Source organism: Engystomops pustulosus, chromosome 8 (genome assembly GCF_040894005.1).
Source record: "Engystomops pustulosus chromosome 8, aEngPut4.maternal, whole genome shotgun sequence".
NCBI lineage: Eukaryota > Metazoa > Chordata > Amphibia > Anura > Leptodactylidae > Engystomops > Engystomops pustulosus.
Genome location: NC_092418.1, coordinates 5,717,062 through 5,861,240, shown reverse-complemented (window position 1 = coordinate 5,861,240; position 144,179 = coordinate 5,717,062). Strand labels below are relative to the sequence as shown.

Genomic DNA, 144,179 nt, shown 5'->3' with positions numbered 1-144,179 from the left:
GGGCCCTTATTTTAATGGCCAAGGGCTCGATGAAAATGGCAAAGAGGAGGGGGGAGAGGGGGCAGCCCTGTCTCGTACCTCTGCCAAGGGGGAAACATTCCGACTCACTGCCGTCAATACCTATCCTAGCCCTTGGGGAGTTGTATAGACATTTTACCCGCTCCGACCCCAAATCTGTCCATTACTTCCCATAGAAACCCCCACTCGACCCTGTCAAAGGCTTTAACCGCATCCAGTGACAGGATCGAGCGAAGATCTCCCTCCCCCTTCTCTATAGAGACAAACAATCTATTCAGACAGTCACTCACATTCCCACCTGGGACAAACCCCCTCTGGTCCTCATGAATAATACTAGCGATTACCCTCTTAAGTCGTCTAGCCAACACCTTTGCTACGATTGTGGCATCGGTATTGATAAGTGAGATAGGTCTGAATGCTCCAGGGTCTAGCAAGTCCTTATCTTTTTTTGGGATAAGAATGATAGTAGCTTCGGACATAGAATCTGTGACTTTCCCCCTTTTGAAAATTTCTTGTATTGTGGTTAACATCATTGGAGCCAATACTACCTTATATCTCCTATATAAGCAAAAAGGAAGGCCGTCTGGGCCTGGAGCGGAATCAACACTACAAGAATCAATCGTCTCTTCCAGCTCCTCCAACGTGATCGGGGAGTTCAACATTTCTGCCTCCCTCCCAGACAGGCGCGGGAAGTTAATGTCTTGCAAATATCTTTTAATATCTTCCGATCGAACTTTATCCCCTGCAGCCTCATAAAGCTGCTGGTAGAAGAGTTTAAATTCTTTCTGTATCTCTTGTTGCTCTCTACATATTTGTCCTCTATGCCCTCTAATAGCTGAGATACTCCTATTCCAATGTTTGTTATTATTGATCATATTGGGGCAAATTTACTTACCCGGCCCATTCGCGATCCAGCGGCGCGTTCTCTGCTCTGGATTCGGGTCCGGCCGGGATTCATGAAGGCAGTTCCTCCGCCGTCCACCAGGTGGCGCTGCTGCGCTGAAAATCATCTCCACGCGCCGGAATGCACCACCTCGGACCAGGTGAAGGTAAGCGGTCCCCAAGCGACACTTTTTCGGTTTTTAAATGCGGCGGTTTTTCCGAATACGTCGGGTTTTCGTTCGGCCACGCCCCCCGATTTCCGTCGCGCGCATGCCGGCGCCGATGCGCCACAATCCGATCGCGTGCGACACAATCCCGGGGCAATTCAGGTACAATCGGCGCAAATCGGAAATATTCGGGTAACACGTCGGGAAAACGCGATTCGGGCCCTTAGTAAATGACCCCCATTGTCTAACAGTTTACCGGGTTACCCCTTTTCTGTGAAATTACGCTGTCCTGCGAAGAACAGTTTGTGTTGGGCTTTTTCTATTAGAAGATCTTCATATTTTTGCCTAGCGTTCTTATATGCTTGTGTTTTCGTACTGTCTCCGGGAGAACTTCTTTGATGTTTCATCTACCTGTTTTTTTAAGTCAGCCTCTTTCTTCCTAAAATCTTTCTTTTTAACATTAATAGCATGAGAAAGAGTAGACTTAATAAATAGTTTTAACATATCCCAGACTGCTAACGTGCTTGCAGTATTGATGTTTCTATCCCAAAAATCACTAATAATCATTTTTAGATCCAGGCTGGGTTCAAGGAGAGTTAGCCAGTGGGGGTTCAGTTTAAACTTTCGCCTACTAAATGATGGTTTCCCCAACGTGACTAATACTGGGGCATGGTCAGAAATCACAATAGGTTCATATGTCATTCTAGAGATGTTCCTCACTACCTGCGAGTTCTATTCTGGACAGAGTATTACAGGATTTATAATGGCAGGAGAAGGCCCTCTTTTCCCCATATTTTGCTCTCCATATATCCTGCAAACCCATGTCCTGACAAAAATTTCTCAATTTTATTCCCTCGTTAGGGTTTACTTTTGTTTCCCCCACAAGGTTAAGGTGGTCAAGCATGGAGTTAAAGACCATATTCAAGTCACCCATAATCAAAATTCTGGGCGAATTCTGGGCGAATTCCGAAAGAACCCTCAACGAGGAGGGGGGAGGCATGTACAAGAAGGCAAGAAGGTACTCTGTTTCGTTCAGAGTGCAGTGTAAAAATATAAACCTACCCTCACTATCCACTTTTTTATCAAATAATTTAAAATCTATACTACCATGGATCAAAACCGAAACTCCCTTGGAGTAATTACCCCCATATGCGTGAAATTCCCATGCAGCCCAACATTTTTTTATTCTACATCCTAAATCTGGAGTCAAGAGGGTCTCCAACAGTACTACCACTGCAGGCAGATGTTTATTTATTACATCAAATATTGCACATCTTCTTTTCCTATCACTCAAGCCTCTAATGTTCCAACACAGAACTCTTGTTACCTTCGCCATTCAGAGAAGAATAAACGAGAGAAAAAAAAAAAAAAAAACAGCTCCTCCCCCTCTCTTGCCAATAACCCCCTCCCACCTCCCCCCCTTACCCCAGCTTGATCCGCTTGTACCATCGTACAAGAGGGTCCCATTTCCTTACATCGCCCTCCTGACATCCGTTAAATTGTCTTTCTTAAGTGTATAGCGTTTATTAATATCCCTTTACAGCAGATAATCATCTTTCTTTACCCTGCTTGTATATTTGCCTCGTGCAGCCTATTTTTTACCATCTTGTAGCTAGCCCTCAATTTCTGTGTCTCCCTCGCGAAATCTGGGAAAATGGCCACTTTTTTACCATCCAACAGCATCTTTTGTTCTTTCTTTCTCGAATTCCTGATAATGTAATCCCTGTCTTGTGAATTGAGACATTTAACCAGAATTGTCCTAGGGGGCGCCCCGGGTATCGGTTTCTGAAAGGGGATTCTATGTGCTCTTTCCACTGCAAAATTAGAAGATAGCTCTTCGCTGCCGAATACCTTCAATAACCATTTCTGTATGTTAGTGGTCATATTTCCTTCAGAAGGCTCCTCTGGGTACCCAATTATTCTTATATTGGCCCTCCTTGACCGATTCTCAAGATCTAACAACTTTTCTTTTAACTGACCGTTTTCTTCCCTCAATTCCTTCATGCCTTTCTGGATTGTTTTGATGTCTTCCTCAGTTTTCCTAACACTCTTCTCCACCCCCTTAAACTTATCCCTCAGTGAATTCAAATCCTCCCTCATTATCGAGATGTCAGAGCTGATGCTACCAACCTCCTTTTTAAGCTCTGCGACAGATGTTTTAGTCTCTTGAACCGTGGCAAGAATCTGGGCCAGAATCTCCTCACTTGCGGGGTTGGAGTCTTCATTGGCTGAGGGGTTAGTCCCTGTGTTACTGGAGGTTGGGGGGTGGGAGCCCTCCTTACTAATTTGTCTTGTTTTCGTTGGGGATGCTTTCCACATTTTATCTAGCCCCCCTGACCTCCTTTCTGGCTTTTTTGGCGCCATGGCAGAGTGAGATGACCAATACCACTTATTCTAATACCATATGCTGGAGACCAGTAATTCAGCAAACCCGGGTGACTTCTACCACCTGGTACGTAATGTATGATAGAAAAACCTTAAAACGGAGTATTGTTAAGTTTTCCTTTGGACCAGAGCCAGCCAGAGGCTGTTAGTTGTACGTCAAAAGATGGATTTAGCTGGGTTAATGCCTCAAGGCTAAACGCTATAAGGGCAAATTATAACTTCCAGCTACGACCATCCGAGATTAACACACCCCTTTACTTAATCCCCGATTTGCTAGGTCTGCACTTCACTATAGCTTAGGAGGCGACGTCAGTATGCTGGGCCCTGAAATCCAAACCAGAGCCGTACCACGCTCCACTTAAAGAGCCAACCTCAACGGTTCTGGCAGATTTTACCACACAACAATTATAAGTACAAAACTTTAACCATAGAAAATATGGTTTGTTTTTGTGACCCCAGCTCAGTCCATATGTGTGTTTTCCTAATGTAGAGACCAAGGGACAAATGGCTTATGACAAAAACTCTTAACAAAGCGTTCCTTAAAGCAAAGGGTTAGTAAGTCGTGCTGTGTAGTCTGAGTCCAAAAAAAAAAAAGCGTCCCTGAAACAAAAGTTAGTACAGCGTGTAATATAGCATATATCCAGGTGGTAACAATGGCATTATAGCATAGTCTTGGAAGAAAGATTTGTTAATTTGTCACACAGCAGTTATGCAAACAGAACTTCGACCACAGCAAATGTTAACTGTGAGTCAGCAAGAGCCTAGTGCTGAGGCTGGAGGGCAAGCTGCTTGTATCAAAAGAAAAACTCTCAGCAAAGCGTTCCTTAGAACAAAGGGTTAGTAAATTATGCTGTGTAGCAGCGTTCCAGAAGCAAAGAGTTAGTGCAGCATATAATGTAGCATATATCCAGGCGGAAGAAATGGAGTTATAGCATAGTCTTGGGGGAAAATATATTAGCCAGATGTTAATACAATGATAGGCCCTGGCCTGGGAGGGTTAGTAAACTTGAAGATTATCTTGAGCGAAAGTTAAGTAGATAAGCGTCTTACCAAACTCTGGCAAAGTATGCATATGTCGCTAGCAAATAGTGAAAAAGCAGGGTGTTACCATTTCAGATGAGTGTTGAACACCTGGTGGATTAGCGGTTCAGTAGTAAACCTGGGTCTTGGAAAGTTTGAGTCGGTGCAAGCTCCTCAATGGTCCAGTCGAGCCGCAGCAAGGCACCCGCACGTAGGAAGTCCCTCCTGGGAGCAAAGCACACGTCCCAGCAGGCAGCCCAGGACACTCCTTTCCCCACTCCTTCACCGGTGTGTGAGGGGTTTTCGCCCCCCGTTCCACATCTGCGGCTTTTAGGGCAGCGGCTGATTTCAGTCTCCACTCCCAGCACCGCGCTGCTCGGCTTCCGGGACTCACGCGGAACAGTGGTGTGCGGCGGGGTCCTGTCCGGGGTCTCCGCTATTCGTGCCTGGGCAGCTGATGACGCTGGCGCGTCCGGCATTCAAAACTAGCTGAGCGGGAGCAACAGGTCAGCAGGAAACACTCGCATCAAATCGGCATCTCTGCGACACGGACATCGGGAGGCGGAGCGGCGTGCTCTCACGTCATCCCGTCACGCGATCCTCCCCCCCTGTAGCGCCATCATTGATTCTTGTTCTGTACCACCATGATTGATTCTTGTTCTGTACCTCCATGATTGATTTTTGTTCTGTAGCGCCATGATTGATTCTTGTTCTGTAAAACTATGCTTGATTCTTGTTCTGTACCACCATGATTGATTCTTGTTCTGTAGCGCCATGATTGATTCTTGTTCTGTAGCGCCATGATTGATTTTTGTTCTGTGGCACCATCCTTGATTCTTGTTCTGTAAAACTATGCTTGATTCTTGTTCTGTACCACCATCATTGATTCTTGTTCTCTATCGCCATGCTTGATTCTTGTTCTGTACCACCATCATTGATTCTTGTTCTGTAGCGCCATGCTTGATTCTTGTTCTGTACCACCATCATTGATTCTTGTTCTGTACCACCATCATTGATTCTTGTTCTGTAGCGCCATGCTTGATTCTTGTTCTGTACCACCATGATTGATTCTTGTTCTGTAGCCCCATGCTTGATTCTTGTTCTGTACCACCATCATTGATTCTTGTTCTGTACCACCATCATTGATTCTTGTTCTGTGGCATAAAGAATGGAACCCCGCACAGCAGTGTTGCTAATATAGTAAACGACACACTGAAACGAATCCAGTAAATAAAGCTAAGCTGTGTGCCAATGTTAGATCCATACAAAAACAAGAAATTTTATTCATGAAAAGATCACACCAGAGATACAAACAAATGATAAAAACATTTAAAATGTACCAAAGTACATACAAACAATCTTTTGTTGTTAATACCCTGATAAGTATTGCAACAATCCCCTCCTGTGGAAGTGGTGTCAACCGCAATAAGCCCAATGTCAATATAAACACAATGAAAAGTGCCTGTGCCTGTAAACAATTGCAAAAAAAGTGCAAATGCAATTACAACAAGGTAAGTATAAGTAAAGGAGAAAGGTAATCCTTACAATATAAATAAATAGCCACAGATCAAATCCTAAGTGATTACTAACATAAGGCAGAGTCCCTAGTATACATTACGGGTAGTCAGATCTTAAGCCCAGTGGCATGATGAAAGCCTCAAATATGCGGGTTGACACAAACATCAGGAGGGGGAAGGCTCCCCACGCGTTTCGTCTCTCAATAGAGACTTCCTCAGGGGTTAGAGAGGAAGTCTCTATTGAGAGACGAAACGCGTGGGGAGCCTTCCCCCTCCTGATGTTTGTGTCAACCCGCATATTTGAGGCTTTCATCATGCCACTGGGCTTAAGATCTGACTACCCGTAATGTATACTAGGGACTCTGCCTTATGTTAGTAATCACTTAGGATTTGATCTGTGGCTATTTATTTATATTGTAAGGATTACCTTTCTCCTTTACTTATACTTACCTTGTTGTAATTGCATTTGCACTTTTTTTGCAATTGTTTACAGGCACAGGCACTTTTCATTGTGTTTATATTGACATTGGGCTTATTGCGGTTGACACCACTTCCACAGGAGGGGATTGTTGCAATACTTATCAGGGTATTAACAACAAAAGATTGTTTGTATGTACTTTGGTACATTTTAAATGTTTTTATCATTTGTTTGTATCTCTGGTGTGATCTTTTCATGAATAAAATTTCTTGTTTTTGTATGGATCTAACATTGGCACACAGCTTAGCTTTATTTACTTGATTCTTGTTCTGTAGCGCCATGCTTGATTCTTGTTCTGTACCACCATCATTGATTCTTGTTCTGTAGCGCCATCATTGATTCTTGTTCTGTAGCACCATCATTGATTCTTGTTCTCTATCGCCATGCTTGATTCTTGTTCTGTAGCGCCATCATTGACTCTTGTTCTGTACCACCGTGATTGATTCTTGTTCTGTAGCACCATGATTGATTCTTGTTCTGTAGCGCCATCATTGATTCTTGTTCTGTACCACCATCATTGATTCTTGCTCTCTATCGCCATGCTTGATTCCTGTTCTTCAGCTCCATGATTGGTTCTTGTTCTGTACCACTATGCTGGATTCATTTTCTGTCCAGCAATTCTTTATAAGTCAACAGAATAAAATAATTTAATAAATAAAAATGCTGCTGCTTCAACCAGCTATCAGCTGCTATACAGTCTTAGTTCAATGGTACAGCAGAGATACCTGGAGCTTGTAATATATCTGGTGTTTGCTGGATAATAGACAGTAGGAGGATACAGGACGGGTTAGTAAAGAGAGACTTGAATTTTCATGCATTTAGGATGTGCCTAAAGTTATGACAACTTTTGAAACTTTAGAGTTTTTTAATCAGGTCTGATAGTCCAGGGAAGGGGATTCAAGAGAATTGGTGCAGCTTGTAAAATGGCCTGGAGGCTTGAAATAAGGAAGAGATTGATCTGAGATCACTGGTGGATACAAATTCATACAAAAAATATTCAGTGAAACCGCTATCATAGACATAGTAATGCTTCAAGATGTTGCTTGGAGGTTCCATTGGCTGTATAGGAAAGGACTTGCTCGTACATGACCTCCTCTTTGTCTAAAACCAAGAGGGATAGCATGCAGAAAAAGCCCCAAACCTACAGGGGACACATAGTACGAGCCAATGCCTGAATCTGGTAAGAAATAACTATCTTGGTCAAACACAATAAAACACATTGGAGCTCATTTACTAAGGGTGGTGCTGCTCACTTTCGTTTTTTTTCAGGGATTACAGCAATGTATAACTGCAGCAGCATACTTGTCAGAATATTATACTGCACTGTATAACTGTAGCATACTTGTCTGAATATTATACTGCAATGTATAACTGCAGCAGCATACTTGTCAGAATATTATACTGCACTGTATAACTGTAGCATACTTGTCTGAATATTATACTGCAATGTATAACTGCAGCAGCATACTTGTCAGAATATCATACTGCAATGTATAACTGCAGCAGCATACTTGTCAGAATATTATACTGCAATGTATAACTGCAGCAGCATACTTGTCAGAATATCATACTGCAATGTATAACTGCAGCAGCATACTTGTCAGAATATTATACTGCAATGTATAACTGCAGCAGCATACTTGTCAGAATATTAAAGTGCAATGTATAACTGCAGCAGCATACTTGTCAGAATATTATACTGCAATATGTAACTGCAGCAGCATACTTGTCAGAATATTATACTGCAATGTGTAACTGCAGCAGCATACTTGTCAGAATATTATACTGCAATGTATAACTGCAGCAGCATACTTGTCTGAATATTACACTGCAATGTATAACTGCAGCAGCATACTTGTCAGAATATTATACTGCAATGTATAACTGCAGCAGCATACTTGTCTGAATATTACACTGCAATGTATAACTGCAGCAGCATACTTGTCAGAATATTATACTGCAATGTATAACTGCAGCATACTTGTCAGAATATTATACTGCAATGTATAACTGCAGCATACTTGTCAGAATATTATACTGCAATGTATAACTGCAGCATACTTGTCAGAATATTAAAGTGCAATATGTAACTGCAGCAGCATACTTGTCAGAATATTATACTGCAATGTATAACTGCAGCAGCATACTTGTTAGAATATTATACTGCAATGTGTAACTGCAGCAGCATACTTGTCAGAATATTATACTGCAATGTATAACTGCAGCAGCATACATGTCAGAATATTACACTGCAATGTGTAACTGCAGCAGCATACTTGTCAGAATATTATACTGCAATGTATAACTGTAGCATACTTGTCTGAATATTACACTGCAATGTATAACTGCAGCAGCATACTTGTCAGAATATTATACTGCAATGAATAACTGCAGCACACTTGTCTGAATATTAAAGTGCAATGTATAACTGCAGCAGCATACTTGTCAGAATATTATACTGCAATGTATAACTGCAGCATACTTGTCAGAATATTAATGTGCAATATATAACTGCAGCAGCATACTTGTCAGAATATTATACTGCAATGTGTAACTGCAGCAGCATACTTGTCAGAATATTATACTGCAGTGTGTAACTGCAGCAGCATACTTGTCAGAATATTACACTGCAATGTGTAACTGCAGCAGCATACTTGTCAGAATATTATACTGCAATGTATAACTGCAGCAAACTTGTCAGAATATTATACTGCAATGTATAACTGCAGCAAACTTGTCAGAATATTATACTGCAATGTATAACTGCAGCATACTTGTCAGAATATTATACTGCAATGTATAACTGCAGCATACTTATCAGAATATTATACTGCAATGTATAACTGTAGCATACTTGTCTGAATATTACACTGCAATGTATAACTGCAGCAGCATACTTGTCAGAATATTATACTGCAATGAATAACTGCAGCACACTTGTCTGAATATTAAAGTGCAATGTATAACTGCAGCAGCATACTTGTCAGAATATTATACTGCAATGTATAACTGCAGCATACTTGTCAGAATATTAATGTGCAATATATAACTGCAGCAGCATACTTGTCAGAATATTATACTGCAATGTGTAACTGCAGCAGCATACTTGTCAGAATATTATACTGCAGTGTGTAACTGCAGCAGCATACTTGTCAGAATATTACACTGCAATGTGTAACTGCAGCAGCATACTTGTCAGAATATTATACTGCAATGTATAACTGCAGCAAACTTGTCAGAATATTATACTGCAATGTATAACTGCAGCAAACTTGTCAGAATATTATACTGCAATGTATAACTGCAGCATACTTGTCAGAATATTATACTGCAATGTATAACTGCAGCAGCAAACTTGTCAAAATATCATACTGCAATGTATAACTGCAGCATCATACTTATCAGAATATCATACTGCAATGTATAACTACAGCAAACATTGTACTTTTCAGAATATTATGCTATTCAAACAATCAATGAACTTCAATTTACTTCCCCAGATGGAAGCTCCAATCAGCCGGGTCCAGAACTGACGACTCTTATTCTTCTAACATTGAGTTTTCTGGTTGTTCATTTTATTTAGGTTATTTTTGGTCCAAACTCTTGTTCCTTCTATTTCTTTTAACAGTAGGTCACGATATGGGAGGATAGACGACAGGGTTATTTCCTAATGCTGGCAATGTGGTTGTGTTGGTGGGAGAGGATTGTGAGGGGTGGAGCTGCCCCAGTGGTTAATAGAACATAGTATGTATGTAATGGTGCTTGTATGTGCGATGTAGGTGTGTGTATGTGCAATGTAGGTGTGTAGCGATGTAGGTGTATGTGCGATGTAGGTGTGTGGCTATGCATGGTGTGTGTATCTTCGATGTAGGTGTGTGTCGATGTAGGTGTGTGGCGATGTAGGTGTGTGGTGATGTAGGTGTGTGGTGATGTAGGTGTATGTGCGATGTAGGTGTGTGGCGATGTAGGTGTGTAGTGATGTAGGTGTGTGGCAATGTAGGTGTGTGGTGATGTAGGTGTGTGGTGATGTAGGTGTATGGCGATGTAGGTGTGTGGTGATGTAGGTGTGTGGTGATGTAGGTGTGTGACTATGCATGGTGTGTGTATCTTCGATGTAGGTGTGTGGCGATGTAGGTGTGTGGCGATGTAGGTGTGTGGTGATGTAGGTGTGTGGTGATGTAGGTGTATGTGCGATGTAGGTGTGTGGCGATGTAGGTGTGTAGTGATGTAGGTGTGTGGCAATGTAGGTGTGTGGTGATGTAGGTGTGTGGTGATGTAGGTGTATGGCGATGTAGGTGTGTGGTGATGTAGGTGTGTGGTGATGTAGGTGTATGGTGATGCAGGTGTATGTGCGATGTAGGTGTGTGGCGATGTAGGTGTGTGGTGATGTAGGTGTGTGGCAATGTAGGTGTGTAGCGATGTAGGTGTGTAGCGATGTAGGTGTGTGGTTATGCATGGTGTGTGTATGTGCGATCTAGGTGTGTGGTGATGTAGGTGTATGGCGATGTAGGTGTGTGGTGATGTAGGTGTGTGGTGATGTAGGTGTGTGGTTATGCATGGTGTGTGTATGTGCGATCTAGGTGTGTGGTGATGTAGGTGTATGGCGATGTAGGTGTGTGGTGATGTAGGTGTGTGGTGATGTAGGTGTGTGGCGATGTAGGTGTGTGGTGATGTAGGTGTGTGGTGATGTAGGTGTGTGGTGATGTAGGTGTATGGTGATGTAGGTGTATGTGCGATGTAGGTGTGTGGTGATGTAGGTGTGTGGTGATGTAGGTGTGTGGCGATGTAGGTGTGTAGCGATGTAGGTGTGTAGCGATGTAGGTGTGTGGTTATGCATGGTGTGTGTATGTGCGATCTAGGTGTGTGGTGATGTAGGTGTATGGCGATGTAGGTGTGTGGTGATGTAGGTGTGTGGTGATGTAGGTGTGTGGCGATGTAGGTGTGTGGCGATGTAGGTGTGTGGTGATGTAGGTGTGTGGTGATGTAGGTGTATGGTGATGTAGGTGTATGTGCTTTGTAGGTGTGTGGCGATGTAGGTGTGTGGCGATGTAGGTGTGTAGCGATGTAGGTGTGTAGCGATGTAGGTGTGTGGCTATGCATGGTGTATATTATTGTACACTTGGTATATATCTATGTTTGAGCATATGATATTTATGTGGGATTGGATGTATCTTTGTCTGTATGATGTGTTTACATTCAGCTCATACAATTATGTATAATGACTTATATGTATGTGGATAACAAGGATTAATATAAACGGTAACTGCCGCATGTTATGTGAGTTCATCTTGTATTGTTTGGGAGTGCGTGCGTTTGTATTGTACGTCTGTGAGATGACATGATGTGTGGTAGACCCTGGATGGCACATCACTCCATTACTCCTATAGTAGACTCTGGTTGGCACACCCCTCCAATACTCCTGCGGTAGACCCTGGATGGCACATCACTCCATTACTCCAATGATTGACCTGTGTTGACACCTTGCTCCAATACTCGTAAGGTAGAAATATAGGTGTGTGGTGATGTAGGTGTGTGGCGATGTAGGTGTGTAGTAATATAGGTGTGTAGCGATGTAGGTGTGTGGTGATGTAGGTGTGTGGCGATGTAGGTGTGTGGTGATGTAGGTGTGTGGTGATGTAGGTGTGTGGCGATGTAGGTGTGTAGTGATATAGGTGTGTAGCGATGTAGGTGTGTGGTGATGTAGGTGTGTGGCGATGTAGGTGTGTGGTGGTGTAGGTGTGTGGTGATGTAGGTGTGTAGCGATGTAGGTGTGTAGTGATATAGGTGTGTAGCGATGTAGGTGTGTGGTGATGTAGGTGTGTGGCGATGTAGGTGTGTGGTGATGTAGGTGTGTGGTGATGTAGGTGTGTGGCGATGTAGGTGTGTGGTGATATAGGTGTGTAGTGATGTAGGTGTGTGGTGATGTAGGTGTGTGGCGATGTAGGTGTGTGGTGATGTAGGTGTGTGGTGATGTAGGTGTGTAGCGATGTAGGTGTGTAGTGATATAGGTGTGTAGCGATGTAGGTGTGTGGTGATATAGGTGTGTAGCGATGTAGGTGTGTAGCGATGTAGGTGTGTGGTGATGTAGGTGTGTGGCGATGTAGGTGTGTCGTGATGTAGGTGTGTGGTGATGTAGGTGTGTGGTGATGTAGGTGTATGTGCGATGTAGGTGTGTGGCGATGTAGGTGTGTAGTGATGTAGGTGTATGTGCGATGTAGGTGTGTGGTGATATAGGTGTGTAGCGATGTAGGTGTGTAGCGATGTAGGTGTGTAGCGATGTAGGTGTGTGGCGATGTAGGTGTGTGGTGATGTAGGTGTGTGGTGATGTAGGTGTATGTGCGATGTAGGTGTGTGGTGATATAGGTGTGTAGCGATGTAGGTGTGTAGCGATGTAGGTGTGTGGCGATGTAGGTGTGTGGTGATGTAGGTGTGTGGTTATGTAGGTGTGTGGCGATGTAGGTGTGTAGTGATGTCGTTGTGTGGTTATGTAGGTGTGTGGTGATGTAGGTGTGTGGCGATGTAGGTGTGTGGCGATGTAGGTGTGTAGCGATGTAGGTGTGTGGCGATGTAGGTGTGTGGCGATGTAGGTGTGTGGTGATGTAGGTGTGTGGTGATATAGGTGTGTGGCGATGTAGGTGTGTAGTGATGTCGTTGTGTGGTTATGTAGGTGTGTGGTGATGTAGGTGTGTGGTGATGTAGGTGTGTGGCGATGTAGGTGTGTGGCGATGTAGGTGTGTGTCGATGTAGGTGTGTAGCGATGTATGTGTGTAGCGATGTAGGTGTGTAGCGATGTAGGTGTGTAGCGATGTAGGTGTGTAGCGATGTAGGTGTGTGGTGATGTAGGTGTGTGGTGATGTAGGTGTGTGGTGATGTAGGTGTGTGGCGATGTAGGTGTGTGGTGATGTAGGTGTGTGGTGATGTAGGTGTTTGGCGATGTAGGTGTGTGGCGATGTAGGTGTGTGGCGATGTAGGTGTGTGGCGATGTAGGTGTCTGGTGATGTAGGTGTGTGGCGATGTAGGTGTGTAGCGATGTAGGTGTGTAGCGATGTAGGTGTGTAGCGATGTAGGTGTGTAGCGATGTAGGTGTGTAGCGATGTAGGTGTGTAGCGATGTAGGTGTGTAGCGATGTAGGTGTGTGGTGATGTAGGTGTGTGGTGATGTAGGTGTGTGGTGATGTAGGTGTTTGGCGATGTAGGTGTTTGGCGATGTAGGTGTGTGGCGATGTAGGTGTGTGGTGATGTAGGTGTGTGGTGATGTAGGTGTTTGGCGATGTAGGTGTGTGGTGATGTAGGTGTTTGGCGATGTAGGTGTTTGGCGATGTAGGTGTGTGGCGATGTAGGTGTGTGGCGATGTAGGTGTGTGGTGATGTAGGTGTTTGGCGATGTAGGTGTGTGGTGATGTAGGTGTGTGGCGATGTAGGTGTGTGGCGATGTAGGTGTGTGGCGATGTAGGTGTGTGGCGATATAGGTGTGTGGCGATGTAGGTGTGTAGCGATGTAGGTGTGTAGCGATGTAGGTGTGTAGCGATGTAGGTGTGTAGCGATGTAGGTGTGTAGCGATGTAGGTGTGTGGTTATGCATGGTGTGTGTATGTGCGATCTAGGTGTGTGGTGATGTAGGTGTATGGCGATGTAGGTGTGTGGTGATGTAGGTGTGTGGTGATGTAGGTGTGTGGTTATGCATGGTGTGTGTATGTGTGATCTAGGTGTGTGGTGATGTAGGTGTATGGCGATGTAGGTGTGTGTCGATGTAGGTGTGTAGCGATGTATGTGTGTAGCGATGTAGGTGTGTAGCGATGTAGGTGTGTAGCAATGTAGGTGTGTAGCAATGTAGGTGTGTAGCGATGTAGGTGTGTGGTGATGTAGGTGTGTGGTGATATAGGTGTGTGGCGATGTAGGTGTGTGGTGATGTAGGTGTGTGGCGATGTAGGTGTGTGGCGATGTAGGTGTGTGGCGATGTAGGTGTGTAGCGATGTAGGTGTGTAGCGATGTAGGTGTGTAGCGATGTAGGTGTGTGGCGATGTAGGTGTGTGGTGATGTAGGTGTGTGGTGATGTAGGTGTGTGGCGATGTAGGTGTGTGGCGATGTAGGTGTGTGGTGATATAGGTGTGTGGCGATGTAGGTGTGTAGCGATGTAAATGTGTAGCGATGTAGGTGTGTGGCTATGCATGGTGTATATTATTGTACACTTGGTATATATCTATGTTTGAGCATATGATATTTATGTGGGATTGGATGTATCTTTGTCTGTATGATTGTCTGTGTTTACATTCAGCTCATACAATTATGTATAATGATTTATATGTATGTAGATAACAAGGATTAATATAAACGGTAACTGCCGCATGTTATGTGAGTTCATCTTGTATTGTTTGAGAGTGCGTGCGTTTGTATTGTACGTCTGTGAGATGACATGATGTGCGCTGGGGGTATACATAGGATATATGGGCCACACGGGGTATAGGTGTATGATGTCATGGAGGTCTGCTGGGTGATGGCTTGTGTACAAAGAGTATGAAGGAGCACAATGAGAGTCTTCCAGAGATTGCCCAAGATTGGACCTCACCCTCTGAACCCCTCTTCATCCCTGATTGCAGATTATTCCTCATATTCTTACCCCAGTCTTATTTTTCTTCCAATTCTGGACCCTCGTACATTTTCTTTTCTGTAGATATAAAAATGAATAAAGAATTTGGAAAAACTCCTCGCCTGTCCAGATTGACCACATTTCATGTTCTTCTGGTAAATACATAGTAGTCGGAGGCGTCAGACCTTCAGGCGTCTTCTGAGAAAACAGTCAACAGGAAATAATGGCACAAAATATCACAGATTGAGATCATCCGGGTCTGGGAAACACCAAGAATGTAGACCTTGTCATATGAGGAAATCCTGTGGGGCGATTTCGGGAATTGTTGGCCTCTTAATGACAAAACAATAATGACCGACTGGCAGCAACGAAAGCCGCATGGACTTCAATTATTGGTGATTCTGGTGATCTCTGTCTCAGGAAGGTCCCACCAGGACCAGGACGTTCCACAACCATAAGGCAGATTGTATAACTTTCACTTCTGTGTGAATATAGTTTCACCGGCTCATCGACTCATTGGGGCCCAAGCAATAATCCTACCTGAATGTGGTGTAGACTGCGGTTGGACAATACACCGGGAAGGAGGGTGAAAGATGAAGACCCCTCTGGGGCACAATCAGATTGTGCTCTTAGTCTCCTGGCACAGAGGTGATTTATTGGGGTGTCCGTGGTGATAAAACACTACGGGCGTGGAAGAGATGATCATAAACACCAGCTCAGACCTCTGTTTACTTGAAGCTTAGTGGTTACACTATATGGAGGCACATTTACTTCACAGGACAGTCTCTTCTACCTATTAGATCCAAAAGCTGACACAATCAAGGGAACTGCTAATATTCATACAGGACCTTGGATGTTACACCACTCCCATAATCCTTTGGTAGAGCCTGGTTGGTATACTCCTCCAATGGTAGACCCTGGATGGCACATTGCTCCTATAATTCTATGGTAGACCTTGGTTGGTACACCCCTCCAATACTCCAACTGTAGACCATTGATGGCACATCACTCCATTACTCCTATGGTAGACCCTGGTTGGTACACCCCTCCAATACTCATACGGTAGACCCTGGATAGCACACTCCTCCAATACTCCTATGGTATACCCTGGATGGCACACTCCTCCATTACATCTATGGTAGACCCTTGATGGCACATCACTCCATTACTCCAATGGTAGTCTCTGAATGGCACACCACTCCAGTACTCCCATGGTAGACCATGGTTGACACCTTGCTCCAATACTCCTATGGTAGAAATATAAGACCAAAAAAGAATCAGGAGTATTCAGGTCCAATTAAATCAATACTTTATTAAGAAGAAAGATATGGAAATAAATATGAATAACACACATATTAAAAAACATCAGTGATGGTCCTCCAAAATAGATAGACAATAGACTATATTGCCATCTAGACCGATTAGAAATATATTGCAGAAAAAAGGGCAAGAATATATATAAATACTAATGGGTAAACATATTACGGCACCATGGCCATGTGGAAATCATGCTCAGCATACATCAACATATAGAGATTAGTTACCCATTCAAGAAAGACTCCTGGGTCCTGGTTTGTGGTCAATATCTCCCCGGTAGACCCGGGTTGGTATACTCCTCCAATACTCCAATAGTAGACCCTGGATGGCACAGTACTCCATTACTCCTATGGTAGAACCTGGTTGGTACAACCCTCCATTACTCTTATGGTAAACTTTGGATAGCACACTCCTCCATTACTCCAATGATAGTCTCCGGATGACACACCACTCCAATACTTCCATGGTAGACCCTGGATGGCACATCTCAGCAATACTCCTATGGTAGACCCTGGATAGCACACCCCTCCAAACAATACTCCTATGGTAGACCCTGGATGGTACACCCCTCCAAACAATACTCCTATGGTAGATCCTGGTTGGTACACCCCTCCACTACTCCAATTGTAGACCCTGGATGGCACACTCCTCCATTACTCCTATGGTAGACCCTGGATGGCACAGTTTTCCAATACTCCAATGGTAGTCCCTGGATGGCACATCACTCCAATACTCCCATGGTAGATTCTGGATGGCACATTGCTCCAATTATTCCATGGAAGACCCTGGTTGGCACACTCCTCCAATACTCCAATGGTAGTGCCTGGATGGCATATCACTCCAATACTCCCATGGTAGACCATGGATGTCACATTGCTCCAATACTCCTATGGTAGACCCTGGTTGGTACATCACTTCAATACTACAATGGTAGAGCCTGGATGGTACATTGATCCAATAATTCTATGGTAGACCCTGGATGGCACACCCCTCCAATACTGCTATGGTAGACCCTGGATGGCACATTGCTCCAATACTCCTATGGTAGACCCTGGATGGCACACCCCTCCAATACTGCTATGGTAGACCCTGGATGGCACACCACTCCAATATTGCTATGGTAGACCCTGGTTGGTATACCACTCCAAAACAACTATAGTAGACCCTTGATGGCACACCCCTCCAATGCTTCTATTGAAGACCCTGAATGGCACATTGCTCCAATACTCCTATGGTAGATCCTGGTTGGTACACCCCTCCAATACTTCTATTTTAGACCCTGGATGACACACCCCTCCAATACTTCTATGGTAACCCTGGGTGGTACAACCATCCAATACTTCTATGGTAGACCCGGGGTGGCACACCCCTCCAATACTGCTATGGCACAATATGGGACAGTAGGGGAGATTAAAAAAAAACACAGAATTAAACTAAGCCCTCTCTCCTGTTTGGGCTGAATGAAGAATTTCAATTGAAGTCTATAGGCACACTTCATATTGCAAACTCAATTTATTTGGCTATTTTTGGGGGATCCAATAGACTTGAAAGGAAAGTGTCCACCCATGTGTTGACCCACTTTATAGGTGATAACATTTCAGAAATGTTCCAGTGTTCGGCATGGACCTGAACGACAACCAATCATCCAATGGGAGGCAATCTTGTACATTTTGTTATGTTTCCAGCTGAACCTCTTTTCAACTGTCCAATTATGTAGCTGAAGGGGTGAGGTGATGATAGACAGAGAACCATTAGCGAGAGTGAAGTGAGAGTTGGTTATCGGCTCCATTGCAGGATTGGACTGCAAACCAAAAAAAATCATAAAATCTAAACATAACATTTTAGGGCAGATTTACTCATTCTGATGAATTCTAACATTTCACCATCTACTAATTGGATTGGTTTGCTTGCTCCCCAATTAGAAGGTCGTTGGGTGCCTCCCTATCACATGTAAAGGGTTAATGCATGGTTTGTGCTGGTTCATGTTGGTTGAATGTTGTCATAATGTGACAATGCATTTTTTACTAGACTTTCCGGTAACAGCTGCCACACAACATGGGAGAAGTTCTGTCTATGACCTCTCGGGGAATTCCTCACATATTGTCCACAATGTTCTTCCTCTGTGGTGTCACATGGACCAACCCCCAGGGTGAACCTATTGCAGCCATCTAAAGCTCGGGTGCAGCTTCTTAGGAGAGATCCTCTGATCTACAAAAGTTTGATCCAACAAAATCAGTCCTCAATAATAACCTCCTCAATAGTATGGGGCTTGTTGTCCTCTGTGACCCCTCCCCCTTGTACATATATATCTCATATCTAGGGATCATTCAAACAGATCTAAGAGCTGATCAACTATAATTCCTTTCTGTGGAGGATCCCGGATCCTCCTAAATAAGGACAATTTCCTCTAAGTACTAGCCCCAGAGCATCAGACTCACCCCAAGTCTTTAGAGAATGGGGTTTTTTTCCTGCTGTAAACATTTGGGCATAACTGGGGTGATACTGGTGCCCATGGCGGTACCTAAAAACTGTCTAATAAAGAAAAACTATATGTAAAATTTTGCGTTAGTATAATTAAGATCTGATTGTTAAAAAAATTACTATAATCATCTTGTCGTTCCAATGAGGTCCGAATAATGTGATGGTTTGTCACCCATCATGCACCACACACACACGGAGCACAATCACACTCTGATATCTTCACTTTCTTTCATATTTGTATCTTTAACATAAGATGGTGTTTCTTTTATGAAAAGCTGAAACTTTTCATAAACTTCTACGTAGAGACACAGATTTAGAAGTGAACCCCCCCATACCTGAGATTTAAGCCCCCCACCCTCCCCACCCCCCCCGGGTGAAGGGGGAGATCAGAATATTTGTGTGTTTCTTATGGACACAAACTGTACCTGAAAAATTCATTGATATATCACTGGGATCTTTATTAAAGGATTGATTTACCCCCATGTCCAACTATTTCTGCATGAACATGTAGGGAAGGGCTCCGCTCATCCATCGTCATTAGTGTGGTGTGTGCTGCCCCCTAGTGATGGGTTTCCTCATAGCTGCCTGAATGTCATGGGGTGGTTGTGTCTGGAGGGTTAGAAATCTAAAAAGATTCGATTAATTGGGTTAAAACTTTGTTACTCCTGTTGTGGACAAACCCCATAATGGAAAATGCTACTGGCCCTTTGACCCCTCCAGGACTCGGCCTATTTTGGCCTCCAGGCCGCGGCCCCATTTCTTCAATCCGCCCTGTGTGACTATAAGTGGTCTAGTTGTGGACGCTATAACACATCCGGGGGATTGGGAGATTGTTTTCTCGTGACACATTGTACTCCAAATTAGTCTATAAATTTGGATAAATCTATTGTGCATAGCTATGAAAAAAATGGAAATTTGGCAAAAATTTGGAAAAATTCTTTATTTTCAAAGTTCTAAATTCTCTACTTTTGGTGCAGATGTCACTCACAGCCCCCGAATAACTTCATAACTTACATTTCCCGGGTCTCTGCTTTATGTTGGATGTTTTTTAAGATTCCACATATTTTACTAGAATGTTATGAGGCTCAGAATTTGGGGCCATTTTTTAAATTTTTTTTGGAAAATCACCAAAACCCGTATTTATAGGGACCTGCTCAACTATCACTGTGAGAGGCCAAAATAATAGAAAGACTCGTAAATGGCCCCCATTATGGAAGCTGCTCCCCTCAATGTATAAAAAAGCAAGTTTGTTAACCCTTTAGGTGTTTTATAGGGGTTAAAACAAAATGGAGGTGTGGTCTACAATTTGTAATATTTTTGGGTGGAAAATTAAACATTTGCAATGGATTAAATGAAAAAAGGCTCCACAAAGTTTGAACCCCAACTTCTCCCGAGTACACGGATACTCTACATGTGGTGGTAACCTGCTGCACGGGCGCCGGGCATAGAAAGGGAGGAGCATATAATAGGGGAGGAGCATAGAATGGGAGGAGCCACCCAGAGCAGATCTGCAGTGTCACATTGTACAGGCTGTAATTTTTTTGCTTTTTTTAATGTGGACCTATAGGGGCTTATTTTTTTTACCACATGAGATGCTCTTTTCTGGTTCATAATTTTGGGGCGTCTATAGCGAATTGGAGAGATTTTATTAACTCTTTGTTGGTGGAGGAAATGAAAATCATTAATTTTTACGAAGATTTTTTTTTTTGGCTGTTCACCACACCATAAAAATACTATATTATTTGTATTCAATAGGTCGTCACGATTACAAAAATACCTCATTTATATAGATTTTTAAAAGTTTTTCCCCAATTTTACTGAATAAAAAGTAATTTGGCGAAAATGTTGTCAATTTTAGCATCACCTTCTTTCACATGCAGAACTTTTTTATTTTTCCGCTTACAAATCTGGTCAAGGACTTGTTTTTTGCGAGAAGCGCTGTTCTTTGGTCCTATTTTGGAGCCCGTAACATTTTTTAAATCACTTTTCAGAGCATTTTTAAAGGGTATTAATTAAAAATTATCTTTTTTTCGGAGAGTTTTTTTTGGGTTGTTTTTTACGGGGTTCATTGTGCAGGTCCAATAACGATTCTGTTTTATCATACAGATTGTTATGGACGCAGTGATACCAGATGGTTTTTTTTGTGTATTTGTGTTTTTTATACTTTATTAAGTGTTTTTGTGGGAAAGCGACATTTTAGGGGCTTATATTTTTATTTATTTAAATTTTATTTTAATGTTTAAACTTTACTGTTATAAATTTTTTTTTTTACTTTTTACAAACTTGACCTTCAAGTCCAATACTCTTTGCCCTACAACACTAATTCATTGTAGAGCAGTGGGAAGTGTCTGGCGGTGCAGACGCATGCGCAGACAATTTGCAGTCAGACCCGTAAGGGGTCTGACTGCAGAAGAGATCGGGAAGACCCGGGGCACTTGGCAGACCTCGGGGCTGCCGAGAAGTGGATCGGATCCCCCTTTAAGCGGTACGGGGATCTAATCCATAGAGGAAATACCTTTACACGCTGCGGTCATGCATGGCATGTTAACACTCGCAATTGGAGACACAGGACAGAAGATGCCGCTGGTCACATGTCCACATCACATGTCCTGCACCTTCCTGAGATGGTCATGTGATCACCACTATGTTTGGCTGTAGTCGGTTGGTTGCAGTGCATCCAGTATGGCTGGAGTGTGGTGAGACGTTATCTCAGTGAAGTCAGTTACACGTCATAACTATGGTAATAGAGCCGGACAGTCTGTTACATCATCACTGGGAGCAGAGCATAAGAGGGAGGAGGAGTTACTAAGAGCTGAAGGTTCATGGGAGTTGTAGGTGGCAGCCATTTTTTAGATACCTCCGCCTACTTTAGAAAGCCCATAAAAGAAAACTATATAAGCTTATATTTTTGATGAATGTCATTGAGTTTTGCTTACTCATAGCATTATGGATTTTTGTATCATACGTTCATATTCCCACAATACCCCTTTAAGTATAATGCACAATGGGGCTCATTTACTAAGGGTCTGATTTGCGCCGAATTGCCCTCGGATTTTGGTGCACGCGATCGGATTGTGGTGCATTGGCGCTGGCTTGCACGCAACATAAATCTGGGGGCGTGGCCGTCGGACAACCCGATGGATTCAGAAAAACTGCGGAATTTAAAAAAGAATTTGTGTCGCAACATGCACCAGGAAGAAGCAGGTGAACTCCGGCGGACCTTGGTGCAGCAGCGACACCTGCTGGATATCGGGCGCACGACCTTAGTGACTCCCGGCAGAACCCGAATCAGCCTCAGACAACACGCGGCGGGATCGCAACTGGACCGGGTAAGTAAATGTGCCCCATTGTTGTGATTATGGGGTGAAATGAGAGTCAATGGAGAAGAGAAGGGTCTCAACTTTCTTTTATGATGGAATATACATTTCTTGCTGTCTGATGTGATAATAAGATGGTGGGGGATGGGGGATGATCGACCCAATCTACAACATCACTTTACAGATTCCTGAAGATCTTTTTCTTCTCAATACTACTTTTTACTTAAATATGAAATAAGAGAGAACTTTAAATCTATTGCGGGAAGTAACTAAATGGACACATTACCGATGAGCTTCACCTATGACGTTCCCATGTCCTCATCTGCTCCCTACTCCACACCCCCCCAGCCCAACCCACGTGACGCACAGACCACAGACCCACATCAATGAGGCCGCCCTCACACTGGGAGATCAGAAAAACGGAAGTAGGTTCCCCTATGGGGCTTTACGCTCCTCCAAAAACATTCATGTTAAAATAATTTTTTAAACACCTTTCGTAGAGCAGTGAATGTACCGGTGCATGATGGAAGTTTATGGATGCACTGCAATGGTGTTTAAAAATTTGTTTAACGTAATTATTTTGCAGAAGGAGGAGGAAATCACCCCGACCGCAATCATAAGATGTCAATAATAAAGTGCAAAGGATGGTAAAATGTCATGGAATAATAGATCCCATAAAAGCCACATGTCCCTCTTCCACCTCCACCACCACCACATTAGAGAGACCAGAGATGAAAGTGACATAATTCTGCCGCCTGTTGTCACCCATAGGGGGAGCTCCTGGGTTTTAGAAGATCCTATGTAGAATGGCAGCTGTTAATCACTCTGTGTTACATGGGTATTGGGGTATCAATGACCAGTAGATGGAAAATGTAGACCAAACAACTTTTTTTTCACCGAAAGGCCAAGATCTCACCCCTGGTCCCCTTTAAGACACCGATAAAGGACTTTCTGAATCTAAACTCTTCACGTATGTGCACACAGAATCTTCCATTGCTTTAAAAATCCTACAGATAATCGAGACAATTGACCAATCATCCAAGGAACAGGGAAGGTCTCAAGATGTGGAATTTCCCCTCTTTGATGTGGATCTGGTGGTTTGTGGGTTTATGAGATCATCATATAATAAAGAAAACTGCAGATTTCATCAATAAAAGATTTTACAATCTCTAAATCTGGATTTATAAGAATTTAAGAAAGGTAAGAAGTTGGGTGTAAATCTTATAGGACCTTCCCTTGGTTCCTGCCCTACAAGGGAATTAGGGGGCTGGAAGATAATTTATGGAAGCCGGAAAACCCCTCTGGTGCCGGAGGAGTTTTAAAGGAGAAAACTATGGATCCTCAACCATCCAAACCCTCCTGCAATGGCGCGGCTCCTGTACAGCCTCAGTGCTGAGGTTCCTCCGACAAGCTATGACCTTAGATGTCATCTATGCAAGAACAATGGAAAATCACTGACATCTGAGACATTCGAGGGGTAAGATTTCCATTCCATCAATGTCATTGTGGTGCTGTCACGTTCCCCATCGCAGGCCTACCTGCAGCCGCTCTGTCTGGCCATACTCCGACTCCCTTAGGGCACGGATGGAGCCTCTCTCCCTTCCATGAAGGAGCAGGGTGTGTCCCAGCCAATCCGGGTGCACCAGTAGCCATATGGTCCTGCTCCTCGCTCCCACTAGTGTCCTGGTCCACTAGTCCTGCTGTATGACGCGTGCTTCCGCTTTCCTGAGTGTCTCCCTCTTGTTCCCTTGTATTTGAGGCAATCACGGGGGTACGTTCATGGAGGCAGCCAGTACACGTCATGTATGTAGCACGACCTATAAGGTCACTTAAGTCACTTCACAACTTGAGTAAAAGTTTGTAAAATGTTCGGAAATATGAAATGGCTGGTAAAAATAACAGATAACTCCTGCCCTACCCTCACAGGGGCCACATGCAGACCCCCAGCGGTCAGACACCAGTAGTAGAGGACCCCTATATACAAGACGTGTTATCATAAGAGTTTCCTTCTCACTATCGCCTCCTCTCTCGGGTGTCATATTCTACCTGCAGCAGCGATAGGAGGTTTTTCTCATAAAACCATTTATGTGTCTGTATATAAGGTTTGTAGGTCAGAGATCTTGGCTTCTTGACGTGAGCTCCTTACACTGCAGCCGGGGCGATGTCTCCGCTCTCACTCATCGCGCTCGTTTTCTTTGGTGAGTGAAATTTAGTTTTTGTTATTTTCCATAGATTTTCTCTTCGATGACAATCGGCAGGGGTCTTCTACTCCTTCTACTAGTCTTGATCTTGTATTATTTTATATCAAAGGAAATCTGCCACCAGGATGAAGGACTGTAAACCCAGCACACTGACATACTGGTGTGTGCCCCCTCTGGCAGGATCTGCTCTTCTTTTAGCTTTCTATGTCATTGTTTTTAAGAAAAAAGGCTTTATGCAATAAGTTCTATTAACATCAATGGAACCCGGAGCCCCTCAGGCTCATTTGCATAAAGCCTTTTTTCTTAAAAACAATGACATAGAAAGCTAAAAGAAGAGCAGATCCTGCCAGAGGGGGCGTACACCAGTATGCCAGTGTGCTTGTCTTTCCTTCATCCTGGTGGTAGATTTCCTTAAAGAATGAAAAAAAGTTTTTGGGTCTATTTTTCAAAGTTCCTTCTCTTGTGGTTTCTTGTTTATGGACTTTTTGTTTTTGCAATGTTTGTAGACCCTGGACATGTTCTGTATACAGCTTGGAGGATGTGACCCTTCTGCTGCTTCCAATCTGTGGTTTCAGGACCCTTGGAGGACCTTCAATAGTTCTGAAATGGCTCTTGTGTTTTGGGTGTCCATGGGCCCCCGGCTACTGCCCAAACCACCTATATTATAATCCATTGCTGTGTAACATGGAAGTGAGGAAGCCATAAGACTAATAGGAATTTGTTCTTTTTTCTACAGCTCCACCATCTGCTTCCACAACCTCCTCCTCCTCGGTGGGGGGTGCGTGCGGCTCTCCGCTGGTCTCCGGCAGGATAGTCGGGGGCACAGACGCTCTGGATGGAGAGTGGCCCTGGCAGGTCAGCCTGCGCTATCAGGGGTCCCATATATGTGGGGGCAGCCTGATCTCCAGCCAGTGGGTGATGTCCGCAGCTCATTGCTTCAAAAAGTGAGTAGAGACAGACTGGACGTGGTGGGAGAACCATAGAAGGATCATCCCAGATGGTTTGTGCAGGAAGCATCTATCTATTTCTTAACTTTCTTTCTCAAAATACCCAAAAAGTTTTGAATTTGATTTGAGTTATAAGAATCCATATTATCTAAGATTGTGGACCAGCACAACATCTCCCAGGATAGTCCTTTCTCTTCATCTTTGGTCCTGCAGTATTCACTCTCAATAATTTTTCCCTGATATTTGGGAGAATGTGAGCCCCCTGTAATCACTTCCCTGGTTTCCTTCTCTATTTTACTGGAAGCTGATACATAAGGCTTCTGACACCAGTGGTCGGAGGGGCGAGGATGTCCTTGGCTCGCTGCTTCACTGAGAGGGCGTGCACACAGCAATGGCCGCCCCTCTATCCGCCAGAATCCAGCAGGACATCCCAGGACGTCCTGCTGCAGGCGGCTCACATGACCCACAGCTCCTGTGGACCTCACACTTTGCTGGAGTAGGTATAGGTGACCCTATTAGGGTCTTGTACTTACCCTGGAGAAGTTTTGTTATTAGTGGCCAACCCCTTTACAGCACACAATGCCAGTCTGCTGCATATACAGCCAACAAGATATTGTCCTGTGTTATGGATTCTGCATTATATTTCCCTGGATACGATGATTATCTGGGGATAATTTAGTGTTCACCTTTTCAGCACTAACCTTCAGTCATGGAACCTCTTATATCTTCCTCAGTTCTGTAAATCCTTACAACGTCACCGTATACCTGGGGACATACCGGCTCTCAGTGCCCGATAATCATACAGTTGTGTCCAATGTCAGTGACATCATCGTACACCCCCAGTACACATCTATTACTGGATCCAGAGGGGACATCGCTCTACTGAAGCTCTCCAATCCTGTCACCTACACCCGGTACATCCTCCCCGTCTGCCTGCCCTCCGTCACCTTCCCCTGTGGCACGGAGTGCTGGGTCACCGGCTGGGGGGCAATCACTTACGGAGGTAAAAACAACTTTATACCACAATCTTGAGCCTAGAAATGAAATTGCCCCTTTTAATACCCTGACTACTCTTCTTTGCCGTGGACCTTGTCGTGGCTCTCGGTGCACAACCGAGATGATACAATGAAGAGATGTTCCTCCCTATTGGGTGAGACCTGAAGCCTCTCGACTGTCTAATGGTTTGAATCTGCTGGTTGAACTCCAGTCTTTAGCTTCCACTTTACTTGTCTTGGTCCATTGTTTATGACATTTTTCAGGTAATTTACCGTATCCTCAGACTCTACAGAAGGTGATGACCCCAATCATTGATCGAGGAACATGTGATCAGCTCTACCACGTGGGCTCCTACACCAGTAGTAGTGTCACCATCATCCTGGATGACATGATATGTGCTGGTTATAAGGATGGAGACAAGGACTCCTGCCAGGTAAGTGCCAGTAGCTTTATGGTGTAATAGGGAGTCTCCCCTACAGGAATTCTGGGCAGATGTTGCTGTGTATTAGTTGGTTGATACATCCCTTTCCCACAGGAAATTTTGTGTGGTTTTCATAAAAGGGAAGGAAATAATATGTTATTTATTTGAAGCTCAGAGCTTTGTACCCTCAGTGACCTACCTCCCTGGGTCACCACCTCCAGCATTACATTTACTTCTGACCCCTCTTCTGTAGTTTATTAAGAGTTATCTTGTAGGATGACCTGGATGTCTCCATTATATTGCGGTCAAAATTAGATGCAGAAGGTCCCAGCAGGGTATGATGGAGGTCATTCACTTCCGACTTCATCTACTTCATGGAATAAGAAGAGAGAACTGATCACGTCTGTTCAGAACATGTTGCTCTGTTAGTGGAAATGAACTAGGATCTTTGTTATATTCCAGGGAGACTCTGGGGGACCCCTTGTATGTAAAGTACAAGGTGCCTGGTACCAAGCGGGGATTGTGAGCTGGGGCTATGGATGTGCTGCACCGTATAAGCCTGGGGTCTACACCCGGGTGACAGCCTATACGTCATGGATACGGAGCTACGTCCCAGATGTGACCTTCAGTGACCTTGTGAATATCCCTCCACCGTCTCTTACCTGTGGGGCAGGTGCTGAAGCTTTCGGGACCTCTACATCAGCAGGTAAGGAGAACACACTGGGGCAGATTAACTTACCCGGTCCTGTCGCGATCCCGCGGCGCGTTGTCCGACGAGGATACGGGTCTGCCGCGATTCACTAACGCGTGCGTCCAATTTCCAGCATGTGTCGCTTCCGCGCCGAGGTCCGCCGGAGCTCACCTTCTTCTTCCTGGTGCATGTGAGTGCGTGATTTTAGGACACAATTGCTTTTTTAAATTCCGCGGTTTGCCCCCCCCCCCGATTTCTGTTGCGTGCAAGCCATCGCCGATCCGATCGCGTGTGCCAAAACCCTGGGGAAATTCGGTGCAAAATGGAAATATTTGGGAAAACCCGACGGAATAGCGGTCCGCATACCCCTAGTAAATGAGCCCCACTGTTGTCTTGACAGGCATGTGGCTTATAAGGAGCAGCAAACATTATACAGAATGTTTTATTTCTATATATTTCCTTTGCCTCATGTTGGTCAAAGGATTAAATTAAGGCTACAGAATATTTGCTAATATTATCTCCTCTCCTCTTAACTTCCACTTATTTCCCAGTTACATGTCCTATGTTTACACTGTTTCAAGCCGCTATGAAGTAGGATCTGCTTCTCATAAATGCATTTAAAAACTTTTCAAAAAATTTCCTAGATCCTTCTTTCTTGATTTCACATCAGCCATGTATGTGCATCTCCTGGGTTATATGCCTTGTGGGCAAATGTTGCCCGTGTTATCGTATCATCGGTGGCTCTAAGACATTGAGCTACATTTACTAATAGTGATGTAGTATGTACTACGTGCAGGTTTCCCCATCATCATTTGTATTAGTGAAATTAATGACTCTTAGACATGCTCTAGTGTCATTGGTAACTCTTGGTCATAGTGTAGTGTAATTAGTGACTCTTGGAAAGGTTATAGTGTCATTGGTGTCTCTTGGACATGGTGTAGTGTCATTGGTGGCTTTTGGACATGGAGTAGTCTAATTAATGGCTCTTGGACATGGTGTAGTGTCATTGGTGACTCTTGGTCATGGTGTAGTGTAATTAGTGACTCTTGGACATGGTGTAGTGTCATTGGTGACTCTTGGTCATGGTGTATTGTAATTAGTGACTCTTGGACAGGTTATAGTGTCATTGGTGGCTCTTGGACATGGTGTAGTGTAATAGGTGACTCTTGGACAGGTTATAGTGTCATTGGTGGCTCTTGGACAGGTTATAGTGTCATTGGTGGCTCTTGGGCATGGTGTAGTGTCATTGGTGGCTCTTGGACATGGTGTAGTGTAATTAGTGACTCTTGGACAGGTTATAGTGTCATTGGTGGCTCTTGGACATGGTGTAGTGTAATTAGTGACTCTTGGACATGATGTAGTGTCATTATTGACTCTTGGACAGGTTATAGTGTCATTGGTGGCTCCTGGACATGGTGTAGTGTAATTAGTGACTTTTGGTCATAGTGTAGTATAATAAGTGACTCTTGGACAGGTTATAGTGTCATTGGAGGCTCTTGGACATGGTGTAGTGTAATAGGTGACTCTTGGACAGGTTATAGTGTCATTGGTGGCTCTTGGACAGGTTATAGTGTCATTGGTGGCTCTTGGACATGGTGTAGTGTCATTGGTGACTCTTGGACAGGTTATAGTGTCATTGGTGGCTCTATATGGTGTAGTGTAATTAGTGGCTCTTGGACATGGTCTAGTGTCAATGGTGGCTCTTGGACATGGTCTAGTGTCATTGGTGGCTCCTGGACATGGTGTAGTGTCATTGGTGACTCTTGGACATGGTGTAGTGTCATTGGTGACTCTTGGACATGTTGTAGGGTAACTTCTGACTCTTGGACATGGTGTAGTGTCATTGGTGGCTCTTGGACATGGTCTAGTGTCATTGGTGTCTCCTGGACATGGTGTAGTGTCATTGGTGACTCTTGGACATGTTGTAGGGTAACTTCTGACTCTTGGACATCGTCTAGTGTCATTGGTTGCTCCTGGACATGGTGTAGTGTCATTGGTGGATCTTGGACATGGTGTAGTGTCATTGGTGGCTCTTGGACATGGTCTAGTATCAATGGTGTCTCCTGGACATGGTGTAGTGTCATTGGTGACTCTTGGACATGGTCTAGTGTCATTGGTGTCTCCTGGACATGGTGTAGTGTAATTAGTAACTCTTGGACATGATGTAGTGTCATTACTGACTCTTGGACAAAATGCTAAAGGTGTGGTGTGCATAGGTGTGCATAGGTGTGGAGTTCCACAGGTGTGCACCGGTTTTTCCACAGAGAAGAGAGGAGACACAAAAAGTGCGAGAGATTCAAGTGTATTTTACTGGAAGTGAGCTATATGAAAAAGAGTAATTCTCACCTTGTCCAGTAGAAAATCGAGCGTGTCATGAGTGAGTTAGAAAAGAAGAGCTGCTGCCGGCGGGACTCCTGGTCCGAACATCTAGCAGATGACGGATTAGGCAGAAAATGCGAAGATCCACGAGGTACTCAAGGTACTGTCCCGCTCCTGTGGGCGCTGCTGCTTACAGAGAGTGGATACACTCTAGTGGATGTAAAATATTTTACATCCACTAGAGTGTATCCACTCTCTGTAAGCAGCAGCGCCCACAGGAGCGGGACAGTACCTCAAGTACCTCGTGGATCTTCGCATTACTGACTCTTGGACATGGTGTAGTGTCATTAGTGACTCTTGGACATGTTGTAGGGTAACTTCTGACTCTTGGACATGGTGTATTGTCATTATTGACTCTTGTACATGGTGTAGTGTCATTAGTGACTCTTGGACGTGGTGTAGTGTCATTAGTGACTCTAGGACGTGGTGTAGTGTCATTGGTGGCTCTTGGACATGGTGTATTGTCATTATTGACTCTTGTACATGGTGTAGTGTCATTAGTGACTCTTGGACGTGGTGTAGTGTCATCAGTGACTCTTGGACATGTTGTAGGGTAACTTCTGACACTTGGACATGGTGTAGTGTCATTGGTGGCTCTTGGACATGGTCTAGTGTCATTGGTGTCTCCTGGACATGGTGTAGTGTCATTGGTGACTCTTGGACATGTTGTAGGGTAACTTCTGACTCTTGGACATCGTCTAGTGTCATTGGTTGCTCCTGGACATGGTGTAGTGTCATTGGTGGATCTTGGACATGGTGTAGTGTCATTGGTGGCTCTTGGACATGGTCTAGTATCAATGGTGTCTCCTGGACATGGTGTAGTGTCATTGGTGACTCTTGGACATGGTCTAGTGTCATTGGTGTCTCCTGGACATGGTGTAGTGTAATTAGTAACTCTTGGACATGATGTAGTGTCATTACTGACTCTTGGACAAAATGCTAAAGGTGTGGTGTGCATAGGTGTGCATAGGTGTGGAGTTCCACAGGTGTGCACCGGTTTTGCCACAGAGAAGAGAGGAGACACAAAAAGTGCGAGAGATTCAAGTGTATTTTACTGGAAGTGAGCTATATGAAAAAGAGTAATTCTCACCTTGTCCAGTAGAAAATCGAGCGTGTCATGAGTGAGTTAGAAAAGAAGAGCTGCCGCCGGCGGGACTCCTGGTCCGAACATCTAGCAGATGACGGATTAGGCAGAAAATGCGAAGATCCACGAGGTACTCAAGGTACTGTCCCGCTCCTGTGGGCGCTGCTGCTTACAGAGAGTGGATACACTCTAGTGGATGTAAAATATTTTACATCCACTAGAGTGTATCCACTCTCTGTAAGCAGCAGCGCCCACAGGAGCGGGACAGTACCTCAAGTACCTCGTGGATCTTCGCATTACTGACTCTTGGACATGGTGTAGTGTCATTAGTGACTCTTGGACATGTTGTAGGGTAACTTCTGACTCTTGGACATGGTGTATTGTCATTATTGACTCTTGTACATGGTGTAGTGTCATTAGTGACTCTTGGACGTGGTGTAGTGTCATTAGTGACTCTAGGACGTGGTGTAGTGTCATTGGTGGCTCTTGGACATGGTGTATTGTCATTATTGACTCTTGTACATGGTGTAGTGTCATTAGTGACTCTTGGACGTGGTGTAGTGTCATCAGTGACTCTTGGACATGTTGTAGGGTAACTTCTGACTCTTGGACATGGTGTAGTGTCATTGGTGGCTCTTGGACATGGTCTAGTGTCATTGGTGTCTCCTGGACATGGTGTAGTGTCATTGGTGACTCTTGGACATGTTGTAGGGTAACTTCTGACTCTTGGACATTGTCTAGTGTCATTGGTTGCTCCTGGACATGGTGTAGTGTCATTGGTGGATCTTGGACATGGTGTAGTGTCATTGGTGGCTCTTGGACATGGTCTAGTATCAATGGTGTCTCCTGGACATGGTGTAGTGTCATTGGTGACTCTTGGACATGGTCTAGTGTCATTGGTGTCTCCTGGACATGGTGTAGTGTAATTAGTAACTCTTGGACATGATGTAGTGTCATTACTGACTCTTGGACAAAATGCTAAAGGTGTGGTGTGCATAGGTGTGCATAGGTGTGGAGTTCCACAGGTGTGCACCGGTTTTGCCACAGAGAAGAGAGGAGACACAAAAAGTGCGAGAGATTCAAGTGTATTTTACTGGAAGTGAGCTATATGAAAAAGAGTAATTCTCACCTTGTCCAGTAGAAAATCGAGCGTGTCATGAGTGAGTTAGAAAAGAAGAGCTGCCGCCGGCGGGACTCCTGGTCCGAACATCTAGCAGATGACGGATTAGGCAGAAAATGCGAAGATCCACGAGGTACTCAAGGTACTGTCCCGCTCCTGTGGGCGCTGCTGCTTACAGAGAGTGGATACACTCTAGTGGATGTAAAATATTTTACATCCACTAGAGTGTATCCACTCTCTGTAAGCAGCAGCACCCACAGGAGCGGGACAGTACCTCAAGTACCTCGTGGATCTTCGCATTACTGACTCTTGGACATGGTGTAGTGTCATTAGTGACTCTTGGACATTTTGTAGGGTAACTTCTGACTCTTGGACATGGTGTATTGTCATTATTGACTCTTGTACATGGTGTAGTGTCATTAGTGACTCTTGGACGTGGTGTAGTGTCATTAGTGACTCTAGGACGTGGTGTAGTGTCATTGGTGGCTCTTGGACATGGTGTATTGTCATTATTGACTCTTGTACATGGTGTAGTGTCATTAGTGACTCTTGGACGTGGTGTAGTGTCATCAGTGACTCTTGGACATGTTGTAGGGTAACTTCTGACTCTTGGACATGGTGTATTGTCATTATTGACTCTTGGACATGGTGTATTGTCATTATTGACTCTTGTACATGGTGAAGTGTCATTACTGACTCTTGGACATGGTGTAGTGTCATTAGTGACTCTTGGACATGTTGTAGGGTAACTTCTGACTCTTGGACATGGTGTAGTGTAATTAGTGACTCTTGTACATGGTGTAGTGTCATTAGTGACTCTTGGACGTGGTGTAGTGTCATTAGTGACTCTTGGACGTGGTGTAGTGTCATTGGTGACTCTTGGACATGTTGTAGGGTAACTTCTGACTCTTGGACATGTTGTGTTGTCAATGGTAGAGGTTGCTGACATTAACAGAAGTGTAACAGAATGTAAAGGGATTTCTGCCAAAAGTAAAATACAGGAAAATATATTTTTATTTACACTATTGTCATCTTAATTAATTTGGTTGTTTATGATAGTTTTTTGTAATAAATCCATGGTTATTTCAGCTCCCGTTTCCACCTCACCCAACACATCCGTGTGCGGCTCTCCGATGGTGAATCACAGGATTGTAGGAGGTACTGATGCCGTGGACGGGGAGTGGCCCTGGCAGATCAGCCTCCAGTACAGGGGGTCTCATATCTGTGGTGGCTCCCTTATCTCTAACCAATGGGTCCTGAGCGCCGCTCACTGTTTTGAGAAGTAAGTCTTACATATTAAAAAAATTCTTAGGATCCATTGGGTCCATTTTATAACATTAATTTTTAATTTCCAATCCACTTGAAAAATGTTATTATTTATTCCATTTAACTCATCAAATGTGGACCCGACCAAGGTTAGGGTTCAATTCAAAGGTCCTACGTAGGATGATGATGCTGAGGGCAGATCAGCCATTGGTAAGGGAGCTGTGTATATCTGTACAGGAAATATCATCAGTAAGATCTAAAATTCATAATATTTATGAGTCATCCTATAAAAAATTAGCCCCACAGATCCAAAGCTATGCTGAACCCTGGGAGCCCAGTGACAGAAACTGGGGTGAGTGTGGCGCTGAATCAGTGTTGGACTGGGGTGAGTGTGGCGCTGAATCAGTGTTGGACTGGGGTGAGTGTGGCGCTGAATCAGTGTTGGACTGGGGTGAGTGTGGCGCTGAATCAGTGTTGGACTGGGGTGAGTGTGGCGCTGAATCAGTGTTGGACTGGGGTGAGTGTGGCGCTGAATCAGTGTTGGACTGGGGTGAGTGTGGCACTGAATCAGTGTTGGACTGGGGTGAGTGTGGCACTGAATCAGTGTTGGACTGGGGTGAGTGTGGCGCTGAATCAGTGTTGGACTGGGGTGAGTGTGGCGCTGAATCAGTGTTGGACTGGGGTGAGTGTGACGCTGAATCAGTGTTGGACTGGGGTAAGTGTGGCGCTGAATCAGTGTTGGACTGGGGTAAGTGTGGCGCTGAATCAGTGTTGGACTGGGGTGAGTGTGGCGCTGAATCAGTGTTGGACTGGGGTAAGTGTGGCGCTGAATCAGTGTTGGACTGGGATAAGTGTGGCGCTGAATCAGTGTTGGACTGGGGTAAGTGTGGCGCTGAATCAGTGTTGGACTGGGGTGAGTGTGGCGCTGAATCAGTGTTGGACTGGGGTGCTACATAGATACAAGACCAGAACTAGAATGAGTACAATGATACAGGGCTGTAACCAAAGAAGACTTATACAGACAGTCTTATACTGCCCCAGATATACCACAGTGTTTGATGCTGACTGATGAATATGGTGTAGTATCAGATGTCTCCATGTCGCTCCCCCTCATAGGAGAAATCATAGACAGTAACAGAGGAGACTCTGCAGAATTGTGGCTAGTACCATTATATACTGTAAAACTAGTAATTGACAGAAAAAGGAGAGAGGTGCAGTCACAGTATCCCCACAATGTCCAATATAGTAACAGGACCCCCATAGTAGCCAATGGTCAATATAGTAACAGTGCTTCCCACAGTAGCCAATAAAGTCACAGTGCACCCACAGTAGCCAATATAGTAACAGGGCTCCCACAGTAGCCAATACAGTAACAGGGCTCCCACAGTGGCCAATAATGTCACAGTGCACCCACAGTAGCCAATAAAGTCACAGTACACCCACAGTGGCCAATATAGTAACAATGCGTCCAATTTCACCAATGTAATAACAACTACACTCTTTGTCAATGGCATCTACGTCATAAAGAATAATACTACAATGTCTGGTTCTGGCCGCATCGGGTACTGTTATTATTATTATTATTATGGCCGGGGCTTCTGTCTCCAATGGAGAGAGTGTCCACTGCCAGTGCACTAGGTGTTGGGCTCCACCAGTGGATCAGCCCGACCCTGCATTGCAAAGATTTGATTTGGAGCTAGACCTAAATATTCTTCTGGTATTTACCCTTTCATTGGTACCTGGATGCAGTAGACCAGCATTTGCCTAAATTCAGGACTGGTGAAGGACAAGCAAAGTTTATGCAACATGGTGAAGCTGCCAATGAGTCATGAAAGGCAGTAAAGATTAAGATGAATGTAAAGTAGCAGAGTGACTAAGACTAGAACCTTACTGCCCGGCCTCCTTTCCATGGGAGAAGATTCCTTAGACACCACAGGCCATAAGTTGGGGGCATGGTCGGCCAGGCATTAGCAGTCCGATTAAGAGTCAGGAAGAGCACAAATGTTCACTTCATATAGAGGAAGGAGAAATAAGGATGTAGTGAAGGTTCCGGTGGGCAGGACCATTGAGTTCACCATTTCTATATGGATTTTGTGTCCTATGAATTTCGAACACGCCCCATTTTGATGACATCATATAAACACTGCAGAAACCTTAAACTCTATACTGGATGTTCATTATGTTCCCTCGTCTCATCTCCAGTTCTGACCGCCCACATGACTACAGCGTGTACTTGGGGAGATACCGGTTATCAGTGGTGGATGGTCATACCGTCCTCTCCAGTGTCAGTGACATCATCGTACACCCCCTGTTTACAAGTACTAAATACAAAGGAGACATCGCACTACTGAAGCTCTCGGCTCCTGTCACCTACACCCTGTACATCCTGCCCGTCTGCCTGCCCTCCGCCTCCGTCACCTTCCCCCGCGGCATGGAGTGCTGGGTCACCGGCTGGGGGACAATCGACTCAGGAGGTAACGAGCAAATTAACATATTTTTCTCGGTCTTAGAAAGAAAATAATATGACTACATGATAAGATCATGAATGACCCATGTGTCTGCTCCTGACCAATTACCGGAGGGACTTGTATGTTGGATGTTTTTGGTTTCAACTGAACTTACTAAGATCCACTAACTCCTCACTTTTTAGTCCCATTACCGTACCCTAAGACTCTCCTGAAGGTGATGACTCCAATCATTAACCGGGCAACATGTGACAAGTACTACCATGTGGGCTCCTCCACCAGTAGTGGTGTCTCCATCATCCCGGATGACATGACATGTGCTGGTTACCAAGATGGAGGCAAGGACTCGTGCAAGGTGAGTACAGGCATCTCTATGGTGCTGCATTGACTGGGCCACCACCATGGACAGCGCCGGTCTGTAGGTGTCTATGATGTGTAACCACGTTTGGAGAAGACAAAGAATATAAGTCTATAGATGTTGGTAGATGTCTCAGTAGAACATGAAAGAGGTCACCTTTAATGAAGCCATCTCATGATCAACAGGTCACAATTACAGAAGATGAGATGATGAAACTGATGTAATGATAACAGTCCAAGAGATCAGCCATTGTGTCTCTTCCCTCTAGGGAGACTCTGGAGGACCTCTGGTGTGTAAAGTCGGGGGTGCATGGTACCAGGCTGGAGTGGTCAGCTGGGGTGATGGCTGCGCTGACCGTAATCGCCCGGGAGTCTACACACTCACCACAGTCTACCAACCCTGGATACAAGGCTACGTCCCAGAGCTTCACTTTACTGAACTCCGAAACTTATCATCTCCAACTAAAACGCCAAATGGAAGCCCCAACCCAACGGGTCAAGAACTGAAGACTCTAATTCTTCTCACTTTAAATTTAATGTTTTTTTATTTTTTATAAGTTGCATCTTTGCTGAATGGTTTATGTCTGCATATTGGGGCACATTTACTTACCCGGTCCATTCGCGTTCCAGCGGCGGCTTCTCTGACGAGCGTTCGGGTCTTCCGGCGATTCATGAAGGTCCTGCGCCCGATGTCCACCAGGTGGCGCTGCTGCGCCAATGTCCGCCGAGATGCCCCGGAGTTCATCGTCTTCATCGTGGTGCATGTGAGTATGGCCCTTGCGACCAATTTTTTTTTTTTAAATGCGGCGGTTTTTCAGAATCCGTCGGGTTACCGCTCGGCCACGCCCCCCGATTTCCGTCGCGTGCATGCCTGCGCCGATGCGCCAAAATCCGATCGCGTGCGCCAAAATCCCGGGGCAATTCAGGGAAAATCTGCGAAATCGGAAATATTCGGGTAACGTTGGGAAATACGTCGGGAAATATTCGGGTAACGCCGGGAAAACGCGAATCGGGCCCTTAGTAAATGACCCCCATTGTGTGCATATGTGTGTGTATATAGTGTAGATGTGTGTATGTGTGGTGTATGTGTGTATATAGTGTGGATGTGTGTGTATGAGTGGTGTATGTGTGTATATAGTGTGGATGTGTGTGTATGAGTGGTATTTGTGTGTATATAGTGTAGATCTGTGTATATAGTGTAGATGTGTGTGTGTATGAGTGGTATTGTGCATGTCATGGGGTAAGTACACAAGATCATATGTATTCGGCCTCCATTCCCCTGCACATAGGAAAACACAAATACAACATAATTATGAATTGCAAATAAAAAATGATAATTTGACCTATGCCCCCTGTTCTCCCTTACCCTGCTCTCTGCCAGGTGACAATACACACTTTGTTTTCATGTCTGTGCTGTCTACGCGTCTTGCATTGAGATATGTCACTTTTTTTGAATTCTATATTATGGATCTGCGTCTCCCGCATTCTGGATGTAATTAGTTTTCAATGAAGAATTATACTAACAAATTATAATTTATAGTTAATGGTTATCAATAATTAAAGCAATAAAAATGTAATAAATAAGCCACGAAAAATAGAAAAATAACAAAATGAATTAAAAAAAAAAATTTTATTGCCCATTTCCAGTTCCTTTTAGATTTTTGAACCTAGAGAAGGTCTTTATCCTCCGGGATGATCCCGACAACTTGCTTTTTCTGGCAGCCATGAAAAGTTTTTGTCACGGGTGCTCCTGCCACCCATATCTCGGGCTCATCCGGCTCGACCCATATGTGGCTACTGTCACGGGTGCTCTTGCAACCATGACCGGGGCAGGGCTGAGCTGAGGTGAGGGGGGGGGGGGGGGAGGCGAGGGGGTACAGCTATTCAGCAAAATGCCTTCCTATCCTACTCAACTAAATAAAACACCGACAATGTTCTGTTGGAAAAGTGCTGGTCACAGCTTTATTCAAATCTTGTAACAATCTGTAAAACATAACTTTATTAAAACATAATAAAATAAATGACATTTTATTCAACAAACATATTAATATTATTAAATTAAGTGGTCGAGTACTTGACAACAAATCTGGATCATTTTAAAATTAAATAATTAACACCTAAGTCCGGCACCATTACCAACCAAACCATAGTTGTAAATACCGCTCCAAATCACGCTCAGCGTGCAAAACCACAACTACCATATCCACAAGCCGCTAACCTCCTGGCGAGTGGCGAGAGCAGAATGTGGCTACCGTGGTCTCCCATGGATTTCATCACGGATCGTCCATCTTCCTCTGGGAATACCTTCATCTGGGTGGTAACTGTTCGCTTCTCCGAGATGTCCCCTTTTGTGCCTCTACCAGGTCTGCCATCAGCCCCTTGCCTTGCCAGCCTGTTCTTCACCCACATCTTCCGGGTAAATGGACTTCCTGAGCACATAGTCTCTGACCAAGGGGTCCAGTTTGTTTCCCACTTCTGGCATTCTCTCTGTAGTTAACTTCAAGTAAAGTTGGATTTCTTCTCTGCGTGCTGCCCTCAGGCCAATGGACAAGTAGAGAAAGTTAACCAGACTCTGGGATGTTGCCTCCGTCATTTTGTTTCTGCCCATTAAGAGGACTGGTCCACACTGTTGCCGTGGGCAGAATTCTCCTATAATTCCGTGGATTCCGAATCTGCTGGCTCCGCCCCCTTCTTCAGCTGACTCGACTCTCCCTACTTCAGGTGTCTGCCCGATCCAAAATCCAGGCTGACAAAAAGCGCAGGCTCCCTCTGATCTCTTCTCTGGGAAATGTGTGGCTGTCATCTAGGTATGTCTGGCTGAAGATTCCCAGCTACAAGCTTGGTCCACACTTCCTGGGTCCATTTGATAGGCTTTTGGACTTGAGGGTATAAGGAGGAAAAGACCAGCGCGAAAAGACTCAAGTGCAGGAGTAGGTACAACCAATTTAGTAAAGGAGTAGCAGAATGCACACCTTTATGATTGAGATAATAGGTATATAGGTAGTATCTTTTTTGCAGTAGGAAGTGCAGCTCACAGTGGATTTGGAGTTACGTGAAAGCAGTAGTCCACAGCTTTAGCCCGTTTGGAGATCAGAGATTTTTTGCAAGAAAGGGTTAAACCACTCTACAAGCGCATTTTCCAAGAGTATTAAGGATTTTTATTCTTGTTCATAATACAGGTCTGCAAACAATGCATTTCGGCATTGAGCCAATGCCTTCATCAGGTAGAACCAATGTATGTCAATATCATACATACATTGGTTGAGGTATTGAAATGCATTAATCCTGTGGTTTACAAGTTTCGTCTTCCACCCACCATGCGCATCCCGAATTCCTTCCACATCTCCCTGCTGAAGCCTGTCATCCTGAATCACCTCTCCCGGGATCGGCTTCTCTCCTGCTCCTGAAGCTACTAACGTATTCAAGGTAAAAGAAGTGATTCTATTTTGTCCCCTGGAAGGGATTCCGGCCAAAGGATAACATCTTGGACGGTGGCCTGCTGCAGAAATTCATCTAGTCCAAGAAGTCGCAGGCGCACCCGTGCTCCTCTCCGTACCCCTGGACCCTGCCACAGCTCTCACCTTTCCTTGATACAGTGCTGGCTCGGGCAGGCCGGCGCGCATCCCCGTCTCCCTGGGGCTAGCGCATGTTGGCTTCCAGAGATTTAAAAGTCCATCGCACCGATAATTGGCATTGGCCGGTTGCAAATTCCCTAAAATTTTTTGCCCTTTCCTGTGTTCCAAACTTTATCTTCGTCCCTTGTGTCCTAGAGAAAGCTGCGTTCCATGCCCTTGTGATTTCGTGTTGTGACCCTGGTTCCGGTCCTGACTACGCTCCTCTGCTGCCTTGATCTATTGCTATGTCCCCAAATCTGATCCCGTGCTGCCTGTCCTGACCTCCTTCCTGTCCCCAACTACAATTCTGCTTAAAGTCTTTGTACCTTGCCTTGGCTGCCACCGCAGACAAAGTCGCACCTGTAGAACGACCTGGCGGTACCACGCCACAGCAAGTCCAACATGCTTTGTGGTGGGCTCTGGTGAAAACCGGATGCCACTTAGATTCCGATCCCACGTGTCAGCTTACGTCATCATCCACAGTGGTCCAGTGGGTTGACCTGTGAAGCCTGACAAGCACAGACACGAGGCGTGGGGCTGATGGAACATGGAGCGTGCAGGTAATATCTGTGCACAGACACAAGGCGTGGGGCTGATGGAACATGGAGCGTGCAGGTAATATCTGTGCACAGACACAAGGCGTGGGGCTGATGGAACATGGAGTGTGCGGGTAATATCTGGGCACAGACACGAGGCGTGGGGCTGATGGAACATGGAGCGTGCGGGTAATTTCTGGGCACAGACACGAGGCGTGGGGCTGATGGAACATTGAGTGTGTGGGTAATATCTGGGCACAGACACAAGGCGTGGGGCTGATGGAACATGGAGCGTGGGGGTAATATCTGGGCACAGACACGAGGCGTGGGGCTGATGGAACATGGAGCGTGCGGGTAATATCTGGGCACAGACACGAGGCGTGGGGCTGATGGAACATGGAGCGTGCGGGTAATATCTGTGCACAGACACGAGGCGTGGGGCTGATGGAACATGGAGCGTGTGGTTAATATCTGGGCACAGACACGAGGCGTGGGGATGATGGAACATGGAGTGCGGGTAATATCTGGGCACAGACACGAGGCGTGGGGCTGATGGAACATGGAGCGTGTGGTTAATATCTGGGCATAGACACGAGGCGTGGGGAGGATGGAACATGGAGTGCAGGTAATATCTGGGCACAGACACGAGGCGTGGGGATGATGGAACATGGAGTGCGGGTAATATCTGGGCACAGACACGAGGCGTGGGGCTGATGGAACATGGAGCGTGTGGTTAATATCTGGGCACAGACACGAGGCGTGGGGATGATGGAACATGGAGTGCCGGTAATATCTGGGCACAGACACGAGACGTGGGGCTGATGGAACATGGAGCGTGTGGGTAATATCTGTGCACAGACACGAGGCGTGGGGATGATGGAACATGGAGTGCGGGTAATATCTGGGCACAGACACGAGGCGTGGGGATGATGGAACATGGAGTGCGGGTAATATCTGGGCACAGACACGAGGCGTGGGGCTGATGGAACATGGAGCGTGTGGGTAATATCTGGGCACAGACACGAGGCGTGGGGATGATGGAACATGGAGCGTGCGGGTAATATCTGGGCACAGACACGAGGTGTGGGGATGATGGAACATGGAGCGTGCGGGTAATATCTGGGCACAGACACGAGGCGTGGGGATGATGGAACATGGAGTGCGGGTAATATCTGGGCACAAACACGAGGCGTGGGGCTGATGGAACATGGAGCGTGTGGTTAATATCTGGGCACAGACACGAGGCGTGGGGATGATGGAACATGGAGTGCGGGTAATATCTGGGCACAGACACGAGGCGTGGGGCTGATGGAACATGGAGCGTGTGGGTAATATCTGGGCACAGACACGAGGCGTGGGGATGATGGAACATGGAGTGCGGGTAATATCTGGGCACAGACACGAGGTGTGGGGCTGATGGAACATGGAGCGTGCGGGTAATATCTGGGCACAAACACGAGGCGTGGGGATGATGGAACATGGAGTGCGGGTAATATCTGGGCACAGACACGAGGTGTGGGGGATCCCGAATGGCAGTGCCCACCATTATGCAGCCAAGGGAAACCTATATGGATGACAGGGACATCCAACTGGACAGGGAAAATTTATTTCAGAACCAAATTACTATTTAAGTCCATGTAGGATTCATTTCTATCAGACGCGTCTCAGGTTAAAGGTTATGATTTGTTTTCCCAGAATGCATCACACACATGTTTTCTGCTGAGTATTTAGATTTTTAATGGATTGAAATAAAACTTCTAATTTGTGACTGATGAGCTGGAAAAAATTTTCCTTGTTTTCCCGATGAATCCATGTGATGATCTAGAGCTTTCAACGCCCCCAGGAAACCGTTCAAAATTCATACGGCAAAAAAAAAAAACATTTTTGAGGTGATTTGATAGTGTATAAAAGTAGAAGATACAAATAATTCCGATCTTGTGCCAACACGTTCCGCCGGGTAACCCACAACTAGAGAAATATTATAAACTGCACAAATCAACAAAAAATGGGAAATCAATTTAAAAAAAGCCCCGAAACAATGGCCAGGAAGAGGTTAAGAATAATTCATGCTCCCTTATGCGTCCAGTGACGAGAACGCAGGACTCGCCCTTCAAGAATTTCAACATTTTGCCTTGTTTTTGTACTTGCATTTATAAAGTTCTCTCTAAAGCAATGAGGAGGTGGAGGAGACGGCACCACGAGAAGAATATGACATGGACAATGTGGAGACCACGGGGGGACGTGTTACCCCTGCTTCTCCTGGGGGGTGGTGAGTAACATCTCAGTGAGTACTTACCTTCATGTAGATTATTCAAGTCATGGGACTGATCCACATCATGGAGAGGAGAGGAAGAGGAAGCCAGGAGACCTCATGGACCCACTCAGGACCCCCAACAATCAGATCTCCATGCCGATGATAAAGATTGTGTCATGTGTCCAACAAGGTCCATCAAGTCCAACCTATGACCTTACAATGTGGATACAAGGGAAGGGGGAGGCATTGCCCCAACGTGGGTTATTTAGTCATTTCTATAGATTTTGTAGAGTGTGTGATTTTTTATTATTATAATTTTGCGTAACATATTTTATATAATATTTTATCTCATTTTTTGGTTCTTTAATTAAATATTTTACCTGGTGTTTTTTATGTTGATATTGTATATGAGATTTTCTACGTGTCCTCCCCAGTCTTGGCTTCTCTTGCAATCCCGGGAAGCGCTTCCATGACACCTTACAATCGCATAGTGGGTGGCACAGACGCCGTGGAAGGGGAGTGGCCGTGGCAGGCGAGTCTGCTGTACACAGAACAAGGGAAACTCTACCACTTATGTGGGGGCTCCCTCATCACATCCCGGTGGGTGCTGACGGCAGCTCATTGTGTCAATAAGTAAGTGCCCCCTAGAAGGTTTCATGTCCATAGCTGCATCTCTATCCATTTACAAGATGTGATTCTTCCTAATAATCCTTTGTGTTCTATAGAGGTTATAGCTTGGATAAGTACAACGTCCTCTTGGGGGCGCTCCGACTTCTGGATCTCAATTCTAACGCAGTATTTTACTCTCTGGAGAGAATTATCTATCACTCGAAATATACCGGGGTAACAAGCGGAGGGGACATTGCTGTGATAAAGCTCTCCAGTCCTGTCACTTACACCAAGTATATCAAACCAATATGTCTGCCCTCCACCTCCGTCACCTTCCCTCCTGGCATGGAATGCTGGGTAACCGGCTGGGGCAATATATACACTGGGGGTAAGTTATTGGAATGGTAACATTATGTGACAACCTCAGCAGATGTTGCATGGGGTTCACAAACTTCTTAGCCCCAGAATTGCTCAGTTGTCACAACCCCGATAGATGTAGAGAAGATCCTCATAGAATTAGGGATTGAGGGTAAAGTAATAATCGTCTCTAAGGAGCAGCCTGTACCAGACACATGAAAATATCCGGCAGATGATATACAGGAGCCTTAAATATAATATCTGCTAATTTTACAGTGGAACTGCCGAGTCCAAAGACCCTCCAGAAGGTGATGACCCCACTGATCGACCGAGCCACGTGTCAGGAGATGTATCATCAGGCCAACAAATCCTACACCATCCTAGAGGACATGATGTGTGCCGGATATAAAGAAGGACAAAAAAGCTTCTGTCAGGTGATCATCTCACATCCGGAGCAGTATCCGAGTGTCTAGCGTTATCCTTGATGAGTCTTTTGGCCTCACGGCTTTGTTCAGCCCCACAATCTGCCTCCATCCAGATAATATATAATGACGGGTTATCTCAGATTCTGGGCACTGTGGCAGTATCTGATGTCTATGATATCTGGCACTCGCTACTTGTGAAAACTCTGTATGCAGGAAGCTCCACCTAGTGGTGGTTGTCAGCAGACAGAAAGTTAAAGGACATTTACCACCAGTGTTAGACTGTCCCATATGCCAATCTCATTACCTTATGCTCAAGATGGAGCCTCTTTGCGCTTCCTTCAGGGCCCGGTGGTATGGAGAAAAGAAACTTTTATATCTATTCAAATGAGCCGGAGGCACTCAGGGTCTCTTCTGCCGAAGGCTAATTTATGCAGGCTCATTCGTATGCACCATTTCCAGCTACCCGTGTGGTCAGGCAGCCAGTGGCGTCATCCAGCACTTTTCTGTTGCATGATCTTCTGTCTTGGGCAGCTCGTAGGTATCCTGTGTGGCTGCACAAGAAATCAAGAGTGTCGGAAGACGTCACCGGCTGCCTGACTGCGCAGTTAGTTAGGAGCGGTGCATATGAATGAGGCAGGGGGGAGGCGTGCATAAGTTAGCCTTCGGAGGAATCAGGATGCTCTTGTCGGGCAAGACCCTGAGCGCCTTCGGCTCATTTGAATAGATATAAAACTTTATCTTCTCCATAGCATGGGTGCCCCAGAGGAAGAGCAGAGAGGCTCCATCGTGAGTATAAGGTAAAGAGATTGGAATATGGGACCGTCTACCACCCACAAAATGGTGATAGATCTACCGCCTGAAATGTACTTTGGTTAGTGATTCTGAAGGTAGATCCCTGATTTTTGCCTTACCCTTGTACAATTTGTATTTTATCTTGGAAACCTGACTATTAATCCTCACAGCGATCGGTAGGCAGATTCACAAGAGTGAAGGCTGATTTACTCCATGACTTCAATAACTACTCAAGCTTGGAGTATCCTCTGTAAGCTCCTAGGGCTAAAGCTCTAGGAGCAGTCTGCAGATACACCTCCGTGAGAGGCCTTGGCACAAAGCGACAAATGTCCGCACAGGCACAGTAGGCCCTGACGGATCTCAGCTCATGTGCAGAGCCCAGACCCACTGACCTGCATGGGCCGGGCCACCCGTTCACATGCAGCATGGCTGCACCAGGAGATGGATCCATAGAACTACTCAGGGCATAGAGTATCCTTAGCCCAGAGAGCTCCCAGAGATTACTCCTGTCTGCAAATACACCTCCGTGAGAGGCCTTGGCACAAAGTAACAAATGTCCGCACAGGCACAGTAGGTCCTGACGGATCTCAGCTCATGTGCAGAGCCCAGACCCACTGACCTGCATGGGCCGGGCCACCCGTTCACATGCAGCATGGCTGCACCAGGAGATGGATCCATAGAACTACTCAGGGCATAGAGTATCCTTAGCCCAGAGAGCTCCCAGAGATTACTCCTGTCTGCAAATACACCTCCGTGAGAGGCCTTGGCACAAAGTAACAAATGTCCGCACAGGCACAGTAGGTCCTGACGGATCTCAGCTCATGTGCAGAGCCCAGACCCACTGACCTGCATGGGCCGGGCCACCCGTTCACATGCAGCATGGCTGCACCAGGAGATGGATCCATAGAACTACTCAGGGCATAGAGTATCCTTAGCCCAGAGAGCTCCCAGAGATTACTCCTGTCTGCAAATACACCTCCGTGAGAGGCCTTGGCACAAAGTAACAAATGTCCGCACAGGCACAGTAGGTCCTGACGGATCTCAGCTCATGTGCAGAGCCCAGACCCACTGACCTGCATGGGCCGGGCCACCCGTTCACATGCAGCATGGCTGCACCAGGAGATGGATCCATAGAACTACTCAGGGCATAGAGTATCCTTAGCCCAGAGAGCTCCCAGAGATTACTCCTGTCTGCAAATACACCTCCGTGAGAGGCCTTGGCACAAAGTAACAAATGTCCGCACAGGCACAGTAGGTCCTGACGGATCTCAGCTCATGTGCATAGCCGCCTCTAGCTGGCGATGCGCCCAGCCCACTGACCTGCATGGGCCGGGCCACCCATTCACAAGCAGCATGGCCGCACAAGGAGATGGATCCATAGGACTACTCAGGGCATAGAGTATCCTTACCCAGGCGGCTCACACCTGCCTGCAGATACACCTCCATGAGAGGCCATGCCGCTTGTGAACAAAGGAACATGGCAACTACAGGGTCCAAGGTTATGATTCTGGGAAGCATCTGCCTATCTCTCCAGGGCCCCATCAATAGTATGAGGTCCTATGATGAACCAATGTATTCTGCCTTAGCAAGAAGCTTGGACATGACTTGGTCTACATATACATCTTCTACATGGGAAATCCAGAAGTAGCTGAAGGAGGACGATAGATCATGGATGATAATGTTGACTTCCCATTCATGGTATCTCCTTTGTCTTACAGGGGGATTCTGGGGGTGCTCTGGTTTGTAAGATGATGGAGAACTGGTACCAAGTTGGCATTGTGAGCTGGGGAGTTGGTTGTGCCCTTCCAAACCTGCCGTCTGTGTACACCCTGGTCACCGCGTATCAGTCATGGATTGAGACTAACATCCCAGAAGTCAAGTTTAACACAAAGACTGACACGGAAGGTCGGAGCGCGACGTGTTCTGGAAGCCTCGGGAGCCCACATCACCCATGGACATTGCTGCCTCTCATCATAATACTCACGTGTGTGATGTCTATAGCCGGGTGGGAGGAGAAGATCCAATAAAACCTATTGGGGCTCATTTACTAAGGTGCTTGCGCCAGTTTCCTGACGGACTTTGCACTTTCTTCTAGGTGTAAATTGTTTGCACAGGTCTATAAGAAGTGTCCGCACCATCAATGTGCCGCACGTGACGCAGCTGCGGTATTCTCCATGTGACACACATTAGGGGGCGTCCGGTGCTCAGTCGGACCGCGCTCGTATTTATCATGCAAAGTCTGTCGCACACCCGGTGTTAAAGATCCACCGCAAAAAAGTTGGTGAACTCTGTGGGGCCGGTGCAGGGAAGCGACACATTCATGATTTCTGGCGCACCATCTTAGTGAATGTGTCGCACCAAACATTATACATGGAAGAAGGACTTTGCAGTTTCCTACATTCTTAGGAAATGAGCCCCATTGTGGGAGATTTTGTGTGATGTTTAAACTTTATACAACTCCAACATACGGCTCAACAAACCTGGGAACAACCTCTCCTGAGGTAAAGGAAGGGCCCCCTAACCCTGAGGGCTGACAATCTACAGTGAAAGGGGGGTGGGCAGGGAAATGAGGAGGCTGGGTATAGCACTGGGGTTACTGCATCTTATTGAGGATTTCAGGTTAAGCTACAAGGTTTGGATGTAACTTAAAGCAAGGACGAGGTGTCTGCATCATACAATGAAGAGACTCCATCCAGACTGAACCTTCATTACAGGGATATAAGAATTCTGCAGATAGAGGGGTCATCAGAGATACTAGAGGCCATCAGTGGAGGGTATCGGAAAAAGTGTAGGCCACAGAGATAGTGGGGTTATCAGAGATTTTGGGGTCATCAGAGATATTGGGGTCATCAGAGATATTGGGGGCATCAGAGATAGTGGGGTCATCAGAGATACTAGTGGAGGGTATCGGAAAAAGTGTAGGCCACAGAGATAGTGGGGTCATCAGAGATACTAGTGGAGGGTATCGGAAAAAGTGTAGGCCACAGAGATAGTGGGGTTACCATGGATAGTGGGGTCATCAGAGACAGTGGACGGCGTCACTGATAGAGAGGTCATAAGAGATAGTGGAGTCATCTGAGATAGTGGAGTCATCTGAGATAGTGGAGTCATTAGAGATAGTGGGGTCATCAGAGATAGTGGGGTCATCAGAGATAGTGGGGTCATCAGAGATACTGCAGGTCATCAGAGATAGTGGAGTCATCAGAGATTGTGGAGTCATCAGAGATAGTGGAGTCATTAGAGATAGTGGAGTCATTAGAGATAGTGGAGTCATTAGAGATAGTGGGGTCATCAGAGATAGTGGAGACATCAGAGATAGTGGAGTCATCAGAGATAGTGGAGACATCAGAGATAGTGGAGTCATCAGAGATAGTGGAGTCATCTGAGATAGTGGAGTCATCTGAGATAGTGGAGTCATTAGAGATAGTGGAGTCATTAGAGATAGTGGGGTCATCAGAGATAGTGGGGTCATCAGAGATAGTGGGGTCATCAGAGATAGTGCAGGTCATCAGAGATAGTGGAGTCATCAGAGATTGTGGAGTCATCAGAGATAGTGGAGTCATCAGAGATAGTGGAGTCATCAGAGATAGTGGAGACATCTGAGATAGTGGAGTCACCAGAGATAGTGGAGTCATCACTGATAGAGAGGTCATCAGAGATAGTGGAGTCATCAGAGATAGTGGAGTCATCAGAGATAGTGGAGTCATCAGAGATAGTGGGGTCATCAGAGATAGTGCAGGTCATCAGAGATAGTGGGGTCATCTGAGATAGTGCAGGTCATCAGAGATAGTGGAGACATCAGAGATAGTGGAGTCATCTAAGATAGTGGAGTCATCAGAGATAGTGGAGTCATCAGAGATAGTGGGGTCATCAGAGATAGTGCAGGTCATCAGAGATAGTGCAGGTCATCAGAGATAGTGGGGTCATCAGAGATAGTGCAGGTCATCAGAGATAGTGGAGACATCAGAGATAGTGGAGTCATCAGAGATAGTGCAGGTCATCAGAGATAGTGCAGGTCATCAGAGATAGTGCAGGTCATCAGAGATAGTGGGGTCATCAGAGATAGTGCAGGTCATCAGAGATAGTGGAGACATCAGAGATAGTGGAGTCATCAGAGATAGTGGAGTCATCAGAGATAGTGGAGTCATCAGAGATAGTGGAGTCATCAGAGATAGTGGGGTCATCAGAGATAGTGGGGTCATCAGAGATAGTGCAGGTCATCAGAGATAGTGGGGTCATCAGAGATAGTGGGGTCATCAGAGATAGTGGGGTCATCAGAGATAGTGGGGTCATCAGAGATAGTGCAGGTCATCAGAGATAGTGGGGTCATCAGAGATAGTGCAGGTCATCAGAGATAATGGAGACATCAGAGATAGTGGAGTCATCTGAGATAGTGCAGGTCATCAGAGATAGTGGAGACATCAGAGATAGTGGAGTCATCTAAGATAGTGGAGTCATCAGAGATAGTGGGGTCATCAGAGATAGTGCAGGTCATCAGAGATAGTGCAGGTCATCAGAGATAGTGGGGTCATCAGAGATAGTGGGGTCATCAGAGATAGTGCAGGTCATCAGAGATAGTGGAGACATCAGAGATAGTGGAGTCATCTGAGATAGTGGGGTCATCAGAGATAGTGCAGGTCATCAGAGATAGTGCAGGTCATCAGAGATAGTGGAGTCATCAGAGATAGTGGGGTCATCAGAGATAGTGGGGTCATCAGAGATAGTGCAGGTCATCAGAGATAGTGGGGTCATCAGAGATAGTGCAGGTCATCAGAGATAATGGAGACATCAGAGATAGTGGAGACATCAGAGATAATGGAGACATCAGAGATAGTGGAGTCATCTGAGATAGTGCAGGTCATCAGAGATAGTGGAGACATCAGAGATAGTGGAGTCATCTAAGATAGTGGAGTCATCAGAGATAGTGGAGTCATCAGAGATAGTGCAGGTCATCAGAGATAGTGCAGGTCATCAGAGATAGTGGGGTCATCAGAGATAGTGCAGGTCATCAGAGATAGTGGGGTCATCAGAGATAGTGCAGGTCATCAGAGATAGTGGAGTCATCAGAGATAGTGGGGTCATCAGAGATAGTGGGGTCATCAGAGATAGTGGGGTCATCAGAGATAGTGGGGTCATCAGAGATAGTGGGGTCATCAGAGATAGTGGGGTCATCAGAGATAGTGCAGGTCATCAGAGATAGTGGGGTCATCAGAGATAGTGCAGGTCATCAGAGATAATGGAGACATCAGAGATAGTGGAGTCATCTGAGATAGTGCAGGTCATCAGAGATAGTGGAGACATCAGAGATAGTGGAGTCATCTAAGATAGTGGAGTCATCAGAGATAGTGGGGTCATCAAAGATAGTGCAGGTCATCAGAGATAGTGCAGGTCATCAGAGATAGTGGGGTCATCAGAGATAGTGCAGGTCATCAGAGATAGTGGAGACATCAGAGATAGTGGAGTCATCTGAGATAGTGGGGTCATCAGAGATAGTGCAGGTCATCAGAGATAGTGCAGGTCATCAGAGATAGTGGGGTCATCAGAGATAGTGCAGGTCATCAGAGATAGTGGAGACATCAGAGATAGTGGAGTCATCAGAGATAGTGGAGACATCAGAGATAGTGGAGTCATCAGAGATAGTGGAGTCATCTGAGATAGTGGAGTCATCTGAGATAGTGGAGTCATTAGAGATAGTGGAGTCATTAGAGATAGTGGGGTCATCAGAGATAGTGGGGTCATCAGAGATAGTGGGGTCATCAGAGATAGTGCAGGTCATCAGAGATAGTGGAGTCATCAGAGATTGTGGAGTCATCAGAGATAGTGGAGTCATCAGAGATAGTGGAGTCATCAGAGATAGTGGAGACATCTGAGATAGTGGAGTCACCAGAGATAGTGGAGTCATCACTGATAGAGAGGTCATCAGAGATAGTGGAGTCATCAGAGATAGTGGAGTCATCAGAGATAGTGGAGTCATCAGAGATAGTGGGGTCATCAGAGATAGTGCAGGTCATCAGAGATAGTGGGGTCATCTGAGATAGTGCAGGTCATCAGAGATAGTGGAGACATCAGAGATAGTGGAGTCATCTAAGATAGTGGAGTCATCAGAGATAGTGGAGTCATCAGAGATAGTGGGGTCATCAGAGATAGTGCAGGTCATCAGAGATAGTGCAGGTCATCAGAGATAGTGGGGTCATCAGAGATAGTGCAGGTCATCAGAGATAGTGGAGACATCAGAGATAGTGGAGTCATCAGAGATAGTGCAGGTCATCAGAGATAGTGCAGGTCATCAGAGATAGTGCAGGTCATCAGAGATAGTGGGGTCATCAGAGATAGTGCAGGTCATCAGAGATAGTGGAGACATCAGAGATAGTGGAGTCATCAGAGATAGTGGAGTCATCAGAGATAGTGGAGTCATCAGAGATAGTGGGGTCATCAGAGATAGTGGGGTCATCAGAGATAGTGCAGGTCATCAGAGATAGTGGGGTCATCAGAGATAGTGGGGTCATCAGAGATAGTGGGGTCATCAGAGATAGTGCAGGTCATCAGAGATAGTGGGGTCATCAGAGATAGTGCAGGTCATCAGAGATAATGGAGACATCAGAGATAGTGGAGTCATCTGAGATAGTGCAGGTCATCAGAGATAGTGGAGACATCAGAGATAGTGGAGTCATCTAAGATAGTGGAGTCATCAGAGATAGTGGGGTCATCAGAGATAGTGCAGGTCATCAGAGATAGTGCAGGTCATCAGAGATAGTGGGGTCATCAGAGATAGTGGGGTCATCAGAGATAGTGCAGGTCATCAGAGATAGTGGAGACATCAGAGATAGTGGAGTCATCTGAGATAGTGGGGTCATCAGAGATAGTGCAGGTCATCAGAGATAGTGCAGGTCATCAGAGATAGTGGAGTCATCAGAGATAGTGGGGTCATCAGAGATAGTGGGGTCATCAGAGATAGTGCAGGTCATCAGAGATAGTGGGGTCATCAGAGATAGTGCAGGTCATCAGAGATAATGGAGACATCAGAGATAGTGGAGACATCAGAGATAATGGAGACATCAGAGATAGTGGAGTCATCTGAGATAGTGCAGGTCATCAGAGATAGTGGAGACATCAGAGATAGTGGAGTCATCTAAGATAGTGGAGTCATCAGAGATAGTGGAGTCATCAGAGATAGTGCAGGTCATCAGAGATAGTGCAGGTCATCAGAGATAGTGGAGTCATCTGAGATAGTGGGGTCATCAGAGATAGTGCAGGTCATCAGAGATAGTGGGGTCATCAGAGATAGTGCAGGTCATCAGAGATAGTGGAGTCATCAGAGATAGTGGGGTCATCAGAGATAGTGGGGTCATCAGAGATAGTGGGGTCATCAGAGATAGTGGGGTCATCAGAGATAGTGGGGTCATCAGAGATAGTGCAGGTCATCAGAGATAGTGGGGTCATCAGAGATAGTGCAGGTCATCAGAGATAATGGAGACATCAGAGATAGTGGAGTCATCTGAGATAGTGCAGGTCATCAGAGATAGTGGAGACATCAGAGATAGTGGAGTCATCTAAGATAGTGGAGTCATCAGAGATAGTGGGGTCATCAAAGATAGTGCAGGTCATCAGAGATAGTGCAGGTCATCAGAGATAGTGGGGTCATCAGAGATAGTGCAGGTCATCAGAGATAGTGGAGACATCAGAGATAGTGGAGTCATCTGAGATAGTGGGGTCATCAGAGATAGTGCAGGTCATCAGAGATAGTGCAGGTCATCAGAGATAGTGGGGTCATCAGAGATAGTGCAGGTCATCAGAGATAGTGGAGACATCAGAGATAGTGGAGTCATCTAAGATAGTGGAGTCATCTGAGATAGTGGGGTCATCAGAGATAGTGGGGTCATCAGAGATAGTGCAGGTCATCAGAGATAGTGGGGTCATCAGAGATAGTGCAGGTCATCAGAGATAGTGGAGACATCAGAGATAGTGGAGTCATCTAAGATAGTGGAGTCATCAGAGATAGTGGGGTCATCAGAGATAGTGCAGGTCATCAGAGATAGTGGGGTCATCAGAGATAGTGCAGGTCATCAGAGATAGTGGAGACATCAGAGATAGTGGAGTCATCTAAGATAGTGGAGTCATCTGAGATAGTGGGGTCATCAGAGATAGTGGGGTCATCAGAGATAGTGCAGGTCATCAGAGATAGTGCAGGTCATCAGAGATAGTGCAGGTCATCAGAGATAGTGGAGACATCAGAGATAGTGGAGTCATCTGAGATAGTGGGGTCATCAGAGATAGTGCAGGTCATCAGAGATAGTGCAGGTCATCAGAGATAGTGGGGTCATCAGAGATAGTGCAGGTCATCAGAGATAGTGGAGACATCAGAGATAGTGGAGTCATCTAAGATAGTGGAGTCATCTGAGATAGTGGGGTCATCAGAGATAGTGGGGTCATCAGAGATCATGAGGTCCTCAGAGCTTGTCTCCGCTCCAGAGATAGTGGAGACCATCATAGAGACCATCACAGTCCAGCTAGTGGGACATCGGAGATCACCAGAGAGGGTGGGCTCATCACACATAAGAGGGTGATACATTTTGAGGAAATAAACCTTTCCTTTTCTTGTATAAACTGATGAAGGACCTTACTTCTTGGCTTGTTCCTCTGTTCTGTCCTTCAGATGCTTTTCTGTGGAGATCTCGCTTATTATCATAAGCTTCAGATGAGAAGAACAATAAGTTTGGCTTTGGATCCCCTATAATTACATATAGAAGTGGTTGGAGTCTAGAAGAACCAAGGAAGGAGAAGACCAAAACATCAGAAGAGTCTTGACAACCCCAAGAAACACAACAATGACTGAAGCTTGTGGAGACACTTCCTTGTATGAACACCCAAGTGTCTACACGGACATGCAAATCTATCCGGTTACTATAGAAGATCAGCGAATGACCCCCATTGTACAGACTAAGGATCTGTCATTACATAGAGAGGAAAAGTCCAATAACTGAGACAATGTCCCATTAGAAGTCATCAGGTCCATAGTAACCAGAGAACATCCATCACAGGAGTCCCGTCACTTACCTGCTGCGGGGGAAGGAGAGGTCCTCCATATAAAGGACGTGTCCATCACTGAGGTCAGGAGCTTCATACTGAGGACCAGAGGGAAGGCAATGACTCTTCTCTTCCTGACTCTGATCTTCATTGGTGAGTTACATCTTCATGTTGGAGGACACGAATGTGGAGCAGATACTTCATGTGCAAACTCCAGAGATGCTCCTTATAGTACACACAGGGCCACTGTGTATTATACTACTAATCCTGTATATAAGGACACAGCACAGTACTACTACTCCTATCCTATATATATGGGCACAGCACTACTACTCCTATCCTGTATATATGAGCACAGCACTGTACTACTACTCCTATCCTGTATATATGAGCACAGCACAGTACTACTACTCCTATCCTGTATATATGGGCACAGCACGGTACTACTACTCCTATCCTGTATATATGGGCACAGCACAGTACTACTACTCCTATCCTGTATATATGGGCACAGTACTACTACTCCTATCCTGTATATATGAGCACAGCACTGTACTACTACTCCTATCCTGTATATATGAGCACAGCACAGTACTACTACTCCTATCCTGTATATATGGGCAAAGCACAGTACTACTACTCCTATCCTGTATATATGGGCACAGCACAGTACTACTACTCCTATCCTGTATATATGGGTACAGCACAGTACTACTACTCCTATCCTGTATATATGGGCACAGCACAGTACTACTACTCCTATCCTGTATATATGGGCACAGCACAGTACTACCACTCCTATCCTGTATAAATGGGCACAGCACAGTACTACTACTCCTATTCTATATATATGGGCACAGTACTACTACTCCTATCCTGTATATATGAGCACAGCACAGTACTACTACTCCTATCCTGTATATATGGGTACAGCACAGTACTACTACTCCTATCCTGTATATATGGATACAGCACAGTACTACTACTCCGATCCTGTATATATGAGCACAGCACAGTACTACTACTCCTATCCTGTATATATGAGCACAGCACAGTACTACTACTCCTATCCTGTATATATGGGTACAGCACAGTACTACTACTCCTATCCTGTATATATGGATACAGCACAGTACTACTACTCCGATCCTGTATATATGAGCACAGCACAGTACTACTACTCCTATCCTGTATATATGGGTACAGCACAGTACTATTACTTCGATCCTGTATATATTAGCACAGCACAGTACTACTACTCCTATCCTGTATATATGAGCACAGCACAGTACTACTACTCCTATCCTGTATATATGGGTACAGCACAGTACTACTTCTCCGATCCTGTATATATGAGCACAGTACTACTACTCCTATCCTGTATATATGGGCACAGCACAGTACTACTACTCCTATCCTGTATATATAAGCACAGCACAGTACTACTACTCCTATCCAGTATATATGGACACAGCACAGTACTACTACTCCTATCCTGTATATTTGGACACAGCACAGTACTACTACTCCTATCCTGTATATATGGACTCAGCACAGTACTATTACTCCTATCCTGTATATATGGACACAGCACAGTACTACTCCTATCCTGTATATATGGGCACAGCACAGTACTACTACTCCTATCCTGTATATATGTGCACAGCACAGTACTACTACTCCTATCCTGCATATATGGGCACAGCACAGTACTACTACTCCTATCCTGTATATATGGACACAGCACAGCACTACTACTCCTATCCTGTCTATGTGGGCACAGCACAGTACTACTACTCCTATCCTGTATATATGGGCACAGCACAGCACTACTACTCCTATCCTGTATATATGTGTACAGCACAGTACTACTACTCCTATCCTGTATATATTTGCACAGCACTGTACTACCACTCCTATCCTGTATATATGGGCACAGTACTACTACTCCTATCCTGTGTATATGTACACAGCACAGTACTACTACTCCTATCCTGTATATATGGGCACAACACAGTACTACTACTCCTATCCTGTATATATAGGCACAGCACAGTACTACTACTCCTATCCTGTATATATAGGCACAGCACAGTACTACTACTCCTATCTTGTATATATAGGCACAGCACAGTACTACTACTCCTATCCTGTATATATAGGCACAGCACAGTACTACTACTCCTATCCTGTATATATAAGCACAGCACAGTATTATCATATACTGTATATATAAGCACAGCAGAGTACTACTACTCCTATCCTGTATATATGGGCACAGCACAGTACTACTACTCCTATCCTGTATATATGGATACAGCACAGTACTACTACTCCTATCCTGTATATATGGATACAGCACAGTACTACTACTCCTATCCTGTATATATAGGCACAGCACAGTACTACTACTCCTATCCTGTATATATAGGCACAGCACAGTACTACTACTCCTATCCTGTATATATAAGCACAGCACAGTATTATTATATACTGTATATATAAGCACAGCAGAGTACTACTACTCCTATCCTGTATATATGGGCACAGCACAGTACTACTACTCCTTTCCTGTATATATGGGCACAGCACAGTACTACTACTCCTATCCTGTATATATGGGCACAGCACAGCACTACTACTCCTATCCTGTATATATGGGAACAGCACAGTACTACTACTTCTATCCTGTATATATGGGCACAGCACAGTACTACTACTCCTATCCTGTATATATGGGCACAGCACAGCACTACTACTCCTATCCTGTATATATGGGAACAGCACAGTACTACTACTCCTATCCTGTATATATAAGCACAGCATAGTACTACTACTCCTATCCTGTATATATGTGTACAGCACAGTACTACTACTCCTATCCTGTATATATAAGCACAGCACAGTATTATTATATACTGTATATATAAGCACAGCACAGTACTACTCCTCCTACCCTGTATATATAAGCACAGCACAGTACTACTTCTCCTATCCTGTATATATAAGCACAGCACAGTACTACTTCTCCTATCCTGTATATATGGACACAGCATAGTACTACTCCTCCTACCCTGTATATACGGGCACAGCACAGTACTACTATTCCTATCCTGTATATATGGGCACAGCACAGTACTACTACTCCTATCCTGTATATATGTGTACAGCACAGTACTACTACTCCTATCCTGCATATATGGGCACAGCACAGTACTACTACTCCTATCCTGTATATATGGATACAGCACAGTACTACTACTCCTATCCTGTATATATGTGTACAGCACAGTACTACTACTCCTATCCTGTATATATAAGCACAGCACAGTATTACTACTCCTATCCTGTATATATGGGCACAGCACAGTACTACTACTCCTATCCTGTATATATGTGTACAGCACAGTACTACTACTCCTATCCTGTATATATAAGCACAGCACAGTATTACTACTCCTATCCTGTATATATGGCCACAGCACAGTACTACTACTCCTATCCTGTATATATGGGTACAGCACAGTACTACTACTCCTATCCTGTATATATGGGCACAGCACAGCACTACTACTCCTATCCTGTATATATTGGTACAGCACAGTACTACTACTCCTATCCTGTATATATAAGCACAGCACAGTACTACTACTCCTATCCTGTATATATAAGCACAGCACAGTACTACTACTCCTATCCTGTATATATAAGCACAGCACAGTATTATTATATACTGTATATATAAGCACAGCACAGTATTATTATATCCTGTATATATAAGCACAGCACAGTACTACTACTCCTATCCTGTATATATAAGCACAGCACAGTATTATTATATACTGTATATATAAGCACAGCACAGTATTATTATATCCTGTATATATAAGCACAGCACAGTACTACTACTCCTATCCTGTATATATAAGCACAGCACAGTATTATTATATACTGTATATATAAGCACAGCACAGTATTATTATATACTGTATATATAAGCACAGCACAGTACTACTACTCCTATCCTGTATATATGGGTACAGCACAGTACTACTACTCCTATCCTGTATATATAAGCACAACACAGTATTATTATATCCTGTATATATAAGCACAGCACAGTACTACTACTCCTATCCTGTATATATGTGTACAGCACAGTACTACTACTCCTATCCTGTATATATAAGCACAGCACAGTACTACTACTCCTATCCTGTATATATGTGTACAGCACAGTACTACTACTCCTATCCTGTATATATGTGTACAGCACAGTACTACTACTCCTATCCTGTATATATAAGCACAGCACAGTACTACTACTCCTATCCTGTATATATGGGCACAGCACAGCACTACTACTCCTATCCTGTATATATGGGCACAGCACAGTACTACTACTCCTATCCTGTATATATGTGTACAGCACAGTACTACTACTCCTATCCTGTATATATGTGTACAGCACAGTACTACTACTCCTATCCTGTATATATGTGTACAGCACAGTACTACTACTCCTATCCTGTATATATAAGCACAGCACAGTATTATTATATCCTGTATATATAAGCACAGCACAGTACTACTACTCCTATCCTGTATATATAAGCACAGCACAGTATTATTATATACTGTATATATAAGCACAGCACAGTACTACTACTCCTATCCTGTATATATGGGTACAGCACAGTACTACTACTCCTATCCTGTATATATAAGCACAACACAGTATTATTATATCCTGTATATATAAGCACAGCACAGTACTACTACTCCTATCCTGTATATATGTGTACAGCACAGTACTACTACTCCTATCCTGTATATATAAGCACAGCACAGTATTATTATATACTGTATATATAAGCACAGCACAGTATTATTATATCCTGTATATATATATATATATATATATATATATATATATATATATATATCTGCTCATGGTGGAAATTGCACAGAAATTTCCTTTTGATGATTTTGCAGCTCCGGCTTTGGCTTCCATCACCTCCTCCTCCTCGTTGGGGGGTGCGTGTGGCTCTCCGCTGGTCTCCGGCAGGATAGTCGGGGGCACAGACGCTCTGGATGGAGAATGGCCCTGGCAGGTCAGCCTGCGCTATCAGGGGTCCCATATATGTGGGGGCAGCCTGATCTCCAGCCAATGGGTGATGTCCGCAGCTCATTGCTTTGGAAGGTGAGTAATTACCAGCATCAGACAAGGTGATAGAACCATAGAATCCAAATAGCTGTGACTCCCCCTCCCTCCTCCATAAACCTCTATGTTATCTGATTCTGTAATTCTATCACTGTAACATCTCATCCTCTGTAAGTGCGGCTGCGGATTCGCTGCTGAGGTCATTACATTATGCTCCGACGTTGTTAGTGTGAACGACGGCTTAGGCTTCCTGTCTCCTTGATTGATTTGTACCAGAACCATCAGTTCTGCTCCGTTTCATCATTGGTTTCTTACTCTTCAATCACCTTCCGGGCCAGGACTCTGATTGTAGCATAAGCTCTTCCGGATCAGTACTATGAGCCTGTCATACAATGAGTTCTTAGTAACCTCCTTGTGTCGTGTTATTTCTGCCCTCTGGTACTTTGACCCATTGCCTGTATTTGGACTACCCTTTTGCTTTGTACTTTTGTACTGCCGTTGCCCTCTTGGTTTTGACCAATTTCTGGTGACTTTTCCTCTTTGTTTGTATTGCCTTTGTCTCCATGTTTTACACTTCAGCACAGGAGGGTACATCGACTAGTTGTCCATTACCGCCTAGGGTAATATGAGGCAAGTAGGCAGAGACAGCTGAGAACAGGGTCCTCTATCTCTTTCTGTGTCACCTGTCCATTTCCCAGAACCTGCAGTACAATGTATCAGTTCTTTGTCCAGAGACCCGTTATGTATAGTGTGGGGGTCATTTTTCTTATTATTTCTTCGGCAGCTCCGTTGATCCTTATGACTACAGCGTCTACTTGGGGAGATACCAGTTATCGTTGTCGGATGGTCACTCGGTCCTCTCTAGTGTCAGTGACATCATCGTACACCCCCTGTATACAAGTAGTGGATCCAAGGGGGACATCGCTCTACTGAAGCTCTCCAGTCCTGTCCCCTACACCCGGTACATCCTCCCCGTCTGTCTGCCCTCCGCCTCCGTCACCTTCTATAATGGGATGGAGTGCTGGGTCACCGGCTGGGGGACAATCTACTCAGGAGGTAAGGAACGACATTCCGGCTGAACTTACCTAGTGTACAGAAGACATATACACAATCTCATACTAATCTCCAACCAAAAAGTACAAAAAGAAACCTCAAAAACATCTTCATCATAAAAGTCTTATTCCTGATGTTACCTCTTATCGTTGCCCGTTTTACATCCATTTCATGACCTCTGATGGTCATCTACCTTCTCCTGCTGGTTGGTAGCAGAGGGGGATGGCTAGTATGGAATGGAGAATGCAGCAATGAATGGTCATGGACACCAGATGCATGTCCATGTGTAGAGACCAATACATAGACCAGACATTACAGCTGGTGGGCACACAAGTCCAGAAGCTACCAAGCCTCCGGTCACAACAAGTTGCAGCCACAGGTGGATCAGTCACAGTTAAGGGTGCACATAGTCTTCTCACAGATATTACCAGGCACAAATCCTCATGACTGGCGGTGGTGGCCTTATCATCCAGAGCTTGTGTCTTCTCACAGATATTACAAGGCACCCATCCTACCATACTGCAGAACAGTCCAGCTCATGACTGGCGGTGGTGGCCTCATCATCCAGAGCTTGTGTCTTCTCACAGATATTACGAGGCACATATCCTACCATACTGCAGAACTGTCCAGCTCATGACTGGCGGTGGTGGCCTTATCATCCAGAGCTTGTGTCTTCTCACAGATATTACGAGGCACATATCCTCATGACTGGTGGTGGTGGCCTTATCATCCAGAGCTTGTGTCTTCTCACAGATATTACGAGGCACCCATCCTACCATACTGCAGAACTGTCCAGCTCATGACTGGCGGTGGTGGCCTCATCATCCGGAGCTTGTGTCTTCTCACAGATATTACGAGGCACATATCCTCATGACTGGTGGTGGTGGCCTTATCATCCAGAGCTTGTGTCTTCTCATAGATATTACGAGGCACATATCCTCATGACTGGCGGTGGTGGCCTCATCATCCAGAGCTTGTGTCTTCTCACAGATATTACGAGGCACATTTCCGCATGACTGGTGGTGGTGGCCTCATCATCCAGTGCTTGTGTCTTCTCACAGATATTACGAGGCACCAATCCCACCATAGTGCAGAACAGTCCAGCTCATGACTGGTGGTGGTGGCCTCATCATCTAGAGCTTGCCCTTCCCTCCTGTGCACAGGTGCAGCAGTAACATGTGACGCTTTGGATTAAAAACCCTACAAGTTTCAATATCCAGATTTATTACTTCTCTCCACTATCTAGTCTCATTACCGTATCCTAAGACTCTCCAAATGGCGATGACACCAATCATTGACCGAGCAACATGTGACAAGTACTACCACGTGGGCTCCTACACCAGTAGTAGTGTCTCCATCATCCTGGATGACATGATATGTGCTGGTTACCAAGATGGAGGCAAGGACTCGTGCCAGGTAAGTGCCATCATGAAAGAGGTCACCACCACCTACCATCAGCTCTGCCAATAGATGCCGGTGATATGTAATGACCACAAATGCAGGAGACACTAGGAGACCTGTACCTGGTATTGAACATTTTTCCATTCTCTCCTCTTAGGGAGACTCCGGAGGACCCCTGGTGTGTAAAGTGAAGGGTGCGTGGTACCAGGCCGGCATCGTCAGCTGGGGTGATGGTTGTGCTATTTCATACCGTCCCGGAGTCTACACTCGCACTACGGCCTATCAAAGCTGGATACAAGGATACATCCCAGAACTTCACTTTACTTCCCCAAATGGAATCTCCAAGCAACCGGGTCCAGAAGTGACGACTCTGGTTCTACTTACACTGAGTTTAATTGTCTTTCATTTTGTTTAAGGAGAACATTTCTTAATCCATAATTCAATTGTCTGAGGTCTAACATTATTTCTAGACATGATGGGGCTCATTTAATTACCCGGTCCAGTCACGATCCAGTGGCATGTTCTCCGACGCTGATTCGGGTCTTCCGGATTCACTAAGGTCCGTGCACCCGATATCCAGCAGGTGTCGCTGCTGCGCCGAGGTCCGCCAGAGTTCACCTTCTTCGTCCCGGTGCATGTGAGTGCTGATCTTTCGGCACAAATTCTCTTTTAAATTCTGCGGTTTTTCCGAATCCGTCGGGTTGTCTGACGGCCACGCCCCCCGTTTTTTTGTCGCGTGAAAGCCAGTGCCGTGCGCCAAAATCAAGGGGCAATTCGGCGCAAATCAGAAATCGTCGGGAAACCCGACATAAGATCGCGATTCGGACCCTTAGTAAATGAGCCCCGATATGTCTTATGTTCTGTACTTTTTAGTTTTTCCCACTCTTGTCTCAAATTGTCTGTTGTCTCAGAGCTGGTGGCCGGAGCCGCTGCTATGTCACCCATGCAGAGAAGAGTAGAACCTGCTCCATATCTCTTTCTCTCAATCAGAACCATCAGTATCATAAAGGACAATAGAGTGACCTGTACTGATGGGAATAAAGCACTTGGGGTGAGATAGAAAAGGAGGTAAAGGTGAGGCGATAACCAGATGCCTGCATTGACCAGTGGGAAAAGCAGGACAGGGGTAAATAAGGGGTAGCAGAGGGATGTTGGGGAGGGGGGAAGGGTGGGGGGACAGGTAGCAGGTGGGCGTACCAGGCATGCAAGTGGTGGCTGGCACTTCCTGCTTCCTCTCTGGACACCACATTCCCGCCCTTTATGTAGAAGATGACTTTGTCCGCGGGATGAGACCTTTGAGGGGACATTATGGAAGGAAAGTGCAGGAAGGTTGAGCTGAGCGCATAACCTACAAGCTATTGGAGGAGGATTGTGGCTTATAGACGGCCCCCCGAGGGTGCGCTCGGGTTTTTGGGGCTACCTGAAGCATATTTATCCACCCCCCCAGGCCGGAGGGTTGCGGGGGGTTAAGCAGATAACCAACATTTGGGACTCCCCCCTCTTAAGCCTATTAATAATGTCTGCTAATATTTCATCAAACTGCTTTGTCAATAAAGCGGCTGCTGCGGCCTTATTTATTCCAGCGTCACGCGGTGTCCGTGTCCGTTATTTACGGAAAGTGTAACGCAGCAAGGGAGTCAGTATGAAGGGAACTGCGTATTCTAGAAAAGTTACGGTATATATTAGGTCTGTCTTTTATACAATGGGTCTGAAACTTACAGTGATCTCCCGCAGTCTCTGTGTGGACCTGTGTCTCTCCTAGAAGCTTCACTAGTATCATATAGAACGTAAGTAATCACTTATGGAATAAAGCAGAGGGGGTGAGATAGATACTTATTAACTTCTTTAGCCCCGCTCTATCACTCAGGATCATATAGGACATAAGTAAAGTAATGACTGATGAAATAAATCAGAGGGGGTGAGATAGAAACTTATTAACTCCTGCAGCCTAGCTCTTTACTTGTATCCCCCCTCTATCACTCAGGATCATAAAGGACATTTTAGAGAAGTAGAGACCTCCGCTGATATTAACAAAGCACTTGGGGTGAGATAGAAGCTCCATATTATCTATAGCTGACTCTTTTTCCTTGTATCTCTTTTACAGGACTTGGCTCTAGATAGAAGACTCTTATCAGATGTCACTGGTTTGATGTTATTTATAACCAGTATTTCTGCTTCACTACAATGACAGACCTTCCCCTTCCGCTCTCTTTCGAGGTTCCTCATATTTCTAACACTGATTACCAAACACCCTGCATTCCCGATATAGCGATAAGGACGTACAAAGAAAGTTTTACTGTCCGTAGGTTTTGGAGTTTCTGCAGCGCACAGACCTGTATCTCCTTCACCACTAAGAAGCTTTGCTAGTATCATATAGGAGATTATGGAGAAGTAATGAAATGTTCTGATGGGAATAAAGCACTTGGGGTGAGATAGCTTGTATTATCTCCAGCAGTTTCTGTCCATGCCTATATCTCCCTTCTATCACTCAAACGCATCAGCAGGATCATCTAGGACATTTTAGAGAAGTAGTGACCTCCACTGATATGAATAAAGCACTTGGGGTGAGATAGAAACTCCAGATTGTCTGCTGTAGCCGGTCTCTGTTCTTGTGTCTCTTCTTTAGAGGACAGATAGAAGACTCTGTTGATATTGTGCGGCTCTTGATTCACAACAATTTATTTAGTCAGTAGTGAACATTGATGGACAACGCGTTTCGGGGCGTCCTGCTCCCTTCATCAGGTCCAAACTAGAAAGTATCCTATTACTGTCTGTGGAGATTTCCCATATGCTAAGGTGTGGTTCGGCATAAAAAGGATGGGGGGATTGATCGGCCACCATAGTATGCGGGTGAGCAGTCTGGGAGTGAAGTTTGGTTATTTTATGCCTCTCACCATTGGAGTCATACTGCCTGCGCTGTGTTATATATATATATATATATATATATATATATATATATATATATATATATATAGTATTTTCCATACTTGGCTACAAGACTCTGTCACTGGTTATGATATTATTTATAACCAGTATTTCTGCTTCACTACAATGACAGACATTTCCTTTCCACTCTCTTTCGAGGTCCCTCATATTTCTAACACTGATTACCAAACACCCTGCATTCCCGATATAGCGATAAGGACGTACAAAGAAAGTCTGTAGGTTGTAAAGAAGAGGAGGGATCTGTGGGACTGAGGTGTTAGGCTGACGACACATAAACCTCTCTCCTTGTATCTCAATATTGTGAGATTTTACAAAGTGCTATCCAAAATAAGTTCTATCCCAATGATCATTAGTGAGTCGCTGATTTGTCTATAGATATTTGTGAATAGCCAATAGTAAATCAGATCATTGAGAGTCCTATAAATGCCATCCCAACCAATCAGCTTCTCCTGGTTGACATAACATAGAGAATTGGGCCAGAAGAAGATGACTAAGTCAGTAACTTCAGTACAAACTCATCAGATACAACCTGCACGGGCCACATAGAGAGCTGTATAAATCGTAAGCAACATTAGAGAGAGACTCATAGAAGTGATGCCGATACATCCCTCTGATAATATAGAAGAATATATTGGGGCGTGATATGTACCCATGGCGGTACCTGATATCTTACTGCACATAAGTCACAATCAGTCTAAACAAAATGTCTATTTGTAACCATTTTCATGATCTATTATTTGTTTCATGAATTGAATGATGTGACAACAACCATTAGCAGCCAATAGGAGGCATCAGAAATTACCCGGAAACCTAAATCAACATTATCCCAGAAGGTTTCACGGCTGAAGAAATTAGATCTAAAGATCATCTGGTTCTAATGGAGCTCAACATCAAAGAGTGATGAGATATTACATGAAATCTGTAGTGATGGAGAAAGTCCAGGCTGTCGGAGAATAGAGGGAAAGGTTTTCTCCTGAGGTCAACAATGTCTTTGCTGAGATCCAGTCCTACAGAGGAGATGTCCAGCGAGGTGAAAGACTTCTACAGTCCTATAGACAAAAGCCTATTCATAGAACTAGAGCTAAACCATGCAAAATGCTGCTGACGAACCAAGAGGATCATGAAACACACACAGAGGAAAAACGTTCCACAAATACTAAAGTATCAGAACCTCCAGAAAGGTGACGTTACCCTTTACGTATCGTCATTCATTGAAATTCCATCAATAATTAAGGAAAGCCATTAAAGTGTTGCCCCTCCATCCAGAAAGACTATACATAAGGCACAAGTAGTCAACATGCGGGTGCTCTCCGCCCGGCTCCGGGTGCTCTCCGCCCTGCTCCGGGAGCACCCTTCGCTTTATTCACTTCTCCTGTTGGGACTATAATGGCTGGTGGCTTTTTCTGGCATTTACCTGTAGGACACAGACTTGTCCTCTGCTGCCCTGAACTGGGATCACAGGGCAAGTAACTAAAGCAATGGAGGCATCATGAGCTGAATGGAGGGTAACAAGTGCCTTCACAATTCCTGCCCAAAGTCAAATTTAGTTTTATGGGTGAAACATCAGTTTTATCGAACCTGTGGCAGATCCTGGTTGGACATTTGCTTCATATATCAAAGCTTTGAGTCTTTGACTCAAGTTATTTGCTTTCTGAAGTGCAGAAAAGAAGGTGAAAATAAACTCTTTACAACCGGCAATAAAAAGAGCAAACGATCAATGTCTGTAGGACACAGGTTTAACATGAGAATTCCCCTGCCCCATGACACCTCCTTATTGTCAGAACCCTTAGGAGGTGACGGCTCACCTAGAAGAGGAGGGGGCAATTTCATCATTTCTTAGAGGAAATGGAGAAGAACCTTCTGCATGTGCTGATCGTCCTACAAGTCGGTAAGAGACTCTCAATATCGGCATGTCCATAGTATTTGGCTACAGGGGGTGGTGCAGGCACTACTGGACTCTGGAGTCCAAACCCTCTAACATACTATAAGAAGACACCTATAGCATGAAAGACATGGTCATGGGGGAAAGGGACAGATTTTACGCTACAGCCCAGAATTGTCAAGTTTAGCCTTAGGAGTACAGTAGGTCTTACAGTAGATCATCTGGAGACACTTACATCTGTAATCTGAGAAGTAGAAGCCTTTACTACACGTAAAAGAGTTGAAGAGTTACAAAAATTCTGCTTAAATCTATAGGAACCGAAACTCAGTAAAGTGCTTTGTGTGAGCGTCATGTGAATGTGGACACCTGGTTCTATGTCCCATATATTCCAGAACCAGGACACTCTATAAACTATAGAAATCACCTGTCAGGGAATGTATGGATGGTGCCTCCACCAATCTCAGAAGATTGAACAGTAATGGTGTCTATTATTAATGGGTATGAATATTTCCTTCCAGCTTCTCCCATCTCAGCAGATGGCGGTTCTGTCTGCGGCTCTCCGCAGGTGGCCGGGCGAATAGTCGGGGGTACAGATGCCCTGGAAGGAGAATGGCCATGGCAAGTCAGCCTGCAGCACTTCAGTGACAGCTACAGACATGTATGTGGGGGCTCCCTGATGGCACCGCAATGGGTGCTCACCGCAGCCCACTGCTTTAATAAGTAAGTGCCCCTGTTTCATGTCAAAGGGTTTATTTGTGACTTGCTCTATATATCTTTATTCTCTGGTACAAAATATTAATAAATAAGAACCTTCAAGACTTGACCTCCCGACCGACCATGACCTTGCCATAGCGGACTGTAATGAATTGTGGTGTCACATACCCTGTCATGTACCCCTCACATAGCTGAATCTGTGTCTGGTCACTGGATGTAATGGGTTGTTGGGTTGTTCCCATGAACCTTGTATCATCTGATCATGTTCTCTGATTCACAGTGATAAGAACATGGAAAACTACTTAGTGGTGCTCGGAGCCTACAACCTACAACCGAACATTTTTACATATGAAAATCGTTATGTGGAAAGTGTCATAATAAACCCCCAGTACACGGGGAAAGACGGGAGCGAAGGGGACATCGCTCTACTGAAGCTCTCGGCTCCTGTCATCTACACCAAGTACATCATGCCCATCTGTCTGCCACCATCCACCGTCACCTTCCCCTGTGGCATGGAGTGCTGGGTCACCGGCTGGGGCAACATTGGATCAGGAGGTGAGGAACAAGATGATGATGATGTAGATGATATAAGCATCAATGAGGATGATGGGTGATGACATGAACATGGGGGTGACTGGCATCTCCTGTCTGATGGCCACGTCGGCAATGGTGATGATATTTTTAGCATTGGATTTGTTATTATTTATTTATAGCTTTTTATATTTTCTATGGTGACTTTTGATGTTGTAATATTATTTGAGCAATGAATTGAAAATTATTTTTTAATATTTTATTTTAAACAAATCTGCTCGAAGAAAAAATGAAAGGAAAAAATGGAGAATAAAACAGTCAAAAATCTATCAGAAAATTTTTCAGGGTCCGTGGTCAAGCAGCAAAATGGTCACTAGAGTTGTGGTTAAAGCTCTATTGGCCTCCGTCCTGCATGAGAAGATAAATTGTGACAAAATAAACTGACTTTTCGTTTTCACAGTGAATCTGCCGTCCCCGATGACCCTCCAGAAGGTGGAGCTTCCACTGATGGACCACAACACGTGTGACACCATGTATCACATAGATTCAGAGGACAGCAGCTCCGACATCATAGTCTCTGACACCATGATATGTGCCGGCTATAGGGAAGGTGGGAAGGACTCCTGTCAGGTGAGAGATATTTGTATGGTCACCATTGTTATTGATGGACAATACTTTAAAGTACAACTGCAAAGTATAAAAACGTTTTCCTAATTCTCCACTTAGCAAAAATAAGCAATTCTCTTATTTACTATAATTAGCTATCTGTGGCTGTTTAGCAGCTAGCAGAGATTTTACCTTGCCCCACAGGCTAATATCCATTTGCCATGCTTTCTGGTTGCCAAGGGAAACCGTATAGAACAGCTAGAGATGACAGGAGGCTTGTTGAAAGGGGCTATAGGACCTGTAGTGATGTTACAAGCATGTGACTGATCACATGCCTCAGATGGGCCAATTACAAACAAGCTGTCCTGTTCTGGCTCCATTGCCCTGAGCTGATGTCACCACCCTGAAGTGCCGCCCACATCAGGAACAGCTGAATCTAATGTTATATATACCAGATATATCTTAGGCTAGGAGGACACCAGCAGCAGGATACAGGTATCATTAGAATCCTTGTCACAGGTGATAACAGTTGATAACACTATTTTTTGTCAGTAATTTTATAGTTACGCTTTAAATGCTGATTGATTTTGGGTTGTCATTGCCTGGTGGCCAACACTTTGTTAGCTTGGCTTGTAAAGAAAAAGATTTCTGTCTCCTTCAACTGAACATCTAGAGACACAGTAACAGAGAATGTGCATCCACCAAGTTCAATTATGGATTGTTGTCTTTCAGGGAGACTCCGGAGGACCTCTGGTGTGTAAGGTCAATGGTGTCTGGTACCAGCCTGGCGTCGTAAGCTTTGGAGATGGATGTGCCCTACCCAATCGCCCCGGGGTGTACACCCTAGTACCTGCCTACCAGTCCTGGATCCAGTCACACATCCCAGAGCTGAGCTTCCAGGATCCAGGAGACATCCCAGAACCAACCGCAAAATGCAATGGAAACATGAACGTGTCCCGTTATCTGCCGATTCTTCTCATTCTAACAGTCTCAATGCTCCGATACCTGTAGCTTATAATGTACAGAACCATCCGATAGTGAAATTCCTATGAGTCTGGGAGAAATCCAGGAATTTTAAAGAACAGTTCATGTCCTGGTCTCCATCATTGAAACTGGGAACCTCCATGAGAGAGGATGAGTTTGGAAAAATTAAAGATTTGGCTCCTTCAGCTTCTGTTCTCTATTTATATGTTATTCATGTAGCAGATCATTTGTATCTTCTGATCCATGAGATATTGGAACATACTGAGAGATTAGCAGAATAGGAAGACACTAGAGATGAGAATGCGAGATGGTGAGAAGGAAACTGTGATAACAGCACAGGACAAAAACATCAGACTACGTGATGGAAGAGTCATGACGTGATACAAAACTCTGCCCTGCAGTACTGTGCATTAGGAAAATATGCCGAAAAATATTTCCAAAAGAGAAGCGTTAAAGTTACATTCTGCAGCAGAATAACTGAGTCATGTCATTTTCAGCTTAAATTAGAGTCCTAGAGGTAATAACATGGCTCTAAATCTCAGCATCATCCATCCAGTCCAAGATTATATGGAGAGACCGCACAATGCAAAAATCCTACATCCTCTGTGCTACGGGCTACGTTTGCCATGATGTTTGGAACAAACTTTCAGCCCGGGTTCCTAAATCCTCAGAAGATCTGGGCTTAGTTCTCCGAGGTGTCTAGAACAACCTTTCAGCTGAGTTTCCACATCATCAGACGATCTGTGCTTAGTTCTTTATGATGTCTGGAACAACCTTTCAGCTGAGGTTCCTTCATCCTCAGTAGATCTGTGCTTAGTACTCCAAGATGTCTGGAAAAACCTCTTAGTTGACTTTCAACATCATCAGAAGATCTGTGCTTAGTTCTCCGAGCTGTCTGGACAACCTTTCAGCTGAGGTTCCTAAATTCTCAGAGGATCTGTACTTAGTTCTCCGAGATGTCTGGCAAAACCTCTTAGTTGTCTTTCAACATCATCAGAAGATCTGTGCTTAGTTCTCCAAGATGTCTGGAACAAACTTTCAGCCCAGGTTCCTAAATCCTCAGAAGATCTGTGCTTAGTTCTCCGAGATGTCTAGAACAACCTCTTAGCTGAGTTTCCACATCATCAGAAGATCTGTGCTTAGTTCTCCAAGATGTCTGGAAAAACCTCTTAGTTGACTTTCAACATCATCAGAAGATTTGTGCTTAGATCTCCGAGCTGTCTGGACAACCTTTCAGCTGAGGTTCCTAAATTCTCAGAGGATCTGTACTTAGTTCTCCGAGATGTCTAGAACAACCTCTTAGCTGAGTTTCCACATCATCAGAAGATATGTGCTTAGTTCTATATGATGTCTGGAACAACCTTTCAGCTGAGGTTCCTTCATCCTCAGTAGATCTGTGCTTAGTTCTCCAAGATGTCTGGAAAAACCTCTTAGTTGTTTTTCAACATCATCAGAAGATCTGTGCTTAGTTCTCCAAGATGTCTGGAACAAACTTTCAGCCCGGGTTCCTAAATCCTCAGAAGATCTGTGCTTAGTTCTCTGAGATGTCTAGAACAACCTTTTAGCTGAGTTTCCACATCATCAGAAGATCTGTGCTTAGTTCTCCAAGATGTCTGGAAAAACCTCTTAGTTGACTTTCAACATCATCAGAAGATCTGTGCTTAGATCTCCGAGCTGTCTGGACAACCTTTCAGCTGAGGTTCCTTCATCCTCAAAATATATGTGTTTAATTGTCTGAGCTGTCTGGAACAACTTTTCATCTGAGGTTCCTACATCCTCAGGGGATCTGTGCTTAGTTCTCCGAGATGTCTAGAACAACCTCTTACCTGAGTTTCCACATCCTCAGAAGATATGTGCTTAATTCTCCAAGATGTCTGGAACAATCTTTCAGCTGAGTTTCCACATCCTCAGAGGACCTGTGCTTAGTTCTCCGAGATGTCTGAACTGACCTCTCAGCTGAGGTTCCTATATTCTCAGAAGATCTGTGTTTAATTCTCCAAGATGTCTGGAACTATAGTTTCCTTAAAAGAATTGTCTGAAAATCTACTGAGAAGAACGGATAAAGGAGACGCTGCTCCCACCAAATATCTACGTGATTTAGATTTCTATTTTCTTTTGTTAATTTCCATTTTCTAAAATGATCAAAATAAACAATTAACCTTTTTGTTTCTGGAAGCTTTTTTTTCACCAGCCTTAAACGTGTCCCGTACACGAGAGAGGAAAAATATGCAAAAGGAACAAACACTTCAAAATATCCAAAAGTTCTTCACATTCTACACGACCCTGATGAGTCTTTCAGAATCTTTCTGATTCTGGGTTCATACAAACTTTCTATAATATATATGGACACGTCCATCCAGGGACAATTTCGCTAAAATATTTGACAGGACTTATATAAAAAGAAGTAAAAAAAAAATCTTCACTTGTTGAAATTTCAAAAAACATAAACTTCTTCTTCTCAGGTGAAGAAAGATTCCAATCTGTGAAGGCAACAAAAACAGTCAAAGTAAATAGAAACCAGGATCCCCGCCCCTTCCTACCCCCCCTCCCCCACACACCCGCTGGTCCTCATTGTGCAGGTCAATGTCTACAGATTTATGAAAGTGAGAATTTCATTCACATGAAGGACAAAGGTCTCGGGAAAATATGAGAAAACACAAACAAGATTTCCATGAGTCAACAGTGAGAGGAGACGCGAGAAGATGAGCGTCAATCTAATGGTGGATGAGACATTTACTGTGTAGGAGATCTGGGTCCTCACCTGTGTACAGAGACCCCAACGTGAGACCATGGACCAGGAGGAGGACCAGAGGAACACTAGGAGGAACACCAGAAGGGAAACTAGGAGGAATACAGAGGGACACTAGGAGGAACACAAGAGGAACACAAGGAGGAACACCAGAGGAATACTAGGAGGAACACCAGAAGGGACACTAGGAGGAACACTAGGAGGAATACTAGGAGGAACACCAGAGGAATACTAGGAGGAACACCAGAGGAACACTAGGAGGAACACCAGGAGGAACGCCAGAGGAACACCAGAGGAACACTAGGAGGAACACCAGAAGGGACACTAGAAGGAACACAGAGGTACACTAGGAGGAACACCAGAGGGACACTAGAGGAACACTAGGAAGAATACCAGAGGGACACTAGGAGGAACACCAGAGGAACACTAGGAGGAACACCAGAGGAACACTAGGAGAAACACTAGGAGGAACACTATGAGGAACACTAGGAGGAACACCAGAGGAACACCAGAGGAACACTAGGAGGAATACCAGAGGGACACTAGGAGGAACACTAGGAGGAATACCAGAGGGACACTAGGAGGAACACCAGAGGAACACTAGGAGGAATACTAGGAGGAACACCAGAGGAGTACTAGGAGGAACACAAGAGGAACACAAGGAGGAACACCAGAGGAATACTAGGAGGAACACCAGAAGGGACACTAGGAGGAACACTAGGAGGAATACTAGGAGGAACACCAGAGGAATACTAGGAGGAACACCAGAGGAACACTAGGAGGAACACCAGAGGAACACTAGGAGAAACACCAGGAGAAACACCAGGAGGAACGCCAGAGGAACACCAGAGGAACACTAGGAGGAACACCAGAAGGGACACTAGAAGGAACACAGAGGTACACTAGGAGGAACACCAGAGGGACACTAGAGGAACACTAGGAAGAATACCAGAGGGACACTAGGAGGAACACCAGAGGAACACTAGGAGGAACACCAGAGGAACACTAGGAGGAACACCAGAGGAACACTAGGAGGAACACCAGAGGAACACTAGGAGAAACACTAGGAGGAATACTATGAGGAACACTAGAGGAACACTAGGAGGAATACCAGAGGGACACTAGGAGGAACACTAGGAGGAATACCAGAGGGACACTAGGAGGAACACCAGAGGAACACTAGGAGGAACACCAGAGGAACACTAGGAGGAATACTAGGAGGAACACCAGAGGAACACTAGGAGGAACACCAGAGGAACACTAGGAGGAACACCAGGAGGAACGCCAGAGGAACACCAGGAGGAACGCCAGAGGAACACCAGGAGGAACGCCAGAGGAACACTAGGAGGAACGCCAGAGGAACACTTGGAGGAACGCCAGAGGAACACTAGGAGGAACACCAGAGGAACGCCAGAGGAACACTAGGAGGAACACCAGAGGAACACTAGGAGGAACACTAGGAGGAACACTAGGAGGAACACCAGAGGAACACTAGGAGGAACACTAGGAGGAACACCAGAGAATGTATTATACATCATGGAATTAAAAACCTGCCACAAAGATCTGCATAATCTGGTGGTCTTCTCCCAGAGGAGGGGTCTTCCCATGCTGGCACAGACACCTCAGGAGAGGGTAGAGATCCTCTAAGAGTTCTGTATTCTCCTGTGTAGTGGTCATTACTCTGCAGACGCCTGTGTGCATCTGTAATCTGACGATGTGGTCACAATGTGGCGGTATTACTGATGTATGGTGGTAGTAGACATCTGTAATCTGACAATGCGGTCACAATGTGGCGGTATTACTGATGTATGGTGGTAGTAGACATCTGTAATCTGACAATGCGGTCACAATGTGGCGGTATTACTGATGTATGGTGGTAGTAGACATCTGTAATCTGACAAAGCGGTCACAATTTGGCGGTATTACTGATGTATGGTGGTAGTAGACACCTGGAATGGGGCCGTCTGTTGTCATATGACTGGAGGCTCCTCTGTTCTCCTTCTATTGACCATCCTGTAATGATGGCAATTCCACTACTTTCCTCCTCCTGGTGCAGGGTCAGGACTAAGTGTGGGCAGATGTCAACCTCATAACGCGGCATCGCTGTATCCTGACACCTCCAGACCACACTGCGCCATTGCGTACCTTTGACACCAAAAATTTTTTTTTCCTAACACAATATTACAAAGAAACGTAAGAGTTATGTGCCGCACCCTGTTCCCCCCGGTTTCTGAGCATGGTCACTTGTATTCTCTGAGGGAACTGGTCCAGCCACATTCGGAGCTATCAGTATCACCACCGGCACATTATATAGCAGCAGTAACCACAGGACGTCGTGTGAGAACATCAGTCTCAAGGTGCAAGGACAGCGAGCGGCCATGAAGGGCGTCTACAGCTTCACCACTTACAGCCTCATCACCTACAGCCTCCTGCTGCTCTCAGGTAAGTGACTTCCTCAGTCAACTCATCCAACACTGGATTACGGATGATATAGGGATTATAGATATAAATAGATGGATGATCACTTATTATTCACTGGATGGAAGCCGAAACTTTGGAATAATAATACCCGGAAGATGCCGTCCCCCCATGCACTCAGCTGCTCTGGGGGTCTCAGGGCCGTCACTTCCATATGGAGGAAATGGCGCCATCCAGGACTTCTTACAGACCCACATACAGACCCAGGTGTAAGTACCAGGTGCAGGACACGTCAAACCCCATGTGTAAGACACAGCAAGAACTTCAGGGACCGTCCTGGGCTCTATCATCTCACTCGCTCCGTCTCTATCATCTCCATCTCTTTGATCTTTCTCATCTCTTTGTCTCTATCATCTCTCTGTCTTTCTCATATCTTGCTCTCTGTCTCTCATATCTCTGTCTCTATCATCTCCATCTTTCTTATCTCTCTGTCTTTCTCATATCTCTTTCTGTCTCTCTCTTCTCTCTTTCTTTCTGTCAGAACAAGAAGAAGGCGACATAATAAGAGGTAGAGGATATTACATAAAAAGCAGGAGGATATCCCTCACATTCTCACCATGATCCTCGCCCAGGGGGATGGCGCCGGTCCCTCGTGTGTCTCGTGTGACCTAAAATAAGGGATCTGAGCAGATCATAAAGGTTCTTCTCCTCCAGGATCATGGAGTCTGCTGAGATCAGGTTGTGGGACATCTCTAGCTCTAGTAGAGTTGATATAACGTATGATCTGAAGGAAATCTGGGTGATCGGCTGGAGCTGTAATGGAGACCATACTGGTTCCATGCTGGTTTTCTACTGGTCATCTGCTAGAATTCACCATATTGGAGGCCTGTATGAAGTGACACAAGACTGCAGGAACTAATGTAGATTACTAGACACCAGATTGATGAACTTGCTCTGCAGGATCTGGTTGGATCATTCCCCAGAGGTCGTGTGAGGCCAGAAAATAATGAATATTAGAGGGCAGGATTGTGGAGCCGGGGTCTATAGGACTTCTAGTGAGGCTTTAGGTGGAGCGCTCTTCTGCTTAGATTTGATTAGGAACACAGGAGGACACTGGACCAGGACAAATCCTGATGCTGAAATGTTCCATTTCATTTATTAGTCTACACCGCTGATGGTCAGCAGGGATGTGGAAACCCAGTGATCGGCAGCCGGATCGTCGGTGGCACAGATGCAAATGACGGAGCGTGGCCGTGGCAGATCAGTCTGCAGTACCAAGGATCACACATCTGTGGTGGGTCCCTCATCTCCAACCACACCGTGCTGACTGCTGCACATTGCTTTACATCGTAAGTTATTTCCTATGTGCTCAAACAATCATAGTTCAGAGGTCCGTGTGGGCAGCCGGTTCCTTTTCCTGAACAGGTGGACGTGAATCGGTTTGTAGATATGATCATTAGGGTGGAGACATGTGTTGAGGAGATAGTTGATGATGATGATGGCTCTCAACCAACAATCAATTAGAGCCTTTAGAACCAAAGTGGAGAAAAGATTCCCAAATGTAGAAGGATGACACCTGTCGTAGGTCGTCAAATTGGTGACTCGTAGAACTTTCATTATCCTGTTATGTTCCATCTTTAGATCTAAAAATCCCTCTGACTACACGGTCGGCCTTGGCATGTACCAGCTGCAAGTCCCCAATTCTCACCAGATTTTGTCCAGCGTACAGAAGATCCATGTGAACTCCCAGTGGACTACAGACGGCTCCCCGGGGGACATCGCTGTCCTCGAACTGTCCAGTCCTATCACCTATACGAATTACATCCTGCCCGTTTGTCTCCCGACAACATCGATGAGCTTCCCTGATGGCATGAACTGCTGGGTCACTGGATGGGGCAGCATAAGATCTAGTGGTAAGAAAACCTGGATGGTGCGTGGTGTCTCCGTGTGTTATAGATCCCGCTTTACCTTTTACCGGTCTATATAACCAGCCACATGTGATGGCATCTCACAGAGCCATACAACACTTCGCCCAATCCTTTGCCAGTGTACCTAAGCCAATCACGGGGGATACTGTCGTAAAATACCACACTACATCCCTCTTCAATTACCAGCGTATCTAATCACTACTACCACCTGATCCGAACTTCTGATCCATGGTCCCTGATCATTGCTCTTCTCTCCGGCAGTGTCTCTTCCAAACCCGCAGACCCTCCAGCAGGTCATGGTGCCCCTTATCAGCAATAGTGCCTGTGACCAGATGTACCACATCAACACCAATGTCAATGCCAGTAAACCGATCATTCAATATGACCAGATCTGTGCAGGCTACCAGGACGGAGTGAAGGACTCCTGCCAGGTGAGTGACTTACCTCCATATGAATGAGTATGGTAGTATCCAATTGCCGGCTGCTCAATAACGATTTTACTGGATATGGGTGGGAATTGGCGATTGATGTCTCTGGAGGGAGAAGGAGATGTGGAGCATTAGAGATTACTAGAAGAATTGATCCTTGCTGAAGGGACACTGCTCTATGTAAGGCGTCGACTTTGAAAGGGCTGTTTCTGGTGGTAGATTCATTTAATTATTGGCCTCATTTATCCAAACTGTGAGAGAAGAACTGTTCTAGTTGTTAATGATAACCAATCAGAGCTCAGCCTTTATACTGCAGTGAAAAAATGAAAGCTGAGCTGTGATTGGTTGCCATGAACAAACTTTTGATAAATTTCCCCATTTAAAGGACATCTACCACGAGTTTTACTGATGGTGGACGTGTCCTACTGAGAAGTTTCTGAAGAACGATGGTCCTAACTCTATACACAGCGATTGCAGCTATATAGAGTTGTAAAAATTATGCTAATTAGCCTTGGGCGCTCCAGCTATGTCACCGGAGCACCAGCTATGTCACATATGATACAAGCCCTACCCATTCCCGTACATCAGCTGGGACCGGGCAGGTCTTGTATTGTTTGGGGAAGTGGCTAAATTTAAAAAGGCACGGCACTCGGGTGATGTATAAAGTTATAATAAAAGAAGTCCTGAGGGACGATGTTTGTAGGACACATCTTTATCATAGGTGTCCTTTAAGCCCCCGAATAAAGGTCCGACTGTACCGTGTGTAACAATATATACTTATAAGCTCTCCTGTGTTTTGAGGAGACCCCTATATCCTGGGTACAACCATTGGAGTGGATGGGATGTAATCACTCATTGTATATCATCACACTGTTATTGATCCGACTATCCTTGTGTCTTTCAGGGCGACTCTGGGGGACCCCTAGTCTGTCAAATGAATGGAGTTTGGTATCAGGCCGGCGTCGTGAGCTGGGGAGATGGATGCGCCCAGGCTAACCGGCCCGGAGTCTACACCTATGTCCCTACCTACTACTCCTGGATCCTCTCCTCATCTTGTAGGTTCACTACATCATCGTTGCTACTGATCTTCTGTCTACTGCTGCAGCCTGCACTGTTCATACAGGGGGCGCTATCCTAGGATGCACGATACATGGACCCCATACTCAGTCCAGCCATTAGTTCTAATTAATCTGTTTGTGAAACTTGATAAAAACTCTACTTTATGCTGATATTCAAGATGGTGTCGCACTTGGCGATTTAGTCTGTAGACCTGATCCACCTAATTGCACTGGAGATCCGGTGTGTACTCAGCGATACTTCAGCTGTTATACAATCCTCCTTCACCAGTCTGTAGTGGTCCTAAATGGACTGGAGACATCAGACGTAGTCCTGTAGAGACCTTCCTACTGAGGTAGTTCCAGCAGACACTTTGACGGTCTACAGATGCACTGGACGCCTTTCTTTACTTGTCATTTCCCTTTATTTATTAATTTTGTAAAATGTATAAAGTCCCAATTGACAGCAAACACAAGAAGACCATCAGTATCTTGGCAAAGTCTCCATTTAGTAACTCGATTAAGAAGTGTCATATGAAATTTATTTGGAATGTTGCTCGAAATGTTGAGTCTGGCACAAACAAGAAGAAAACCGGGACCCAGAGACCAGAAAACTAAGCAGAGCAGAGCTGAGGAGCAAGTGAAGCAGATAAAATCTGTGAGAAAGGCAGAAGCAGCGCCACAAGGCTCAGAGAGGAGGCCTGGCCTAGACTAAACCAAGAACTAACTACACCAGTGCCTCTAGTGTAGGGTTACCACCCAGGGATACCCGGGGTACAGGGCAGCTCACAGAAGAGGTCAACAAGAGGCTAAACTATAAGAATCTCCTCCTACATGAGCAGAGGGAGGAGCCTATCCTTCAGTAATCGGTCCTCAGTTATGTGCCCACCGATTGCCCACCCTCCAAGACACTAATAACGAGGAGACGAGGAAAAACACAAGGAAAACATCTTTATCATTTGCTGTTCGATGAGTAAAGCCGAGATATAAGATGTAACAACAATCACCGTCACTTTCTGCACCGTAATAAATCAGCAAGAATGTCAAAAATTGTTGAATTAACTCAGTGTAAAATTTAAATTGTGAATATTCTAAATATTGATTTTTTTTATAAAATGAGTAGACTTGTCTTAGACTTGTGCTAATGCCTCTGTGTGGACTTAAAAGATAGCTTAAAAGACGGGAGCAGAGGGGGAGGAGCTGAGAAAGACGGAAGCAGAGGGGGAGGAGCTGAGAAAGACGGGAGCAGAGGGGGAGGAGCTGAGAAAGACGGGAGCAGAGGGGGAAGGAGCTGAGAAAGACGGGAGCAGAGGGTGAAGGAGCTGAGAAAGACGGGCGCAGAGGGGGAGGAGCTGAGAAAGACGGGAGCAGAGGGGGAGGAGCTGAGAAAGACGGGAGCTGAGGTTTGGTGCTCAGTTACAGTTTGTGACACATTTATATTTAGAATCCAATAGAAGGAAGAAAAGTGCCAAGAAAATATAACTGCAACCGTGTCCCATCCTGAGAACAGACCGGATCAACTGAGAGCCCGAGACGCTGCTACACAATGGCCCAGATTTACTTAGGATTTACTTAGGACCATGCACCAGTTTTCTGTATTTGTGAAGTGTCTGCGCCACATTTGTGGCCCAGCTGCACCATCCTGCACTGCAAAGTCCGACAGAAAACTGGCGCAAGGACGTTAGTGAATATGCCCCAATGTGTCACAAAGTGCACAGGAGGGAGGAACCAAGGCAGATTCCTCCAGTCTTCATATATCTGGGCCAATGATGGATTTGTCACTGATAGAAATTTGAGAAATAAGAGCATTATTAGAAGGGGTTAAAGTAGAGAAAACATGGAGACCCGCTATTCTATGAGGTCACCCTCCAGTTATGTGATTGGGACAAGCGCCAAAAGTGACCCCAACCTTCAGACTGTGAACTTTACGATTTGCCAAAAACTGGAAAATCCCTGAAATATTTCATTATGATCACCCAGGGATAGATCATTATCGGACATTATTATCGGACATGTTGACTTTCCTTCATGAAATAAGATTTGAGTCACAAAATCCCAGCAACAAATAACAAGGTCGTAGAAGTGCCCGATCGTAAGAACTTTCCCTGTGACATGTCCTACATCTGAGCATCTACCCGGAGCTACTGCTCATTACTCGCGGCAGCACGGTGGCTCAGTGGGTAGCACTACAGCCTTGCAGTGCTGGAGTCCTGGGTTCTAGTCCCACCCAGGTAAACATCTGCACAGAGTTTGTATGTTCTCTCCGTGTTTGTGTGGGTTTCCTCCCACACTCCAAAACATACTGCTAGGTTCTGACCCCCATGGGTATAGGGACCAATTTGGCAAGTTCTATGCCAAATCTGGGGCGCCAGATTCATATTCCTGGTATACCTCTTTAAGTGATTTGCATACACCATTCTGTTAGGACCACAGAGTACTACAGCTCCGCCAGGACCACAGAGTACTACAGCTGCACCAGGACCACAGAGCACTACAGCCCCGCCAGGACCACAGAGTACTACAGCTCCGCCAGGACCACAGAGTACTACAGCTGCACCAGGACCACAGAGTACTACAGCCCCGCCAGGACCACAGAGCACTACAGCTCCGCCAGGACCACAGAGTACTACAGCTGCGCCAGGACCACAGAGTACTACAGCCCCGCCAGGACCACAGAGTACTACAGCTCCGCCAGGACCACAGAGTACTACAGCCCCGCCAGGACCACAGAGTACTACAGCTCCGCCAGGACCACAGAGTACTACAGCCCCGCCAGGACCACAGAGTACTACAGCTCCGCCAGGACCACAGAGCACTACCGCTCCGCCAGGATCACAGAGCACTACAGCTCCGCCAGGATCACAGAGTACTACAGCTCCGCCAGGACCACAGAGTACTACAGCTCCGCCAGGACCACAGAGTACTACAGCCCCGCCAGGACCACAGAGCACTACAGCTCCGCCAGGACCACAGAGCACTACAGCCCCGCCAGGACCACAGAGTACTACAGCCCCGCCAGGACCACAGAGTACTACAGCTCCGCCAGGACCACAGAGCACTACAGCTCCGCCAGGACCACAGAGCACTACAGCTGCGCCAGGACCACAGGGTACTACATGAGGTACACGAGGTACATGAGGTACATGAGGTACACGAGGTGACACTTCACTCATACTCAAGGCCTACAAAGTCTGTCAGCATCTACATGGATCTAGCCTGGGACAGGCGGCTTATAATGAACTTGAAGTGTCTCCTCACACTCACACATGAGGAAAGATGGCTGCCACTAGTACTGACTACAGGAACAAAAAATACCCACAATGCCTCAGGACATTTCCCACAATGCACTGATAACTACAAGCTAGGCGATGTGCTAGACCACCAGTAGATGGCGCTGTTACCGGCCTTACTCTGCAGACGGACACCTCCGCAGCTGCATCTGCTGCAGAGGACAGAACCATCATTGCTAAAGGGGATATAAAAGATCCAGTTATAAATTGTATAACAAAATGTGTATAATAACCTCCTGCTAATGACTAGACATGAGGTTTAATGCCCCTTATGGAGCTTTGTAAGGTGCGGTGTGTGAGGTGCGTGGTGCGCAGGACTCCCTGGTTACCCCCTGTACACACCACGCGTCTTCATCCCCCCTTTGTCTTCTTGTTCTTTGCTGTTTTGTTTGACTTTATGAGATTCTTTGTGTTTGGTGATTTATGAGTTGATATTCTTTGTGTAGCAGTTACTTAGTAATGGAGACTCCTGTGTGACATATCCGGATGTCACCCCTCCTGCACCGTGACTGGTGGCTGGGGAGATCTTCAGGTTTGTTGTTTGCGATGTCATTTTCTAGAACATTCATCACCCGGTTCCTCTCTTTATATTGTTCCACATATTGTTGTAACTAGGAGGCAGGACCTCAGCAGGTCTCTGAATGGGACCCCTCTTGCCCCTCAAAATATATATATATATACTCACCGGCCACTTTATTAGGTACGCCATGCTAGTAACGGGTTGGACCCCCTTTTGCCTTCAGAACTGCCTCAATTCTTCGTGGCATAGATACAACAAGGTGCTGGAAGCTCCTCAGAGATTTTGGTCCATATTGACATGATGGCATCACACAGTTGCCGCAGATTTGTCGGCTGCACATCCATGATGCAAATCTCCCGTTCCACCACATCCCAAAGATGCTCTATTGGATTGAGATCTGGTGACTGTGGAGGCCATTTGTGTCCAGTGACCTCATTGTCATGTTCAAGAAACCAGTCTGAGATGATTCCAGCTTTATGACATGGCGCATTATCCTGCTGAAAGTAGCCATCAGATGTTACAGGGTACATTGTGCTCATAAAGGGATGGACATGGGCAGCAACAATACTCAGGTAGGCTGTGGCGTTGTACCAAGGGGCCCAAAGACACCATGACACCACCACCACCAGCCTGAGCCGCTGATACAAGGCAGGATGGATCCATGACACCACCACCACCAGCCTGAGCCGCTGATACAAGGCAGGATGGATCCATGACCCCACCACAAGCCTGAGCCGCTGATACAAGGCAGGATGGATCCATGACACCAGCACCACCAGCCTGAGCCGCTGATACAAGGCAGGATGGATCCATGACACCACCACCACCAGCCTGACCCGCTGATACAAGGCAGGATGGATCCATGACACCACCACCACCAGCCTGAGCCGCTGATACAAGGCAGGATGGACCCATGACACCACCACCACCAGCCTGAGCCGCTGATACAAGGCAGGATGGATCCATGACACCACCACCACCAGCCTGAGCCGCTGATACAAGGCAGGATGGATCCATGACACCACCACCACCAGCCTGATCCGCTGATACAAGGCAGGATGGATCCATGACACCACCACCATCAGCCTGACCCGCTGATACAAGGCAGGATGGATCCATGACACCACCACCACCAGCCTGAGCCGCTGATACAAGGCAGGATGGATCCATGACACCACCACCACCAGCCTGAGCCGCTGATACAAGGCAGGATGGATCCATGACACCACCACCACCAGCCTGACCCGCTGATACAAGGCAGGATGGATCCATGACACCACCACCACCAGCCTGACCCGCTGATACAAGGCAGGATGGATCCATGACACCAGCACCACCAGCCTGACCCGCTGATACAAGGCAGGATGGATCCATGACACCACCACCACCAGCCTGAGCCGCTGATACAAGGCAGGATGGATCCATGACACCACCACCACCAGCCTGACCCGCTGATACAAGGCAGGATGGATCCATGACACCACCACCACCAGCCTGAGCCGCTGATACAAGGCAGGATGGATCCATGACACCACCACCACCAGCCTGACCCGCTGATACAAGGCAGGATGGATCCATGACACCACCACCACCAGCCTGACCCGCTGATACAAGGCAGGATGGATCCATGACACCCCCACCACCAGCCTGAGCCGCTGATACAAGGCAGGATGGATCCATGACACCACCACCACCAGCCTGAGCCGCTGATACAAGGCAGGATGGATCCATGACACCACCACCACCAGCCTGACCCGCTGATACAAGGCAGGATGGATCCATGACACCACCACCATCAGCCTGACCCGCTGATACAAGGCAGGATGGATCCATGACACCACCACCACCAGCCTGAGCCGCTGATACAAGGCAGGATGGATCCATGACACCACCACCACCAGCCTGAGCCGCTGATACAAGGCAGGATGGATCCATGACACCAGCACCACCAGCCTGACCCGCTGATACAAGGCAGGATGGATCCATGACACCACCACCACCAGCCTGACCCGCTGATACAAGGCAGGATGGATCCATGACACCACCACCACCAGCCTGACCCGCTGATACAAGGCAGGATGGATCCATGACACCACCACCACCAGCCTGACCCGCTGATACAAGGCAGGATGGATCCATGACACCACCACCACCAGCCTGACCCGCTGATACAAGGCAGGATGGATCCATGACACCACCACCACCAGCCTGAGCCGCTGATACAAGGCAGGATGGATCCATGACACCACCACCATCAGCCTGACCCGCTGATACAAGGCAGGATGGATCCATGACACCACCACCACCAGCCTGACCCGCTGATACAAGGCAGGATGGATCCATGACACCACCACCACCAGCCTGAGCCGCTGATACAAGGCAGGATGGATCCATGACACCACCAGCACCAGCCTGACCCGCTGATACAAGGCAGGATGGATCCATGACACCACCACCACCAGCCTGAGCCGCTGATACAAGGCAGGATGGATCCATGACACCACCACCAGCAGCCTGAGCCACTGATACAAGGCAGGATGGATCTGCGCTTTCATGTTGTTGACGCCAAATTCTGACCCTACCATCCGAATGTCGCAGCAGAAATCGAGACTCATCAGACCAGGCAACGTTTTTCCAATCTTCTACTGTCCAATTTCGAGGAGCTTGTGCAAATTGTAGCCTCAGTTTCCTGTTCTTAGCTGAAAGGAGTGGCACCCGGTGTGGTCTTCTGCTGCTGTAGCTCATCTGCCTCAAAGTTGGATGTACTGTGCGTTCAGAGATGCTCTTCTGCCTACCTTGGTTGTAACGGGTGGCGATTTGAGTCACTGTTGCCTTTCTATCAGCTCGAACCAGTCTGCCCATTCTCCTCTCACCTCTGGCATCAACAAGGGATTTCCGCCCACAGAACTGCCGCTCACTGGTTGTTTTTTCTTTTTCGGACCATTCTCTGTAAACCCTAGAGATGGTTGTGCGTGAAAATCCCAGTAGATCAGCAGTTTCTGAAATACTCAGACCGGCCCTTCTGGCACCAACAACCATGCCACGTTCAGAGGCCACAAATCACCTTTCTTCCCCATACTGATGCTCGGGAGAACACCAGGAGATTGTCTTGACCATGTCTACATGCCTAAATGCACTGAGTTGCCGCCATGTGATTGGCTGATTAGAATTTAAGTGTTAACGAGCAGTTGGACAGGTGTACCTAATAAAGTGGCCGGTGAGTGTAGATATGTATACTCACCGATGTTAGTTACAATCACACATTTATATAGTTATATATACATCACATATACACACACATACATACAACACCATATACAGACATATAGCATACACACAACCAATACTCGAGATGCCTGGGCCCCCTGACACTGTGGGCCCCATAACCGCTGCTACCCCTGTAGTTAAGTCCCTGGTTCCTCACTGGTCCGGTTGGACATGGGAGAGGAGAAGAATGCACTTCTTCTACAGCCATCCAACCATTGCGGCATCAAGGAGGAGACATGTCTTGGTTAGGCCAAGGATCTACCATGTTCCTCTTAGGAGGTCTCAGCAGTCAGGACTCACCTATCAGCTCTAGAGCCTCAAGAAGCCAAAACCAGAGCAAATCTGCTCATTGTCTTCATAGTGGTGCGTCCAGATCAGGGTAGAGATATTGCATGAGAAATCAGGGCAGTTTCTAGGTAATTTATACAGTAGGTCTAAGCTTATAAAAGGACTTATGAAAGTCCTCCGGAGGTCCTGAAACTGCAGAGTGAAAGCAGTAGAAGGGACACGTCCTCCATCTCCAAGAAGCTTCTAGTACCTGATGTAGGAAGTGACTCCAGACTTGTAGAGGCAATAATATCCATACAGTTTAGGACCCAGGGCAGTCTTATCAGCCCCTGACTGTGGCACAACAGTACAGTAGAACCCCAAAATAGGTCCCACTAATAATAGTAATACTGGCATCAGTGTAAACACATCTGTGATCAGTAGAGGCTCCTCCTTCGCTGTCATTGAGTTTAATTTCCAAACAGCTTCTGGTCCAACTATGAGCTGAGATACAACGAGCCCGAGTGGCGGGACTTTGCTGTGCAAGCAGTGTCCTGCCAGAGCGAACTCAAGAAAGTGACCTGGATGAATCGTTATGGAGAGGTACTGGGAGTACCCCAGAAAAATCGTGATGAGTATGGTATCTGGTCAGGGGCCTGGACCTTCATGGTGAAGTTGAGGCGTTCAGGTAACTCAGTCGCCCACATCCCTTCATCAGCCTTCCTGGGGAGGGATCGGATCCTGATCTTCTACCGGGGGCAGCCTAAGCTGTGTCACAGGTGCGGTGACCCCACACATTTCAGCGCAAACTGCAACATGCAGAAGTGTGCGTTGTGTGGGGGTGTCCTGTCACTGCGTCCTGGGGTTGTGTTTAAGTCTTTTTGATCACCTTGAAGTTCTGGGACAATTGAGGGACAATCTGAAGTGTAGGAGCTCTGAGGAAAGGGGTTGTCCCCGGGAGGAGTGCGGTGGCCTGCTGGAGAGCATGGACCACTTCCTGCTTCAGTGCCCCTATAACACAGAGGTGTACAACCGGGTGGGCGCTTCCATCCATTGGGAAAAGAACAAACGAAAGTAACAAAGCACTTAATAAAACAACACGAATACCTGAACACCCCATAGTCCCTTTGAGTCCAACTGTTATAGTTGAGAGACGAAGAGATTCCAATCCGATCCCCACAAGTAACAATTACACAACGCTAGGCAATTTGGAAGACACAGAAAACCAAGAACCAGGAGGAATAACGGAGGACTCAACACCAACTAGAAGAATGAGCAACAGAACCGAGACGCTAGAGAAAAAGAAAAAAACTGTGAGACAGGATTTTTTTCAGGCAAAAAGTGGAAAAAAACCAAAAGAGGTACAAGGGGAGGGAAACTCCCCCAAAAGAAAAAAACATTAAAACAACACAATGATGCTGTAAAAATTTACAATATCAGCAAATATATATTAACTAAAAACGAAGAAGGACTACTGAAAAAAGGCCTGAAATTTGCACCTACAGTGAAATTCAACAAGTTTGAGGCTTTATTGGAGTAAAGAAATTTATGAGAAATCTGTCCTTAAAAAAGTATTTTTATAAGAAAATTGATAATAAGAGCACTACTAATATGATTTCTCCCTCCAGACAATTTTTACATACAGATTTAAAATGCAAATCAAAAATGCATCCGCTGAATGAATATTCAGAGGCTTTTAATGCATTCCAACAAGCAACAATAAAGGATATACGAAACCAAAAAGTAATCTCTCCAAAGGTGAAACAGAAGCAATAAGGAAATTACAGAATAATAACGAAATTACCATTAGGCAGGCAGACAAAGGCGGAAGCATTGTGGTTATGGATCAGGAATATTATAATTTAGAAGCGAAAAAACTGTTGGGCGATAACAAAACATACAGGCTGTTATCACAGGACCCGACAAAGGAATATCAAAAGGAACTGAATACATTAATTAAAACCGGATTAACCAAAGGCATTCTAACAAAACAAGAAGCCCTTTATTTAAATAACCAAACTCCTCGTATAGCTGCCTTTTATCACATACCAAAAATCCATAAATCCACAACTGCCCCCCCAGGACGACCCATCATATCCGGTTTTGATTGCCTGACAGCCAACATGTCAGAATATGTTGACAAAATGCTACAACCAGCCACTCAACAACTTCCAGCTTACCTAAAAGACACTAAGCACATCTTACAGATATTAGAGAAAACCAGTTGGAAGGATGATTACATAATCGGGACTTTAGATGTCACTTCATTATATACGGTCATTGAAAACGAAAAAGGAAGAGAAGCGGCAACATATTTTTTAAACAAGGAACAAAGAATACCAATGGAACAAATTGTTTTTATAGGAGAATGCATCTCTTTCATTTTATCTCATAATTATTTTTCATATGACGACAAATTTTATTTACAAACATGGGGCACAGCCATGGGGACCAAATTCGCTCCGTGCTATGCCAATCTATATGTTGGCCAATGGGAAGAAACCGCCATCTATGCTGATCCGATAGCACGGACGAACTTGGCCCTATGGCATCGTTTTATAGACGATATTGTTTTTATATGGAAAGGGGGCGAACAGTCTTTATTACAATTTTTTAATGAAATCAATAAAAATGAGTTTTATCTACAATTTACCCCGATTTATAGCAAAGAATCAGTGTATTTTCTGGACCTCACAATATTTATCAAAGAAGGAAAAATCCTCACAAAATCTTATAGAAAACCAACTGACAGCAACAGCTACATACCACTTGACAGCTGTCATTACCCGGTTTGGCTACAAAATATTCCTCAAGGCCAATTCACAAGAATACGCCGGAATTGTGCAGATATTGAGGACTACTGGAAGGAGGCTGATGTTCTATCAAAAAAATTGGAGGAGAAAGGATACAATGAAAAAGAACTGGAAAAAACAAAATATAAAATAGCAGACCTCACAAGAGAACACCTATTAAACGAGAAATCACCAAAAACACAAACGGAATCCCTAGAAATTAAGGTCCCTTTTTTATTTAACCACATAGTACATGGTGGTTTATTTAAAAAGATCATTAAAAGACACTGGGACATCCTTAAGGAGGATAAAGTTATAGGCGAGTTAATACCTGAAAACCCCTCCTTTACTTTTAAAAAAGCCAAAAACCTAGGAAACCTGATAGCCCCCACCATCAAGAATAAAAAGGTACCAAAAAACACAAATAAAACCATCTTTGAGACACAAATGCCAAATGGATTTTTTCCGTGCAAAAGACGCTCTATGTGTAAAACCCTGAAATTAAAAAATCCAGTCCATGAGGTTAAAATGTGTGGGGCCCATGTCTCCTTTCCAATTAAAAATAGAATAAACTGCCACACCAAAGGGGTGATATATGGACTAAAATGTAGCTGTGAAAAATTATATGTAGGAAGAACAATACGCCCCCTTTATAAGAGAATAAATGAACATATACGGAATATAAGGAAAAAGAACAAAGGGAACCCGTTGTCTCGACACTTCATGTATAAACATTCAGGACAACTATTCGGAACTTCCATCTTTGGTATCGAAATCATCCCCCCTGATCAAAGGGGGGGAAATTTCATCAATAAAATGTCGAGAGCTGAAAGCAGATGGATTTTCAACCTTAATACCCTTGCTCCGGGAGGACTAAATAGTGAAATAGAGATATTTGCTTTTTAGAGACTCACCGTTGATGGGTGCAGTCAGCAGCAGCTGTGAGAAGTTCAAGGGTGAAGCAAGTAGCTATATAAGGATACCTCCAAACGAGTGTAACGATCCCTGATGAAGGAGACCGTCCCTGTCTCCGAAACGCGTAGGAAATTTGTTCCTCGTTTGTTTCCGTAGCTCCAGTGGTGACGTCACCGAAGCATACACCGGAGAACGTTGAACAGCGTCCACGCACATCCGAACGCGGTCACCGGCCGGGGCTGCTACGGATCCGTGGCAGAATAAAAGAAGAAGTGCACCTGTCCCTCATCCCTCGCCCCAGGTGGGGAAACGAGAGCAGAACAACAAAAGGTAAAAAACCATTTCATCATATTGGAGGAGCGTGATATACATAACCTATATTGCTTCCATCCATTGGCCCGGGTTGGCCGGTCTCTCCTATGCGGAGTGGGCCTATGGAGCATTCAGAGGCCTGGTGGGCCGGGACCGCTGCACGTTATTTCTAGTCAGTCTAGTGGTCAGGTACCACACGTGGAACGCACGGTGCTTAGTATCGACACAGCGTAAAATCCTCCCGGTGGATGAGGTGGTTAGGAACATTCTGGGTGACCTGGTGAAGGTGCGCTCTCTGGAGTATGAGAGGCTGGGCACGGGGAGGGCCTCTCTCCTTTGGAGGGGGTTCTCCTTTAGTGTCCCTTAGTCTGTCCTCTCCCCTCCTAGTGAAGGTGCGCTCTCTGGAGTATGAGAGGCTGGGCACGGGGAGGGCCTCTCTCCTTAGTGTCCCTTAGTCTGTCCTCTCCCTCCTGGTGAAGGTGCGCTCTCTGGAGTATGAGGGGCTGGGCATGGGGAGGGCCTCTCTCCTTAGTGTCCCTTAGTCTGTCCTCTCCCCCCTGGTGAAGGTGCGCTCTCTGGAGTATGAGAGGCTGGGCATGGGGAGGACCTCTCTCCTTAGTGCCCCTTAGTCTGTCCTCTCCCCTCCTGGTGAAGGTGCACTCTCTGGAGTATGAGAGGCTGGGCACGGGGAGGACCTCTCTCCTTAGTGCCCCTTAGTCTGTCCTCTCCCTCCTGGTGAAGGTGCGCTCTCTGGAGTATGAGAGGCTGGGCATGGGGAGGGCCTCTCTCCTTAGTGTCCCTTAGTCTGTCCTCTCCCCTCCTGGTGAAGGTGCGCTCTCTGGAGTATGAGAGGCTGGGCATGGGGAGGGCCTCTCTCTTTAGTGCCCCTTAGTCTGTCCTCTCCCCTCCTGGTGAAGGTGCACTCTCTGGAGTATGAGAGGCTGGGCACGGGGAGGACCTCTTTCCTTAGTGTCCCTTAGTCTGTCCTCTCCCTCCTGGTGAAGGTGCGCTCTCTGGAGTATGAGAGGCTGGGCACGGGGAGGGCCTCTCTCCTTAGTGTCCCTTAGTCTGTCCTCTCCCCTCCTGGTGAAGGTGCGCTCTCTGGAGTATGAGAGGCTGGGCATGGGGAGGGCCTCTCTCTTTAGTGCCCCTTAGTCTGTCCTCTCCCCTCCTGGTGAAGGTGCACTCTCTGGAGTATGAGAGGCTGGGCACGGGGAGGACCTCTTTCCTTAGTGTCCCTTAGTCTGTCCTCTCCCCTCCAGGTGAAGGTGCGCTCTCTGGAGTATGAGAGGCTGGGCACGGGGAGGACCTCTCTCCTTAGTGCCCCTTAGTCTGTCCTCTCCCTCCTGGTGAAGGTGCGCTCTCTGGAGTATGAGAGGCTGGGCATGGGGAGGGCCTCTCTCCTTAGTGTCCCTTAGTCTGTCCTCTCCCCTCCTGGTGAAGGTGCGCTCTCTGGAGTATGAGAGGCTGGGCATGGGGAGGGCCTCTCTCTTTAGTGCCCCTTAGTCTGTCCTCTCCCCTCCTGGTGAAGGTGCACTCTCTGGAGTATGAGAGGCTGGGCACGGGGAGGACCTCTTTCCTTAGTGTCCCTTAGTCTGTCCTCTCCCTCCTGGTGAAGGTGCGCTCTCTGGAGTATGAGAGGCTGGGCACGGGGAGGGCCTCTCTCCTTAGTGTCCCTTAGTCTGTCCTCTCCCCTCCTGGTGAAGGTGCGCTCTCTGGAGTATGAGAGGCTGGGCATGGGGAGGGCCTCTCTCTTTAGTGCCCCTTAGTCTGTCCTCTCCCCTCCTGGTGAAGGTGCACTCTCTGGAGTATGAGAGGCTGGGCACGGGGAGGACCTCTCTCCTTAGTGTCCCTTAGTCTGTCCTCTCCCTCCTGGTGAAGGTGCGCTCTTTGGAGTATGAGAGGCTGGGCACGGGGAGGGCCTCTCTCCTTAGTGTCCCTTAGTCTGTCCTCTCCCCTCCTGGTGAAGGTGCGCTCTCTGGAGTATGAGAGGCTGGGCACGGGGAGGGCCTCTCTCCTTTGGAGGGGGTTCTCCTTTAGTGTCCCTTAGTCTGTCGCCTCCGCTCCTGGTGTTGGGCTGCTGCTGCACAGTAGATTTTTGTTTTGTGTTCTGAGCATGTAGTGATGTAGGGATCGCAGGCGCCAAACCTGGGCTTTATGTGGTTTGTTGTGGTTTAGCTTCTGTTTTATATTTGATTATGCTGTATATAATGTATGTATTACAGTTTTGGGGGTATAGTGTTAGGTCGGGAAGAGGGATGATGATTTGTTTGGCCTCTGGTCCATGAACTGATCTTTGGTCTAAACTTCTTATCGCAAACTTTGGCTATTGGACCAGTGTCTGGGGGAAAGGGGGAGGAGACAGGTGTGGGTTTTAGTTTAGTTATATATATATACTTATATGTGGTTATCTACATTTATAGGTGTGGGATATTTTGGGGTGGTCTCCTTGTGGGGTGTGATTTAAGTTAAGTTGTGGGTGTGGTTTTCTGTTATTGGTGGGTTTAGTGGGGGTTGTGGTATTTTGTGGTTTTGAATTATTTTTAGTGTGTATTACATTGTTGTTATTATTTATTTAAAATAAGAGTAAACGGGGCGGGACCAGCAGGTGAGATGTAAATATTTTGCATATAATGTATATAATAGTTTTTTTAGTGTTTTTTGATTATTTTGTTTTGTTTTCTACTTCATATTTTACTAAATAATCTACAGGATGAGGAATGTCGTGCAGATATGGTTTTTTAGATTTTAAATGTGACAGAAAGTTTGTACAAAAATGGGGAAGAAAATAATAATAATAAAATATGATAATGAGATGAATCTGATGACAATGAGCCGCGTTACATCTGTGTCTGGTCACAATGACTTTTCTAGGAACAGGTCCAGCCGCATTCTGGTAGATGAAGTGACGACGTTGTCATATGAGGAAACCACATAAGAGCCGGGAGATAAGACGCAACCAAAGGACATTGTATGAGAACACAACCGGGAAGGTGCAGCATGGACAGCGCCGTGTCCGCTCTCACCAGCCTCCTGCTCATCTCCGGTAAGTGGCATCATCCACACTACAGTAATTATGGGGGCAAATACTTTTACTAGGATGTACCTGAGCGTTACAGGGTATCCAGGCACCTCCCTCCCCGATATAATGTGATGCAGCCCCCTCCCTCTTCCTTTTGACGCTTCAGATGTTGAAGACACCCAACAGACCCTCTATTTGGCAGTTTCGGTTCCTGCTACTATATATTGGCACACAGCCTTGGGGAAGGCCATTGAGGGCCAGTTGAAAGTTGTTACTAGGGTTACATTTATATGACTTGTAACATGTGTAGGTGACACCTGATAGGTGGAGCTGGGGAGTTACGGTAAATTGAATGTTCTGGATATGTTTGTCAGCCCCCAAGCCAGAGCGGTACAATGGGTGGGGGAGGTTATGTTAGGGAAGGATTTGATATATCCTCTTTATAATGCCTCAATTCTTGTGTTTCAAATCAGTTTTAAATGCATTTGTGCACGGTCGCAAGAAAATGACTCTGGGCAAAAATCAGCACTGCAGAGGTTTATTTGGTTTCACAAGTCTATATAGAAAAATAGGAAAAAAGTAGAAAAAGGAGGAACATACAAATCATCACAAATCAGGGTTCCCAGATCATGTAGTCTCTTGATTGAAGAGTTTCCCTGCTGTCGCATGGTCACGTCACGCCCACATCCCTTTAGCCTCGATGTTTGGTTGCGGTCCACGATGCCGGCACCATCTTAAAACTTATTGGGGCAGATTTACTTACCCGGCCCATTCGCGATCCAGCGGCGCGTTCTCTGCAGTGGATTCGGGTCCGGCCGGGATTCACTAAGGTAGTTCCTCCGACGTCCACCAGATGTCGCTGCTGCACTGAAGAGCATCGGAACGCACTGGAGTACACCGAGCCGGGCTGAGTGAAGGTAAGCGCGTGCCGAGCGACAATTTTTTTTTTAAATGCGCCGGTTTTTCCGAATCCATCGGGTTTTTGCTCGGCCACGCCCCCCGATTTCCGTCGCTTACATGCCGGCGCCGTTGCGCCACAATCCGATTCCGTGCACCAAAAACCCGGGGCAATACAGGGAAAATTGGCGCAAATCGGAAATATTCGGGTAACACGTCGGGAAAACGCGAATCGGGCCCTTAGTAAATGACCCCCATTCTCTGTTACAATGCTTTCAGGAAAATAAGACAAGTAGAAATACACATGATTTTATCTATCATACTTACTTTAGAGTTGTTAGTGTGTTATGGCCATAATTCAGACATAAATCACTTGGTTTGGTGGGTGTCAGGTAGGGTGGTATGTCAGATCTGGAGCCCCCCCATCATGCAGAAGTAAGGAGGAGCTCATAGGTCATAGGAGGAAGAAACATGGGAATATGTTATTATATGAAATAACAGATATTCGGGCTCAGATCTCTCTTGTAGACGTGGACTCTTTGTAGTTAGATCTTTACCGATCCATTGAGACTGATGAGAATCAGAGGCGCTTTTGTCTTTTGTCTCTCAAGTCAAACCTTGAGGTTCAAAGTTTAAGATCAATTTAAAAAATCTATAACATTATGGTCCATGGCGATAGTCCGGATGACTACAAAAGAGGAGACATTTTGTAGTTTCCATCGGAACACAAGGAAGTAGTTGAGCCCGAGCCTCAGCAGAAGACCTTCAATGATGAGATGACAAGTCCGGTTTTACTGGTTGAGTGAATTATGGTCTGAAATACACGGTCAAAAGTTTGACCTTTGATCTCATCTTCTGTTATGTTTTACAGTTTACACCGGTGCAGTTACTTCCAATGTTACTACGACCAGTCAACCTGTGTGTGGAAACCCAGTCATCAGCAATCGGATCGTTGGTGGTACAAATGCAAATGATGGAGCGTGGCCGTGGCAGATCAGTCTGCGGTATCGTGGTTCCCACATCTGTGGGGGGTCCCTGATCTCCGAGCAGTGGGTGGTGACTGCAGCACATTGCTTTACATCGTAAGTCACTACCTTGTTATGTGTCATCCCCCCAGTACCCAGACAGGTCAGTATCACAGTCAGTGGTCAGCATGGTAGAGAGAAATGTGGTGGGAGGGAAGACGATTAGATGTACCCATCGCTAAGCACCAGGAGGGAGTCACCTGAAGCTTCTTGGATGTGGTGGGCATACGGAGGTTGCGGGGTTGGAGTCATACTTGTCTGATAGAGGAGTCATTACTTCCCACTTCCGGTCTCCTCTCTGTAAGGTGCTTCTAAGGTGGCTTCAGAAGTCAGTCATGGAGAGGTCACTACTTCGAGCCCCAGAAAACTTTCCTAATAATATTCGGTATATTGTGGACTCTCATCGTTATTATCATGTAACATCCTGGTGTTTGATTTTTACTCTTTAGTTCACAAATTCCCTCCTACTACACCGTCGGTCTTGGCGGCTACCAGCTGCAGATCCCCAGTCCTCACCAGGTGGTGTCCAACGTACAAAGAATTATCGTAAACTCCCAGTTCAGTGGAGCCGGCACCCCGGGGGACATCGCCCTGATTAAGCTGTCCGGTCCCATCACCTACACAGAGTACATCCTGCCAGTCTGTGTCCCTACCACGTCTATGAACTTCCCCGCTGGCATGAACTGCTGGGTCACTGGATGGGGCAACACTGGATCTGGGGGTAAGATCTGGATGGTGCACAATGTCCCCGGCTCTTCTGTATGTATTCATGTCTCTGGTCCTAGGTCCCTGATCATTGCTCTTCTCTCATGCAGTGACTCTTCCATACCCGCAAACCCTCCAGCAGGTCATGGTGCCCCTTATCAGCATTACTGCCTGTGACCAGATGTACCACATCAACTCCGCCATTGGGGCCAACCAACAGATCATCCCAGATGACCAGATCTGTGCCGGCTACCAGGCTGGGGGGAAGGACTCCTGCCAGGTAGGTGACAGTCAGTGCACCTTTCATACTGTGATTATAAAGGCTCCTTATCCTGTTATTCATCAGACTATGATTATGTGTTTCAGGGGGACTCCGGGGGACCCCTGGTCTGTGAAGTCAATGCTGTCTGGTACCTGACCGGTCTGGTAAGTTGGGGAGATGGATGTGCTCTGAGTAACCGGCCCGGGGTTTACACTTATGTCCCTAATTACTACACCTGGATCTACTCGTATGAAAACGCATCATCTTCATCCTCGTACAATTTATCGTCTTTGTCCTCGTCTTCAATTTCCACCACATCGAGGTCCTCGCCTTCTGTATCTACAGCACCAGCTTTACTACTGACCACCTGTCTATGGCTGTGTGTCCAGGGGGCGCTGTCCTAGGATCCAGACCCAACGTGTCCCATGGCAGCACATGAGATGCTCTTGCAGCAATGTCTACAATCTGTGCTAGACTGACCCACCAGGATCCTGTGCTGAGCCCGGGTTCAGACCCAATACTACGAGTGTCTGTATAGTAAAGATGGGCTTCTAGAAGAAGTAACTAGAACTTATGGCAATAGATGACATCCTCTGGGGGTCTGGGAGGGTTTTGCTCTGTGAGCTCCTCGGCTTCAATATTTACAGATGATTTGGAGGACCAAGGACACCCAGTGGTCTCTGGGATTCAGATGACTGTGACCGGTTGTTACATCAATCTCAGTAAAGTTCTTGTATTTTACACGTTTCTATCTCAACCAATCAGAGAGGAGGGAAAAGGAGCTGAGAAACTCTGATCCTGGGAAGATAACGATTTAGATGTCTTGGTCCGTAATAACCAAAGCGTCTAAGGGGAATTTGATAAAACAATGTTATATAAATTGAATAATAAATGGGGCGGCACGATGGATCAGTGGTTAGCACTACAGCCTTGCAGCGGGGTGGCTCAGGGGTTAGCACTAAAGCCTTACAGCACTGGATTCCTGGGTTCAAGTCCCTGGGTCAACATCTGCAAAGAGTTTGAATGTTGTTTCCGTGTTTGTGTGGGTTTCCTCCGGGTCCTCCGGTTTCTGCCCACACTCCAAAACATACTGGTAGGTTGATTAGATTGTGAGCCCCATGGGGAAGGGACTGATGTGACAACCTCTGTGCAGCGCTGCGGAATCTGTGGGTGCTGTATAAATACTGGAATTATTATTAAATGAAGCAATCACAGGAAGTTTCCAGCTCACCAAGTGTGAACAGATGAAAGGAGGAGACAGGAGCCGTGACGTATATACGGAGATAGAAGATCCAGGTCCTGTCAGATGGGAAGAGGAATAAGAACCTAAAGTCTGGCAGGAAGCCCAAACACACATTGGCACATCGGCACATGTGTATGGAAAAATTATTGGACGATTAAAAATTAACCAAAATGTAAGAATGATGAGAAATTGTCCAAGATCCAGGACAGAAATACACAAACTGCACAAATATTTATATATCTGCTGCTAGATGAGGTTACATGATGCGCCCGAAAAAATTATGCGGTAAACAAGACCCATGTATAAAGCTAGAAGGACATGGATATATTTATACTCTGTGTATGAGCGATGCCAAGTAATATCTAAGACGTCAAGCAAAGACTGAGCTGATATATTGTATAGTAATAAAACATTATAAAATATGGAGAGTAATAGGGAAAATATAATAAAAATAGTGGGGCTTATTTGCTATGGGTCCGCGGACCGCATTTTTGTTGGGTTTTTCCGATGATTTCCGTTTTGCAACGCATTTAACAGGGGATTTTGGCGCACACGACCGGATTTTGGCGCAATCGCAACGTCTTTCATGCAATGCAAATTCGGACAACCTGACGGATTCAGACAACGCACAAGATTTAACATTTCGAATTGTGTCGCAAGACACGCACTTACAAGCACCGGGAAGAAGGTGAACTCCGGTGGTCCTCAGCGAGGAAGCGACGGATGCAGGAACTCGGGCGCATGATCTTCATGAATCGTGCCGGACTTCATCCTCGTTGGACCGTCCGAATCGGGGATCGCGACAGGTCCGGGTAAGTGAATTTGCCCCAAAGTGTCCAGATGACTCCTATGATATCATGTGTCCTCCTGGATGTGACCCTTCACTATCCTCCTACATTCATAGTCTTTTTAAAGGTGATGTCTAAGATCTTTCTCCTAAATACAGGCCAGAACACAAAAAGTGAACTGACCGGTTGTCCCCTTGGTCTTTGTTGTGCCCCCATGGGCCAGGGCCAGGCTGTCTATGACCACTAAGCTCGTAAATAGCAAGTCACCTCACAAGTCTCTCTACCATAAGTCTAGCAGATGGAGGAAGCCTGGTCCTAGCCATCACCAGGTCATGCTCTCTGCTTTCTCTGTAGCTTCACACGGGTCATAATTGGGTCATGAATGGTCATCACGGATCCCCTCCAGCATCGAGGAGATTATGGAGCTTCTAGGAAAAGACGACTTTCCATGATGAGGTTTCCAGTGGTGGTGCCAGGGAAGCCACATCATTACCTCATGGGTAGAATCACACAAAGACCCTCCAGAAGTCATAGGAATGATGGTCCTGCAGAAACGGCAGAATCCTTGCATCGCAACATGACCTGAGGAAACATCTAGCTCATCTCATGGGGTTGAAAGGTGAAATAGAAGTTACAGAAGACAATCGGCTCTGAGGTTATCAATCGCTTTGGTGACCAAGTCATCAGCACTAAGTGGTAACCTCACTGGTCAGGACATAGATCAAGGACCCTACAGCTCATATCATTTATAGAAAATCGCCCTTTCTTTAGTTTTTAGGGCACACTGGTAACCCACAAATCCAAGTGGGTGAGTGACCCGAAGACACTGTGGCTTCTAGGCTGGGACCCATCACCCTACACACTCAACATCATAGACATAGCCATAGCATTCACCAGGCAGAGCCCCCAGGCACCTGACACCCATGGCAGCCACCTGCCATGCACCAAAGGAACAAAGAGCAGAGAACTGCAAGGGGGAACCCTACAGGTCCTCAGTCCTGTCAGCGTCTCCTACTGGAGCAGTGTGGACTTTCTAGGTGACATGATGCCACAACTCAGGGGGTGACATGATGCCACAACTCGGGGGTGACATGATGCCACAGCTCGGGGGGACATGATGCTACAGCTCGGGGGTGACATGATGCCACAGCTCGGTGTGACATGATGCCACAGCTCGGGGGGACATGATGCCACAGCTCGGGGGGACATGATGCCACAGCTCGGGGTGACATGATGCCACAGCTCTGGGTGACATGATGCCACTGCTCGGGGGGACATGATGCCACAGCTCGGGGGGACATGATGCTACAGCTCGGGGGGACATGATGCTACAGCTCGGGGTGACATGATGCCACAGCTCGGGGTGACATGATGTCACAGCTCGGGGTGACATGATGCCACAGCTCAGGGTGACATGATGCCACAGCTCGGGGGGACATGATGCCACAGCTCGGGGTGACATGATGCCACAGCTCGGGGGTGACATGATGCCACTGCTCAGGGGGACATGATGCCACAGCTCGGGGGGACATGATGCCACAGCTCGGGGGGACATGATGCTACAGCTCGGGGGGACATGATGCTACAGCTCGGGGTGACATGATGCCACAGCTCGGGGGGACATGATGCCACAGCTCGGGGGGACATGATGCCACAGCTCGGGGGGACATGATGCTACAGCTCGGGGTGACATGATGCTACAGCTCGGGGTGACAAGATGTAACAGCTCGGGGGGACATGATGCCACAGCTCGGGGTGACATGATGCTACAGCTCGGGGGGACATGATGCTACAGCTCGGGGGGACATGATGCCACAGCTCGGGGGGACATGATGCCACAGCTCGGGGTGACATGATGCTACAGCTCGGGGGGACATGATGCCACAGCTCGGGGGGACATGATGCCACAGCTCGGGGGGACATGATGCCACAGCTCGGGGTGACATGATGCCACAGCTCGGGGGGACATGATGCCACAGCTCAGGGTGACATGATGCCACAGCTCAGGGTGACATGATGCTACAGCTCGGAGTGACATGATGCCACAGCTCGGGGTGACATGATGCCACAGCTCTGGGTGACGGGGTGACATGATGCCACAGCTCGGGGTGACATGATGCCACAGCTCTGGGTGACATGATGCCACAGCTCGGGGTGACATGATGCCACCGCTCAGGGTGACATGATGCCACAGCTCGGGGGGACATGATGCCACAGCTCGGGGTGACATGATGCCACAGCTCGGGGGTGACATGATGCCACTGCTCAGGGGGACATGATGCCACAGCTCGGGGGGACATGATGCCACAGCTCGGGGGGACATGATGCTACAGCTCGGGGGGACATGATGCTACAGCTCGGGGTGACATGATGCCACAGCTCGGGGGGACATGATGCCACAGCTCGGGGGGACATGATGCCACAGCTCGGGGGGACATGATGCTACAGCTCGGGGTGACATGATGCTACAGCTCGGGGTGACAAGATGTAACAGCTCGGGGGGACATGATGCCACAGCTCGGGGTGACATGATGCTACAGCTCGGGGGGACATGATGCTACAGCTCGGGGGGACATGATGCCACAGCTCGGGGGGACATGATGCTACAGCTCGGGGTGACATGATGCTACAGCTCGGGGGGACATGATGCCACAGCTCGGGGGGACATGATGCCACAGCTCGGGGGGACATGATGCCACAGCTCGGGGTGACATGATGCCACAGCTCGGGGGGACATGATGCCACAGCTCAGGGTGACATGATGCTACAGCTCGGAGTGACATGATGCCACAGCTCGGGGTGACATGATGCCACAGCTCAGGGTGACATGATGCTACAGCTCGGAGTGACATGATGCCACAGCTCGGGGTGACATGATGCCACAGCTCTTGGTGACGGGGTGACATGATGCCACAGCTCGGGGTGACATGATGCCACAGCTCGGGGTGACATGATGCCACCGCTCAGGGTGACATGATGCCACAGCTCGGGGGTGACATGATGCCACTGCTCAGGGGGACATGATGCCACAGCTCGGGGGGACATGATGCCACAGCTCGGGGGGACATGATGCTACAGCTCGGGGGGACATGATGCTACAGCTCGGGGTGACATGATGCCACAGCTCGGGGGGACATGATGCCACAGCTCGGGGGGACATGATGCCACAGCTCGGGGGGACATGATGCTACAGCTCGGGGTGACATGATGCTACAGCTCGGGGTGACAAGATGTAACAGCTCGGGGGGACATGATGCCACAGCTCGGGGTGACATGATGCTACAGCTCGGGGGGACATGATGCCACAGCTCAGGGTGACATGATGCCACAGCTCAGGGTGACATGATGCTACAGCTCGGAGTGACATGATGCCACAGCTCGGGGTGACATGATGCCACAGCTCTGGGTGACGGGGTGACATGATGCCACAGCTCGGGGTGACATGATGCCACAGCTCTGGGTGACATGATGCCACAGCTCGGGGTGACATGATGCCACCGCTCAGGGTGACATGATGCCACAGCTCGGGGGGACATGATGCCACAGCTCGGGGTGACATGATGCCACAGCTCGGGGGTGACATGATGCCACTGCTCAGGGGGACATGATGCCACAGCTCGGGGGGACATGATGCCACAGCTCGGGGGGACATGATGCTACAGCTCGGGGGGACATGATGCTACAGCTCGGGGTGACATGATGCCACAGCTCGGGGGGACATGATGCCACAGCTCGGGGGGACATGATGCCACAGCTCGGGGGGACATGATGCTACAGCTCGGGGTGACATGATGCTACAGCTCGGGGTGACAAGATGTAACAGCTCGGGGGGACATGATGCCACAGCTCGGGGTGACATGATGCTACAGCTCGGGGGGACATGATGCTACAGCTCGGGGGGACATGATGCCACAGCTCGGGGGGACATGATGCTACAGCTCGGGGTGACATGATGCTACAGCTCGGGGGGACATGATGCCACAGCTCGGGGGGACATGATGCCACAGCTCGGGGGGACATGATGCCACAGCTCGGGGTGACATGATGCCACAGCTCGGGGGGACATGATGCCACAGCTCAGGGTGACATGATGCTACAGCTCGGAGTGACATGATGCCACAGCTCGGGGTGACATGATGCCACAGCTCAGGGTGACATGATGCTACAGCTCGGAGTGACATGATGCCACAGCTCGGGGTGACATGATGCCACAGCTCTGGGTGACGGGGTGACATGATGCCACAGCTCGGGGTGACATGATGCCACAGCTCGGGGTGACATGATGCCACCGCTCAGGGTGACATGATGCCACAGCTCGGGGGGACATGGTGCCACAGCTCGGGGGGACATGGTGCCACAGCTCGGGGGGACATGGTGCCACAGCTCGAGGGGACATGGTGCTACAGCTCAGGGTGACATGATGCCACAGCTCTGGGTGACGGGGTGACATGATGCCACAGCTCAGGGTGACATGATGCCACAGCTCGGGGGGACATGATGCCACAGCTCTGGGTGACGGGGTGACATGATGCCACAGCTCGGGGGGACATGATGCCACAGCTCTGGGTGACGGGGTGACATGATGCCACAGCTCAGGGTGACATGATGCCACAGCTCAGGGTGACATGATGCCACAGCTCGGGGGGACATGATGCTACAGCTCGGGGGGAGATGATGCTACAGCTCTGGGTGACATGATGCCACAGCTTGGGGGGACATGCTGCTACAGCTCAGGGTGACATGATGCTACAGCTCAGGGTGACATGATGCCACAGCTCAGGGTGACATGATGCTACAGCTCGGGGGGACATGATGCTACAGCTCGGGGGGAGATGATGCTACAGCTCTGGGTGACATGATGCCACAGCTTGGGGGGACATGCTGCTACAGCTCAGGGTGACATGATGCCACAGCTTGGGGGGACATGCTGCTACAGCTCAGGGTGACATGATGCCACAGCTCGATGTGCATCATTCTAGGACGAAATCTGGACTTGGGTCAATAGGGTCTGTTTTTGTCTTTTTTTCTTTATTTATGAAAAATGTATCAAGTGTAAGTAACAGAGAAATATAAAATAAAATAGAAGTATAACACTCGCGCTAGAGGCAATCTAGCTGAAGAACAACATAAAATGTAGGGGTAGATGGGATGGTCACCAACAGGTCCAAAGTGGCCAACGTGAGGGAGAGAGGGGAGTCTGTTTATGTCTTAAGAGTTCCAGGGTTAATGTCAGATTCAACCCTGAATTATGTGATGTGGGGGTCATATAATAACCAATTATTGATTATAGTTCATTGATTCTAGGGGAAGGAGATGAAGATGATAGTAAATCGCTCGGCTCTTCAGCAGGACATTAGTGATATTCACACAGACCCCATGATTTCTCAATAATATCAGGTCATGGACATTAAATACTCAACTCATACTGCAAGGAGTCCAAATAACGCTATACCCCGCTCAGAGAAGAAGCTTTCACATGATGGAGCCACCCGGTGCTGAGATACCACCATATACATAATACGCCCAAACTATATTACACACATATATATACATTCTCCTCTACTATCCATCCGCTGGGTACACAGGGAAGGGATGGGACTCTGCTGGTATCTTCTGGCTGTGAGTAGGAGGCCATCCAGTGGTCACTACATGAACTGCAGCTTGGCTTGACTTATTGTCCATGTACATAGAGACGAGGGATCTCTTAGTAGTCAGTTCTATAGACCGGGGCTCCGGGAGATCCTATAGCAATGAATCCGCACAGGATGATACATAAACACAGGATGATAATGAGTTACACATAGATCTGTCCTATAGGGGATCTTCTCCTTCTCTGTTACCTGGAGACAAAGTTTTGTTAACAATTATAGAAATTATGGATCAAGCATTAAAATTATTAGGGAAACATATAAGATAAGAGTGTCACAGGAAGTTCCCAGACGCTATAGAGGTAAAGGACGCTATAGGGGTGGAAGACGATTTCGGGATGGAGGTCGCTATAGGGGTGGAGGACGCTATAGGGATGGAGGACGCTATAAGGGTGGAGGACGCTATAAGGGTGGAGGACGCTATAGGGGTGGAGGACGTTATAGCGGTGGAGGACGCTATAGGTATAGAGGTCGCTATAAGGGTGGAGGACGCTGTAGGGATGGAGGACGCTATAGCGGTGGAGGACGCTATAGGTATAGAGGTCGCTATAAGGGTGGAGGACACTGTAGAGATGGAGGACGCTATAAGGGTGGAGGACGCTATAGGGATGGAGGACGCTATAGGGGTGGAGGACGCTATAGGTATAGAGGTCGCTATAAGGGTGGAGGACACTGTAGAGATGGAGGACGCTATAAGGGTGGAGGACGCTATAGGGATGGAGGACGCTATAGGGGTGGAGGACGCTATAGGTATAGAGGTCGCTATAAGGGTGGAGGATACTGTAGGGGTGGAGGACGCTATAGGGGTGGAGGGCGCTATAGGGTTGGAGGATGCTATAGGGATGGAGGACGCTATAGGGCTGGAAGACGCTGTAGGGATGGAGGACGCTATAGGGGTGGAGGACGCTATAGGGTTGGAGGATGCTATAGGGATGGAGGATGCTATAGGGGTGGAAGACGCTGTAGGGATGGAGGACGCTATAGGGGTGGAGGACGCTATAGGAGTGGAGGACGCTATAGGGTTAGAGGATGCTATAAGGGTGGAGGACACTGTAGGGATGGAGGACGCTATAGGGGTGGAGGACGCTATAGGGTTGGAGGATGCTATAGGGATGGAGGACGCTATAGGGGTGGAGGACACTATAGCGGTGGAGGATGCTATAGGGATGGAGGACGCTATAGGGTTGGAGGTCGCTATAAGGGTGGAGGACGCTGTAGGGATGGAGGATGCTATAGGGGTGGAGGACACTATAGCGGTGGAGGATGCTATAGGGATGGAGGACGCTATAGGGATGGAGGTCGCTATAAGGGTGGAGGATGCTATAGGGGTGGAGTACGCTATAGGGTTGGAGGACACTATAGGGGTGGAGGACGCTATAGCGGTGGAGGATGCTATAGGGATGGAGGATGCAAGAGGGGTGGAGGCGCTATAGGGGTGGAGGACGCTATAGGGTTAGAGGATGCTATAAGGGTGGAGGACACTGTAGGGATGGAGGATGCTATAGGGGTGGAGGACGCTATAGGGTTGGAGGATGATATAGGGGTGGAGGACGATATAGGGGTGGAGGACGCTATAGGGGTGGAGGGCGCCATAGGGGTGGAGGACGCTATAGGGGTGGAGGGCACTATAGATATAGAAGTCGTTATAGGGTTAGAGGGTGCTATAGTGATGGAGGACACTATAGATATAGAAGTCGTTATAGGGTTAGAGGATGCTATAAGGGTGGAGGACACTGTAGGGATGGAGGACGCTATAGGGGTGGAGGACGCTATAGGGTTGGAGGATGCTATAGGGATGGAGGACGCTATAGGGGTGGAGGATGCTATAGGGGTGGAGGACACTATAGCGGTGGAGGATGCTATAGTGATGGAGGACGCTATAGGGATGGAGGTCGCTATAAGGGTGGAGGACGCTGTAGGGATGGAGGATGCTATAGGGGTGGAGGACACTATAGCGGTGGAGGATGCTATAGGGATGGAGGACGCTACAGGGATGGAGGTCGCTATAAGGGTGGAGGATGCTATAGGGGTGGAGTACGCTATAGGGTTGGAGGACACTATAGGGGTGGAGGACGCTATAGCGGTGGAGGATGCTATAGGGATGGAGGATGCAAGAGGGGTGGAGGCGCTATAGGGGTGGAGGACGCTATAGGGTTAGAGGATGCTATAAGGATGGAGGACACTGTAGGGATGGAGGACGCTATAGGGGTGGAGGACGCTATAGGGTTGGAGGATGCTATAGGGGTGGAGGACGATATAGGGGTGGAGGACGCTATAGGGGTGGAGGGCGCTATAGGGGTGGAGGACGCTATAGGGGTGGAGGGCACTATAGATATAGAAGTCGTTATAGGGTTAGAGGGTGCTATAGTGATGGAGGACACTATAGATATAGAAGTCGTTATAGGGTTAGAGGATGCTATAAGGGTGGAGGACACTGTAGGGATGGAGGATGCTATAGGGGTGGAGGACGCTATAGGGATGGAGGTCGCTATAAGGGTGGAAGACGCTATAGGTGTGGAGGAAGCTATAGGGTTTGAGGACGCTATAGGGTTAGAGGATGCTATAAGGGTGGAGGACGCTGTAGGGGTGGAGTACGCTATAGGGTTGGAGGACACTATAGGGGTGGAGGACGCTATAGCGGTGGAGGATGCTATAGGGATGGAGGACGCTATAGGGGTGGAGGCCGCTATAAGGGTAAAAGACGCTGTAGGGATGGAGGACGCTATAGGGGTGGAGGACGCTATAGGGGTGGAGGGCACTATAGATATAGAAGTCGTTATAGGGTTAGAGGGTGCTATAGTGATGGAGGACACTATAGATATAGAAGTCGTTATAGGGTTAGAGGATGCTATAAGGGTGGAGGACACTGTAGGGATGGAGGACGCTATAGGGGTGGAGGACGCTATAGGGTTGGAGGATGCTATAGGGGTGGAGGACACTATAGCGGTGGAGGATGCTATAGTGATGGAGGACGCTATAGGGATGGAGGTCGCTATAAGGGTGGAGGACGCTGTAGGGATGGAGGATGCTATAGGGGTGGAGGACGATATAGGGTTGGAGGATGCTATAGGGGTGGAGGACGATATAGGGGTGGAGGACGCTATAGGGGTGGAGGGCGCTATAGGGGTGGAGGACGCTATAGATATAGAAGTCGTTATAGGGTTAGAGGGTGCTATAGTGATGGAGGACACTATAGATATAGAAGTCGTTATAGGGTTAGAGGATGCTATAAGGGTGGAGGACACTGTAGGGATGGAGGATGCTATAGGGGTGGAGGACGCTATAGGGATGGAGGTCGCTATAAGGGTGGAAGACGCTATAGGTGTGGAGGAAGCTATAGGGTTTGAGGACGCTATAGGGTTAGAGGATGCTATAAGGGTGGAGGACGCTGTAGGGGTGGAGTACGCTATAGGGTTGGAGGACACTATAGGGGTGGAGGACGCTATAGCGGTGGAGGATGCTATAGGGATGGAGGACGCTATAGGGGTGGAGGCCGCTATAAGGGTAAAAGACGCTGTAGGGATGGAGGACGCTATAGGGGTGGAGGACGCTATAGGGGTGGAGGATGCTATAGGGATGGAGGACACTATAGATATGGTAGTCGCTATAGGGGTAGAGGATGCTATAGTGATGGAGGTCGCTATAAGGGTTGAGGAAGCTGTAGGGATGGAGGACGCTATAGGGGTGGAGGACGCTATAGGGGTGGAGGACGCTATATCGGTGGAGGACGCTATAGCGGGGGAGTACACTATAGCGGTGGAGGATGCTATAGGGATGGAGGACGCTGTAGGGGTGGAGGACACTATAGCGGTGGAGGATGCTATAGGGATTGAAGACACTATAGGCGTGGAGGACGCTGTAGGGATGGAGGACGCTATAGGGGTGGAGGACGCTATAGGGATGGAGGACACTATAGGGTCGGATGACGCTATAGGGGTGGAGTACACCATAGCGGTGGAGGACGCTGTAGGGATGGAGGACGCTATAGGGGTGGAGGACACTATAGATATGGAGGATGCTATAGGGGCGGAGGACGCTATAGGGATGGAGGTCGCTATAAGGGTGGAGGACACTGTAGGGGTGGAGGACACTATAGCGGTTGAGGGTGCTATAGGGATTGAAGACGCTGTAGGGATGGAGGACGCTATAGGGGTGGAGGACGCAATAGGGGTGGAGGACGCTATAGGGTTGGAGGATGCTATAGGGATGGAGGACAATATAGATATGGTAGTCGCTATAGGGGTAGAGGATGCTATAGGGATGGAGGTCGCTATAAGGGTGGAGGACGCTGTAGGGATGGAGGGCGCTATAGGGGTGGAGGACACTATAGATATGGAGGATGCTATAGGGGTGGAGGACGCTATAGGGATGGAGGTCGCTATAAGGGTGGAGGACACTGTAGGGGTGGAGGACACTATAGCGGTTGAGGGTGCTATAGGGATTGAAGACGCTGTAGGGATGGAGGACACTATAGGGGTGGAGGACGCTATAGGGGTGGAGGACGCTATAGGGTTGGAGGATGCTATAGGGATGGAGGACACTATAGATATGGTAGTCGCTATAGGGGTGGAGGGCGCTATAGGGGTGGAGGACGCTATATCGGTGGAGGACGCTATAGCGGGGGAGTACACTATAGCGGTGGAGGATGCTATAGGGATGGAGGACGCTGTAGGGGTGGAGGACACTATAGCGGTGGAGGATGCTATAGGGATTGAAGACACTATAGGCGTGGAGGACGCTGTAGGGATGGAGAACGCTATAGGGGTGGAGGACGCTATAGGGATGGAGGACACTATAGGGGTGGATGACGCTATAGGGGTGGAGTACACCATAGCGGTGGAGGACGCTGTAGGGATGGAGGACGCTATAGGGGTGGAGGACACTATAGATATGGAGGATGCTATAGGGGTGGAGGACGCTATAGGGGTGGAGGTCGCTATAAGGGTGGAGGACACTGTAGGGGTGGAGGACACTATAGCGGTTGAGGGTGCTATAGGGATTGAAGACGCTATAGGGATGGAGGACGCTATAGGTATGGAAGTCGCCATAAGGGTGGAGGACGCTGTAGGGAGGGAGGACGCTATAGGGATGGAGGACGCTATAGGTATGGAAGTCGCCATAAGGGTGGGGGACGCTGTAGGGATGGAGGACGCTATTGGGGTGGAGGACGCTATAGGGGTGGAGGACACTGTAGCGTTGGAGGATGCTATAGGGATGGAGGACGCTATAGGGATGGAGGAGGCTATAGGGATGGAGGACGCTATAGGGGTGGGGGACGCTATAGCGGTGGAGGATGCTATAGGGATGGAGGACGCTATAGGGATGGAGGACGCTATAGGGGTGGGGGACGCTATAGGGATGGAGGACGCTATAGGGCTGGAGGACTCTATAGCAGTGGGGGACGCTATAGGGATGGAGGGCGCTATAGGGGTGGAGGACACTATAGGGGTGGAGGACACTATAGCGGTGGAGTATGCTATAGGGATAGGGGATGCTATAGGGATGGAGGACGCTATAGGGGTGGAGGACGCTATAGGGGTGGAGGACGCTTTCGGGATGGAGGTCGCTTTAGGGGTGGAGGACGCTATAGGGGTGGAGGACGCTTTCGGGATGGAGGTCGCTATAGGGGTGGAGGACGCTATAGGGATGGAGGATGCTATAGATATGGAGGTCGCTATAAGGGTGAAGGACGCTATAGCGGTGGAGGACGCTATAGTGATGGAGAACGCTATAGGTATGGAGGTCGCTATAAGGGTGGAGGACGCTATAGGGTTAGAGGATGCTATAATGGTGAAGGACGCCGTAGGGATGGAGGACGCTATAGGGGTGGAGGACGCTATAGGGTTGGAGGATGCTATAGGGATGGAGGACACTATAGATATGAAAGTCGCTATAGGGGTAGAGGATGCTATAGGGATGGAGGACGCTATAGGGGTGGAGGACGCTATAGCGGTGGAGGACGCTATAGGGGTGGATGACGCTATAGGGGTGGAGTACACTATAACGGTGGAGGATGCTATAGGGATGGAGGACGCTGTAGGGGTGGAGGATGCTATAGGGATTGAAGACACTATAGGGGTGGAGGACGCTATAGGGATGGAGGTCGCTTTAAGGGTGAAGGACGCTGTAGGGATGGAGGACGCTATAGGGGTGGAGGACGCTATAGGGATGGAGGACGCTATAGGGGTGGATGACGCTATAGGGGTGGAGTACACTATAGCGGTGGAGGATGCTATAGGGATGGAGGACGCTATAGGGATGGAGGACGCTATAGGGGTGGAGGGCGCTATAGATATGGAGGATGCTATAGGGGTGGAGGACGGTATAGGGATGGAGGTCGCTATAAGGGTGGAGGATGCTGTAGGGGTGGAGGACACTATAGCGGTTGAGGATGCTATAGGGATTGAAGATGCTATAGGGATGGAGGACGCTATAGGTATGGAAGTCGCCATATGGGTGGAGGACGCTGTAGGGATGGAGGACGCTATTGGGGTGGAGGACGCTATAGGGGTGGAGGACGCTATAGGGGTGGAGGACGCTATAGGGATGGAGGATGGTATAGGGGTGGAGGACGATATAGGGATGGAGGACGCTATAGATATGGATGTCTCTATAGGGGTGAAGGGTGCTATAGGGATGGAGGTCGCTATAAGGGTCGAGGTCGCAATAGGGATGGAGGACGCTGTAGGGGTGGAGGACGCTATAGGGGTGGAGGACTCTATAGCAGTGGAGGACGCTATAGGGATGGAGGACGCTATAGGGATGGAGGACGCTATAGGGGTGGGGGACGCTATAGGGATGGAGGACGCTATAGGGATGGAGGACTCTATAGCAGTGGGGGACGCTATAGGGATGGAGGACGCTATAGGGGTGGAGGACACTATAGCGGTGGAGGATGCTATAGGGATAGGGGATGCTATAGGGATGGAGGACGCTATAGGGGTGGAGGACGCTATAGGGGTGGAGGACGCTTTCGGGATGGAGGTCGCTTTAGGGGTGGAGGACGCTATAGGGGTGGAGGACGCTTTCGGGATGGAGGTCGCTATAGGGGTGGAGGACGCTATAGGGATGGAGGACACTATAGCGGTGGAGTATGCTATAGGGATAGGGGATGCTATAGGGATGGAGGACGCTATAGGGGTGGAGGACGCTATAGGGGTGGAGGACGCTTTCGGGATGGAGGTCGCTTTAGGGGTGGAGGACGCTATAGGGGTGGAGGACGCTTTCGGGATGGAGGTCGCTATAGGGGTGGAGGACGCTATAGGGATGGAGGATGCTATAGATATGGAGGTCGCTATAAGGGTGAAGGACGCTATAGCGGTGGAGGACGCTATAGTGATGGAGAACGCTATAGGTATGGAGGTCGCTATAAGGGTGGAGGACGCTATAGGGTTAGAGGATGCTATAATGGTGAAGGACGCCGTAGGGATGGAGGACGCTATAGGGGTGGAGGACGCTATAGGGTTGGAGGATGCTATAGGGATGGAGGACACTATAGATATGAAAGTCGCTATAGGGGTAGAGGATGCTATAGGGATGGAGGACGCTATAGGGGTGGAGGACGCTATAGCGGTGGAGGACGCTATAGGGGTGGATGACGCTATAGGGGTGGAGTACACTATAACGGTGGAGGATGCTATAGGGATGGAGGACGCTGTAGGGGTGGAGGATGCTATAGGGATTGAAGACACTATAGGGGTGGAGGACGCTATAGGGATGGAGGTCGCTTTAAGGGTGAAGGACGCTGTAGGGATGGAGGACGCTATAGGGGTGGAGGACGCTATAGGGATGGAGGACGCTATAGGGGTGGATGACGCTATAGGGGTGGAGTACACTATAGCGGTGGAGGATGCTATAGGGATGGAGGACGCTATAGGGATGGAGGACGCTATAGGGGTGGAGGGCGCTATAGATATGGAGGATGCTATACGGGTGGAGGACGGTATAGGGATGGAGGTCGCTATAAGGGTGGAGGATGCTGTAGGGGTGGAGGACACTATAGCGGTTGAGGATGCTATAGGGATTGAAGATGCTATAGGGATGGAGGACGCTATAGGTATGGAAGTCGCCATATGGGTGGAGGACGCTGTAGGGATGGAGGACGCTATTGGGGTGGAGGACGCTATAGGGGTGGAGGACGCTATAGGGGTGGAGGACGCTATAGGGATGGAGGATGGTATAGGGGTGGAGGACGATATAGGGATGGAGGACGCTATAGATATGGATGTCTCTATAGGGGTGAAGGGTGCTATAGGGATGGAGGTCGCTATAAGGGTCGAGGTCGCAATAGGGATGGAGGACGCTGTAGGGGTGGAGGACGCTATAGGGGTGGAGGACTCTATAGCAGTGGAGGACGCTATAGGGATGGAGGACGCTATAGGGATGGAGGACGCTATAGGGGTGGGGGACGCTATAGGGATGGAGGACGCTATAGGGATGGAGGACTCTATAGCAGTGGGGGACGCTATAGGGATGGAGGACGCTATAGGGGTGGAGGACACTATAGCGGTGGAGGATGCTATAGGGATGGAGGACGCTATAGATATGGAGGTCGCTATAGGGGTGGAGGACGCTATAGGGATGGAGGTCGCTATAAGGGTGGAGGACGCTATAGGGATGGAGGACGCTATAGGGGTGGAGGACGCTATAGGGATGGAGGACGCTATAGGGGTGGATGAGGCTACAGGGGTGGAGGACGCTATTGGGGTGGAGGATACTATTGGGGTGAAGGACGTATCAAGCTGAGACTTTGAGCAACATCTCAACAAGGAACGAGGTGTAAACATCATCCTCCACTGACACTACACCTCCGATCCTCCAGCTCGTGGTACGAGACTCCGATTGATCTATCACTGCTATACTGTAGACCAGTGATGGTGAACCTTTTGGAGACAGAGTGCCCAAACTGCAACCAAAACCCGCTTATATGTCGCAAAGTGCCAACATGACAATGTAAGCAGTAACTTGATCCCTGCTGTATCACAGGTTTAAATCGCATTGGAGTCCTGAGGTCACCAATACAATAGAAAGATTATGGAGAGATTTGGATTGTAGCTTCCCTCCAGGGTGCCATGAGGAGGAAGAATCAGGAGACCCAGAGCAAGAGCTCCAACACTAATCTATCACTATACCTCCTCCTGTACCTCTGGAAGTTGCTTTAAAATGGCGCTGAGCACGGCACGTCCTGGGCTGTATTGGACTAAAGGAGAAATCCTTGAGTCCTATCTGGCAAAATCTGTGTTGGGTGTGAAGGCCTGAGTGCCCACAGAAAGGGCTCTGAGTGCCATGTCTGGCACCCATGCCATAGGTTCGCCACCACTGCTGTATATCATCTATGTCAAAGATGACGGCCACTCACCAGGTCCAGCCTCTTCCTCATGTTCTGTGGCCGTGAGCCGGGCCTGATCATACGTTATACCCGCTGCCCAGAAAATGGGTGCAATTAGAGGGATTGGTGCAGGAACAAGTCTCCAAGTTTTGTTGGCAGAGATGTAATATGGAGAAGAAGAACATTCCTGGTGGCCTCTTGAGGACAATTCATTGCAAAATTTTGTGTCACATCATGTAAAGTGCAGCCGCCCCACAGCGTTGCATGCGGCAGAAATGTATCTCTGACACTTCTTATACCTGTACAAGCAGTTTGCATGGAAAACAAAGAACAACAGAAATCTGGCGCATGGACCTTAGTAATTGTCACCCAATGTCCGTTGTCTTGAAGATTCTCTACAGAGCAGGAAGGATGATATAAGGAGACGTGCGGGAGGGTGACCCATCGCCCATATGTCTTACTCCTAAAGTGTCATTGTCTACAGATTGCTGCTCGGGGATTAACATCCAGGCGTGTCACATACTCTAGATGGGTGCTGAGGTTTTAGCCAAATGGGTGACATCATCTCGTGAACATGCGGGGCCTTTATATACAGCGGCTCCATCATCTCCTGAGAGGTGAAGCTGGAGACGTCTTCTGAGGACACACGGATGGCCGGATCCCGAGGGATAACTCTGCTGGGCGCAGGTAGGTCCTGAGCTCTAGATTATTACTAAGGACTGGGGCTCCTGACAAGGGGATACAAAACTTTAGGGCTTTTCTTCCCCTTCTCCCAGTTTTAGATGAAAATAGAAATCCTTAAATTTACGTCTTAGTTATTTTTGATTAGACAAGAAACAGGAACCGGCTCTTCTCCTTTTATTCAAAAAATCCTCGAAAATCTTTAATTTAAACTGAATTAATGTGAGAAGCGTCCAAAGGTTTCCCTACAAGTCATGTGAGAATCATTGTTCAAAACTTATTAAGATACAAAAAATTTCTAAATCTTTCACCTTTTCTACAAAATCTGCCGGACGTCTCCCGAATGGAAATTCAGTTGTTAAATGTTATTTTTCATTTCATACTTAGGTTTTTGTTCTGATCCAAATGCAAAAATATGTCAATTTAATTGTTTTGTGGTAAATTAAAATAAGTTCCCAGTAATAATTGTTATATGGGAAACGACTGGGGAGACATTTGGGAATAATGGGGCTCATTTACTTAGGGTTCGTTGGACGCATTTTCGTCGGGTTTCCCAACTATTTCCGTTTTGCTCCGAATTGCCCCGGGATTTTGGCGCACGTGATTGGATTTTGGCGTACCGGTGCTGGCTTGCACGCGACGGAAATCGGGGGGGGGGGGGGGGGGGCATGGACAACCCGACAGATTCAGACTGAGCGCGGGATTCAACATTTAGAATTTTGCACTTACATGCACCGGGAAGAAGCAGGTGAACTCCGGCGGACCTTGGTGCGGAAGCGACGGATGCAGGAACTCGGGTGCACGATCTTAGTGAATCGCGGCAGAACCCGAATCCGCGGGATCGGAACAGGACCAGGTAAGTAAATCTTCACCGTTGGGGCCACATTGGGGCAGATTTACTTACTGCGGGGGATTCGGGTCTTCCGGCGATTCACTTAGGGAGTTCCTTCGACGTCCACCAGGTGTCGCTGCTGCGCTGAAGTTCATTGGAATGCACTGAAGTTCTCAGTCCTCCGCTGGGTGTAGGTAAGCGCGTGTCAAGCAACACGGGTTTTTTTTTTATATGCGCCGGTTTTTCATACGTCGGGTCTTTGTTCGGCCACACCCCCCCGGTGCCGATGCGGTGCCAATGCCGGTGCCGATGCGTCAAAATTCCGGGGCAATTCAGGGAAAATCGCTGCAAATCGGAAATTTTGTGATAACCCGTCGAAAAAACGTGATTCGGGCCCTTAGTAAATGACCCCCACTGTATGATATCTTTTATATGTTTTTGCTCTAATGAGAAGAAAAAATGAATGGATGAAACCTAGTTTTACGTGAAAGGCCTAAAAATAATACACCCCCCCCCTCCCCCGCCCCAATGTTCATGGGATACATCTTGGCTTCTTGTATATTGGGGCTGTACTGAGATTCGCAGAGGTCACTAATATGACGATACGACCTCTACAGAAGCTCCGCTCTACGTCTCCACCACCTTCACGATATTTCCAATCTCACAGAGATAATACTAAGATAAATTTCTTAAACTGTGATTGTACGTCAGATCTCATTGTATAGAGCCCAGAAAATGTCACTTTTGTCGTCCTTCTGCAATGTCGCCCTAAATCTACGACATTCCATTCTCTCGCCACGGCCTCCCCATTGTACTAGGATGGATTAGGTTGGTGCCAGAAGATAAGTTGACACATAGACAAAGCCCCTGGATTACACCCAAGATGTGAAGTATTTGGGGTGCACCCTCTAGGAATTCAAAATACACCCACATAGAACATGGATATGTCATGCCGGCACATAGACAGGGTAAGGTCTATAAAGGTCAATCCTGGAGACCGAGGGTTCCCACCCCTTTCCTGCTAATCAGCTGCAATGAAAGGTGAACATGAAGAATCATTGTTATGTCATTGTAAATAGTTGACCTTCTTGTCCGCCGGATAAACTGAGGTTCCCCCTATAACCTTATATAGGGAGTCCCCAGAGTTCTAGCTGTAGGATAAGATGGTCATGGTTAAAGCCTAAGATAACATTTGCATTATATTGGGAGGTCCGGTCACTCGCGTGGCTCAGTATTTATCTTTGGAAAGGAGGACATTGGGGCTCACGTACTAAGGGTCTGTCGGACGCATTTTCGTCGGGTTTCGTCGGGATTTCCGTTTTGCACCGAATTCCCCCGGGGATTTTGGCACACGTGATCGGATTTTGTCGATGTACAAAATTCGGTGCAAAACGGAAATCGTCGGGAAACCAGATGAAAATGCATCTGACGGACCCTTAGTAAATGAGCCCCAATGTCTTAAAATACCATGTGCCCCCTCAATGATTGTATGGAGCTGTCCATCCTCCCTGATGCTGCAGGTTGTATCCTGAGTGTCGAAGAACGGAGTAAATATGTCAGACTCTACAGGTAGAAGATGAATTGTTCTTCCTAGAATTGATGCATCACCTGATCTCCGTAGCCCCCGCCCTGGAGACTCATGTCACATCTCCCCTGATGTTCATCAGACACTTACTGTACATTGTCAGGTTTCATTGACTTGTTAGAAGCCATTAGGAGGGATTAGTGTACTGACAGAAGTGGAGTTTACAGGAGGCAAGAATCACACTCACGCCCTGGAGGCAACTACTGTGTGCAGCCAGGACACAAGGCCAAGTCCATGAGAGCCGGTGAGGGACATCACAACCCAATGTACCTCACCTCCAGCGATCATGAAGGTAGCAGTCCTGGTGGTTTTCTGGAGATCATCAATTGTGGAAGAAGTATATTCAGATTCCTAAGTATCTTCCATTTTCCAGGTTACTGAACTCTTTGTTTTTTAGTGGCTTGTGTCCTCCTCGCCCGCTCCACAGCCGCCTCCAATGACCTAAACAGAATTTATGGAGGCACCAACTCCAAAGAAGGAGAGTGGCCCTGGCAAGTCAGCGTACAAGGCAACGGCTCCCATTTTTGTGGGGGGTCGGTCATCTCCAATCAGTGGGTGTTGTCTGCTGCTCATTGTTTCGATGGGTAAGATAATCTGAATGCCTTTATGTGTGTAAGGGCACTAAACATACATTGACCCTAACGTCTGGATTGTGCCTTCAATAATGACTTCTTATCATTTAGGGTTTTAGATCAATACAAGAGCCAAATAATTACCTGGATTTACACAACTAGATAGAAATCTTTGTACGTTTAGTCAAGCTCAAATTGTACACAATGTATGGGAGATACGGTTGGTAGCAGATCCCTTCCAGACAACCTTCCATGTTCCTCTGTCACTTTTGGGTCTATCAGACTATGTGACCACCAGGTTTCACAGATATCAGGTGAAGGGTAACTTTACCTTTACCACCATCTAATTAGACACCTAACGAGTAACATTTGCCTGGAGTAGAACCACATGTACCACCAATGTCGTTGGACTTAAATTAAGGTGAAAAACCTCAATGTGGCTCCTTCGAAAACCTCAGACATCTAGCAAATCCACCGGACATAGTCATTGTTTCACCAGAACGATAGAGAGTGGAAACATTCAACCATCTTCACTAATTTTGTTCCTTTGTATCAGGAATACAGACCCCACCTTCATTAGAGTGGTCCTTGGCATGTACCAGCTGGACAATCCCACTTCTTATGAGATTTCTTCCACCGTGGAGCAGATTATTCTTCATCCTGACTTTGTGAAGATTGGAGATAAAGGTGACATTGCTCTAATGAAGTTGTCTAGTCCTGTCAACTACAACCAATACATCCAAGCCATCCGCCTTCCAGATGAGGCGTCCTCCTTCCCTTGTGGCTATTTCTGCTGGACCACGGGCTGGGGAGCCACGGAGAATGGATGTAGGTTTACTGACTATAGAGAACATGAGATTTCTCTGAATTATCTGTTTTATTTATATCATTGAGACAAAAATTAGAAAGTCATAAAAAATTTTTGCCAAATATGGGGAAAGTTACAAGTCTAGGGTACTCCACACATATGAAGTTTTCAGACGACTGTTTGTAAAGCCAACAGGTTTTTGCTCCTACAAACTCCTCTGTCTTCCTCCTCCACACCTCTATGTCCTCCTACAAACTCCACTGTCTTCCTCCTCCTACAGCCCTGTTGGTTCTCCTCCAGAACCCACTTTGCTCCTCGAGACACCTCTGTTGTTCTACAGACTCCTCTGTCCTCCAAGAGAACCCACTTTCCTGCTCCAGACTCATCTGTCCTCCTAAAGACCCCTCTGTCCTAATAAAAGACCCCTCTGTCCTCCTAAAGTCCCCTCTGTCCTCCTACAGACCCCTCTGTCCTTCTTCAGACTCCTCTGTTTTCCTACAGGACCCACTTTCCTCCTGCAGACCCCCTCTATCCTCCTCCAGACTCCTATGTGCTGCTACAGAATCCCCTGTCCACCTCCTTCAAACCCTTCTGTCCTTCTCCTCCAGACCCTTCAATTTCCTCTCACAGAGGAAACTACAGAACAATCTGTCTTCCACCAGACTCTTCTACTCTTCTTTCTTCCTCCAAACTCTTCTTTCTACCTACAGACCACTCTGTCCTCCTCCTACAGCCACCTCTATTCTCCTGCAGACCCATCTCTCTTCCAAAAGACCCCGATATCCTCTCATAGACCCTTTAGGCAGTGAAATCTCGATAGAACAGTGATGGCGAAACTTTTGGAGATAGAATGCCCAAACTTCAACCAAAACCCAATTATATATTGAAAAGTGCCAACATGACAACTTAAGCAGTAACTTATCGATCCATGATCTTTCACAGGTTTCAATCATATTGGCGTCCTGATTTCAACAATATAATAGAAATTTGATGGAGAAATTTGGAATGTAGCTTCCCTCCAACATCCCCCTGAAACGGAACAATTCGGGTCTCCAGAGCAGGAGCTCCAAAAATAATCTGTCTCTATCCACACCTTCTCGTTCCTCCTGTAGTCCTGGTAGCCAAGGATGTCGCTTTAAACTGGTGCTGAGCATGGCACGTCCTGGGCTGTACTGGACTACAGGAGGAAGCCTCGAGTCCTGTCTGGCAAACACTGTGTTGGGGTGATAGCCTGGGTGCCCACAGAAAGGGCTCTGAGTGCCTTGCTCTGGCACCCGTGCCATAGGTTCGCCACCACTGCCATAGAACATTCCACAAGTTGAAATCCAACAGTTCCAGTCCTTATCTCCCCTCACAATTGTCTTCTGAGAACTGTCAGGAGGACCTATTCATCCAACATGCTCAACTGAACCTGCTGGCTTTGAACCCAGCGATTTTAAATTTGACAATGGTCTTGGCGAGACCCTGCCCTGCGTTCCGGGAGACATTGTACAGTGTCACATAAAAGCCATCCCCCTGTGTGCTAGATAGGGGATATCATTGCCCCAGTCCACTCTAGGGTGACACGGCAGTCCATGAATCATTTAGAGCCTTCGATTGTCTTTCAGCTTCTCCTACCAATGGGATCCTCCAGAAAGTTTCTGTTCCTCTGATGAACTATAAGACATGTGACCAGATGTATCACGTATCATCCGCAGAAAACGCCAGTACAGTTTTGGTCCATGACTATGAGATTTGTGCTGGATACGTTGACGGTAAAAAGGATTCTTGTCCAGTAAGTATTTGAGAAACCACAACACAATCGCAACCTGTAGACACCCAAGATACTATGGGGCGATTATTATTATTAACATCAATGTATCTTTTATTCATCATATCCATCAGTGATGAGCAGATCATGTACATAAGAAAAAACCTTACAGAGTAATACAATAGTCATATAGGGACACCATAGGGATGAGGGTCCTGCTTCAAGGAGCTCACAATCTATGACACAATGTAAGACAACGCAACAGGGAAGCCACTGGGGTCTATCACCAAGGCTCCTAGGTCCTAGGTGTTGGTAGAGGTCGAGCCCCAGATATATCTTGCATGAGAGTTCGGACTGAATGTATTTCCCGTCTCTCCTTATAAGATGCCAATTATCGGTCACATACTGATTTGTGTTTTTCTTTATATTTCCGAAACAAATGGACATCACACATAAAAGTGGGTGATGATGTACATGACATTACCCCAATAAGTGTCTTCTTCTTCAGGGTGACTCTGGAGGACCTCTTGCATGTAATATCCAAGGTGCCTGGTACCAGGCTGGTGTTGTAAGTTGGGGTGAAGGCTGTGGTACCCCACTGCGTCCTGGAGTCTATTCTCTTCTACCGGTCTATCAGCGCTGGATCCAGCAGTATGTGCCCAATTTGGAGTTTGCGAAAATACCAAATGTTCCCACCACAAGAGAGGGATGTTTGAACTTTATTTCTGACCCCGGTAAGATGAATGACCCCTGATAACAGCCATAACCCATTGTCAATTTTTAAGGTTAGACCAGGGCATAGGTTAAATAAGGACACAGAGCAAAGGGCTTCCTATTTCATATCACCTTATGTTTCTACAAGGACAAAGACCCAACAGTAAAGTATCTCTGGTCTGGATGAGAACCCATAAAAGAATGTATAACCAGCTAGATCGGCAACATCCACAGTGTATGGGTGCAGATGGACAACAGGAACTTAGTGGACGGCTTGGTAGTGGCCTAGCTGCAGATGTCATGGTGACACAATCCTAGTGTAGGCCTCTTTCACACCCGAGGTAGCTAGCCAATACACAGCCTGCATTACCTCAGGAAAGGATACAAAAGATACATGTAAAATACATCAAACATGTCTAGATACAACGGGATTACCACAGGGATTACAGAAAAGTTGAGAACATAGATGTGGGGAATGAGGGCTCCTAAAAGGCTAACTGAGCTTAAAGATACTATAGTTTTGAAGGTGGCATGGGAAATCAGACCAAGCGCTTTCTATCCAATCAGAGAGTTATCTGGGTGCAGCATTTGGTAAAGGCCCATCATGCGGGACATTACAGATACAGTAAAGGGTGCAGATAGGATTCTGAGTGATCTCCCATTATCATATTGTGTTTGTAGGAAATGATTTTCCCACAGATGACTTCATCAGTTCGAATAATTGGTGCACAGATTGATATTGCTGAACAATATTTCTTTTCATTTAAGCCAGTTTCCATAAGCTGTGGAAGGTTTCTCTCTGAATCCAGTCCACATGTAGACTTCTATTGGTATCACTCTGGAGAGTCTTTCTAATAAGCTGTGAAGCTCTTGTGAAGCCTCCTCTGATATGGAGGCTTTGAGCCTTTTTCTTAATGTGTTGTTGACATGATCTCTATCCCCCCTACTCTATTATGACTAATCTTGTCCCCATTGACAATTTTAGCACCTTCTCAGCTCTGGGCAGGACGAGGAACCTGGACCATAATGGGTCTTTCTGCAATGCTCTGCGCCTGGTGGTCTGGCTCCGGAACACTTGTCATTTGTGAGTATCCACTTCTATGTATCAAAAAGGCTAATTTAGCAGTTCAACTCCCATTAGAAGAAGGGCAGCTATGCTTTCAGCAGAAGACAGAATTTACGAGAATTCATTGACCCGACAGTATATGTCGGAGCTTGAAGACACGATGGGGGCACATTCATTATTCACATTCTGCCTGTTTTTGGCATAGTTTTTTTGTGCCTTGTGTGCCATATTTATCTTGTCGCTCAACACTTTTTGTGCCCTTCCAGTTTGAAGACACATTTTTGGTGCATAATTAGACCAACAAAATGCAAGCCACCAACTTCTAAACTCCTTAATGAATGTCTTTGACATTTCTGAGGATCAGTTGTTCTTCTTATGTTTAGGCCTCTCACCACAACCAAAGGGCAAATCACCCATAAAATCATGCGCCAAAAATATCAACACGCAACAAAAATAATGAAGGCCACACAATGTGGTTTGAATTTTGTTTAGAAAGGTGAGACCACTTGCAGCTGATCGAAGTGTCTTGTGTTACCTCCCCAGGACCTGGAGCTAAAGGGAATAATATACGGAATAGTCATCTAGTCACCTGCAAGATGAAGCGTCACCAATAACCATGCGGAGATCACCAGGACTTACAGAACCTTCTCGTTAATGATGTCCATCTCCTCCAGACTGACCCATCCCTGTGACTCTTCCGCCATCCAACCGCGTCTCAAAACTTCCGGGAAAATCTATAAATAATTATAATCAGAATTTTTTTTTTAATTGGAAAACTAATGTGATCTCTGGGTTGTGTTGTTGGGATTTCTATCACCGTCTTTACTCACCATGAAGTTGTGGTATTTCTTCTTCTCTCATGTGATCGAGCCGGGAGCATTGAATAAAAAAGCTAAATAAAAAAATGTCTCCATCTTTACATTTTTCTTGTGTTTTTGTGCTGGATGAAACATTAAAACCTCTTCTTTCACAAGGAGCATCAGAGTTAATATGAAGAACTGATGTCGTGTAGGAAGGTGAGGAGAACTTTCGCTGCAATAAGAAGCTTCCAGAGATAGAAGGGTTAATAGTTACAAACCTCAAAGAGAATGAATACATGAGAAATCTGAATCTCATCGATATTTGGTGGGACCGCTCTTTGTGACCCCCCTGTAGTAATTATATGGTCCCTACAGGTCCCTAATTTCATCATCCTCCAGTCTGTCTGGGATTAGATTAAAAGATGACCATCAGGCGCAGAGCATTGCAGAAAGACACAGAGGAATTGGAGGAAAACCAAAATCCACAGAAGATCTGTTCTCCATGATGTCCACCACAAATTTCTTCATCCACAGAAGATGTGTTCTCCATGATGTCCACTGCAAATCTCTTCATCCACAGAAGATCTGTTCTCCATGATGTCCACTGCAAATCTCTTCATCCACAGAAGATCTCTTCTCCATGATGTCCACTGCAAATCTCTTCATCCACAGAAGATCTGTTCTCCATGATGTCCACTGCAAATCTCTTCATCCACAGAAGATCTGTTCTCCATGATGTCCACTGCAAATCTCTTCATCCACAGAAGATCTGTTCTCCATGATGTCCACTGCAAATCTCTTCATCCACAGAAGATCTGTTCTCCATGATGTCCACTGCAAATCTCTTCATCCACAGAAGATCTGTTCTCCATTATGTCCGCTGCAAATCTCTTTATCCAGAGAAGATCTGTTCTCCATGATGTCCACTGCAAATCTCCTCATCCACAGAAGATGTGTTCTCCATGATGTCCACCACAAATCTCTTCATCCACAGAAGATCTGTTCTCCATTATGTCCACCACAAATCTCTTCATCCACAGAAGATCTGTTCTCCATGATGTCCACTACAAATCTCTGCATCCACAGAAGATCTGTTCTCCATGATGTCCACCACAAATCTCTTCATCCACAGAAGATCTGTTCTCCATGATGTCCACTGCAAATCTCTTCATCCACAGAAGATCTGTTCTCCATGATGTCCACCGCAAATCTCTTCATCCACAGAAGATCTGTTCTCCATGATGTCCACCGCAAATCTCTTCATTCACAGAAGATGTGTTCTCCATGATGTCCACTACAAATCTCTGCATCCGAGAGCGCATGCGCGCGGGCTTAATGGCGGACGCGTCTCCTTGAGCTCCGCTACCGCTGAAGGCCCGCGGCGACTAAGAGCTAATATAAGCGCCGAACGGAGCGGAGACCGGCTGGAAAAAGAGGCGGAAGGTCACGGGGGAGGAAGTATGCCCGGGGGAAATAGAAAGAAGGAGACAGGAGCTGGCAGCGCACAGCCGACCCCGGCACGGGAGGAAGCACAGCGCTCCCGCCAGAATGTGAAGGCCATGAGGCATCACTCCCAGCAGCGGGACACACACAGCCCGGCCTCATCGCACCATGAGGAGGAGAGCCTAACAGGGTCTGGTGGAACCCCGGACCCCCAAGGTATAACAAATACCCCTGATTTATTTATAGCCTCCCCAGCCTCCACTATGTCCTCATTGGACCAAGCTATGGCGGCAGCCATTTTTAGCCAACAATCTATGGAGCTACAGCAAGCCCCTACAGTGATGCAAGCCCCTCTGTACTCTGCAGATAATGTATTACTAGCCCGTTTCTCACATATGCTACAAAGTGAATTAGCGAAGGCATGCTCACAAATTACTTCTGATCTTAAAGGAGACTTTCAGGCAATAGGGTCCAGAATAGAGGCAATTGAAAATAAAGTGGATGAAACTGGAACTAGGGTGAATCAGAATTGTGACCGCATTGCTGATATATATATGCAATTGGAGGAGGCGCAACTTAAGATAGAGGATCTAGAAAACAGATCCAGAAGGGGCAACTTCCGTATCAGAGGTATTCCTGAGACCTATACAGACGCAACTAAAGTGGTTAAAGACCTGCTTCAGATACTTATCCCAGATTTGACTGATCCTTTTAGTGAAATTGATCGAGCACACCGTGCGTTGACGGCGCCAAGGGCGGACGGCTTACCAAGGGACATTGTTGTGAAGCCTCACTTTTTTTCTGTAAAGGAAAAGGTTATGCAAGCGTCCCGGGATGCGGAATCCTTACGACTGTATGACTCAGACATTCAAGTTTTCGCAGATATAGCCCCGAGAACCATCCAAAGGCGTAGATCACTTAAACCATTACTACGTGTGCTACAGGAAAATGAAATCAGATATCGATGGGCATTTCCTTTTCGGCTAATCTTTCAACACCAAAATAGGTCACATGGCTTTACCACCTTCACAGAAGGGGAATCTCTACTATTGAAGCTTGGTCTAATTACAAAGGAGCATCAAAAGTCTTCCTCATCTTCTACAAATAACGCATTGGACTCGGATCCACCTCTTCAACCTCTATGGCGTACAGGGGCTAAGAAAAAGAAATGATAAAAATTATGGGCGCACAATTTTTCTATTCAGTTAGAAGGAGTCACTGGGCACAACCCCATGGTTAATCTGAGGAATGTAGATTAGTTGATGTCTAAGTGTTTGCGTGACCACCAACTAGGTGGTAGTTAGTTTGCATAAGTATCTAATTGCACTGTTTTCTGCATAGGTAATGTTTTCCGTTTGGTATCAGAGGTTAAGTTCGGCCGCTGGGCCTCAGGGGGTCGCATGCCCTCTCTTGTGATGTCAGAAGGGACTAGCAGCCTTGAGCTGGCTCGGGGCTGGTTCTCCCCTGACCTCGAAGAATTCTGGATTATTATCCAGATTGTTAACGTTTGTTTACTTGGAAAAGTTTTGAAACTAAAAGTGAATCTTGTGTGTCTTTTCCCCTCCCTTTTTCCTTCCCTGTCTTTCCCCACCTCTTCCCCTTCAGAAAGAGGGTCACTGAAAGGAACTAGTCAGCCTTACCCATACTGGAAAGGTAATGGTTAAGGATGCTTTTACTATTTTATCTCATAATGTCCAGGGATTTAATGCGCCAGCTAAGAGGAAAATGGCTTTCAAATCTTATAAAGCGTTGCAGGCTGATATTGTATTCTTGCAGGAATTGCATTTTTCCAGAACATCATGCCCAAAATATGTGGCAGCTAACTATCCCCTAGTGTTCCTAGCGTTGGCTAGAGAAAAGAAGAGAGGAGTGGGTATTTTTATGTCCAAAAATGTACCATTTGTACACCGTATCACCATAGCAGACTCGGAAGGTCGTTATATTTTGGTGGCAGGAACCATACATGAACAGGAGGTAACTTTCCTAAATTATTATGCCCCGAATGTGGACCAGGTGCGGTTCTTCCGGGGAATGTTTCAAAAGCTGTCAGCACACTTACAAGGAGCCGTGTTTGTAGGAGGCGACTCCAATTTGGCTCTTGATGAGGCCCTGGATAGGTCCGCACCTCGCTCTATTCTCCGTGGCCCATCTCAGTCTAGTACTGAGCTAGCCTCCATTCTTCACTCCCACAATTTAATAGATGCCTGGAGATCATGTCACCCTACTGATCGTGACTACACATATTTTTCGGTGGCACATAAGACTTACTCACGTATAGACCATATGTTTCTAGGTCCTCACCTAATCCCTAAAATTAGAAAAGCTGCTATTGTCCCGACTGCATGGTCTGACCATGATCCGGTGTTGGTCTCCTTGGACCCTATGTGGTTCAGATCCCCCCACTTTATGTGGCGCTTGAATGAATATATTATGACTGACCCTAGTATGTTTTCAGAAGTGACAGAAGCAGTGAATTCCTATTTTACTGAGAAAGAGCCAGTAGAGGACTCTTTAGCCTCATTCTGGGAATCACACAAAATTGTAGTTAGAGGAAAACTTATGGAAATAGCCGCAAGATTTAAAAAAAAGAAAAATGCGCTACTAAGAGAAAAGGAGAAAGTTTATATTGAGATAATACAGAAACACAAAGTCAATCCTACGATAGACTTAAGCAAGGAAATAGAGGTAGCTAGAACAGAGTTAAATCTCTGCCTTACCACCTCGGCAGAAAGGAGCTTGAGATGGTCACAATACCGGTTCTACTCTCAAGGGAATAAGCCAGGGACGTTATTGGCTAGAAACCTTAATCCCCTGCCTAGGTCCTATACTGTACCGAGATTACGCCTTCCATCGGGCGCTCTATCCCAACATCCGAGGGAAGTGGTGGCAGAATTCGCCAGGTTCTACTCCAAATTATATAGCAATAGCAATGGATTTGACTCTGCAAAAGCCGAGGAAGTGTTTGAGGGCCTCTCTTTACCTTCTTTATCACATACCCATAGACAAATAGTAGATAATCCTATCACCCTACAGGAGGTTGAGGATGCAATTAAAAATCTTAAGCCCTCTAAAGCACCTGGCCCTGATGGCTTCACGGGACTGTACTTTAAAAAGCTCAGTGCAATTTTAGGACCCCATATGGTAAAATATTACAATCAAATTTTTAATGGACGTCTGCCGATACCTGACTCTTTGCAGGCTTTAATCTCTATTATACCTAAACCCGATAGAGACCACTCCACATGCCAAAATTTTAGACCAATATCTCTGATTAATGTAGATATCAAAATATTGACAAAAATTATGGCTACAAGAATCAATTCTTTTCTCTCACATTATATTCACCTCGATCAGGTAGGATTCGTACCAGGCCGTAAAGCAGGAGACCAAACCCGTAGATTAATTGATTTAATCTCTTTAGCAAGGAGTGGGTGGGGTAAACAACCGCTAGATAATATTATGTGTCTATCGCTCGACCTACATAAAGCCTTTGACTCTATAGATTGGAACTACCTGAGGTATACTCTGGGTAAATGGGGCTTCGGAGATAAATTTATAGGTCTTCTTCAGGTTTTATATTCCTCTCCATCGGCAAGAGTTAATATAGCGGGTCACTTATCTACACCCTTCCCAATACTCAGGGGCACGCGTCAGGGATGCCCCCTGTCTCCTATACTTTTTATATTAGCAATAGAACCCCTGGCCTATCTGATCAGGGCAAACAGGAATGTGAGGGGCTTAGAGGTTGGAGGGGTGATGCATAAGTGTGCATTTTTTGCTGATGATATCTTATTGACGCTATCGTCTCCACTCACTTCTATTCCCAACTTGTTCCAAATATTGAAGAAATTTTCAGCCATATCGGGATTAAAAGTTAACCACGATAAATCTCTAGCCTTGAATATATCTGTACCCCCGGATATGGCCAAACGCTTGCAGCTAAACTTTAACTTTCAGTGGAAGGAGGATAAGATTCCTTACCTGGGCATGTTTTTAACCCCTTCTCTTGACACCTTGTTAGCGGCTAATTATAACCCGCTCTTCGGAGGACTGCGAAGGGACATGAATAGGTGGGCAAACCTAAGCCTCTCGTGGCTGGGGAGAATTGCCGCGGTAAAAATGACTCTATTACCCAAACTATTATATTGTTTTCAAACGGTTCCAATTGATATACCTTTAGCTAGTTTAAAATCCCTTCAAAGAGACATAAATAAATTCATTTGGGGACCCAAAAGAAGTAGGATCTCTGCTAGAACGATGTACTCATCCAAGATTCAAGGTGGCTTAGGGGCGGTGAATATATTAAAATATTATTATGCCTCCAGATTAGTACCTTTGGTTACCTCTCACAAAAAGGTAGCTTTACTTTTTTGGGCGCAAATTGAACAATCTGCATGCCCACAGATACCGATTGACGCCCTACCCTGGTTGAAACCCAGAGAAAGGCCGCTGATTATGTGCCCACTCCTCTCTTCTATGCTTTCGATATGGGATAGAATTAAACGTAGCTATAGATTACAGTCGCCACATACTCCTGTTGCAAGAATACTAAACAATCCTAGCTTCTCCCCAGGCCTCCAACATGGCCAATTTAAGTGGTGGACAGACAAGGGGTTGTATCGTATAGGGGACTTTTATGATAGACAAGGCCTTCGATCAAAGGAGTACTTTAAAACAAAATACGATATGCCAGAGACAGAATCATACAGATTTCAACAAATATATCATTTCCTCCAAAAACTGAAAAATTCTTGTCAAGATATAACAGTTCATACCTTGTTCGAAGACCTTTGTCTAAAAACAGCGGACCTACCCCACACTCTATCGAATATTTATCAAATTTTAAATGACCAACAGGGGAAACTGGGTTATATGCTGGCGTGGGAAAGTGACTTAAATAAATCCTTTTCTTTACGGGAATGGCAGGACATGGCAGAAAATACGGCGAAAATTTCTATTAATATGGCACTTGTTGAAGCGAATTATAAAGTACTACTTAGGTGGTATTTAGTCCCAGTACGTATTGCGCAAGCTGCCCCTGCTTACTCTCCCCTGTGTTTCAGAGGCTGTGGTGCTAGGGGCACTCACTTCCATGTGTGGTGGGAGTGTCCAAAAATCCGTAGATATTGGAGGCGTATTTATAACATGTTATACTCGATAACCTTGATAAACCTGACACTATCCCCCAGTCAAGCTTTACTCAACGAAAGGATCCCAGATATATCTGCTCCCATGAGGAGATTTCTATCCTTTTTCTTTCTAGCAGCTAAGATTGCGATTGCAGCCTCTTGGAAAAAGGCCATGGTTCCCCTGGAACTGATAAAAAACAAACTAATGTGGATAATGGTTAATGATAAGCTTTATTGTACAGTACATAATAAAATGACACTGTTTAATGAAACATGGCAGATGTGGATTACATATCAATCAAGAGTTTAATATAGATAGACAATTTCTCATCCAAACAGGACCCCCTTCCCCACCCGATATTCCTTTCCTATTTGTGTTTCCCCTTCCCTCCTGTCATATATTGGAGATAATTTGTTTTAGAGAACTTATAGCGGACCCAAAGGGTCTATAATTTGTAACATGTGGAATTACCAGACCAAGTAGGGTCTGAGAGATACTATGCTAAAGGCTCTTACTGGCTTTTATTGTGCATCTCCCCTTCATCCCCTTTTTATTTCTGTACCCCTTCAAAAAAGTTTAAAAACTAATAAAAACATTGTGAAACAAATCTCTGCATCCACAGAAGATCTGTTCTCCATGATGACCACCACAAATCTCTTCATCCACAGAAGATGTGTTCTCCATGATGTCCACTGCAAATCTCTTCATCCACAGAAGATCTGTTCTCCATGAAATCCACTGCAAATCTCTTCATCCAAAGAAGATCTGTTCTCCATGATGTCCACTGCAAATCTCTTCATCCACAGAAGATCTGTTCTCCATGATGTCTACTGCAAATATCTTCATCCACAGAAGATCTGTTCTCCATGATGTCCACTGCAAATCTCTTCATCAACAGAAGATCTGTTCCCCATGATGTCCACTGCAAATCTCTTCATCCACAGAAGATCTGTTCTCCATGATGTCTGCTGCAAATCTCTTCATCCACAGAAGATCTGTTCTCCATGATGTCCACTGCAAATCTCTTCATCCACAGAAGATCTGTTCTCCATGATGTCCACTGCAAATATCTTCATCCACAGAAGATCTGTTCTCCATGATGTCCACTGCAAATCTCTTCATCCACAGAAGATCTGTTCTCCATGATGTCCACTGCAAATCTCCTCATCCACAAAAGATCTGTTCTCCATGATGTCTACTGCAAATCTCTTCATCCACAGAAGATCTGTTCTCCATTATGTCCACTGCAAATCTCTTCATCCACAGAAGATCTGTTCTCCATGATGTCCACTGCAAATCTCTTCATCCACAGAAGATCTGTTCTCCATGATGTCCACTGCAAATCTCTTCATCCACAGAAGATCTGTTCTCCATGATGACCGCTGCAGATCTCTTCATCCACAGAAGATCTGTTCTCCATTATGACCGCTGCAAATCTCTTTATCCAGAGAAGATCTGTTCTCCATGATGTCCGCTGCAAATCTCCTCATCCACAGAAGATGTGTTCTCCATGATGTCCACCACAAATCTCTTCATCCACAGAAGATCTGTTCTCCATGATGTCCACCACAAATCTCTTCATCCACAGAAGATCTGTTCTCCATGATGTCCACTACAAATCTCTGCATCCACAGAAGATCTGTTCTCCATGATGTCCACCACAAATCTCTTCATCCACAGAAGATCTGTACTCCATGATGTCCACTGCAAATCTCTTCATCCACAGAAGATCTGTTCTCCATGATGTCCACCGCAAATCTCTTTATCCACAGAAGATCTGTTCTCCATGATGTCCACCGCAAATCTCTTTATCCAGAGAAGATCTGTTCTCCATGATGTCCACCGGAAATCTCTTCATTCACAGAAGATGTGTTCTCCATGATGTCCACTGCAAATCTCTGCATCCACAGAAGATCTGTTCTCCATGATGACCACCACAAATCTCTTCATCCACAGAAGATCTGTTCTCCATGATGTCCACTGCAAATCTCTTCATCCACAGAAGATCTGTTCTCCATGATATCCACTGCAAATCTCTTCATCAACAGAAGATCTAGTCTCCATGATGTCCACTGCAAATCTCTTCATCCACAGAAGATGTGTTCTCCATGATGTCCACCGCAAATCTCTTCATTCACAGAAGATGTGTTCTCCATGATGTCCACTACAAATCTCTGCATCCACAGAAGATCTGTTCTCCATGATGTCCACCACAAATCTCTTCATCCACAGAAGATCTGTTCTTCATGATGTCCAACGCAAATCTCTTCATCCACAGAAGATCTGTTCTCCATGATGTCCACTACAAATCTCTGCATACACAGAAGATCTGTTCTCCATGATGTCCACCACAAATCTCTTCATCCACAGAAGATCTTTTCTCCATGATGTCCACTGCAAATCTCTTCATCCACAGAAGATGTGTTCTCCATGATGTCCACCGCAAATCTCTTCATTCACAGAAGATGTGTTCTCCATGATGTCCACTACAAATCTCTGCATCCACAGAAGATCTGTTCTCCATGATGACCACCACAAATCTTTTCATCCACAGAAGATCTGTTCTCCATGATGTCCACTGCAAATCTCTTCATCCACAGAAGATCTGTTCTCCATGATATCCACTGCAAATCTCTTCATCCAGAGAAGATCTGTTCTCCATGATGTCCACCACAAATCTCTTCATCCACAGAAGATCTGTTCTCCATGATGTCCACTGCAAATCTCTTCATCCACAGAAGATCTGTTCTCCATGATGTCCACCACAAATCTCTTCATCCACAGAAGATCTGTTCTCCATGATGTCCACCACAAATCTCTTCATCCAGAGAAGATCTTTTTTCCATGATGTCCACTGCAAATCTCTTCATCCACAGAAGATCTGTTCTCCATGATGTCCACTGCAAATCTCTTCATCCAAAGAAGATCTGTTCTCCATGATGTCCACTACAAATATCTTCATCCACAGAAGATCTGTTCTCCATGATGTCCACTGCAAATCTCTTCATCCACAGAAGACCTGTTCTCCATTATGTCTACTGCAAATCTCTTCATCCACAGAAGATCTGTTCTCCATGATGTCCACTGCAAATCTCTTCATCAACAGAAGATCTGTTCTCCATGATGTCCACGGCAAATCTCTTCATCCAAAGAAGATCTGTTCTCCATGATGTCCACTTCAAATCTCTTCATCCACAGAAGATCTGTTCTCCATGATGTCCACTGCAAATCTCTTCATCCACAGAAGATGTGTTCTCCATGATGTCCACTGCAAATCTCTTCATCCACAGAAGATCTGTTCTCCATGATGTCCACTGCAAATCTCTTCATCCACAGAAGATCTGTTCTCCATGATGTCCACCACAAATCTCTTCATCCACAGAAGATCTGTTCTCAATGATGTCCACCACAAATCTCTTCATCCACAGAAGATCTGTTCTCCATGATGTCCACTACAAATCTCTTCATCCATAGAAGATGTGTTCTCCATGATGTCCACCACAAATTTCTTCATCCACAGAAGATCTGTTCTCCATGATGTCCACCACAAATCTCTTCATCCACAGAAGATCTTTTCTCCATGATGTCCACTGCAAATCTCTTCATCCACAGAAGATCTGTTCTCCATGATGTCCACCACAAATCTCTTCATCCACAGAAGATCTGTTCTCCATGATGTCCACTGCAAATCTCTTCATCCACAGAAGATCTGTTCTCCATGATGTCCACTGCAAATCTCTTTATCCAGAGAAGATCTGTTCTCCATGATGTCCACTGCAAATCTCTTCATCCACAGAAGATCTGTTCTCCATGATGTCCACTGCAAATCTCTTCATCCACAGAAGATCTGTTCTCCATGATGTCCACCGCAAATCTCTTCATCCACAGAAGATCTGTTCTCCATGATGTCCACTTGCAAATCTCTTTATCCAGAGAAGATCTGTTCTCCATGATGTCCACCACAAATCTCTTCATCCACAGAAGATCTGTTCTCCATGATGTCCACCACAAATCTCTTCATCCAGAGAAGATCTTTTTTCCATGATGTCCACTGCAAATCTCTTCATCCACAGAAGATCTGTTCCCCATGATATCCACTGCAAATCTCTTCATCCAAAGAAGATCTGTTCTCCATGATGTCCACTACAAATATCTTCATCCACAGAAGATCTGTTCTCCATGATGTCCACCACAAATCTCTTCATCCACAGAAGATCTTTTCTCCATGATGTCCACTGCAAATCTCTTCATCCACAGAAGATCTGTTCTCCATGATGTCCACTGCAAATCTCTTCATCAACAGAAGATCTGTTCTCCATGATGTCCACGGCAAATCTCTTCATCCAAAGAAGATCTGTTCTCCATGATGTCCACTTCAAATCTCTTCATCCACAGAAGATCTGTTCTCCATGATGTCCACTGCAAATCTCTTCATCCACAGAAGATGTGTTCTCCATGATGTCCACTGCAAATCTCTTCATCCACAGAAGATCTGTTCTCCATGATGTCCACTGCAAATCTCTTCATCCACAGAAGATCTGTTCTCCATGATGTCCACCACAAATCTCTTCATCCACAGAAGATCTGTTCTCAATGATGTCCACCACAAATCTCTTCATCCACAGAAGATCTGTTCTCCATGATGTCCACTACAAATCTCTTCATCCATAGAAGATGTGTTCTCCATGATGTCCACCACAAATTTCTTCATCCACAGAAGATCTGTTCTCCATGATGTCCACCACAAATCTCTTCATCCACAGAAGATCTTTTCTCCATGATGTCCACTGCAAATCTCTTCATCCACAGAAGATCTGTTCTCCATGATGTCCACCACAAATCTCTTCATCCACAGAAGATCTGTTCTCCATGATGTCCACTGCAAATCTCTTCATCCACAGAAGATCTGTTCTCCATGATGTCCACTGCAAATCTCTTTATCCAGAGAAGATCTGTTCTCCATGATGTCCACTGCAAATCTCTTCATCCACAGAAGATCTGTTCTCCATGATGTCCACTGCAAATCTCTTCATCCACAGAAGATCTGTTCTCCATGATGTCCACCGCAAATCTCTTCATCCACAGAAGATCTGTTCTCCATGATGTCCACTTGCAAATCTCTTTATCCAGAGAAGATCTGTTCTCCATGATGTCCACTGCAAATCTCTTCATTCACAGAAGATCTTTTCTCCATGATGTCCACTACAAATCTCTGCATCCACAGAAGATCTGTTCTCCATGATGTCCACCACAAATCTCTTCATCCACAGAAGATCTGTTCCCCATGATATCCACCGCAAATCTCTTCATCCACAGAAGACCTGTTCTCCATGGTGTCCACTACAAATCTCTTCATCCATAGAAGATGTGTTTTCCATGATGTCCACCACAAATCTCTTCATCCACAGAAGATCTTTTCTCCATGATGTCCACTGCAAATCTCTTCATCCACAGAAGATCTGTTCTCCATGATGTCCACCACAAATCTCTTCATCCACAGAAGATCTGTTCTCCATGATGTCCACTGCAAATCTCTTTATCCAGAGAAGATCTGTTCTCCATGATGTCCACCGCAAATCTCTTCATCCACAGAAGATCTGTTCTCCATGATGTCCACCACAAATCTCTTCATCCACAGAAGATCTGTTCTCCATGATGTCCACCACAAATCTCTTCATCCACAGAAGATCTGTTCCCCATGAAATCCACCGCAAATCTCTTCTTCCACAGAAGATCTGTTCTCCATGATGTCCACTACAAATCTCTTCATCCATAGAAGATGTGTTCTCCATGATGTCCACCACAAATCTCTTCATCCACAGAAGATCTGTTCTCCATGATGTCCACTGCAAACCTCTTCATCCACAGAAGATCTGTTCTCCATGATGTCCACTGCAAATCTCTTCATCCACAGAAGATCTTTTCTCCATGATGTCCACTGCAAATCTCTTCATCCACAGAAGATCTGTTCTCCATGATGTCCACTGCAAATCTCTTCATCCACAGAAGATCTATTCTCCATGATGTCCACCGCAAATCTCTTCATCCACAGAAGATCTGTTCTCCATGATGTCCACCGCAAATCTCTTCATCCACAGAAGATCTGTTCTCCATGATGTCCACTGCAAATCTCTTCATCCACAGAAGATCTGTTCTCCATGATATCCGCTGCAAATCTCTTCATCCATAGAAGATCTGTTCTCCATGATGTCCACTGCAAATCTCTTTATCCAGAGAAGATCTTTTCTCCATGATGTCCACCGCAAATCTCTTCATCCACAATAGATCTGTTCTCCATGATGTCCACCGCAAATCTCTTTATCCAGAGAAGATCTGTTCTCCATGATGTGCACTGCAAATCTCTTCATCCACAGAAGATCTGTTCTCCATAATGTCCACTGCAAATCTCTTCATCCACAGAAGACCTGTTCTCCATGATGTCTACTGCAAATCTCTTCATCCACAGAAGATCTGTTCTCCATGATGTCCACTGCAAATCTCTTCATCCACAGAAGATCTGTTCTCCATAATGTCCACTGCAAATCTCTTCATCCACAGAAGACCTGTTCTCCATGATGTCTACTGCAAATCTCTTCATCCACAGAAGATCTGTTCTCCATGATGTCCACCGCAAATCTCTTCATCCACAGGAGATCTGTTCTCCATGATGTCCACCGCACATCTCTTTATCCAGAGAAGATCTGTTCTCCATGATGTCCACTGCAAATCTCTTCATCCACAGAAGATGTGTTCTCCATGATGTCCACCACAAATCTCTTCATCCACAGAAGATCTGTTCTCCATGATGTCCACTGCAAATCTCTTCATCCACAGAAGATCTGTTCTCCATGATATTCACTGCAAATCTCTTCATCCATAGAAGATCTGTTCTCCATGATGTCCACTGCAAATCTCTTCATCCACAGAAGATCTATTCTCCATGATGTCCACCGCAAATCTCTTCATCCACAGAAGATCTGTTCTCCATGATGTCCACCGCAAATCTCTTCATCCACAGAAGATCTGTTCTCCATGATGTCCACCGCAAATCTCTTCATCCACAGAAGATCTGTTCTCCATGATGTCCACCACAAATCTCTTCATCCATAGAAGATCTGTTCTCCATGATGTCCACTGCAAATCTCTTTATCCAGAGAAGATCTTTTCTCCATGATGTCCACCACAAATCTCTTCTTCCACAGAAGATCTGTTCTCCATGATGTCCACTACAAATCTCTTCATCCATAGAAGATGTGTTCTCCATGATGTCCACCACAAATCTCTTCATCCACAGAAGATCTGTTCTCCATGATGTCCACTGCAAACCTCTTCATCCACAGAAGATCTGTTCTCCATGATGTCCACTGCAAATCTCTTCATCCACAGAAGATCTATTCTCCATGATGTCCACTGCAAATCTCTTCATCCACAGAAGATCTGTTCTCCATGATGTCCACTGCAAATCTCTTCATCCACAGAAGATCTATTCTCCATGATGTCCACCGCAAATCTCTTCATCCACAGAAGATCTGTTCTCCATGATGTCCACCGCAAATCTTTTCATCCACAGAAGATCTGTTCTCCATGATGTCCACCACAAATCTCTTCATCCACAGAAGATCTGTTCTCCATGATGTCCACTACAAATCTCTTCATCCACAGAAGATCTGTTCTCCATGATGTCCACCGCACATCTCTTTATCCAGAGAAGATCTGTTCTCCATGATGTCCACCGCACATCTCTTTATCCAGAGAAGATCTGTTCTCCATGATGTCCACTGCAAATCTCTTCATCCACAGAAGATCTGTTCTCCATGATGCCCACTACAAATCTCTTCATCCACAGAAGATCTGTTCTCCATGATGTGCACTGCAAATCTCTTCATCCACAGAAGATCTGTTCTCCATAATGTCCACTGCAAATCTCTTCATCCACAGAAGACCTGTTCTCCATGATGTCTACTGCAAATCTCTTCATCCACAGAAGATCTGTTCTCCATGATGTCCACTGCAAATCTCTTCATCCACAGAAGATCTGTTCTCCATAATGTCCACTGCAAATCTCTTCATCCACAGAAGACCTGTTCTCCATGATGTCTACTGCAAATCTCTTCATCCACAGAAGATCTGTTCTCCATGATGTCCACCGCAAATCTCTTCATCCACAGGAGATCTGTTCTCCATGATGTCCACCGCACATCTCTTTATCCAGAGAAGATCTGTTCTCCATGATGTCCACTGCAAATCTCTTCATCCACAGAAGATGTGTTCTCCATGATGTCCACCACAAATCTCTTCATCCACAGAAGATCTGTTCTCCATGATATCCACTGCAAATCTCTTCATCCACAGAAGATCTATTCTCCATGATGTCCACTGCAAATCTCTTCATCCACAGAAGATCTGTTCTCCATGATGTCCACTGCAAATCTCTTCATCCACAGAAGATCTATTCTCCATGATGTCCACCGCAAATCTCTTCATCCACAGAAGATCTGTTCTCCATGATGTCCACCGCAAATCTCTTCATCCACAGAAGATCTGTTCTCCATGATGTCCACCGCAAATCTTTTCATCCACAGAAGATCTGTTCTCTATGATGTCCACTACAAATCTCTTCATCCACAGAAGATCTGTTCTCCATGATGTCCACTACAAATCTCTTCATCCAGAGAAGATCTGTTCTCCATGATGTCCACCGCACATCTCTTTATCCAGAGAAGATCTGTTCTCCATGATGTCCACTGCAAATCTCTTCATCCACAGAAGATCTGTTCTCCATGATGCCCACTGCAAATCTCTTCATCCACAGAAGATCTGTTCTCCATGATGTCCACTGCAAATCTCTTCATCCACAGAAGATCTGTTCTCCATAATGTCCACTGCAAATCTCTTCATCCACAGAAGACCTGTTCTCCATGATGTCTACTGCAAATCTCTTCATCCACAGAAGATCTGTTCTCCATGATTTCCACTGCAAATCTCTTCATCAACAGAAGATCTGTTCTCCATGATGTCCACTGCAAATCTCTTCATCCAAAGAAGATCTGTTCTCCATGATGTTCACTGCAAATATCTTCATCCACAGAAGATCTGTTCTCCATGATGTCCACTGCAAATCTCTTCATCCACAGAAGATGTGTTCTCCATGATGTCCACTGCAAATCTCTTCATCCACAGAAGATCTATTCTCCATGATGTCCACTGCAAATCTCTTCATCCACAGAAGATCTGTTCTCCATGATGTCCACCACAAATCTCTTCATCCACAGAAGATCTGTTCTCCATGATGTCCACTGCAAATCTCTTCATCCACAGAAGATCTGTTCTCCATGATGTCCACCGCAAATTTCTTCATCCACAGAAGATGTGTTCTCCATGATGTCCACTGCAAATCTCTTGATCCAGAGAAGATCTGTTCTCCATGATGTCCACTGCAAATCTATTCATCCACAGAAGATCTGTTCTCCATGATGTCCACTGCAAATCTCTTCATCCACAGAAGATCTGTTCTCCATGATGTCCAGCACAAATCTCTTCATCCACAGAAGATCTGTTCTCCATGATGTCCACTACAAATCTCTGCATCCACAGAAGATCTATTCTCCATGATGTCTACTGCAAATCTCTTCATCCACAGAAGATCTGTTCTCCATGATGTCCACTGCAAATCTCTTCATCAACAGAAGATCTGTTCTCCATGATGTCCACTGCAAATCTCTTCATCCAAAGAAGATCTGTTCTCCATGATGTCCACTGCAAATATCTTCATCCACAGAAGATCTGTTCTCCATGATGTCCACTGCAAATCTCTTCATCCACAGAAGATGTGTTCTCCATGATGTCCACCGCAAATCTCTTCATCCACAGAAGATCTATTCTCCATGATCTCCACTGCAAACCTCTTCATCCACAGAAGATCTGTTCTCCATGAAGTCCACCACAAATCTCTTCATCCACAGAAGATCTGTTCTCCATGATGTCCACTGCAAATCTCTTCATCCACAGAAGATCTGTTCTCCATGATGTCCACCGCAAATCTCTTCATCCACAGAAGATGTGTTCTCCATGATGTCCACTGCAAATCTCTTTATCCAGAGAAGATCTGTTCTCCATGATGTCCACTGCAAATCTCTTCATCCACAGAAGATCTGTTCTCCATGATGTCCAGCACAAATCTCTTCATCCACAGAAGATCTGTTCTCCATGATGTCCACTACAAATCTCTGCATCCACAGAAGATCTATTCTCCATGATGTCCAGCACAAATCTCTTCATCCACAGAAGATCTTTTCTCCATGATGTCCACTGCAAATCTCTTCATCCACAGAAGATGTGTTCTCCATGATGTCCACTGCAAATCTCTTCATCCACAGAAGATCTGTTCTCCATGATGTCCACTGCAAATCTCTTCATCCACAGAAGATCTGTTCTCCATGATGTCCACCACAAATCTCTTCATCCACAGAAGATCTGTTCTCAATGATGTCCACCACAAATCTCTTCATCCACAGAAGATCTGTTCTCCATGATGTCCACTACAAATCTCTTCATCCATAGAAGATGTGTTCTCCATGATGTCCACCACAAATCTCTTCATCCACAGAAGATCTGTTCTCCATCATGTCCACCACAAATCTCTTCATCCACAGAAGATCTTTTCTCCATGATGTCCACTGCAAATCTCTTCATCCACAGAAGATCTGTTCTCCATGATGTCCACTGCAAATCTCTTCATCCACAGAAGATCTGTTCTCCATGATGTCCACCACAAATCTCTTCTTCCACAGAAGATCTTTTCTCCATGATGTCCACTGCAAATCTCTTCATCCACAGAAGATCTGTTCTCCATGATGTCCACCACAAATCTCTTCATCCACAGAAGATCTGTTCTCCATGATGTCCACTGCAAATCTCTTCATCCACAGAAGATCTGTTTTCCATGATGTCCACTGCAAATCTCTTTATCCAGAGAAGATCTGTTCTCCATGATGTCCACTGCAAATCTCTTCATCCACAGAAGATCTGTTCTCCATGATGTCCACTGCAAATCTCTTCATCCACAGAAGATCTGTTCTCCATGATGTCCACCGCAAATCTCTTCATCCACAGTAGATCTGTTCTCCATGATGTCCACTGCAAATCTCTTTATCCAGAGAAGATCTGTTCTCCATGATGTCCACTGCAAATCTCTTCATTCACAGAAGATCTGTTCTCCATGATGTCCACTACAAATCTCTTCATCCACAGAAGATCTGTTCTCCATGATGTCCACCGCAAATCTCTTCATCCACAGAAGATCTGTTCTCCATGATGTCCACTGCAAATCTTTTCATCCACAGAAGATCTGTTCTCCATGATGTCCACCGCAAATCTCTTCATCCACAGTAGATCTGTTCTCCATGATGTCCACTGCAAATCTCTTTATCCAGAGATGATCTGTTCTCCATGATGTCCACTGCAAATCTCTTCATCCACAGAAGATCTATTCTCCATGATGTCCACCGCAAATCTCTTCATCCACAGAAGATCTGTTCTCCATGATGTCCACTGCAAATCTCTTCATCCACAGTAGATCTGTTCTCCATGATGTCCACCGCAAATCTCTTCATCCACAGTAGATCTGTTCTCCATGATGTCCACTGCAAATCTCTTTATCCAGAGATGATCTGTTCTCCATGATGTCCACTGCAAATCTCTTCATCCACAGAAGATCTATTCTCCATGATGTCCACCGCAAATCTCTTCATCCACAGAAGATCTGTTCTCCATGATGTCCACCGCAAATCTCTTCATCCACAGAAGATCTGTTCTCCATGATGTCCACTGCAAATCTTTTCATCCACAGAAGATCTGTTCTCCATGATGTCCACCACAAATCTCTTCATCCACAGAAGATCTGTTCTCCATGATATCCACTACAAATCTCTTCATCCACAGAAGATCTGTTCTCCATGATGTCCACTGCAAATCTCTTTATCCAGAGAAGATCTGTTCTCCATGATGTCCACTGCAAATCTCTTCATCCACAGAAGATCTGTTCTCCATGATGCCCACTGCAAATCTCTTCATCCACAGAAGATCTGTTCTCCATGATGTCCACTGCAAATCTCTTCATCCACAGAAGATCTGTTCTCCATAATGTCCACTGCAAATCTCTTCATCCACAGAAGACCTGTTCTCCATGATGTCTACTGCAAATCTCTTCATCCACAGAAGATCTGTTCTCCATGATATCCACTGCAAATCTCTTCATCCAAAGAAGATCTGTTCTCCATGATGTCCACTGCAAATATCTTCATCCACAGAAGATCTGTTCTCCATGATGTCCACTGCAAATATCTTCATCCACAGAAGATCTGTTCTCCATGATGTCCACTGCAAATCTCTTCATCCACAGAAGATGTGTTCTCCATGATGTCCACTGCAAATCTGTTCATCCACAGAAGATCTGTTCTCCATGATGTCCACTGCAAATCTCTTCATCCACAGAAGATCTGTTCTCCATGATGTCCACCACAAATCTCTTCATCCACAGAAGATCTGTTCTCCATGATGTCCACTGCAAATCTCTTCATCCACAGAAGATCTGTTCTCCATGATGTCCACTGCAAATCTCTTCATCCACAGAAGATCTGTTCTCCATGATGTCCAGCACAAATCTCTTCATCCACAGAAGATCTGTTCTCCATGATGTCCACTACAAATCTCTGCATCCACAGAAGATCTATTCTCTATGATGTCCAGCACAAATCTCTTCATCCACAGAAGATCTTTTCTCCATGATGTCCACTGCAAATCTCTTCATCCACAGAAGATGTATTCTCCATGATGTCCACCACAAATCTCTTCATCCACAGAAGATCTGTTCTCCATGATGTCTACTGCAAATCTCTTCATCCACAGAAGATCTGTTCTCCATGATGTCCACTGCAAATCTCTTCATCAACAGAAGATCTGTTCTCCATGATGTCCACTGCAAATCTCTTCATCCAAAGAAGATCTGTTCTCCATGATGTCCACTGCAAATATCTTAATCCACAGAAGATCTGTTCTCCATGATGTCCACTGCAAATATCTTAATCCACAGAAGATGTGTTCTCCATGATGTCCACTGCAAATCTCTTCATCCACAGAAGATCTGTTCTCCATGATGTCCACTGCAAATCTCTTCATCCACAGAAGATCTGTTCTCCATAATGTCCACTGCAAATCTCTTCATCCACAGAAGACCTGTTCTCCATGATGTCTACTGCAAATCTCTTCATCCACAGAAGATCTGTTCTCCATGATGTCCACTGCAAATCTCTTCATCAACAGAAGATCTGTTCTCCATGATGTCCACTGCAAATCTCTTCATCCAAAGAAGATCTGTTCTCCATGATGTCCACTGCAAATATCTTCATCCACAGAAGATCTGTTCTCCATGATGTCCACTACAAATCTCTGCATCCACAGAAGATCTATTCTCCATGATGTCCAGCACAAATCTCTTCATCCACAGAAGATCTTTTCTCCATGATGTCCACTGCAAATCTCTTCATCCACAGATGATGTGTTCTCCATGATGTCCACTGCAAATCTCTTCATTCAGAGAAGATCTGTTCTCCATGATGTCCACTGCAAATCTCTTCATCCAGAGAAGATCTGTTCTCCATGATGTCCACCACAAATCTCTTCATCCACAGAAGATCTGTTCTCCATGATGTCCACCGCAAATCTCTTCATCCACAGAAGATGTGTTCTCCATGATGTCCACTGCAAATCTCTTTATCCAGAGAAGATCTGTTCTCCATGATGTCCACTGCAAATCTCTTCATCCACAGAAGATCTGTTCTCCATGATGTCCACTGCAAATCTCTTCATCCACAGAAGATCTGTTCTCCATGATGTCCAGCACAAATCTCTTCATCCACAGAAGATCTGTTCTCCATGATGTCCACTACAAATCTCTGCATCCACAGAAGATCTATTCTCCATGATGTCCAGCACAAATCTCTTCATCCACAGAAGATCTTTTCTCCATGATGTCCACTGCAAATCTCTTCATCCACAGAAGATGTGTTCTCCATGATGTCCACTGCAAATCTCTTCATCCACAGAAGATCTGTTCTCCATGATGTCCACTGCAAATCTCTTCATCCACAGAAGATCTGTTCTCCATGATGTCCACCACAAATCTCTTCATCCACAGAAGATCTGTTCTCAATGATGTCCACCACAAATCTCTTCATCCACAGAAGATCTGTTCTCCATGATGTCCACTACAATTCTCTTCATCCATAGAAGATGTGTTCTCCATGATGTCCACCACAAATCTCTTCATCCACAGAAGATCTGTTCTCCATGATGTCCACCACAAATCTCTTCATCCACAGAAGATCTTTTCTCCATGATGTCCACTGCAAATCTCTTCATCCACAGAAGATCTGTTCTCCATGATGTCCACTGCAAATCTCTTCATCCACAGAAGATCTGTTCTCCATGATGTCCACCACAAATCTCTGCATCCACAGAAGATCTTTTCTCCATGATGTCCACTGCAAATCTCTTCATCCACAGAAGATCTGTTCTCCATGATGTCCACCACAAATCTCTTCATCCACAGAAGATCTGTTCTCCATGATGTCCACTGCAAATCTCTTCATCCACAGAAGATCTGTTCTCCATGATGTCCACTGCAAATCTCTTTATCCAGAGAAGATCTGTTCTCCATGATGTCCACTGCAAATCTCTTCATCCACAGAAGATCTGTTCTCCATGATGTCCACTGCAAATCTCTTCATCCACAGAAGATCTGTTCTCCATGATGTCCACCGCAAATCTCTTCATCCACAGAAGATCTGTTCTCCATGATGTCCACTGCAAATCTCTTTATCCAGAGAAGATCTGTTCTCCATGAAGTCTACTGCAAATCTCTTCATTCACAGAAGATCTGTTCTCCATGATGTCCACTACAAATCTCTTCATCCACAGAAGATCTGTTCTCCATGATGTCCACTGCAAATCTCTTCATCCACAGAAGATCTATTCTCCATGATGTCCACCGCAAATCTCTTCATCCACAGAAGATCTGTTCTCCATGATGTCCACCGCAAATCTCTTCATCCACAGAAGATCTGTTCTCCATGATGTCCACTGCAAATCTTTTCATCCACAGAAGATCTGTTCTCCATGATGTCCACCACAAATCTCTTCATCCACAGAAGATCTGTTCTCCATGATATCCACTACAAATCTCTTCATCCACAGAAGATCTGTTCTCCATGATGTCCACTGCAAATCTCTTTATCCAGAGAAGATCTGTTCTCCATGATGTCCACTGCAAATCTCTTCATCCACAGAAGATCTGTTCTCCATGATGCCCACTGCAAATCTCTTCATCCACAGAAGATCTGTTCTCCATGATGTCCACTGCAAATCTCTTCATCCACAGAAGATCTGTTCTCCATAATGTCCACTGCAAATCTCTTCATCCACAGAAGACCTGTTCTCCATGATGTCTACTGCAAATCTCTTCATCCACAGAAGATCTGTTCTCCATGATGTCCACTGCAAATCTCTTCATCAACAGAAGATCTGTTCTCCATGATGTCCACTGCAAATCTCTTCATCCAAAGAAGATCTGTTCTCCATGATGTCCACTGCAAATATCTTCATCCACAGAAGATCTGTTCTCCATGATGTCCACTGCAAATCTCTTCATCCACAGAAGATGTGTTCTCCATGATGTCCACTGCAAATCTGTTCATCCACAGAAGATCTGTTCTCCATGATGTCCACTGCAAATCTCTTCATCCACAGAAGATCTGTTCTCCATGATGTCCACCACAAATCTCTTCATCCACAGAAGATCTGTTCTCCATGATGTCCACTGCAAATCTCTTCATCCACAGAAGATCTGTTCTCCATGATGTCCACTGCAAATCTCTTCATCCACAGAAGATCTGTTCTCCATGATGTCCAGCACAAATCTCTTCATCCACAGAAGATCTGTTCTCCATGATGTCCACTACAAATCTCTGCATCCACAGAAGATCTATTCTCTATGATGTCCAGCACAAATCTCTTCATCCACAGAAGATCTTTTCTCCATGATGTCCACTGCAAATCTCTTCATCCACAGAAGATGTATTCTCCATGATGTCCACCACAAATCTCTTCATCCACAGAAGATCTGTTCTCCATGATGTCTACTGCAAATCTCTTCATCCACAGAAGATCTGTTCTCCATGATGTCCACTGCAAATCTCTTCATCAACAGAAGATCTGTTCTCCATGATGTCCACTGCAAATCTCTTCATCCAAAGAAGATCTGTTCTCCATGATGTCCACTGCAAATATCTTCATCCACAGAAGATCTGTTCTCCATGATGTCCACTGCAAATCTCTTCATCCACAGAAGATGTGTTCTCCATGATGTCCACTGCAAATCTCTTCATCCACAGAAGATCTGTTCTCCATGATGTCCACTGCAAATCTCTTCATCCACAGAAGATCTGTTCTCCATAATGTCCACTGCAAATCTCTTCATCCACAGAAGACCTGTTCTTTATGATGTCTACTGCAAATCTCTTCATCCACAGAAGATCTGTTCTCCATGATGTCCACTGCAAATCTCTTCATCAACAGAAGATCTGTTCTCCATGATGTCCACTGCAAATCTCTTCATCCAAAGAAGATCTGTTCTCCATGATGTCCACTGCAAATATCTTCATCCACAGAAGATCTGTTCTCCATGATGTCCACTACAAATCTCTGCATCCACAGAAGATCTATTCTCCATGATGTCCAGCACAAATCTCTTCATCCACAGAAGATCTTTTCTCCATGATGTCCACTGCAAATCTCTTCATCCACAGATGATGTGTTCTCCATGATGTCCACTGCAAATCTCTTCATTCAGAGAAGATCTGTTCTCCATGATGTCCACTGCAAATCTCTTCATCCAGAG

General features: G+C 46.1%; 5 protein-coding genes across 5 annotated transcripts in view; all 5 read left to right on the top strand.

Moving 5' to 3' along the window:
* The window catches only part of LOC140076279 (uncharacterized), a 42,722-nt gene extending 32,369 nt beyond the window's left edge, over window positions 1–10,353 (top strand). Inside the window, exon 6 of the mRNA XM_072122831.1 lies at window positions 9,968–10,353. Coding sequence (XP_071978932.1) covers window positions 9,968–10,050 — 83 coding nt within the window. The 3' untranslated portion in view covers window positions 10,051–10,353. The remainder of the gene's footprint in view (window positions 1–9,967) is intronic.
* Window positions 10,354–26,187: 15,834 nt separating this feature from the next.
* On the top strand, window positions 26,188–46,723 carry LOC140075696 (transmembrane protease serine 9-like). Its single transcript, XM_072121874.1, has 12 exons — window positions 26,188–26,317; window positions 26,574–26,743; window positions 27,194–27,437; window positions 33,095–33,287; window positions 35,474–35,745; window positions 35,922–36,091; window positions 36,363–36,588; window positions 42,330–42,512; window positions 42,932–43,130; window positions 43,223–43,494; window positions 43,740–43,897; window positions 46,399–46,723. The coding sequence occupies exons 2-12, from the start codon at window positions 26,609–26,611 to the stop codon at window positions 46,705–46,707; spliced, it is 2,361 nt and encodes a 786-aa protein (XP_071977975.1). The 5' UTR covers window positions 26,188–26,317; window positions 26,574–26,608; the 3' UTR covers window positions 46,708–46,723.
* A 6,831-nt stretch (window positions 46,724–53,554) lies between these two features.
* On the top strand, window positions 53,555–63,930 carry LOC140076269 (serine protease 27-like). The gene is made up of 5 exons (XM_072122821.1): window positions 53,555–53,857; window positions 58,700–58,907; window positions 59,653–59,924; window positions 61,168–61,337; window positions 61,480–63,930. The coding sequence occupies exons 1-5, from the start codon at window positions 53,824–53,826 to the stop codon at window positions 61,735–61,737; spliced, it is 942 nt and encodes a 313-aa protein (XP_071978922.1). The 5' UTR covers window positions 53,555–53,823; the 3' UTR covers window positions 61,738–63,930.
* Window positions 63,931–66,008: 2,078 nt separating this feature from the next.
* Window positions 66,009–96,461, top strand: LOC140075695 (transmembrane protease serine 9-like). The gene is made up of 19 exons (XM_072121873.1): window positions 66,009–66,156; window positions 66,669–66,870; window positions 67,145–67,419; window positions 67,856–68,025; window positions 68,734–69,008; window positions 69,853–69,989; window positions 73,970–74,176; window positions 75,315–75,501; window positions 75,794–76,065; window positions 76,342–76,511; window positions 77,413–77,636; window positions 79,989–80,693; window positions 88,606–88,694; window positions 88,771–88,944; window positions 91,892–91,972; window positions 93,717–93,927; window positions 94,320–94,591; window positions 94,686–94,855; window positions 94,942–96,461. Exons 1-19 carry the CDS (start codon window positions 66,114–66,116, stop codon window positions 95,239–95,241), a joined length of 4,164 nt encoding a protein of 1,387 aa, XP_071977974.1. The 5' UTR covers window positions 66,009–66,113; the 3' UTR covers window positions 95,242–96,461.
* Window positions 96,462–112,461: 16,000 nt separating this feature from the next.
* Window positions 112,462–120,662, top strand: LOC140076268 (serine protease 27-like). Its single transcript, XM_072122820.1, has 7 exons — window positions 112,462–112,531; window positions 115,340–115,526; window positions 116,071–116,342; window positions 117,930–118,096; window positions 118,581–118,806; window positions 119,772–119,870; window positions 120,396–120,662. Coding segments are annotated over exons 1-7 (990 nt in total). The 5' UTR covers window positions 112,462–112,494; the 3' UTR covers window positions 120,398–120,662.
* Window positions 120,663–144,179: the final 23,517 nt, after the last annotated feature.

Coding starts and splice junctions, on each gene's coding strand:
- LOC140075695 (XM_072121873.1), top strand. CDS start 66,114: ATGGAGAAGAACCTTCTGCATGTGCTGATCGTCCTACAAGTCG. Junction 67,420..67,855: donor GGGCAACATTGGATCAGGAG/GTGAGGAACAAG, acceptor TCGTTTTCACAG/TGAATCTGCCGTCCCCGATG. Junction 77,637..79,988: donor GCACTGTTCATACAGGGGGC/GCTATCCTAGGA, acceptor CCATTCTGTTAG/GACCACAGAGTACTACAGCT.
- LOC140076268 (XM_072122820.1), top strand. CDS start 112,495: ATGGCCGGATCCCGAGGGATAACTCTGCTGGGCGCAG. Junction 112,532..115,339: donor GATAACTCTGCTGGGCGCAG/GTAGGTCCTGAG, acceptor TTTGTTTTTTAG/TGGCTTGTGTCCTCCTCGCC. Junction 118,807..119,771: donor GAACTTTATTTCTGACCCCG/GTAAGATGAATG, acceptor TGACAATTTTAG/CACCTTCTCAGCTCTGGGCA.
- LOC140076269 (XM_072122821.1), top strand. CDS start 53,824: ATGACTCTTCTCTTCCTGACTCTGATCTTCATTG. Junction 58,908..59,652: donor GCAGCTCATTGCTTTGGAAG/GTGAGTAATTAC, acceptor TTTCTTCGGCAG/CTCCGTTGATCCTTATGACT. Junction 61,338..61,479: donor GAGGCAAGGACTCGTGCCAG/GTAAGTGCCATC, acceptor CTCTCCTCTTAG/GGAGACTCCGGAGGACCCCT.
- LOC140075696 (XM_072121874.1), top strand. CDS start 26,609: ATGACCCCAATCATTGATCGAGGAACATGTGATCAGCTCTACCACGTG. Junction 33,288..35,473: donor GCCGCTCACTGTTTTGAGAA/GTAAGTCTTACA, acceptor TCTCATCTCCAG/TTCTGACCGCCCACATGACT. Junction 43,495..43,739: donor GGGCAATATATACACTGGGG/GTAAGTTATTGG, acceptor CTAATTTTACAG/TGGAACTGCCGAGTCCAAAG.